The sequence below is a fragment of the Coloeus monedula genome (genome assembly GCF_965178545.1).
Source record: "Coloeus monedula genome assembly, chromosome: 24".
Classification (NCBI taxonomy): domain Eukaryota; kingdom Metazoa; phylum Chordata; class Aves; order Passeriformes; family Corvidae; genus Coloeus; species Coloeus monedula.
The window spans coordinates 3,124,314-3,262,248 of record NC_138804.1 but is presented as its reverse complement, the minus strand read 5'-3'; the positions used below and the strand labels follow the sequence as shown (position 1 = coordinate 3,262,248).

At 51.8% G+C, this 137,935-nt stretch overlaps 7 protein-coding genes across 10 annotated transcripts in view; 2 read left to right on the top strand and 5 right to left on the bottom strand.

Moving 5' to 3' along the window:
* The window catches only part of TRAPPC3 (trafficking protein particle complex subunit 3), a 5,558-nt gene extending 3,025 nt beyond the window's left edge, over positions 1-2,533 (top strand). For both annotated transcript variants that reach the window (XM_082296428.1, XM_082296427.1), the window contains 3 exons: positions 1-25; positions 282-464; positions 931-2,533. The exon at positions 1-25 is cut by the window's left edge and continues 75 nt beyond it. In XM_082296428.1, coding sequence (XP_082152554.1) covers positions 1-25; positions 282-464; positions 931-1,050 — 328 coding nt within the window. In that variant the 3' untranslated portion in view covers positions 1,051-2,533. The remainder of the gene's footprint in view (positions 26-281; positions 465-930) is intronic.
* Positions 2,534-42,701: 40,168 nt separating this feature from the next.
* On the top strand, positions 42,702-45,269 carry COL8A2 (collagen type VIII alpha 2 chain). The gene has a single exon (XM_082296760.1). The coding sequence runs from the start codon at positions 42,713-42,715 to the stop codon at positions 44,630-44,632; it is 1,920 nt and encodes a 639-aa protein (XP_082152886.1). The 5' UTR covers positions 42,702-42,712; the 3' UTR covers positions 44,633-45,269.
* A 2,078-nt stretch (positions 45,270-47,347) lies between these two features.
* On the bottom strand, positions 47,348-54,169 carry ADPRS (ADP-ribosylserine hydrolase; the record flags this gene model as incomplete). The annotated part of the gene is made up of 6 exons (XM_082296761.1): positions 47,348-50,334; positions 50,835-50,935; positions 51,027-51,211; positions 51,301-51,508; positions 52,262-52,358; positions 53,941-54,169. 6 exons carry the CDS (start codon positions 54,167-54,169, stop codon positions 50,042-50,044), a joined length of 1,113 nt encoding a protein of 370 aa, XP_082152887.1. The 3' UTR covers positions 47,348-50,041.
* A 355-nt stretch (positions 54,170-54,524) lies between these two features.
* Positions 54,525-59,370, bottom strand: TEKT2 (tektin 2; the record flags this gene model as incomplete). Its single annotated transcript, XM_082296742.1, has 9 exons — positions 59,199-59,370; positions 58,691-58,816; positions 57,848-58,053; positions 57,223-57,366; positions 56,646-56,760; positions 56,212-56,319; positions 55,690-55,833; positions 55,406-55,485; positions 54,525-54,726 (listed from the first exon to the last, which is right to left on the bottom strand). Exons 1-9 carry the CDS (start codon positions 59,352-59,354, stop codon positions 54,525-54,527), a joined length of 1,281 nt encoding a protein of 426 aa, XP_082152868.1. The 5' UTR covers positions 59,355-59,370.
* Positions 59,371-70,048: 10,678 nt separating this feature from the next.
* Positions 70,049-94,835, bottom strand: LOC309581801 (protein argonaute-3). 2 transcript variants are annotated; one of them, XR_014227061.1, is made up of 20 exons: positions 94,560-94,835; positions 87,844-88,015; positions 86,643-86,763; positions 85,902-86,110; positions 84,567-84,703; positions 82,358-82,492; positions 80,129-80,216; positions 79,851-79,998; positions 79,452-79,571; positions 78,853-78,975; positions 78,548-78,681; positions 77,938-78,122; positions 77,501-77,660; positions 76,763-76,853; positions 75,764-75,958; positions 75,293-75,427; positions 74,624-74,725; positions 73,371-73,570; positions 72,181-72,348; positions 70,049-71,582 (listed from the first exon to the last, which is right to left on the bottom strand). XR_014227061.1 is itself a non-coding variant. In XM_082296604.1 (19 exons), the coding sequence occupies exons 1-19, from the start codon at positions 94,576-94,578 to the stop codon at positions 72,240-72,242; spliced, it is 2,583 nt and encodes an 860-aa protein (XP_082152730.1). In that variant the 5' UTR covers positions 94,579-94,835; the 3' UTR covers positions 70,049-72,239. The 2 variants fall into 2 exon arrangements, 1 of the variants encoding a protein (XP_082152730.1); XM_082296604.1 differs by having other exon boundaries at positions 70,049-72,348.
* A 2,542-nt stretch (positions 94,836-97,377) lies between these two features.
* LOC309581802 (protein argonaute-1) lies at positions 97,378-120,992 on the bottom strand. 2 transcript variants are annotated; one of them, XR_014227062.1, is made up of 20 exons: positions 120,876-120,992; positions 113,700-113,883; positions 112,857-112,977; positions 112,545-112,726; positions 112,157-112,293; positions 111,922-112,056; positions 111,567-111,654; positions 109,834-109,981; positions 109,614-109,733; positions 108,691-108,813; positions 108,142-108,275; positions 106,751-106,935; positions 106,441-106,600; positions 106,078-106,168; positions 104,189-104,383; positions 103,928-104,062; positions 102,950-103,051; positions 101,956-102,155; positions 101,028-101,526; positions 97,378-99,794 (listed from the first exon to the last, which is right to left on the bottom strand). XR_014227062.1 is itself a non-coding variant. In XM_082296605.1 (19 exons), exons 1-19 carry the CDS (start codon positions 120,898-120,900, stop codon positions 101,418-101,420), a joined length of 2,574 nt encoding a protein of 857 aa, XP_082152731.1. In that variant the 5' UTR covers positions 120,901-120,992; the 3' UTR covers positions 97,378-101,417. The 2 variants fall into 2 exon arrangements, 1 of the variants encoding a protein (XP_082152731.1); XM_082296605.1 differs by having other exon boundaries at positions 97,378-101,526.
* A 1,369-nt stretch (positions 120,993-122,361) lies between these two features.
* On the bottom strand, positions 122,362-137,575 carry LOC309581793 (protein argonaute-4). Its single transcript, XM_082296590.1, has 18 exons — positions 137,195-137,575; positions 134,497-134,662; positions 133,698-133,818; positions 132,559-132,740; positions 132,026-132,162; positions 131,812-131,946; positions 131,559-131,646; positions 130,981-131,128; positions 130,785-130,904; positions 130,438-130,566; positions 130,154-130,287; positions 129,498-129,682; positions 129,090-129,249; positions 127,770-128,085; positions 127,364-127,498; positions 126,499-126,600; positions 126,090-126,289; positions 122,362-125,997 (listed from the first exon to the last, which is right to left on the bottom strand). The coding sequence occupies exons 1-18, from the start codon at positions 137,211-137,213 to the stop codon at positions 125,889-125,891; spliced, it is 2,586 nt and encodes an 861-aa protein (XP_082152716.1). The 5' UTR covers positions 137,214-137,575; the 3' UTR covers positions 122,362-125,888.
* Positions 137,576-137,935: the final 360 nt, after the last annotated feature.

Here is a 137,935-nt window from a genome sequence, read left to right as displayed (position 1 = left end):
TGAAACTGCGGATGTTATTGCAAAGGTAAGTGTCCAAGCACAGCTTTGTCAGGTTTTTTCGGGGTTTTGCATGTGAGGATGGAATATTTGCTATTCACAGGACTGTTCTGAGAGTCTGATGGAGATTTTGGGGAGTTAAAAAAAAGCTTTAGCCGAAGTACTGCTTGCTGGTGGGAACTGGAAGAAAGGAGAGGTGTTTGCAAACTCCTTGAGTAATTTTACAAAGACCAAAGATGTGCTGCTGCCTCACCTGTTCTTGTTCTTCCTGTTTGACACAACAGATTGCATTTAAGATGTACCTGGGCATCACTCCGAGCATCACCAACTGGAGCCCTGGGGGCGACGAGTTCTCCCTGATTTTGGAAAACAACCCCTTGGTGGACTTTGTGGAGCTCCCTGACAACCACTCAACCCTCATCTACTCCAACCTGCTCTGTGGGGTGCTGCGAGGTGCCCTGGAAATGGTGAGCCACCTCTCTCTTCCCTTGGGATGGGTGTATGGATAGCCAGGTGTCAGCAGATACTTCAGTTCTGGTCCATGTTCGTGACTTCTGGGTTTGCTTTGGACTTGAGATGCATTCCCAGGAGAAGGGCAGGGCTGCAGGAGCACTTGGCTGCAGTCATGTGTGGCAGCTGAGGCCCAGAGGTGATGCCTGAACCTCTTCAGTTCATGACCCAAGTTCAAGCACTTGTATCTCCCTGAGTTTGTATGAAGCTCCAAAATCCTCACTCTGCAGCTGCTGTGAGCCCAAGCTGGGAATTGGCCAGGACAAGAGAACAGCTGTGTCTCAAATTTAGGACTATGTAGAATCCTGTATGTCATATCATGCCCTCAGAGCCCTTAAGCTGGTGCTCCAGGATCGTCCAGTCCCTGGAGAAGCTGCTGTGAGGAGGGAGTTAGCAGCTCCTCTCTCCTCTTCCCTCACTTAGGTGCAGATGGCTGTCGACGTGAAGTTTGTCCAGGATACCCTGAAGGGCGACAGCGTCACAGAAATACGGATGAAGTTCATCAGGAGGATTGAAGACAACCTTCCAGCTGGGGAGGAGTGAACCACGGCCCCATCTCCCTGGGGACTGGAGGGACCAGCTGGGTTTGGCCATTAGTTTCCCTCACAGATCCATAGGGATCTCCTGCCCCTGCACACTCAGACTGACTCACTGACTGTTTCAGGTGTTATTTTCTTCTACTCTCACTTCCATCCTCTGTAGAAGACGATTGTCTGGTTGGTGTTTATTTCCCAGGTTCATTCTGAAGCTTTTTCATCAGGTGATGTCTTTTACTTTTCCTCCGGGGGCTTCCTACGCTCAGTTTCCAATTGTGACCTGAGTTGTGTGAGAACAGCTGCTCAGACTCCAGGAGAGCTCCAGTCTCTTCACATCTGGATCGGTGTCGGATGGCCAGAATTGGAGACCAAGCTACAAGAGCCCACTAATTCCCTGCTAAACCCTGTCCTTCCTTAAATGAGGTGTTTAAAATCTGTTTGGAGATAAGTGTGTAGTGTTTCTGTAGAGCAAACTGGCTTCCTGCACTTGATTCTGAAGTCATTGGCAAATGCAGGCTTGATCCAAAGGGGTGACTGGGGAGAGCTGTTGGAGTGCTGGCACCAGGGTGGGGGCTGCTCTGCTCAGGGGGCCATGGCACCACAGAAATCTGAGAGTCCCATGCCTTTCCAGTGTCCCTCCCCCAGAAGCCTCACCACTCCCCTCTTGGGAGTCACACTCCAGTGGAGCAGTAGGAACTATTTTACGTGGAGAAAGAGTGGCTAGAATGGCATCAGTGCTCCACAGTGGGCACTGCCCAGGGCTGCATGGGGAGTCACGGGAGTGAGAACCAAACTCAGGCTGAGGCCTGGGAAGTGTTAAAGGCATTCCAGGCACTGTTCTGCTGTTGGGGGGTGTAAAGGCTGCGTGGTGCGACCAGTGCGGTGCCGGGGTTCATTCTCACTGGTGTTCAGCTGCAGCAGAATTTCCTAGTTACTTCACCTGTGGCACTTGCTGCTCTGAAAAATAAATACATAAGCAATAGATAACAAAAAGCAAGAGATTGGAACATCAGCTTCCTCTGCCACCCAGAGCCAGAGAACACAGTCAGGCATCGGGTTCCCAAATCACTTTACATAGCATGAAGGCACGGCCCCATGAGGTCTTTGGGAGCTCCACAATCTGTGTCGGTTGATGCCCGAGTGTGAGGTGAGAGGGAGCAACCCGCTACTTGTGCTGCTCTTTTTTGGCTTTTTTGGAGGCAGGTTGGGTCATTTGGCACTGGATGGTTCACGCTGTCCCTTTATTGGCCCCAGAGAGTCCCTTTGGATGCCCTGTGTGACATGTGCCCTGTGAAGGGACAGTGGGTGGCTGCAAGAGCAGTCGGAGGCCTGGCGGTGGCCCGGCAGTGGCAGTGGGTGTTGAGGGCAGAGGTGCCACATGGTCACGTTGCAGAGCTCAAAACCATCCCTTATTTCTCATTGTTGACCATTCCAAGTCACTTTAAAGCTGCATTTTAGAAGCAATTGCATTAAAAGAGTCGCGGTGTCAATTCTTTGGTCTCCTCGTGCCTGTGTTCTGTTGGCAGGTGCTTCTGGGGAGCAGCAGCAGGGGCTCACCCACTGCCTGAGGCTGGCAAGGTGATAGTCGTGACAGGGTGCCCAGGGCTGGCAGGGTGACGGCAGCACTGCACCAAGAATTCCTGGCTGCCAGCACGCCTGGAAGCTGCTGCCTGGACAAACCTGCCCAGTATTCCACACACGGAGGGACTGCGGTGGCACTGGGGGCAGACACTCAGTGTGGGTGGTTTGGGGTCTGTGAATGCTGCTGTGTACCCAGTGTCTGGGACTTGTTGCCACCAGCCAAAGTAGCTGCTGCAGAGGGAGGACTCCGTGGGCATTTACAGTGGCAAAAAATCACCTGGAGGGCCATCTGTGCCTCCTCTCTCTGCCAGCTCGGTGCTGCTCCATGGCTGGTATCAGCTATGTAGTGCTGCTGCCAGGGGTGTGGAGACAAGGAACAGCTGCTCTCCAGGAGCAGGGGTTCCTGCTTCCCTTTCTTGTGTAAGTGCTCCCCAGGAGCCCTGCTCTGGTGGGATCTCTGCTCCATGCTCGTGGGCATTCCCTGCTCCAGGGGTCACCCTGTGGTCATGCGCCATCCTGGGCATTGAGCACCCGGGGCTTTGCCCTGACCTCTGCCAGCCCTGAGGACGGGGAAGTGGCAGCTTTTGCAATAAAGTGGCTTTTTTTGTCTGGCCAGGAGCAGGAGCCAGGCCTTACCAGCCAGGGCAGCCCCAAACAGCCCCAACACGCACCCAGCTCCTGAGGCTGTGTCCCAGAGGATGTGGGGGGAGTGAGATCCCGTGACCTCACCCCTGCAGAGAGTGGATCCCAGACTCCTGTTCCCTTGGGAATTACAGTAATTTGCTGGGGCGACAGGGTCAAAACCAGCCCAGACCTTCTGGAAGAACAAAAAGCAGAAATTGCATTAAGTAAATTAAAACTGTCTACTACTGAGCAGCTCGCTGCAGACAAGGGAGAATATGCAAAAAGCTCTGTTTGAAACCTACTAAATATTACCATGTGCTGTTTATAGGAAACAAATGGGGAAAGGCATCTGCATCAATAAACCCCAACGTGGCTGGGCTTGGACTGAAGCCTTTCCACGGCTCTCGGTTATTGAATACCCGTTGCTTTCATGTGGTGCCAGCCCTGACCCCTGACACATACCGCGGAGGGGAAAGTTGACTTGTGGGAATAATAGACATTCCTAGTGAGCGATTTAACCTGGCAGGAAAAGAGGCGACTTCCAGCCTCTCACATCCCTGTGTGATATTGGAGATGACAATAGCAACAGGTCAAGGGGGCGACGCAGAACATGGGGCGGGAGCGGTGCCGGAGAGTGATGCTGTGGGACCCCGGTGCCTGGGGCCAGCCCCTCATCCAGCCCCGTGTGCCCTGTGATGGCATCGGCCACAGCACCGTGTCCCAACCACATCCTAGGCTCCCGCAGCAACAGGATGCAGGAGCTTTGGTTGCGGCAGTGCCTGCAGAGGTGGAAGGAGCTTTCCAGCCCTTGTTCTCCTCCAGCATGGTTCCCTCCTGCAGGAAAGTGGGACATTGGCTGGTGTCCTGATGGAGCACACTGGCAGGAGTTGTAGTTCTGTGCGGGACTCACAGGGTCTAGGGTGAGGGTTTAAACCAGTTCATGTCCCCAGCATGGGGACAGCCTGGCCAGTGTTGGAAAACCTGGACAACCTGGCTGCCGCTCTTGGCTGTGGCAAGCCCCAGCCACACTCCCCACTCTTCCACTTGCCCAGAGCCAGGTGGTCCCTCCTCTACTCTCCCACAGGAAGCAGAGCTCCCATCCCTGCTCCTGTCACCCAAACCGGGGTGGGTGACAGCCCTGGGCACTGTCCAGGCCTCATAGTCCAGCACTTGCTGAAGGGGCAGAGAGATAGTGCCGGGATCCTGGATGGGACAAGAGAATCTCTCTGGGAAAGAAGCGTTTCCGGGCTGGTGTCCTCATTGCTGGGGTAGCTCCCACAGCTTTCAGCCAGATGTGCTTGGCTAGGGTGCCAGGCACTCCCTGGGGCCATGCAAAAGATGTTTCACCCGTGAGGGCTCGTGCACTGGGGACAGGGCTTGTTGGCAGGGCTGGCACGGTGCTGGTTGCCCCAAGCAGCCAAAGTGCAGGTGGTGCCAGCTGGGGCGGGTGGATACCAGCCCCTCGGGGGGCTCTGGCCCCGTGTCCCTAAGCACCCACCACATGCAGGTACGGGATACTCAGGGTGTGGGTACCACTCAGGTGCGGATCCAACTTGCCCCAGATGCCCATCTGTGGCCAACCTGGCTGAGCATCTCCCCATGCTTGGCACCACACAGGCACCAAATCCATGAGAATGTGTTCTCTGCCTGATAATGATCTGGGAAGTTTGGGTGTCTGGATGTTTTTATAATCCTTCCTGGGCCCCTGGGCCGGCTGCAACACGTGTTTGGCTATCCCGGAAGCCCAGGCAGCTGACAAAATCCTCTCCCCAGGCACCGCCACGCTGCACCCCCCCTGCCCTGGCCCAAACGCAGTTTCCAGAGCTGGGAATGCCTCTGGCAGCAGCGCCGGGTCAGGGCAGCCCTTTGGCGATGCTCCTTGGCACACGCCCTCCCGCAGCATCCCTTGCCAGGGCGAGGAAGAGGAGGAGGTGTCTGCAGTTCCTCCCTCGGGTCAGGGGACACAGGAGCAGCCCCGGCGGCGCTGCTCGGAGCTGAGCCACATTCTGGTGGCGTTTGGTATTGGGGGTGATGGGAAGGAAGCTCCATTGTTCCTCTTTTATTGTTTTGTGTTTCCTAAGCGGGATCGGCACCCTCCTCCCACGCTCTGCCCGGCTGCGGAGCGGATCCAGCCCTGTGAAAGCCAATGCTGCGCCGGAGGTGGCTGCTGAGCGCTAGGCAAAGGGAAATGCAGGGAGAATCGTCCCTGCTTCCAGCGCAGACAGGCCACCAGAAGCACGTGTAGAGCTGACGAGTGGCTGCAGCAGGGACACGACTCATCTCAGTGTTCCCCTGTCCCTGGTCAGGCCAGTGCTCCCGGGTCTCCGTGGTGCTTTGTTCTTCTATGCGGCCATTCAGGCAGCGGCAGCTCGTGCCAGCTGCAATGGGAACAGATGATCCAGTCGCAGGGAAGGAGGGTGACATGGGCCATGCCACCATTCCCAACCCCATGGCGTCACCCAGTGAGGACGGCGGTGGGACAGTTCAGTCCCCCATATCTCATTCTACCCCACCCACCCAAACCCCAGCAATTCAAACCACAGCACCGCTGTCCCACCAGCAGCACCTCCATTCCCCTCTGGAAGCTGCCCTCAGCTGCTGCTGGTGCAGGATGTGGCACAGGGACACAGCGTCCTGTGGAGCCGGGATCCACCCAAAACTGTGCTGGAGTGCCCGTGGGATGGGTACAGCTCAGGCCTCAGCTTTGCACCATAAACACCGAATCCATGAGCTCACTGGACCCCAGGAAGCCCAGGGCAGCAGGGCAGTGCCACTCCAGCCTTCCCGAATTTCCACAGGAAAATTCCATTTTCCCAGCTGCAGCCAGGACTCCGAGAGCCCAGCATGGTGGGTTTGCCCAGAGGCAGCTTGGGAAGCTGCTGGTGCTCAGCAGCCTTGGCCCACAATGGGAGCCAGAAACAGGCAGGAATTCTGATGAGAAATGTTTGTTTTCTTTTAAAATAATTTTAATTGTGGCTTCTGAGTAAGGAGCCTCTGGAGTGGTTGCTGTATCCCTGAGCCTGTCGTGAATGAGAGGTTTGGGCATGAATCGCTGGCAAAAGCAGGTTTGCTATAATTTTGTCACTCTATTTCTTATGATGTAGATAAATCACACCAAGGAAAATTGGATTAAAAACAATCTCCAGTGATTTAGGTGGAAATGGCGACAGAAAAAGGAAGGGAGGAAGAAGTCAGGTATGCAAGGAGGTAAGGGACACTCCCCAAGCTGAGTCACCAGGTGCAGAGAGGATCCCCTAACTAAATTCAGCCTCAGACTGGATCAGTGGATTAAGTCGAAAGGATTTACCAACACTTAATCATAACAATACCTCATTAACACAGCAATAGCAGCACTTGATCAACTGAATAATTTAATTCACACAAAATTATTCAAATGGGATTTTCTATAACCATAATTCTAAGTGAATTGTACATCTAAAGTAGCAACATCCATAATGTGCACAAGCACGGACATAAAGAGCCTGCACAAAGAAATAGACCTGTGAGAAATTCTCTTTGAGTCCAGCAAAATACTCACATTGATGCATCTTCTCAACGGTGAAGGGTTGAACCCCACAGGGTGGGGGGTATCAGCCCAGGCTCCATCATCATCGTTGGTCCTCTGGGTATCACAAACAGGATGAGCTCCAAGAGGAATTCTGCTCTGAGGGAGATCCTGGCGCAGCCGCTGCAGCCCAGGAGAGCTCAAAGGGTGTCACTCAGGACCACTGGTTACAGGGTTGTGAGATGATTGACTTCAGTCATCAGTGAATTCCCATTTTAGCCACAATCCCAGTTGGTAGCTATGGGAATTTTCCTCGAAGTGCTCAGTAACTAAAATATGATTCCACTCAGGATGTTTTTCAGGCAGAAAAATAAAGCCTTGAGGCTGTTTGTAAGAGGAAACAGAAGCTCCTGAGAGACTAGGAATTCTGGGAGCAGAGTGGATTTCTGATAAGCTCAAGGGGAGCCACCTGCCCAGAAAACATTACTTAAAGTGGAGACCTAATGAGCCAGGATGTCCCTGATCCCATCCTGTCCCCCAACCCCAATCCCATCCCTGCCATGGCGAGTGGCTCACCACAAGCAGGACTGAACCAGACGCCTGGATGACCAGGGACAGCTGCAGTCAAGACTTCCGAACAGTTCAGTTAATAGAGAGACAAGAAAACAATTTGAAAATTTAAAACCAATCCCCTCCCTGAATGAAGTGAAGCCCCAGACGTTCCTTGCAAGCCCCAGGATCCCGTTGGCTTCTCCCTGCCTGTCACACAGACACAGGAGCTGACTCGGGGAAAGTGCTCGCCAGAACAATGTCTCTTTTTACAGCAAAAAAATACTGATTTTATTTTAATTAGTGCTAGTGCTGACATCCAAGAGCTCAGGGAGAAGTTGCCAGGCACTGGGCTGGCTCTGCCCTGGGCTGTGGCTCCTTGTCCCTGTCCCATGGCAGGCACAGAGCCCCCCACAGCTGCCCGCGTGCCCCGGCTGGAGCCAGCGACTGCCCGGGGCTGGGACCAGCATTGTGGCCTCTTGCCCAAGCTCTTGGCCAGGGCTGTCACTGCTCCCCAGGCCCCTCAGCACCGAGCCATTGCTGGGAAGGCGCTTGAGCAAGATGCCACAGAGGAGCTGGAGGGTGTTCCCTGCCAAGGGGAGAAATCCAGCGGCTTCCTCGAGCATGGAACACTGAAACGACCCAGTGGGACCTCTGCTTGCCTAGCGCTGAGGAGCCTGGAGGGAACAGAGAGGCAATGGGGCTGTCCTGGGCTCCTGCATCACCCCAGCCTCTCCCACTCCCACATCCCCTGAGCTCCCGCATCCCGCTACCCCAGGGTTCAGCGTCCCTGTCCCACACTCCTGCAGCCCCCAGGCTCCCGCATCCCGGCCGGGCAGGGCACGGAGCACCATGCCGAGGGTGCTGGCTGGCCGGGAGCTGGACAGCGGAGCGTTAACCGGGACAGCCAGGCCGGGGAGCGGAGCCCGAGGAATGAGGAAGCCGGAGCGGGTACCGTAGTGGAAAGGGCTTGGCACAGGCTATGGAAAATGGAGGCCTAGAGAAATGTGACAGCAGGCTGGCCTGGCCGGCAGTACCACACAGGCGTAGTTAAGCCTTCAAGCCTGCCATTGTTCTCCCCTAATTATTCCCACTCCCTGAGTATTACACCCCATAATTCAGGAAAGCTGAGTAATGGAAGAAACAACAGCAATTTTAATCTCTCAGTACCGGTGGTCTCCACCAAAAAAACGCTTTCAAGAGCTCTGCGGTTGCGACTTCCTCGGTCTGGTGGGCAGTGGAGGGGAGGGGGAGCACGGCCACCGGCCCGCGGGTGCTCAGCCGAGACTGGGGGCAAAGAGGCCAGCGGGGACGGGACCAGAACCTTGCTCCAGGTGATGGGAGGTGATGGGAGGGGAGCGTGCAGGATGCTGGGAGCATCCCCACCAGGTACCACATGAGCCCCACGCTGGCAGCCCCTTGTCCCCTGCACGGGGGGACCTGGTGTCCTCGGTGGGGAGGACCAGAGCTGGGCAAGGCACTCTCACTGCTGACACTGTATCCTCTGTTCTCAGCTAAACCACACAGACCTGGGCATCAGTTTTTGGTGAAAAAGTGTTTTCCTTCCTGGGAACTGGCTCTTAGGAAAGGAAATTCTGAACTCCCTAGAAATGCTCTTGCTTTTTGACAAAAGCCACCACGGGTTTGTTCTCTAAGGAGCAAGCTCTGGGTAAACACATTCCCACTCCTGCAAGGAGAGAGACCAGGAGTCAGCACTGGAAGCACCAGGGTGCTCTGGAGGACCTCACATGGGCAGGAGAGACTCCCAACGCTGCCTGTGCCCCTCTGCCCACTCCAGCACCCCTGACCAAACACCTGCATTGGCTCACCAACCCAGTTCCCACTCTGGCTCTGAGCATGAGTAACGTGACTGGTGGGTCAAAATGAGCCTTTGGCTGATTTAGCATCATCTGCTCATCAGATCTTGGGGAGCAGGAAGAGGAGGATGGGCAGCAGTGCCCTCAATGGGGCCAGAAGTGATGCACTGAGCTGGGACTGGGCATCTCTTGGGAACAACACGAGGCCAGGGCATCTGCCAGCCTTCATCCATCCTTCCATCCTTCCATCCCTCCATCCCTTCCTCCTCAGCTCTGAGATGCAGTAAAAGCACAAAAATAAGCGCAGGTCTGCCCTGCCCCAGCTTCCTGCAGGCACAACACTCACCTGTTACAAACTACCACAACCATCTTCTCTCAGAAGTTTTGGCAGTAGTAATGCTCACTGAAATAGATCGTGAAGTCACAGAGTCAGGCAGGGACCTCACATACTGAGGAGCCCATCAGGGCTGTGCAGGGATCGCACCAGAGCCAAGGGGAAAAGGCCAGTGGTTTTGAGACACAGTTCAGCATCACTTCTCAGCAGCTGCTCTGAAGTTTGGCTGCAGGGTGCTCAGATCTCTGTTGCATTTAGCAAAACAATTGGAGGTCACACCCCTCACCCCAGGTACAAACTGGGGCGATGGCCCTGCCATCCTGGGAGCCACGTGACAAGCCACCAGCCCTTGGGGACAGATCACTCCACTGCCACCCCTTAGGGCCGACCCTAATGACACACAGCTCAACCTGAGCGAGCGCTGCCCCTTGGCACATCCCACCAGCACCCGAGGTGACTCAGCAGGGCAGGCGAGCTGGGATGGGGTGGCCCAAAGGTGACGGTAGCGGTGGGCACTGCGTCTGTGTGGTCTGAGCCATCTGGATGCACTTACAGCAATACTGCAGCAATTGCGGAAAGATCAAAACTCTTCAGGCCAACCTTGATTCCCAGTGCATTTTTTGCATTTTTGAGGACTCGAGTCTATAACCTGACAGTGGGAGGGGTGTTGCCTGCACAGCCCTGGAGCCCTCGGCACTGTGCTGCCAGATTCTGGAAGTGACGCCTGGGCTGCCCTGGCACTGCCACAAGATCCCCGGGATCCTGGGAATTACCCTGATGAAATGGTGCTGGGTCCTTTGTCTGCACCCAGCACTCGGAGTGGGCACTGCTTCTGCTGGGGGGTCAAATCCCTGAGCAGGGCCCTGCTGAGACCCTGCTGCACCCTGAGGCTCCTGCTTACAGTGACTGGAGGGGGCAATCCACGTGTCCCCATCGCTGGGGCCAGGGGAGATGCCAAGAAGTAACTGCCACCCACACCTGCCCCAGGAAATGACACGGTCCCATCCATCCCCACCTTCCTCCTGCGATTTCCCATCCTCTTTGAAACTCAGATGGGGAAACTTGTCCCAGCACCCAACATGGGGCATAAAGGGTTTGAGACTGTGACAGGTTTGGTTGGCTTATGCTGTGCTGCTGTCACCTCACTGCTGTGCCTGGGAACGTCCTGGTAACAGCCATGGCTGGGGAATGGCTGGGGCACTGGTGCTGTACTGGGCACACTGGAGCTCCACTGTCACCTTTGAAACAGAGGACCTCCTGCAGCCCATGATGAAGACCATGGTGAAGCAGGCTGTGTCCCTGCAGCCCGTGGCACTGCAGCACTGTGGCAGTGTGGCCTTGAACAACAGCTCCTCTGAGAGGTGGCAGCCCCCATAATTAATCATTAGTTCAGCCCTTGTGGCAGGGCAATGGAGAGGGCACAGGGGTGGGGGGGGGCACAGGGGTAATGGAAGGGGCAAGGGGTGGTGGAGGGGGCACAGGGGTGTTGGAGAGGGCACAGGGAAGGAAGAGAGGGCACAGGGGTAGTGGAGGGGGCACAAGGATGTTGGAGGAGGCACAGTGGAGGCGGCTCCTGCTCCCATGCCAGTCCTGCCCGTGCTGACTGACTGGTTCAGTCATTAGCAGGAGTGGGGCCGTTTGGCTTTTCCCTTCTCCGCCTGGAAAGGGGCCACTTACTGTTTTACAACTAAAATAACAAATTATTTCATAGAGGCTGGAGCTGCTGGGAACTCTTGGGCCATGGTGCTGCGCTGGGGCAGGCACAGACCCCCAGGCCCCCTCCCCAGTGCTGGCACAAGCAATGACCCAGGATCCCCAAAATGGGCCCGCCCATGTGGAGCACGCAGCTCCCACCAGCACGGGCAAAGGGGGCAGGAGGGATGGAGAAGGAGAAAAGGGAACAGCAGGGCAGTGGCTGGCATGTCCCCATGATTGTCTGTCCCTGTTGATGGTCATCCCACCATGGGGACACCATCCCTGGTGGTGCCCAGGGACCCTCAGCACTGCATTCAGCACTCCAGGGTAAGCAGGCTCCGTGCAGTGCTGGGCCTGCAGCAGCCCCAGCCCCCCAGGATGGCATCTGCATCCTGTGGCAATGCCACATCCCGAGCACTCGGCTTCCTCTGGGAAAGGGATGCTGACCTGTGCCCCGCTTCCTCTCCCGGGGAAGGCGATGGGAACCAGCCCTGTTGCCCGGTCCCTGCCCTCCCCTCTGCAGCTGCTCACGCAATGTCTGGCCGTGCAGATGGATCTCAGGGTGCCGCAGGATGCAGCACCCACCAAACAGGGCCCCCCACGCCCCCTCCCCAAGGCGACTTGCTGACAGCCCCAACAATAGGGCAGCTGATAAAACCCTACAGCCACGTGTGCCCTTCCCTGTTCATGTCCGCTATGGCCCCCGTGCCAGCCTCGTGCTGGGGGATGGATGGGGGCTAGAGGAGCTGAGCTGGGGGTGCCAGGAGCCTGGAGCCTGCCAAGACCTGGGCCAATGTCTCTGCTCTGCCAGCCTGACCTCCTCAGAGAATGACCCCCATAAAACGAAGCAGCAGCTGTTTGGTGGATAATAAAATGTTTTGGGGTTTTTTTCTGTTTTACAACTAGTTTACTGCCTAAATGTTTCAGCAGCTCAGCAGAGCACCAGGGCAGCAAACTTCCTCCGTGTGCTCCAGGCAGCTCCCAGACAGGCTGCAGGACCCTGCCCTCATCCCATGGGATGGGTCCCCAGTACTCGTGGGAGCACCCACCCCAGTCACCAGTGCAGGAATGGCACAGGGAGGAAGGATCAAAGTGGGGGGGTGACAGCAGCTGGGCGAGCCTGCTCCTGACAGCCCCTTTCTGTCTCCCTTCAGAGACAGTTGGGTGCTGCGGGGTCACCCTGGCTCCAGATTGGAGCAGCCCCCAGGACCCAGGGACTCCATTCATCCACCAGCTCTGGAGGCAGATTTACTAGCTCATAGCCAGGGGTGTTTATGGTGGGCTGGAATGTGCGTCCCCAGCACGTGATGAATTTACAACGTGCCAACGAGTGGATTTATTCCAACCCCACTGTCAGTGAATTAATCACAGCAGCCACGGGAAGGCTGGAGGTGCAGGTGGGGAGAGGTGCCCAGAGAGGGCGGTGGTGGGGGCACATTGGGGCATCACAGGGACGGTCCTGCCTCTGGTTGTGTTGAGCCGTGATGAGCTCCGGGGCTGCCGCATCCCCTCCAGCGCTCCTGGGAAGGGCCAGCAGCCTCCAGGGCTGCCCTGGGAAGAGATTTAAAGTTCAGCTTCCAATTCCACGTGCCGTTTCCAAACAGAGGTCCGGGAGCCGCCAGCTACCACCTGGGCTGGTGCTCTGCAGACAAGGGAGCTCTGGAAACCGTAGGTGAGTGCAGTTTTTCCATGCATATGTATATAGGAGCAGAGTCAGCTGCCAAAATAAATACAACCCTTCCCTTTCCAAAAATGTCCTCCAGGAATTGTAAAGGATCCTGGAGCAAGAATTCTGTCTCAGATCCTCTTTGCTTTCTATTGGGGGAAGTGTATAAACTCGCTCCGATTCAGCCGGAGCAGAGGCAACGTGAGAGTGTTTTTTTATGACATGCACCAAAGGTACTGGGAGCCGGAGCCACCATGTGTACCCCGGGCAGGGCTCACGCAGGAAAACAATCCCAGTAAAGAGCTTTACAGCCACCGAGGAATGTGGAACCTCCACCAGCCCTGCCGAGCCTTGCAAAGCTAATTGCTTTGGGATTTGCTCTTTGGGGGGGTCGAGTCTCCATGGTTGCTGCCTCAAAGGGTCCCAGCTGCCCTTGCGGTTCATTAGGATGCTGAGCGGGGAACTGGAGATGCTTTTAGGAGGCTGCAGCGGTTGTGGGGTAAGGGAAGGAGCCCTGCGGTTCGCAGCTGCAGCCCTGCCTTCTCCCGTTACAGCCGGGGACCCTTCCTGCCCCGGCGGGGTCCTCGATCGGAGCTGGCAGTGGCAGTGGTGGCCCCGTAGCTGCTGAGCCAGGCGCTGTCCCTGACCCCAGCAGGACCATTCCATTCAATCTGACCCACGGACCCATCCCGGGCTGATTCCCCAGGAAGAAACCCAGGGATGTTTTTTGAGGCCAATGCATCCTCATGCCTCCCTGGGCAAGGGCTGCAGCGGCTGATCGTGACGTGGTGCTGCACCCGCGGCCACCGCAGCCCGTCCCCCCAGGCCCCGGCTGCTCGCGTGTTTTCTTAACTGAACTTTTTCTGCTCATTTAAGTGACTTTGGAAAATGGGATTTTGGCTCTTAAATCGTTCAGGGGCTTTTGAAAATTTGACTCTAAATACTTTCCGAAGTGCATTTGTATGAAGTAATTCTCTCCAACCTCCCACAGTGGTAGTCAGATTGCATTTAATCCATCACTGAATGTTCCCGAAGGCTGGGATCTGGCACCATGCTCCACACGGAGCCGTGGCTCGCCCCGCACTGTGCCGACTCCCTGCCCAGCGTCCTCCTGCCTGGGCCACCTCTCACCTGTATGTCACTGTTGGCACAGCCGGGGAGGTGCCCCCAGACCCTTGTCTGCCCTTGTCACCCCATGCTGGTACCCTGAGCAGGCACAGCAGCACACCCCACCTCTGCTTGGTGCTGCCAGCCCAGCCCCTGGCCCCCTCCCACCCCCACGGCACATTTTCCTGCTGAGCACCAAGGGCTGGTTTTCCTAGCACAATTATCTGTCTTTGTGGAAACATGGAAATGATATTCCAATGCACGGGGCTGATTTGATTATGTCCGTGACCCACCGAAATTAAGTTAAGGCATTTTTCAGCCCTAGATTGAATTATGTCTCCTCCCACTCTCTTGTTCCTCCTGTGCAGAGCAGCGGGATGGCTGGGATGGGGATTTTAGGAGGCAGTAAGCCTGGGACCCTAAGGTGCAGCAGTGCCAGGGGCTGCTGTGGCACCGATGCTCTCGCTGGTTCACGTGCAGCCCTGGCAGGGCCAGTGCAACGCTGGGACACCGTGGAGCCCTGGCACAGCAGTGGGTGCAGAGCTGCCAGGAGATACAGGCAGCGGAGCCTCTAAATCCCACTCTAAGCCCGGCTTCCCTCTCCTACCGGGAAGGAGAGCCATCAGCATTGGCTCAGCACAGTGCTGAGAGGTATCAGTTGTTTAGCTCAAATAAATAAATTTTAAGTAGGATGAGTTACTCAGAGTTATGGCACTGGGTGAGTTGGGATGTTGCTCGCTTTCCTTGCTCAGTACAAGGAGCTGGGATTGCTGTGGCCTCGGGCTGCAAGCTGTGAGCTCTCGCCTGGATACATTTTGGGCTGGAATAGAGTTAATCTCATGGTAATTTTCCCAACAGCTGGTACAGAGCTGGGTTTTGCCTTTAGTGTAAGATAACACACTGATGCGTTGGGTGTTGCTTGGTAATGTTTATTCAAGTCCTACATATTTTTCAGTTCCCTGTTCTTTGCCAGTGAGCAGGTGCACCAGCACCCAAACCAGAGGATCAGGGGGCTGCAGTCAGCAGCAGCTGTAACTCCACAAGGTGAAAAAGAAAAGAAAGAACCCAGTGAGGGTTTAGAAGACCCCAGAGCAAAAATGACCCTTGCTGGGCAGCAGGAAGAAGCCTGTGCATGGCCAGGAGCAGCCAGAGTGGCACAGCACAGCCAAGGTGCCATGACTGCACCCCAGGCTCCACCCTGGTGAAGGGACAGGCCTGCGGAGGAACGAGCCAGCACAGGAGCGATGACAGGCAGCAGAGGCCAGGACGGAGCGAGGCTGCAGCCGATGGTTTGCTCTGTGGGACAGAGGAATGTCTGTGCTGGCAAACAAGTCTCTGAGCAGAGGAAATGCTTTGCCAGTGAGAGCTCTGGTTAAACAAGGCTGGTTCACTTCTGCGGGAGCTGCTGTGCCAGTGGAGGCCCCTCCATGCTCTGCCCTGTGCCCGGGTGCTGCAGGTGGGACAAGGGCGGGGGCAGGAGAGCTGATACTGCCGGGACACTGTGGCCGCGGTGCCAAGGTGGTGGCAGAGCAGTTGCTGCCAGCAGCCATCCTGCTGGGGCCGCGCTCCCCGAGCAGCAGGTCACCATGTGCCGTGGCTCGGCCGGGCTCAGCCCTGTCCTGGAGCAGCCTTGGGGCTGCTCTAAGCTGCTCACCGTGGCCTTCGGTGGGGACTGTGGTAAGGCACCAGCTGCGGGTGGACCCCCAGCCCTGCCTGCTCAGGGCACGGAGGGGACCCCAGCCCCGTCCGCCCTCGCAGGGCACAGCACATCAGCATTCCTGGGAGCAGGGTCCGGCCCCACGGCGGCTGCTCGCCGGGGGAAGGCATTGAGGGGGGATTAGCCGTCTGATGCCCCCCTTGCTCAGGCGCTTAATACAGAAAACAAACACCCTTGTGCACCCAGCGGCCTCCATCCCGACGGGTTTTCTCCGTGCCCGTTGCCTGAGCAACCCTAATCTGCCTCCCGGGGCACACCGGGGCCCTGCACCCCCGGGCCCGTGCACCCCGGCAGCCGCGGCAGTGCCGGCGGTGTCCCGGCTGTGCCTGGCACGCGGCTGCCAGCGGGACGCCGCGGCTCCTCCGCCTTGGGAATGGGCAGCACACCGTGCTGGGAAAGGCGGGAGGTGGGGCCTGCGGGCACCCCGCTCCCCTGGGATTGGGGCACCTCTGTCCTGGTGTGTGATTTAAAACTGTGCCAAGACACGAGGCAGCAGGGCCCGGCTGCACTGGCACCACATTTCCAAACTGTTCTGCCCAGGCAACAGGATTTTCAGGGTGGCAAAGTTCCCCCACCACAGAAGTGGGGAGCATCTCCCACTGTGGCCCTATGTCCGCAAAGGAAATGGGCGATGGTTTGGGGGGAGCATGGGGGCAACGCTGCTCCAGCCCTGGGCCGCTATACTGGCAAGAAGGTTGGGCCCCATTGTGCCCCATCCCCGGGGCAGGCAGCAGCCAGTCCTGGGGGCTCTGCAGATGGAGGGGGCTCTTTTCCCACCCTGTGGCTGGTGTTGCTGGGATCAGCATCCCCGGGGCACAGGGCATCCCTGCTCTGGGAAAAGGCAGGCGGGTCCTGGGGGGGCCGTGTCCACGGGCCCCCTGTCCCGCGTGGGGTGGCGAGGAGGGGCCGAGGGGGCGGGGGCAGGGGCCGCGCTCTCGGGGGGGTGCGGTGCGCGCAGTCTCCCTCCTGCGCCGGAGGAACGAGCAGCGCGGCCGGGCTGGGACCGCGGGGGGAGAGAGGAAAAAAGAGGGAAAAGAGAAAAATCGCAGCAGCCGCCCTGGCGCGGCCCCGCTCCGCACTCCCCGCACCTCTGGTCCCGCTCTGCATCCCCTGCACCCCTGATCCCGCTCCGCATCCCTCTCTCCGCATCTCCCCATCCCGCTTCGAATCCCCCCGCACCCCCGGCCCCGCTCCGCATCCCCCGCACGTCCCGCACCCCCGGGCCCGCTCCGCCCTCCCGCCCGCCCCGCTCCGCCCCGCGGGGTGCCCGGCCCGGCCCGGCCCGGCCCGCCGCTCCCGCCAGCGGCCGCCCGTGCCCGCCGCTCCGCTCCGCTCCGCCGTGCCGAGGGGAGGTGAGGTAAGGTCCGCGCTGCTCCGCCGGGATGGGGTCAGGGCTCCGCCGCTCCCGGTCCCGCTCCTGGCCCCGCTCGCCGGCGCATCCCGTGGGTTGCGCCGGGCTCAGGCGGGAGTTGATCCCGTGGATTTCCCAGTCACGAGTCCCGCTGTTCTGGTGCCTTTTCCCCGACGAACGCCGCAGAACACTCCAGCCATCCCTCGTCGGGCAGGTCCGATTTCCTCTACTTTTCCTTTTCTCATATCTTCTCCCTCCTCTGACCTACCTCGGTCACGTTCCTTTCCCGGGGAATCCTCCCCAGAGCCTCGGCCGTCTCCCAGTGCCCAGCCCTTTCTTTCTGCTGTTAGGAAATGCGTTTGTGAGAACAAAACTGTTTGGGGGAAAGTGCCGTGACCTTTGGGACAGCCACTGCTGGCACTCACCACTCCAGCCCTGCCTGGAGTCATGTCCCCTCCCGCAGCTCCCAACATCTGCACCCAGGTACCGGCACCATTCCCAGGTCCTGGCACTGTGGCGCCTTCCACAAAAACCTTGGGAAACACAAGGTGCTTATTTTTTTAAGAGTGTTGCTGTTAATTGGCTCCCGAGCTACCAGGTTCTCCAGCTTTGAATATTCCCAGTAAGTCAGGAAAGATCCCCCCTGTACGGTAGCCCCAGGCCAGGCAATAACCTACCGGAGATATTTCTCATCCATGGGCAGCTTTGCTATAAGGAACATGTTTAATAAATCATAAGGCCGGTGAATTCCTGGGATTTTTATTGCTTCTGTAAAAATGCAGTTTTGATCCGTCTGCGAGGGATACTGGGAAACAAAGCGGCTCCTTTCAGAGCCGGATCCTACGAATTTAGGACACAGAGCTGGCAGCAGAGCTGGTGGCTGCAAGCCCCCTGGGCAGGGGCAGTGCCATGGTGGGGCACAGGGCCTGTCTCATCCCTGCTCTTTTAGGGACCAATGTAACCCAGGTGCCTGAAAGCCCCATCTTGGCTTCTCTCACTCCGCTGGGGCTGTGGACACAACCGCGTGCATGGAGCTGAGGCAGCGATGCCAGGGGAAACATCACAGCTGGAAACGCAGCGGGGCTGCACCAGGCTTCCAGTTACATTTTTCCTCCTTGCCCTGTTGTCCAAGGGGAAAAGAAGCAGCAAAATCCAAACTGCTAAAAAATGGGAGAGGTTCTTGCAGGAAGACTCGCCTGGTTTCCGTCAGCCCCGCTGACCCGATCCCGCAGCAGTGGATTGTCCCGGGTGGATTGTTCCAGAGCCCAGATTGGGCAGAGGAATGGCAATAAAACAATTTTCTTTGCCTGTTCCAATCTGAAAACTGGGGTTTAGAGTCAGGAGCAGAGCCGAAACACAAACAGCACACGGATATGTGAACCCAGCAGCTGTCAGGGGCTCATTGGGATTTCAGAAACCACGAGTGCTGTGGCCGGGGCAATTGGTTGTGGGTTGAAGTAGGTGGTGGAGGCTCTGCCCCACTGCACTGGGCCAAACTGAGAGGCCAGGCTGCCCTTGCCCAAGGAGGCAGCAGTTTGGTGATCGGGATTTGTCCCGTCTCCTGCCATGCCTTTGTTTTAGGCTGTGCGGAGCCCGGCCGCAGAGGCAGGGAGGGAGCGTTTCTTTGTACAGGGAAGCATTTAAATTCTTTGCAGTGATTCATATATTCCATTCATATGAAACACAGCCCTGCCGAGTGTGAATGGGGACTGCGGGGGGATTTTTTTAAGGCAATAAGCCCTAGAAGTGTCAAAAGTTATTCACACCTTGGTGAAATCAAGGATATTTCTGTCCGTGGCTCTTGGCAGGGGCTCAGCACAGCTCGCCTTGCGTTGGGTTTTCGGTTTCCCACTTGGATATGGAGCGGGGGGAGCATAGGGGCAGCACTCCCGCTCCCCCTGCCCGGTTCTGGAACATTTCCTGGTGCCAGAGGGGCCCGGCATGGGCTGTGCCCGGGGGTCATGGCTCAGACCCCAGGGGCCACATGCCCTGAAAGCCCCAGGGCTGGTGAGCAGCCACGTCTTAGTGAGCCCATGGCTGGGTGAGGTGCTGTCCCTCGTGTGATGGTCACCAAGGCTGTGACCAAAGCTACTGACCAGCTGTCCCCATTGGGGCAGAGCATGCCGTGTTTGCCCTCAGCACAGGGCACAGGAACAGCCCAGAGAGGGGCCTTTTTGGGGATGCTGGGACCTTGGCAAGGGGCTCGAGGGGTCAGGTCCCAGAGATGTTTATTGTCAGGCATGACCCTGGGGTCACTGACCTGCTCCTGTTGAGGAGCGTTTTTGTTTGGGGGGAATAAAGCGGAGTGGCTGGGGGCCGAGATGTGGGGGTCATCACCCCAATGCCACGAGGTGCCCCAGGTGTGGGGCCAGCACCCGCGGGGAGCTATTGCCTCTGCTGGCTGCTCCGGGATGCTTTGAACCACTGTAAATCCTCTCCAAAGGAACTGAGAAGACAGTTTTATGGCTGTTGGGGAGGCAGATTAGCAGGGTGTTGTTTTCAGCGCTGATCCATCACGGGACGCCGGCGCTGCGTGGTGCATCCAAGCGCTCGGCTGCTGGCGGGCGGTGCAGCCTGTCCTGGGAAGGTGGAGATGAAACTGCCTGGTTTTAATGTTTTGTCTGCTCTCTGGATCTGTGATGTCAGGGGCAAAAACGCCTCCACGGGCCCTGGACTCCACGGCCAGCAGTAGCCAGGCTCCTCACACTCTGCGACAACAGCGGATCAAGGGGATTTGGGCAGTGGCACCTGCAAAAGACATTAACCCGGTGGGGAGGGCATGGGGCCGGTCCTGTCTGTCCCCACACACCCCTCTGTCATTCTCTCCTATTTCAGCTTGTCCACAGCCCAGGAAGGAACAGAGTTTCCATTCCTCTGCACTAAAGAAAATATCTGTTACAATAAAATCTCATAGTTCAGAAGGGGGAGGGATAAAATGGCACCAAATTGCATTTGTCTTCCCTCAGTTTCTCACTCCCACCTTTTTCCCTCTGGGAGAGGGTGCAGGCCATCGACTCTGCTGGGCACAAGCTAGGCTCTGAGCATCGCCAGTCCCCCATGCACCCTGTCACAGCTAATTAGAGAGGGTAATTAACTGCCTTAATAAAGGGAGGGGGGACACTGACACATGCCCACTCCCTCCTTTGCAGTCAGGGTTCCCTGTTCTGAACATTTGGGAAGCAGGGGAGGGTGCTGCTGGAACCTGGCTGTGTCTTGCAGTAATCCAGTGGGATTGAGACCCTCACGGTGGCTGGTGAGGCAGGGGGGATACCCCACAACACCGGCCCCCCAGCTCTCCCCTCCTGCTCAGGGCTCAGCTGCACATTGCTTCCCTGCGTTGGCGACTTGGACGCCGGCACAGACATAATAAACCGCTTTTCCTTTTCCCCCTGTCACCGGAGCCGTTCCTGAGTCACATCCCTGGCCGCCTGGCTCTTCCCCAGGGCTGTCTGCTCTGGCTGCGTAACCCTGCGCATCGGCTGCAGACTTCAAAGCAATGGGATCCATCCCGGCTGGGAAGGGCTGGAGGGATGGCAGCGCTTCGGGAAACATCTGCGCGGGGCCGGGGGGGTGCAGGGGCTGGCGCGGCTGGTGGGATGTGATGCTCTGCTCCCCAAAAGCCTGGCTCACCCCTGGGCATTGCTTGGCTGCCCCAAAGAGCTGCAGGAGCTGGATCCTTCACCAAAGCCACCTCTTGCCCTGTTCTCCCATGTCCTCACAGGAGCATCCCACCAGGGACCCCACGGCTCCTGATGGCTGCTGCCTCCCTGTAGCACTCCTGAGCTTGGCCGGGGGCTGCAGGTGGGAGATGGGTCCTACCAAAAATGGGATGAAATTCAAAAGGAGCCAAAGGTGGCAGTGTGAGGGTGTCTGCTGTCCCCTCAGCCCGGTGGCTGCAGAGTGCTCCCATGGCCTCTGGCCCCAGTGTCAGCTGAGTTCACAGAGCGAAGCTCCAGATCACAGGCAGCAACTGCAGCCAAAATCTGCAGAGCAGCCAGGTCTGGTCTCTGCAAACTTCCTTGGGGCTGAGCCCATCCCACTGGCCCATCTGGAGATGTTTGTCCTCAGAGGCTCTTCCAGGCACCTCCATCCAGGACAGGGCTTGGCAGGGAGCAGTCAGGAAGGAGGACAATGACATCAATGTCCACCTGCTGTGGATGCAGTGGCCGATGTAATGCCTGGCCCAGCTTGGCTGTTTTGCACCAAAAACCCGAGTCCTTATTTCTTGCAGCACTCCCAGCCCAAGTTCTGCCTTCCCCAGGCAGGACGTGGCCCCAGGAATTGCCCCAAACCAGCAGATTTCTGCAAACCTGCTGCACACCGGAGCAGCCTGGCAATGCTGGACCCCTGGGACCTCGCAGCGCTCCTGTGCCTGCCCTGCAGAGCTCTGGCTGTCGCTGAGAGCCTCTTTATTGTTCTGGCGGAGGGTTTTGTTTCACTGCTGCCTTCCAAGTTCCCAGGGATCTAAATTCTAAAGCAGGGTCTTGTAAAGAGCCCTGTCCAGATGGGCGAGATGATATTGCCGTATCAGATGAGAACTATCCCTGTCTTTATCCGCAGACAATGCAGCAGTGGGAGCAAACAAGGATAGAGCCTTTCTTTGGAGGCACATTAGCCAAATAGAGCCTTCACTTTGTTTTGTGCCGAAACCTAAGGCCTTGAGGCCAGACCACCTCAGGGAACTCCCCCTGTCCCTGCAGCCTCATGATTATTTACCCCTTTCCCTGATGCCCATTTTCCTGGCAGGGCAGGGCAGCAGGGTCCTGCCCATCTCATTGCTGGGTGTTCCCTGTCCTGTCCCCATTGTCGGAGTGGTGTCCATGCCCCCAGAGCTGGGAAAGTCTCAGCAGTGCTGCAGGGACTGGGCAGCACTCAGGCCTCTTCTGTCCTCGGACACCGAAAGAAGGTGGAAGATGCTTTGGTTGTGCCTCATCATTGTGGGATAGTTGAACCCACTCAGACACGAGTCAGGGCTGTCTAGAGCAGCCGAGGCTGCTCCGTGCACTCACTTGTGGTGATGCGCAAACCCTGCGGCCAATTCACCTGCTTTCAGATTTCATTACAAGACCCAGAATTCAGCCCAGGTTTGTTTTAAGAAGTTACCGGAGGCTGAGAGAGCCTGGGACTGATTTATGGCTTCCCTTCAAAATCATGTGGTTTCACCACGAAACTTGGAAGCTCTGGCTGCATTTTTCCTTTGGAGATTTTGGCTTCGCTCCAGGGGCGAGAGTGTGAATCCAGGGCGTGCATCAGGGCTGGAGTGTTCAGCTTCTGTGACTGAAATGGAGGAGATATGGATCACCACAAGGAGAATATTTAATGTCAGGACAACACAGCCATCGTTTTCAGGGAAGCACCGATAAGGCGGCAGGAGGCTTGGCACGGCACGGAGCTGTGGCAGGTCCTTTGCTCTCGCTGTAGCTTTCATTTCAACACTCAACGCTTATCGCCCTCACATCCTGCTCTGTGTCAGCGGCTGGAGCAGCATCTCCTGAGCTGCTGTTCCCAGGCAGGCTGGGAAGTTCCACTGCCATCCCCAAAGCCTTGCTCTGGACTCACAGGGTGAGCTGCTGGTGCCCACCAGGGTTAAATATGTGGACTTTTGCCAGAGAAGCATATTTCCAGCCTCAAACATGCATTGTCAACGACTGCAGAAAGGTATTTCTCACCGCTCCGTGTGCTGTGAGCCAGCGGACGAGAACAAGACGACTTTTATTGCTATTTCTTCATATTTCCTGATATTGCCAGTCTGGCACTCACAACCCACAGGCAGATCCTGACCTGGGCCTGGGTTTGGATTACAGAGGCGATACCTTTGTCTTTGCTTGGCCTTTAATTTCAGATGCTTTGGGCCCCGCAGGGCTGAGCTGATAACCCAGGAGGGCAGAGCCCACAGCCCCAGGGTGGGTAGCCCGGGTCAAGGGCAGACCCCAAACCAGGCCCGTGCCCAGGCACTGCAGGCACACATTAAGGTTGGAAAAGCCCTTCAAGATCATCAAGTCCCACCTTCAGCTAAATACCCCATTCTCACTAAACCATACTGTGAAGTGCCACATCTATTTTTTGAAAGCTTCCAGGGATTCTGACTCCATCACATCCCTGGGGAGCCTGTTCCACAGTTGCAGCCAGGCCAGCCCCCTGCCCCTCCCAGCGGCTCAAGGATCCCAAAGCCCAGTGACTGCCATGGGCCCTCAGACCCCTGAGGGTCACATTGTGGGGGTCCCAGCATCTGGCTCGTGGCAGTGCATGAACAGAGGACAAGAACTTTATGTTACATAAATAACAAGGTCAGGGCCCTGCGAGCTGCTCCTGCGAGCGCTGTGTCCTGCCGAGCATCCCCTGGCGCGGGGGCCGGCGGGACAGCAGAGTCGCTTCAGGGCTTGGGTGCCTTTGTGGTTTTAATTTAGTGGCTTTTTAAAGTCAAGATGAAAGGGAGAGCCGGGCAGGGCCACAGCAGTTCCCCTGTCTGCATCCAAAGGAAGCTGGTGCGGCCGTGCCGAGCACCAGTGGCTCCATGCCCGCTTCCCGAACCTCCACTTGCTCCTTCCCTCTGCCGGCACAGACACGTCTGCACCACGAACGGACCTTGTCCGTGCCAACACTGCGCCGTGCTAGGAAGTGCCAGCTCATGTGACAGTGTGAGATGACCCCTCAGGGCCTGGTGTGGGACGCTCAGGTGTCCAGCACTGCTCTGACAGCCTGGCACGGTTGGTGCTGATGCTCTTTTCCATTACAGCTCCCGTAGCCATTCATTAAAGACCATGTGTGGTGTCATTGCCAACCGTCAGCTACAGGCCAGGACAAGACCCCAGCGCTCCTTGAGCAGCCATAAATTGAGCTGTACAAGGAGTCTGTAATTATTTTATGCCAAGCCTGGTATTTTCCTCCCCTCAGGGAGGCACTAGAGCGAACAAGAGCAGGCCTGTGCCAAACCGTGCCCAGGCAGTGCTTTTATGAAATCTTGGGTTCGTCAGAATTAATTTCATTTAAAACATTCTTCTCATTTTTCATAAAGCACAGCAAATCCACGGTACTTAGGGCAGGAATGCAGCCAGAGTGCTGCTGGGCAGGCGGTGAATTACCCGCGGCAGATGGGCCGTGACGGTGGGGTCGCCCACGGTCCGAAGCTGCGCTTGCCTCGGCTTCCTGGGGGCATCCGGCTGGGAAGAGATGCTGTTGGAGTGCAGCATGGATGCAGGCATGGGGCTCTGGCAGTCCCATCCCGTCCGATGCTCCCAGGGGATGTGGGAGTCCAGGTGTGTTTGTCCCCAAAGCTCTGTGAAGGCTGTGGCTGTGACCATTCCTATCCCAGTGCCCAGTGCTGTCCCTGCATGTGTGGGATGGAGCATCACAGATTGTCTGCTTGAGTCCCCTGGCTGGTGGCAGCGGTTCCAGGGGTGGAACCTGGTCCAAAACCTGAGCAGAACTGCTCAGGTTGCCAATAATTCAAGTGATCTTTGGGGCTGGGCATACCTGACTGGGGCTGGGGGCTGAAGCAGTGTGGGGACAAGGGTTGGGAGCTGGTGCTCCTGCCCTGCATGAGAAGGCGTGAAGACCAGAGCCATGGGAGAAGCAAACTTCTGTCCACTACTGCTGGGGCATGGCAGGGGCACCTTCCCAAAGGCAGGACCTCTGCAGGGCTGCTGCTGGAGGGCTCTTGGCATGGGATAGAGCTTAGTCCCTGGGGTCCAATCCCAACTGGAGAAATAGCTCAAAAACCCCATAATTCTGGACCCCCAACTCACTGGGAAGGGACATAACTCCCCTCCCTTCAGCCTTCCCTCTCTTGCAGCCTCTCAGGACATGACCCAGGTGAGCATCTCAGCCAATGTGTCCTCTTAGGAAGCAAACAGGAGCTCGTGACCTTGGGTGACCCTGGGGCAATGAGAGCAGGCAGGGGACATCCCTGTGGGACTTAGAAACCAGAGGGAGCCAATGGATCAGTCCAGCTGGTCCCACTGCAGGCTGGGATCATCCCTGCCATGCTGGGAAACTTGTTTGCCCCAAACTTCCACCTCCCACCGGGTCAGTGGGCTCCACCCTGCCAGGGAGCTGGCAGGGATGAGTAGGGGGATTAGAGAGTTCAGGAGGTGTCGACCCTCATCTTTCATCCTGCTGCAGGGAAATCCACGGCTTGCTCTTCCCTGTTCCTGCACAAGTCTTGCCCTTTCCCTCCATGTGTTTGCTGCTAACTGGGATGGAGTGGGAGACAGAGTTTGGAACAGCACTGGGGTCTGCACCCAGTGCAGAGCCCTCCAAGCACCAGCCCCAGCTCAGTTTTGGCTGGATGGAACTCCAGAGGAGTGGTCAGCAGTTCCAGCACTGTGTGGCATAGCCAGGTGCCCGGCTCATGGCCTTTGCCCACTGCAGGGTTGGGCTGACCCACGTTGCTCCACAGTTTGCCATGGAGCGTGAGAGCACAGGGCTGGGCGTGCTGTTTATTTTGGTTAAATTGAGTTTTCTCTGGGAGATTGGGGGGCGCAGGGGGCCTCCAGACAAGGGGCTTTTGTGAGCCGAGCTGCAAGCCGATCCCCTTTTGTGGTTTTGCTTTTCTGGATGATACAATTTGCTATTCCAAGAACTACCCAGCAAATGGACCCCATTAGCTGAGTCCCCAGAGCAGCTGGAGCTGGAGCTGGCGCTTGCAGTGCCTTTGTCTGCGTCCACCTTTGGCCCACTGGGAGCGCTGGGGCCATGGCACTGCTCTGCCCCTGGATGGTGCCTGGGGTAGATGGGGGGGCCAGGAGCTGCTGTCCGTCCTTGCTGGCTGTGCTGACGGGGCATCTTATGGGATTAGTCTGGGCTGGGACCAGCAAAAAGTGCTGGGTTTGTTGAATTCCCCATCACACTCGTGTCCCTGGCATATGCTGACAATAACCCAGTTGTTGCCACGCTGCTGGGGGCTGGAGCCAGTGCTGGGGCAGTCCAGCCAGGGGCAGCCCTTTTGGCCCCTCGGACAGGGCTGGACCTCACCCTCATGCTTGACAGGAGCTGTGGGAATTCACATCCCTCTCTGCCTTTGGGCACAAGCAGCGTCCCCTGCACTGGGGGCAGCATTCGGGATCCCACTGGCATCCCCCCCACCTGCTCCTAAGTGCCCCTGCACAGCCGGCACACGAAGGGCAGCTGCGTGAATGCCATGGCAGCCTGTGCTGTTGGAGCCGGGCCCTGGGGCCGTGATGCCAGGGCACGGCCATCTCTGGCCACCAGGGCCGGGCAGTCCAGCCGGAGCATCCTTGGCCCGCTCGGTGCTGCCTCCCGCTGTGCAGGGATGCTGATGGCTCTGTTTGTCTTGGCTCCGATGGGCTTTTTCCTGCATGTGAGAGGCTGGAGCTGGGCAGGAGCCAGTGGGTTTATAAATAAAAGCGTCGGACACCTCTCTGGGTGGTGCTGAAAGCTCCTGAATTAGCCTCACCGCCCTGACACAGGGCATGCGGCCACTGTGCTCAGAAGACACCTGGGGGCTCTCCCCGCTCCCTGACCCCATCCCGGCCGCTCTTGCACAGCAGCCTCTGTGTCCCCCTCCCCTGCCCCACTTGCAGCCACCACTCCTGAAGTGCTGCGACACACTGCCCTGGCCAGACGGGATTTACCCCTGCTCCCACCAACCTCCCAACGGGACGTTTCCCAGACCTGGCTGCCCCACAGTGAGTAGCGATGTCCAGAAGTGGGCAGCAGACACCAGCCGTGCCCGGGGATGAGTTTGCCACAGGAGCTGGGTGCGGGAGCATCCCTAGGGCACGGTGTGTGCTGGCACCGCACAGAGGAGACATTCGATACCGCCAAGTGGCCCCTTGGCCATCTCTGGTTGCTGAAGAACCGGGAGGAGAGTGCTGGCCTTACCACTTCGCCTCCCGCACTGCCCGGCCGCACACCGTGTTGGTGCCGTGGCGCTGACCCGGTGCGGGCAGGAGTGGCCGGAGGCCGTGGGACACTGGCCTTGCACGGCATTTGCTTTCCATTGGCTCATCAGGGCCATGGTCCGGCCCTGGCAGAGCCCAGCGGGGGCCGTGGGAAGGAGCAGCCGTAACTTCGCAACAAAAGGAGCCCGGCAGTGGGCAGGAGACAGTGCCGGGAGCCAAGAGCAGGGGCAGGACCCCGTCCAGGGCTCCTCGAACCGGCCGCCTCCGCCCGCAGTGTGCCGGGGGATGCAGGCGGCCGCAGCCCCCGGTGCCTCCCTTGGGGGCAAGGGCCAGCACAGACGGGGGGTTCCTGGCGCCCAGCCGCGACCAGAGCCCTCCTCCCACCGCGCCCCCGCCACATTCCACCCAGGGCCTGACATTTCAACGTGCCGAGCCTTCGGAAAGCAGCATTTTAATGCTCTCGCTGTAAAAGCAGTGGAAAATGTCCGTGGGCTTGTGCAGGAAGGCTCCCGGGAGCCGGCCACGCCGTGGGTGTGCCGGGCGCTGACTGAGCCCTGCCAGGGCAGCTGGGATGGGGTGGGATCCTATGGAGCCCCACGTCTCCCGAGACACCCCTGCAGCCGCAGCCAGCTCTGCTTATCCCGGTTATTTCTGTAGCAGTGGTGAGAGTGGTGCTGCCCAGGTGGCCTCTGCAGACACTCAGGGCACAGGGCTGTCACCTCACCCTCCCTGGGCACTGCCTCCTGCCAGCCCTGCCTCCAGAGCTTTTCCCTACCCTCTTCCCACACCAACTCCAGACTGAAGGCTGATGAGTTCCTTAGGCTTCTTTTTTCTTCTGTTTTTTGGGGTTTTTTTTATAATTGTCCTCTAGAAAAATGGGCTGAGTAGGTCGATTTAATTTTCTCCCTATGTTTCATTGCTCAGAAATGTCAGGCCAGTGTGGCAGTGTGGCACCTGCAGCAGATGCCCAGTGCCTGCTCAAACTGTGGCTGCCACACGCCCGCTACTTCCTAGAAGGCAACAACGTGCCCCAGGTTGGGTCTGCTCCCCAGGTTTGCATCTATTCCCAGGCCTGGGTCTGCTCCCAGGATCTGGGTCTGCTACTAACATGGGGAAGTGATTGGCATAACAGTTGGGGTCCCTTGGGTACAGTAACCATGCCAGCCCCCTCCTGAGCACCCTAGCAGCCTCTGGAACCTGTGCCCAAACAAGGGAGTGCCCCCTTGCCAAAGCAGGGGGTCCTGGCTGGGCTCAGCACCGTGCCACTGGCAGGAGGAGACCCTCTGGGCAGTGGGTCCCGAGTGGAGACCGAGGGAGGTTCCCACATGACACAGCCTGGAGGAGAACTTGGAGTGAGCTGAGTGTTTTTCCAGCTTGAAGCCTAAACAAAAGGTTTTGTAATAAGCATCTCCCTGTCCCTGGGTTCAGTGTCCAGTTTTGCACCCCAGTGCTTCCCCAGGAGCATTTGAATATAGCAGATGGGAGCACAGGGGTGCAAAAGCAGGGACTGACCCTGAGGGACCGGACTCCATCCTGTTCTCAGTCCTCTGGAACACTGCAGGGACACGGCTGCGTGTCCATCCAGGGCCAGTGTCTCTAACAGAAACAAACGAGTCCTACTAAGAAAATATTCCATATATTCTGCACTGCTTTCCACTGGCGCTGGAGCTCCAAGTCCCCAGTTTTGCTTGGCAAAGGGTCAATGGTAACAGTGACGCCCAAGGCAGATGCTCTGGAGCCGTGAAGGTCACTGGCTCCTCTGGGCCTTTCTTAGCCAGTTCCCGGCACCGTCCCAGCTGCTTCTTTCTCCAGCCTGGGTCCAGAAGTGGTTTTTCCTCTGGGATGATCTGGGACACATGAAATCCATACCATTTCCCTCTGGGCTACCCATTCTGGGTCTGGTTGCTTTGCAGGTGCTGTGTGCCCTGGGCAGGGTGGATCTGCCCGATGGTGTCATGTTGGGAGGAGAAGAGCAGTGGAAGATGAACACATCTGTGGGTGCAGGAGTCCAGGCAAGGGGGGTGGTCTGGAATCCTTTGAAGCAAATTCAATGGGATGCTCAATTGCACTGGAAATTTGGAGCCTGGAAATGAGAGTGTGGCTGTGGGTCATGGCATGTTGGCATTAAGTGAAGCTGAAAGATGGTTAACAGCAGAGAGTGCACCTGGGGACACTGAGTGGCACCTCGTGTTCCCCAGGACACGGCACCCAGCTGGCCGGGAGTGGAGCTGTCTTGTGGGACTCTGCTGCCTCTGCATGGGGTCCTGGGGCACGGGGCTTTGGCATAATCCCCAGGAAAGCGGGGCTGCTGGAGTTCCCTGTGAGGCTGTCGGCTCCAAGACAAAGGAAATGTGGAAACTAAAAAAAAAAACTAAAAAAAAAAAAAACTAAAAAAAAAAAAATTCAAATTGAAAAATCAAAGCAGCTGATTCAGCGATGGTGAAACATCTTGTGACAGCATCAGGCAAATTTTTTCCAAACAAAATTCTGGGAAAAAAAGCAGCTTGATTTTGCACAACCCGCAAGTGTCCCAATGGAAAGGCACGTGGGGGTTGTCCATTGGGATGAGGGCATGGAGCCCCACGGTGCTGTGGGGCTCCAGGAGTACAGCCTGGCAGAGAGGATGCCCCCCAAAATGGGCATTACAGGGCACAAGGGAAACCTGAAATCCAGCCAGGAGCATGAGGCTGTGCTGGACGGGAGTGTGGGATATGGGAGTGTCTTGTCAGAGTTTCCACTGAACACCTCGGGCTGGCTGGGGTCTCACATCATCTCACAGAAATTAAATTAAATTAAATAACATAAATACTGCCTGAAACGTGCGCTCCATCCCCTTCCCTGGGTGTGGAAATGGGGAAGCAGCTCTGCACGGCTGCCGTGCCAGGAGTGCTCCTTTATGGTGCATGGCCCTGGGGGCAGCAGGGGATGGGGATGGGGATGGGGATGGGGATGGGGATGGGAAAGGCATGGGGATAGGGGTGAGGATGATGAGGGAATGGGGAAGGCGATGCTGGCGCGCGGCCGCGGGTCACCGAGGCGAGGGCAGGACCGAGGCACCGCCCCGGCAGGTAACCCCATCCCCCCAGCGCCGCCCGACAGGGAGGGACACAGCCGAAGCTCCCGCTCCTGAAATTTATTTAATGTAAACCTAGCTGTAAGGCAGCTTTTTCTCATTTTTAAACTATTTCATATCAATCCTTGGCCTGACATTTGTTTTCTTTGAGTGCGGTGGGGAGCGCGGTCGGCATTGCTGAGGATATCTCCTCTGGAATCTTGGCAGAGGCGGCTCCCTATCTTTGAAGAAACGGCAAATGCAAAACAGAAGGCCGATATTGGAGAAGCATAAACAGTATTTTCTCCCCGTTAACCCCAGGAGCGGCGCAGGGGCCGGCGGGCTCGGCGACACGGCGGCAGGGGACGCTGACCCCCCCGGGCACACGGCACCTGCCCAGGCTGGCCCCCAGGCAGGGGCACCCCAGCACCGCTCCTGGCAGCTCCCGTCACCTGCGGCCACGGCGTTGTGCCCGTGGCCAGCGCGGTCCCTAAGGGCTGTGACCGACCCGGCGGGACAGGGCGCTGCGGCAGCCGGCGAGTGGCCACGCCGGGAGGGTCTGCAGTGGTTGGGGGGGAGCGGGAGGTGTAGTTGGGGGTGTCCCAACCACGGTCTTGCCCTGTTGGGGGTCAAGAGCCGAGCTCTGGAGTCTCCCCCAAGGAGATGCAGCTCCGAGGGTGAAGCAGGTCTCACCGGCTGTTCTGCCAGGTGGGTTTTGTGGATGATGGACACGGGGAGGATGTGCCGGAGCGAGGGCTGCCTGAGCGGGCAGGCAGAGGCAGCACTGCTGGCACCAGCCAGGCTCACCTGGGGGGTTGCTAAAAAGCTGGAAGAGGAAAGGAAATGGAGATCAAAGGACCCAACAAAACCAATGAGACAGGATTTCAAACTCTGATGTTAAAATAAAATTACTGTTAGGATAAACACTGCAAGGCAGGTTCCCGTCCGGGCAGCTGGGGCAGAGATGGGGAATGTTCCTGGTGTTTCACACAGGAGGGGATGTTCTCACAGCAATTCACACATTTGCTGTCGTACCTGGGCAGGTGCTGAGGGAGGAGCAGAGAGCTCAGCTGGGAAAACCATAATGTGGGGGACACGGTGGGGTTGCTGTGCCAGGGACTGAGCTGCTGACCAGTAGCACCAGCTGTCCTGGGACACTGGGAGCCAGCTCGGAGAATGCTGGCTCCACGTTGTCCCACTGCTCTGGAGCTTGTATTTGCCATGGTGTGAGGCCAGCAGGTCGTTCCCTTGGGAGAACAGATGCTGCTGTTGAGGCTCCTTGTTGCACCCGGAGCCACCGTGGGCTCCCCAAGTGCAGTTATGGGCTCCCACTGCATCCCCCTGAGCCGGGGTCCCCTTCCCGTGGGCTGGGTGGGCAGGGCTGGAACAGCCACAATCTTGCTGCCCCACATGTCCCAGCCCCACAAAGGGAGCTGCCCTGAGCACCCTGCCCCAGAAGGCTCATTATAATGAAGCCGGTGACCCCAGCACGAGGCTGGAAGTTTAAATGTCTGCGGTTGATGGCCACTTGCCTGCAAATTCCCTGAGACGGGAATCGCTCTCCGTGGGTCCCTCCAGGCTTAGCAGATTTCTTTGCAAAACACCCGTAACCTTAGAAAACGTTACTGCTGCACAGGAGCTGCGAGAGCAAAGTGGGTCTGACCAGCACACCTCGGGGAAACTCCGGCTGCTTCCCACTGCTCCACCAGGATTTATGTGTCCCTGCAGCAGGGCTGGCCCAGCCACCACAGGGCCCCTGGAGAGCGATGCCCAATGCTCCAGCAGCTCACTGGGGCTTGCAGCACCTGTCCCTCCCTGTGGTGTCTGGGCAAATGCTCCATGTCCTACACCAGGATGTGGGCACAAGTGCTTGTGCTGGGTCATGGCATGAGCGTGGATTCACTCAGCAGTTTGGACCCTGCACAGCCCCTGTGCAGTCCCCTGAGAAGGGGCTCCAGATGAGGGAATGCGACCCTCCAGTACCTTCATCCCTCTACTGCAGCCCAGCTCTGGCACTGGGCTCCATCCAGCTCTCAGGGACAGCATCATAGCTGCCCCCTGGGCAGGCCACCATCCCACTGGGAAGAGGAGGAGGAGGAGGAGGAGGAGAGGGGAAGAAGAAGGGAAGAAAAAAATGAATCCCCACAAAAATGTCTTCATAACAGGAAACGTCTCATAAAATACCTGTGGTTTGGCATGTGTGATTCGACTGGTCAAACTATGCACCTGGCAGGGAACCCTGCTATTAATGCTGCAGCTCTGTTATTTCGGTGGAGTGGAGGCCGGCGGGGGGGGGGGGGGGGGGGGACCGGCGATTTGGGGTGCAGAAACCCTCCGCTGGGGCCAGGGCAAGGGGGGACATATCCCCTGAGTCTCACTCACCTCCACGACTTCCCAGCTGTGTTTCGGTGAGGGAACTGCAGCACACCGGGGATGCCATGAGCCAGGCTGAGCCTTGCCCCCAGGCTGGAGCTTGGTGTTCCTGCAGCTCCGAGCCAGGGTTTTCCACCCAGCCCCGAGCCCCAGCCACTACTGTCCCGGGGGTCTCCGTCTGGGTCTCGCAGTGCAGCGGTGCCCACCCTTCCGCAGGGATGGCCTCAGCCCCGCGCACACCCTCGGCAGCGACCGCCGGGCTCTGCCGCGCTGCCGAGTTTTGACAGCTGGAGGTGAGGGATTAAGCCCTGAGCCGTGACCTGCGGCTGCGCTCCCGGCACACACGCCCGGGCTCCCTAATCCGCCTGAGCTGAGCCCTGACCCGGCGGCCGCGGGATCAAGCGGTGGCACCGCCCCTGGTGCTGGCACCGCTGCCGGACCCCTGGATCGCCAGCTCCAGGCGGCGTGAGCCACGGGGCAGCTTGCACCACCGGCATGCCGTGCCATGCCATTCTCTGCCATGCCATGCCATGCCGTGCTGTGCCGTGCCGTGCCATTCTGTGCCATGCCATGCCGTGCCATTCTGTGCCGTGCCATGCCATGCCATGCCATGCCATGCCATGCCATGCCATGCCATTCTGTGCCATGCCATGCCGTGCCATGCTATGCCATGCCGTGCCATGCCGTGCCATTCTGTGCCGTGCTGTGCCATGCCATGCCATGCCGTGCCGTGCCATGCCATTCTGTGCCATGCCATGCCGTGCCATTCTGTGCCATGCCGTGCCATTCTGTGCCGTGCCATGCCATGCCATGCCATGCCATGCCATGCCATGCCATGCCATTCTGTGCCATGCCATGCCGTGCCATGCTATGCCATGCCGTGCCATGCCATGCCATGCCATTCTGTGCCATGCTGTGCCGTGCCATGCCATGCTGTGCTGTGCCATGCCATGCCGTGCCATGCCATGCCATTCTGTGCCATGCCATGCCACACCTTGCCATGCCATACTGTGCCGTGCTGTGCCGTGCCGTGCCATCCTGTGCCGTGCCATGCTATGCCATGCCATGCCATGCCATGCCATTCTGTACCATGCCATACCGTGCCGTGCTGTGCCATGCCATGCCATGCCATGCCATGCCATGCCATGCCATGCCATGCCATGCCATGCCATTCTGTGCCATGCCGTGCCATTCTGTGCCATGCCGTGCCATGCCGTGCCGTGCCGTGCTGTGCCATGCTGTGCCATGCCTATCCCGTTCCGTTCAGGGCCAGGCGCGGGCGCTGTGCGGGGGCAGCAGGTCCCTGCAGATGGGGCGGGGTGTTTTTTCTTCGTTAAGGAAAATGTTTTCTTGTTCCCTGGGCTGCTGGCGGGCGAGGCTCCGGCTCCAGCTCCGGCTCCGGCTCCGTACAGCAGCCTTGGATCAGATCGGGTGTCCTGCAGTTAAGGACAGGCCGGTGCCAAGTCTCCCCCGCTCTCCGGCGCTGCTCAGCCGAGCTTCTCCCCGATGCCTTTGGCTTTCGCAGCCCGGCCTACGGAAACAACGTGCTGCTCTGCCTCTTCATAGCTCACTTTTCGGTTTTGACTCGGTTTATTATTATTTTTAAAGCATGTGTAGCGCAAAGCAAATCATCGACCTCCCGCTGGACCCGGGCCAGCCCCGTGTTGGGCTTGGAAATCCTCCCTGCTTTATTTTTTATTGTAAATGACCGGAGGATGGAGCGGCTCGATGGGACACGGCGGCGGCCAAGCCCGCCTGCTCCAGCCCACCCACACGCGCCGGCTGCTCCCGGTGCTTCCCCTTCGCTGCGTCCCCCGCCCCGGGCGAGTGCGAGCTGCTGCCCACTGCTCCCCCCGGCCCGGGGCCAGCTTCTGCCACGGCTTCCAGAGGTGGTGGCTGGGCCTTGCGATCCCAGAGCACAGAATGGGGACTGGGATGGGTACAGGCATGGGCATGGGGAAGGGAATGGGGACAACAATGGGCATGGGGACAGCGACCAGGATGGGATGAGGCCTCGTGAGCCTGGGCATGCAGGTGAAGTGCATCAAGCTTCCCATCCTGCCCCATACCTGAGCCCTTCCATGAGGCTTGGCATGGACCTAGGATGGAGCTGGGGTGAGGGCCAGGAGGCACATGCTGTGCCCCAAACTGACCACGCTTTGACCGCCGGGTTTAAACAAGTTCCCCGTTGTGCCGACCTTCAGTCACAATGGCAGATCCCCCGTGGATCACATATATTGACTTTAAAAATAATTAGCCTTGAAGGGAGCAGGCACGGGGCTGGCCAGGCCCTTCATTAATATTTAAGTAACAGGGGCCATAAATCAGTTGCAGCTCAGCCAACAGCCCTGGCTGTGTCCATGGGGAAGTGGGGCCATGGTGTTCACAGGAACGTTGCCCAGTCCACAGGCACGGGAGTGCTGACATGGGCTCTGTGGGGAGAGTGGGACAGTGCGGGGGGCAGCAGCCCTCTTCCACTGGGAATGACCAGGAGCATGCCAAGAACACGCTAGGAGCTCACCAGGCTGCCCAGTACAAGCCACAGGCAGTTCTGGAGCGACGGACGCAGCACGGGCTGGTTGTTTTCCTGCGAGAACAAGGTGACATTTCTTGTCTCCTTTCTCATGCTCTAAGTGTGAGATTTTTTCCCTGTTCCCAGTGCTTTCATGGCGTGCCAGGGGTTTTTAACACGTCTGCTCACCGCCTGCCAGGGGAGCCGACACTCGCACTGTCAGCGTGGCGGCGGCAGCTCTGAAGCTGTGCCAGGGGTCTCGGTGCTGAGTCGGGGCCCTGCTCCCTCCAGAGCCAAGCAGTGCAGTGCTGCTGGGCCCATCCTGCTCCAGCATCCCCAGCGAACAGCATGGACCCCTCAAGCGCTGCCCCTGTATGAACCCTCCTGGCTCAGCAGCTCCTGCTGCGCTTGGCTTTGCAGCAAGGGATGGTTTTGGTCATACTGGAGTGTGCTGGGGGGGCTGGAGCTGCCTCTGAAGGACAGCAGCCTGGCTGGACAGTGCCCAGCCTGGTGGCTGCAGTGCCCAGGCAGAACAGGGTGAGCCAGGAGGGGCTGCAATCAGGACTCCTAAAGCATCTCCCCTGCTCCAGGTGGGAAAAAAATGACTCTTGTGGGATTTCTGTTGGCCGTACCAGAGTGGGTTCTTGACCCCAGACCCCAGGAACACCAGCAGGTAACCCCCAGGAGGATGAGCAGCTGACCCCCAGCTGTCTGTAGCTACCCCACACACATGATGGACTGGCCACTCTTCGCGACCTGCCAGGCGAGATGGGAGCGTAGTGTGGCTGCTCCGTGTGATTAATTATCGGTTCATAACACAGGAGATTTCAAGCATGAAAGAGCCTCTCCACAAGCACGTTGTGCACACTTTATCCATCATATGAGACTCCAGATGTTTCCATTTTATTGTTATTAAATCACTGCCTGGAGAGCACGGGTAGCGGGAGGCCTCCTGCCCCATGCCGGGCACTGCTGGGGGGGACACACAGCATCAGGGACTCGCTTTGTTGAGGGACATGTAGCTGGGGGGCTCAGGCCAGGCTCCCCCCATCGCTCTGCAGAGAGTGGGGCAGCTGGAATGACCCAGCTGGATCAAGGGGGAGTGTGCAGGAATTAAGCCTGTGGCTGGAGCCTCTGGGTGACAGAGGACACAGAGCAGGGAACTCAGTTTCACATCCAACACACAACAAAACCTTGGTCAGATTCCCCTGTCCTCCCTCTCCCTTCCCTCTGGCTCTGTTTTCCCTGCATCTCACACCTCTCCAAGGACTGAGGTGTCACAGAAGGACAGGGGGATGCAGCACTCAGCAGCAAGGGGCTGAACCACCCCAGGGTGCTGCTCCTATGGCAGCATCCCGAGAAAAAAGCCCAGTGGATGGGAGGAGCAGGGGAGAATCCAGCCCAGGTGGGAGAGGAGAGAGCTAGGAAGGGAGGGAGGTAGAGATGGAGGCACAGGGGTCATACCAGGTAAGGAAAACAAGTAAATAGCTGATTCAGGGGTTTGTTCTCCTCTTTTATTTAACAGAAACTGTATTTTTACAGCTGCAATCCCTTAAAATGGGATTCTTTTCCCCTTAAACAAATCCTTCTAAAATAATGCTTCATAAAAAGAAGCGTTCCTCTCCTCGACCCTGAAGACAGAAAAACAATAATGCCGGCGAGGCCCTGGCCATGCTGCCAAGGAGGCCGGGGGTGGCTGTCACCCGTGTCCCGGGCAGTGCCACCCGACCCACAGCCACAGCTCTGGGGGTCTCAGTGGGAATGGCACTGCTCCGGGCCCGTGGCTCTGGTGGGATGGGCAGAGCAGAGCTGCCCTTCCAGCATCTGCCACAGTCACCTGCATCCTCACAGGCATCGTGCTGCTAATGGCAGGGCCATCCCTGTCCCCTCCAGCCCTCAGCTGACTCCAAGACCATTTTCCAGGCACGAGAGCAGCTGTCAAGGCTGCCTCATCCCTGGAGACTCCAAAAACCTGCCAAGCCCTTGTGGCATCAGGAACAATCCCATGCCAGGGCTCCCTGCTCCCTTGACTTAATTTGCTTTAATTTTGTTTTAATTTGGGTTGTTTTTTCTCTAGGCAGGAGCTTTTTTTTTCACTGCTGCTTCAGCAAAAGCGATTCAGGAAATTCCGATGAAATCCCGGCACGCAGCAGCCCTGCCCCTGCTTGCCGGCAGGACAGGCCAGGAGCTTAATTCTCATTAATAACCACCATGGGTCAATTATTGTGAGAAGGAGGAAAAGCAGCAAAAAGCTCTTTGGCATCACGTGTTGTTTAAGCTTCCAAAAAGAAATGTTCTTTGCAAATCAATCTGTTTGCAGCTCCACACGTGGAGTCGACAGGGAGAGTTGCTGGAGGAAGAGAGTGTTTATAAAGGGGGTTTATTTTAAATAAACAGGCACTTAAGGCTGAGGCTGCTGCTCCCATGTCCCATCCCTCGTCCTCTGCGTGAGCTCCCGGCATTGCCCGCGAAGCGCCGCAGTTGAGCCACAAACGCGGTGAGTCTCTGGCTCCCACATCGTGGGTTTGGCTCAGCACCCACTTGGGAGGCTCAGCACCCACTTGGGAGACCCAGCACCCACCAGCTGCCCCCAAGGAAGGCAGGGCTTGGTGGTGGCAGCCTGAGCCTCCCACAGGAGCCATGGCCACAGGAGCCACGGCTCTTGTGAGAGGATCCCCTGCTCACTTGAGGGACATGACAGCAATGCTGGGCTCGGTGGGCTGCACATCTCATCTGCCTTTTTTCCCCCTCTTATGTTTGTTAAAAATATATAAGGGATGTGAGAGTTACCACAGACACTCAGGGCAGCTTCTGTAAGACTCCACTGGGTACCCCTCTGGTTGGTTACAGTGCAAGATGAGGGAAGAGCCTCAAGCTGTGCCAGGGGAGGTTCAGGTTGGGCATCAGGAAGAATTTCTCTGTGGAAAGGGCTGTCAGGCATTGGAAGGGGCTGCCCAGGGAAGTGGTGGAGTCCCAGCCCAGTGGTGTCCAAGGAACAACTGGATGTGGTACTCAGTGCCCTGCACTGGTTGACAAGGTGGGGATCAGTCACAGGTTGGTCTCAATGCTCTTGGAGGTCTTTTCCAACCTCAGAGATTCTGTGATTCTCTTCTATAAAGTGTGTATTTACCATGCATCTCCCAGCTGTGGTGCGTTGGGAAGGGCGACATGTTCGGGATATCTCTGATCCACACAAAGACAAATTCGAGGGAGTCCCGCTCCCACAGGGATCATTCTCAGGCTCCCAGCTGGTCCTTGTGAGGTGGGGGGTGTGTACCCAGTCTCACTGTTGCTTTGCCTGCAGGAGCCGTGGGAGCAGGATGCTACCGGACGTCGTGGCGCTGCTGATGGTGACGACGGTGATGGTGATCGGCCCTCGCTCAGCCACGGGAGGCGGCGTGGGGGGCTACGCTCAAGTCAAGTACATGCAGCCCATGGTGAAGGGACCCCTGGGACCCCCGTTCCGTGAAGGCAAAGGGCAGTACCTGGGTAAGGGATGCACTCTGCGGGGCTGTGGGATGACACGGGTCATTGGGAAGGGGACATGGCACTTCACAGCCATTGGGCACTTGTCACCCTCTATCCTGAGGGTCAGAGCTCCCAGGAGCTGCCTGGCACAGCTGAGGGTGCTGCTGTCCAAAACACTTTGGCCAAGCATGGAGGGACCATTTGGGTCTCTAACCCAGTGCAAAAGGACAGGATGGACACTGGTAGAGGCTCAGCAGAGAAGTGAAGCCCTTTGCTGGGGCTGGGAGGGCACTGCCGGGCCCCTTGGTCTGGGAGCCAGGGGACACAGGGGACCCTCCAGCCTCTGGCTCCCACCCTCCCGCCCAACCCCAGCAGCTGTGAGGCACAGAAACCCCAGCACTCACCATCTCTGCCTCTCCCTGCTGTTAAACCTGAGCTGTCCTGGCAAGGCTTTTTCCACTCCTCCACCTATTCCGTTTCCCTGTCTGCATTTTGCACCAGCTGGGAATAGAAGGAGTGCCAAGGCTGGAGCTGAGACACAGCCTGGCAAGGGAAGAGCAGGAGAGAGACATTTCCTCCTTCAAAGAGCAGCAACCAGAAACTTCACACGTTAAATTGCTCGCCACTGAGTGACGTGCACCTGGAGGGGCCAAGGCACCAGGGTCACTGCTCCTCACAGCCAGGGCTCACACCTCCAGCCTTCTGTAACCACCTGCCCCCAGCTCGCCTGCCTGCACCCACCCCAGTGCTGCCACCACCACGGGATGGGGCACTGCTGGGCTCAAGTATCCAGACCTGCCAGGTTGGTGCTTGGCCCTTGGGAAGAGCCACTGGAGCCTCCCTGTGGGTTGTCATGGACCCGGACCCTCCCAGGAGCTGAAGAATTGGCTCTGGGAGAAGAAACTGGAGAAGGCTGGGCCACCTGGCTGATTTACTGGAGGGCTGAATGGCTTATCAGGAGTTCAGCACATGTGTCAGAAAACACACAGCAAAACCTAGAGCCGAAGTGTGCTATGAGCCCCCCCTCCCTGCCCCTTCCCAGCTGTTGTAAAGCTGCTCCCTGAATCCCAGCCAGAGCCAAAACCTTCCAGCGTAGCACAGGAACACTTCAGCTGCTGGTGGGACTGGATTCAAATCTCTCTCTGCTGTTTTCCCTTATTTTTTTCCCTTCTTCCTATGCATGGGAGCAGCTTGCATTGCCTCTGAGCAACGCTGCCTATGGTGGGGAGAGCAATGAGTATGCCAGGCTGGGGCAAGGAGGGGCTAGACCAGGCACAGAGGGGACACTGAGGCAGGGCAGAGCATGGAAGTCCCCTAGACATTACTCCTCTAAAACCCTTGGGAAAGAGAAGACAGGTGGGGAACAGGAGAGGGGGACACAGGGACAGCTGCAGCCCGACCCACCGGCTGTGGGGCCGCACGGAGGCAGCTGGGGAAGCCGGTGCCTCCTGGATCCCACCGAGCTCCCATCTCTGCTTAACCTCTAATTTGGCAAGGAAAATCCCTGCTGGCCTTCTGCCCTGCTCGGGGAGCTCAGCTGACTCGCCGCGACGGCGCAGGGCTGTGCCGTGCCCCTGCGGGTTACCCCGACCCGGCGGGAGCTGTGCGGGGCCCCCGGACTGGCTGGGGGGCTGGGACCCCCGGCTGGGGGGCGAGGGGTTCCCTCCTGCCTCCAGGTGCCAACTGGTTATCGACAGGTTTCCTCAGGGTGCCAGACACCTTTTCTGGTGCCAGACACCTTTTCTGACCCAAAAATGAGTGCCCCAGAGCACAGAGGGAGCTCAGGGAAGGAGATACTGCTAAACGCTGAAATGCTCAGAATATTGAAGCAGACATTTGCACATTGGGGTTTATTTTGGCTTAATTTAAACCATGTCCATGGCCCTGCAGCCAGGTAAACCCATGAGCGAGTGCTGTGCTGGGGCACCCACTGCTGGGGGAGACGGTATGAGAGGTGCTAAAACACTGATCCCACGCAACATCCCTGTGAGCCTGCGAAACTCTCTCACGAGACAGGGCTTGGCAGCAACTCTGGAACAAGCTCGGCCGGGGTCCGCCACAGAGCAGCCAACCTCTCCTTCCTGCAGTGTCATCTGGCCGCGCTGGCCAGACCCGCTGCTGGCTGCTCCTGGCTGGGAACCACTTCCCATCCTGCTGGATTATTCCTCTGCTGGCCGGTCTGCGCTGCTGGGTCTCTCCTTCAGGCAGGACGGGTCCTTACTGGGATGAACACAGCTCCAGAGGGGCTGCAGCACCCACCTGGCCATGTCCATGCTCCTCAGGAGGTGGAGCGCTCCGTGGTGCCCAGGGGGGAGCTCCCAAGGGTGGTTCCTGTCCTGTCCCCTTCCCGCTGCCCCAGCTGGCTCCGCGTTAACATTCACGGCAGCTCTGTTCATGCTTCGAGGGGAACACAGAACCCCACGCTGGTGCTGCGAAACGCAGAGTTCCGAGACGTGTCTGTGGTAAGACATGGGCTTTTGAAATCGGACACCAGTGGGGCTGCAGTGTTCCAGTTTCTCTCCGCTGACGGCCCCGGTTTGGTTTTCCCGTCTGCTTTTTTGGCCGCCTGCAAGCTGGCAGCTCCCGCCTGGTGTTTCTCTCCACTGCCTTGTGTGAGGAGTGTGTGTGTGCTTTTTCCTTCCTTCGTGGGCTCAGCTGTAGATCCTTGTTCTGATTCCATGCAAAATGACCTAGAAAACTAATTCTTTTCAAACTATTGCAAGAAAAAAAAAAAAAAAGTAGGGGGAGAAAACACATTGAAACAATTTTCTGGAGAAATTTTTTTCCAGAATCCAAACCCCAGAAATAGTGCAGCACTGCACAGCTCCCTTGCCCTCTTTCCCACACCATTTTCCGGGGTGAGGAGCAGGAGTTTGCAGAAATCCAGTGGCAGTGTCATGACAGACAAGTATTTCCTTCATCAGGAGAGCCAAGTGACCGCAGCTACAGCTGAGGACGTGGGCCAGGCTTTGATTTATAGATAAGCTCTAAAAATGCTTCCATTACCCAAAGGAAAACACAGCAGCACCAGGCTGGGAAGGGCCAGAGCTAATTGCTGTGTTTAGGGCAGGCAAAGCCACCTCCGATGCTCCGGGAGCTGTGCCTGCTGCTGCCACAGTTATTCTTTTCACGTGTCTCAAATCTCCCATAAGCTTTTCCCGTTGACTGAGGAAATCTCCATGCTGGCGGATCCCAGCACCACGGGTGTCCATGCTCCCAAAGCCCAGTTTGGCTCACTGAGGGGGCCAGACTGGCAGACCCTGGGGACTGTGGCATGCAGCCTTGTATCCTGCTCTCACCCCAGGCAGGATCCATCCCCATCCCAGGAACTTGCTCATATAGATCTCTTCCCAACTGGAATGATCTACCCTGGGCAGATTTGATTTAAATTCACCCAAGATGTCACAGCCTTTTCCTCTGCCTTTTGCACTTCTCATCATCGTCCCGTGTACGTGTGACTGTTGAGTATTTCCTTCATTTCAAACTGCCCAGAAAAGAGTTTGTCAGATTTATTCTTTCTCATCCTTTCCCGGTGTCACGTGGGAGGTGACACCCTGCCTGGGTCAGCCTTGAGGAGTTATTTATGCTCACGTCTGTGCTTTCCATGCTGAGCTGTGGTGGGCATGTCATCTGCCTCTCCTCGCCTTTGGAGTCTCTCAGCCCATTAGTTTCTTTCTTATATCCGTTTGCAAAAGACCTCAATAAATTCTTGAAATGTCAAGTGGTTGCGGCCTATTCCCAGCTGGGCTGACTCATTTGGATGGAGCTGAGGCTGCATTTCCCTCCCAGCTCTTGGCTTCTCCTCCATCCCCAGAGCTTTTTTCCTTTTTGGTTTTTCTCTGCCTTGCTGGACATGGGAGCTGAGCCAGCAAGCACTGTGGGCATGGCCTAACCCATACACCCATCGCCTCCTCAGGCTCTCGAGTACATGTCCAAGAGTTTTCTTTTTAATCCAAAAGGATTAAAGGTCTCCCAGGGCCCTGGACTCGCAGGACGGGGTGAGGGATTATCCTCAGTCTTGGCTTGTTCTGTCACCATCCTCTCAGCTGAGCCCAGGCAGGAGCGACTGAATCCCACGGTGCTTTCAGGGCTGCTGGGAAGTGAGGCAGCAGGAGGTTTGAATCCAGCTCCAAAAACATCCTGCAGTAACTCATCACAAAACAGCTCTGCCTGAGCTGACAGCAAGCGCTGGCACCTTCCATGGTGTCACCTGACATCATGGAGGGATGTGAGGCTGGAATGAGAACCCTGGGCTTTAGCCTTGCCTCAGGACAGCCCTGCTGATGTGGGGACCCAGGAAGCTGCTGTGGCTATGTTTAATTGGAAGGGTCCCCCTTGAAGCCCTGCCCAGGCCATGCAGAGACCCCGGCTCCAACATCCCAAGGACATCCTGCACCTGCACACTCCTTGCTGACCGCCAGCTCTAGTGACACTGTGTCTCCTCTTTCCACAGACATGCCGCCGCTGCTGCCCATGGACCTCAAAGGGGAGCCAGGACCACCAGGGAAGCCTGGCCCACGTGGACCCCCCGGGCCCCCCGGCTACCCAGGAAAACCGGGCACGGGGAAGCCAGGAATGCATGGCCAGCCTGGGCCCGCTGGGCCCCCTGGCTTCTCGGGCATTGGGAAACCCGGCATCCCAGGACTCCCCGGAAAGGCGGGTATGAAAGGGATGCCCGGAGCCAAGGGCGAACCTGGCATGCGAGGGGAGCAAGGGCCGCGGGGACTTCCCGGCCCGCCGGGCCTGCCCGGGCCAGCCGGCCTCTCTGTAAATGGGAAGCCGGGTCCCCAGGGCGGCCCCGGCCTGCCCGGGTTTCGGGGCGAGCCTGGCCCGAAAGGAGAGCCGGGTCCCCGCGGAGAACGAGGGATGAAGGGTGAAAACGGCGTGGGGAAGCCAGGGTTACCGGGGCCCCGGGGGAACGGGGGCCCTCCCGGCCCCGCGGGGCCCCCAGGGCCCGCCGGTGTTGGGAAGCCCGGCCTCGCTGGGCTGCCGGGCGCGCCGGGGGACAAGGGCGACATGGGCCCCCCGGGCGGGCCGGGTGTCACTGGGGAGCCCGGCCCTGTGGGGCCGCGGGGACCCCCGGGGATCGATGGGATCGGTGTCCCGGGCGTCGCGGGGGTGCCGGGGATACAGGGCCCCATGGGACCGAAGGGAGAGCCCGGGATCCGCGGCCTCCCTGGCCTGCCAGGCCCCACGGGCTATGGGAAACCGGGCTTGCCAGGCCTGAAAGGAGACCGCGGGCAGCCCGGGGCGCAGGGAGCCATCGGCGATAAGGGGGAGCCCGGCGTTGATGGGGAGCCGGGCGAGCCGGGCCCTGCCGGCATCATCGGCCCGCCGGGCCCACCGGGGTCCATGGGGCTGCCGGGCAAGCACGGGCTGCCCGGCTCCAAGGGGGATGTGGGGCCGAGCGGGCCCCCGGGAATGCCGGGGATGCGCGGCGACCAGGGCCCGAACGGCTTCGCGGGGAAGCCGGGGGTGCCGGGGGAAAGGGGCTTGCCCGGGTCACTGGGACCTCCCGGCCCAACGGGCCCCAAAGGTGAACCAGGGTTCATCGGCCTTCCGGGGGTGCCTGGATTAACGGGGGGCCCCGGGCCCAAAGGGGACGGTGGGATCCCGGGGCAGCCGGGGCTGCGGGGCCCCTCCGGCATCCCGGGATTGCAAGGACCTGCTGGTCCCATGGGGCCTCAGGGGTTACCAGGCTTGAAAGGGGAGCCCGGGCTCCCTGGCATTCCTGGCGAGGGGAAGACCGGTGAGCCTGGCATGGCCGGACCCATCGGCCCACCTGGAATGCCAGGAACACCAGGGCTGAACGGACCACCAGGCCCACCAGGGCCACCCGGGCCACCAGGAGCGCCAGGAGTGCTGGACGAGACGGGCATCGCAGGGCTGCACCTGCCGGACGGTGGCGTGGAGGGGGCTGTGCTGGGCAACGGGAAGCCGGGCAAGCCACAGTATGGCCGAGGAGAGCTCGCTGCCCGCATTGCGCCGGCTTTCACTGCCATCCTCACCTCCCCCTTCCCTGCATCTGGCATGCCTGTTAAGTTTGACCGGACCTTGTATAACGGGCACAATGGCTACAACCCGGTCACCGGGATCTTCACCTGCCCCGTATCCGGAATCTACTACTTTGCCTACCACGTGCACGTCAAAGGGACCAACGTTTGGGTGGCCCTGTATAAGAACAACGTGCCAGCCACCTACACCTACGATGAGTACAAAAAGGGGTACCTGGACCAGGCCTCGGGCAGTGCCGTGCTTGAACTCAAGGAGAATGACCAGGTCTGGGTACAAATGCCCTCGGACCAGGCCAACGGGCTGTACTCCACGGAATACATCCACTCCTCTTTCTCCGGGTTCCTGCTCTGCCCCACATAACGGCTGTTGGGCACTTTTCCTTTACACCCACTTTAGCCATAAACTTTTTTTTTTTTTTTTTTGATAAAAAAGTGTTTTAAAATTAATACAAAAAAGAAAAATCACTGGGAAGAATGCGCAAGACATTGTCGTGGGACCTTGCTTCATGCTGTTTGATCCATGAGTCAAGAGGGTAATTGGGAAGGAGACATCTATCCATCTATCTTTCTCTTTTTGGGGGAGGGAGAAGGGAGGGAGGGGAGCGACTTCCTCAGCAAAGCATATTTGGAATAAGTTTTACCCCAGTGACTGGACATCAAACACAGGAACGTGCTTGGGATGGCAAGGATCTGGCTCTGTGATCCAGAGAGGGTCAGCTGGAAGACCAGACCCCCCCCCAGCCTGTATCAAGTGCCCTCGTTTCCCATTTGGAATGCTAGATAAATAAATCCAGCTGTGTCATGGCTGGCATGTTTGGTAACCAACACAGGGTCCCAGGCACTTACACAAACCCATAGAGCAGCAGGGATCCACGCTGGATTGAGAAATTTCCTTCCAAACCACCAGATGCCCAAGTTCCAGGCTCACTGACGCCTGTTTTTCCAGACTGTGCTTTGGGGCAGTCTCTCCGATTCACTCTGGATTCAGTGTGGTTGGATTTATAATCCTAAAAAGTGGAACACTTTGCATAAGCACCTTCTTCTAAGAAGTAAATATTATTTTTAACCCTTCCCCCCCAGCACCTTTAGGAATAAAACCATCCAGGCACTGGTACCTGGGACCAGTTCCAAAGGCAGTGAGGGAAGCTGGGACCCCCATGATGAACAACGATCCACTCTCTCCATTCACCTGCTGGGAAATCCAAGGGCTGGTCCTGTCCCGTCTGTCTCTGCAGCCCAAAGACTTGCTTGGCCTCAGGAGCATCTCTGCCCACACAAGGATGGCAGTGCGAGCCTAGCTCACGGTGCTGCCAGCTGGTGTGACATAAGGAAGTGCCACTGATGGACAACTTGCTTTTCCTGTCTATTTCAGGATGTGTGAACTCTTGCATTGGTGTCCCCCCTTTCTCTGGGGATCTTGGAATTAAGAAAAAATAGTGCTGGTTCTAACTTTCCACGCAGTGATTTCACCACGGTGCTATGACCCATTTAACAACATGACTTACAAGTGTAGTGCAATATGTACCTGTGACAGGGCACCAGCCCCAGGGCCACCCTGTGACTTAGGTTAAAGAAATCAACATTTGCCTGTTGTTACCACTTTGTCTCTCTAATGCTTGGAGCATTACTGACCCGAGCATGAGCTGCAGGGCTCTGGGCCAGGTGTGACAGCACTGCCCACACAGATCCTGTGGCTCTGCAGGTTTTCTCACAGTAGAACAGTCACTGCCACTTCCAGGACAGGGATGCTGCTCATCCCAGGGCAGGAGCATGCTGCTGAAGTCAATCCATGTGCATATCCCACTGCATGTCCCTCTGCAAAGGCACATCCCTGAGAAACAGCAACAATTTGGTCACCAGCTCTGATCTTTGCATTTTCCTAAAGCCTGTTTGATGGCCAAAGAAATGTAGTGAGACTGGGACTGGGCTTGTTTTCCAGATGGACTCTACGAGATATTTAAACAACTTTTCTTTTCCTATTTCTGTTTTGTTTGTTTGTTTTCTCCTCAAGTCTGTCCTGTGTTTCTGCCTCTTGCCATTCAGGCCTTCCTCTTAAAAACTCACCTATCCCTGAAATTAAGAGTTTGCTGTTGAAAGGTCAGTGCTCCGGGCACTGCCTGTTGGGGCTGTGTCCCCTCCCTGGGATCTTCTCCCTGGAAATTTCTCTTCTTAGGCAGAGATGAAACTCCTCAAGCTGAAAGGTGTCTGATCCCACTGGATGTTTTTAACTCCTGAGGGCGGGGTCAGGACTATTTGGGTTGTGATTCTCACAGGTTATTTCCCAGCAGGAACAGTCCCTAAAATTAAAAGTGGAAGCTCAGATGATGTTTCCAAGCCCAGGTTTGGTAGGGGAGGGTGCTGGGAGGGGACCTGTCTCCTTTCCTGTGGAGAACAGAGGGATTTGAGCTGGTCCAGCCCCACCACGCGCATGACCCGCACAGGGCCAGGAGCTGCCACGCCTGGTGGGAGCTTCATCCCGCTCCTCAAAGTGACTTATTTATACTGTGCCTAATCTACAGCCCATCTCCTGTTCTGTTTCACTCCAAACTTCTTGTTCGAGCTGGCAAAAAGCAACGACCAAACTCCTCACTGTAACCACCCCCAGATTAAGTTCGTGCTGTAGATACTGTTTTGCAATTCCACTTTCCCTTCACGTGCAGAGCGAACCCATAATCACCCCTCGCAGCTATTTAACCTCTTACATTTACACACTAATGGAAAGCAAAGATATTACACGCACATAGTTAGGCTAAAAAAACGATGCACAGGATGAGGGAGGCTGTTCACTCTCCAGAAGGATTTTTTTCTGGAATACTGAGTACATATTAGCCAGCAGAAAGGATTATTTTCTGTCGTGTGTGTGAGCGCGTGGGATTTTGGTTTCAATCACAAGAATAAAAAAGGTTGGGTTGGATGAGGTATGTCTATTTTTAATGCTGAAAACTGCATTACAATGTGCATTTTTATATACAAATTCTTACTATTTTTTTTAAATTTGCCTCTAGTATCTTCATTTCTAACCTAGTATATAGAGGTTTTTAGTTTTGTAAATACTTATTACATGCACTGTCCTAGTAAAAGTTGGTTTAAAATGCACTCTTTGTGACCCAAAACTGACCTGCTCTTCACAACTAAAACTGCAGTACTTGATTGTATTGACAAACATCAATAAAACTTATTGTATAGAGGTGGGCTCAGCTGTGCTTTGTCCTGGGACTTGCTCTCATGCAGTTCTCTTACCCTTTATGCTCACCTCAAATCTCCTCACTCCCAGCAGATTCCCTCACTAAATAATATCCTTATGCAAAAAGTTATTGCATGTTTCTTATGATTAAGGAAAAGACTCCTGTCGCTAGAAATTCTGTTTTAGAAAAGGTTGAAACCCAGATCCTTCCAGCCTGGTGATTATTAATTTGAAGAACTCAAGCTGAAGTCTTAGGGATTCCCTTTCCCTTCTGTGTGGTTTTTTTCCATTTTTTTATCCTATATCATACACCTTGTGCACAGCCAACCTCCATCCTGAGCTAGTCAGGAACACTCAGGACTGGTGAATCACCTGCAAAGCACCTTCACAGGCTCACAGTCCAAAGAAAAGAAAATGTATTTTCCCACCTGATCTCACCCAGCAGAGGCAAAACATTTCCTGGGACGCCTAGCTGACACACGGGCACCTTCAAAAGCTCATTCCAAGGAACAAGCTATCCTCCTGCTGCCATCCATGGGGCTCCCAGCAAATTCCCTGGTCTCTGCACCATCATCACACGCTGGATTCCAGCACCTGAACTCCTTCCACAGGCTGAGAAGGAAAAGGGGCCTTTCCAAAGGCTCTCCCTGCAATACCCAGTGTCAACTCACCCTTGTACCAAGAACCACTCCTGGTCCTCTTGGCACTGAGGATGCACAACCTCCTGACTTGAGTGAAAACACAGGAGCAGTGGCTACTTAACAAAGATAACTTTCCAAGGAAACTGAAAGGTTTAGCACACATCTAAATTTTGGCCCAAAGAGCTCTAGTCTTTAAACAGGAACTCTTTGCTTGTCAGGAGTTCCAAACATTTAAAATTATAAAGCTGCTTTAAAAGAAAAATATCTTCTTTTAAATAATTCCATGAATCTGGTTGCCCCTCTGGCAGAATAATGTGGAAAACCTGATATTTCACAGCTCAGATCTGCAGCACAATACAAAAATATACAACAGACCAAAATTCCACATGTTCCCAGGACAAGAATCCATTTATACAAGGAAAACCCATTAAAGCATCACACAAAAGACTGGCACTTGAAGGAAGCAGACTACAGGGAAAACTGGAAGGACCCGTGGCAGCCAGACTCCCACATGTGCATGCAACCTGACACAGCCACCACGTGCCGACACCACCGGGGAGCACAACGGCCACTTCCCGGTGTCACAAGACATAGTGGAGAAATAACAAGAGTTACACTGTCACATTCAAGTTTATAAACATTTCCATATGATGACATTTTGTTTTCAATTATTAAAAAACTTCCAACCCTTTCTAGATGTGCCATTCCCAAGCTGTTTCTCCCTTTTTGATCAGCTCCACTAAGAAAAGGTTTTAAATGTAAAATTCTGGAATACAGCTGTGCTAGAATGTTCTTGGCCACCAGCACCAGCTTCTTTTAAACACTGATGCCCCCAATTAACCCACCTTTCCCTTTAATTTTGGGGCAATTCTTACCAAGTACAAAGGCTTAGACTGTGGTAAGTTAACTCCTGCATCCTGCTCAAGTCACTTTTGTGACTGACTGCAGCAGAACCAGGAATTCTATCCCTGTACTACCTCCACTCCCAGATTGGCACTCTACAGGAGCTGGACTCCGATGATGCTTGGCGGTCCCTTTCAACTCGGGGTATTCTGTGATTTAAACAGGAATCTCACTTGGTGCTCTGGGCATACACAGGACTTCAAAAATACAGGATGCATGGGTTAGGAACACAGGAGCAGCCAGAGTGGCTGCAGCAGTGTGAGAGCAGCTGTGCAAGGGGGCACAAAGTACAGCAGGTGCCTGTAGGATCACAGGGCCAAGGACACAGGAGGAGCAGCAATTAGTGACACCCTCTCCCAGCAGGGACAACAAGCCAGCTGGGATTGTCTGCAGGCATCAAAGGTCTCTCACAGAGCCATCAGCAATGCAAAGAAATCCCTTCTCCCTTCTCTGGCACTTCTCATTCTGCCTTTAGGGCAACACACCTCCCAGGGAAGTCTGCGCTCCATGATCCTAAGTCAGCACAGGTGACAACGTGGGCCACCAGGTCTCTCTGGTGACTCCTGTGACATCTCTTATCCGGCCAGCTGAGAGTGACCTGCTGCTGTACGAGGGGTGTGGAGACTCCCAAAACCACTGGACAAGCCACTGACCACCAAAACACAGCCCATGGACACAGGAGCAGAGGAAAACAGGGAGAAAGTCCACGGATTCAGACACCCGCCAGTAACTGCAATGACAAATGGCACAACAGTGGACAAAGCAGATATCCTATGGAAAATGAGACACTCCTGTACACTCAGGGGAGCTGCACCAACTGTCCAAGTGCAGCCACTTCCCAGATGATCCGTGACTGAAGGGGATGTCCCCTCTTTTCCAAGCTGGCTCATGCTCCCAGCTCCCAGCTGACAGCAGCAGGCACCCTTCCCAGGTGAGGCTCGCTGGCGTTGGCCGATGGTGCGGATCCACCACTGGGTCTGACCAGAGAAGCAGAGCTGACCATCCCTTCGCCTTCAGAAAAGCCCTGGAGCTGCCCCGGAGCTCAGAGCCGCTGGCAGTAGAGTTCATGGAGGCTCTTGGCCATCCTCTGGGTCTCCTGGAAAGCCTCACAGCTCTGCTCCCAGCTCGGGGGCACCTGCTCCTCCCCGTAATAGGCGCCGGCAATGGCCCCCGCCATGGTGGCGATGGTGTCCGTGTCCCCCCCCAGGGAGATGCAGTAGATGATGGTTCTCTGCAGGGCATTGTAGTGGTCAGGAATGTCGGGATCAGCGTCCATGCAGCGCAGGAAGGAGTAAATGGCAGTGGGGACGGAGCGCAGAGCAGCGATGCCATTGCCTGGAACACACCCTGTCATCACCCTCTGGCTTCCTTCCTTTTCCCTTCCTACTGTAACTTCCTGTTGCCAGTGACTTTCCATAAAGATATCATGGATTTTACCAGGAAAAGGTGCAAGTTGGTGCCTCAGAAACCCCCCAGTTCCCCAGTACCACTCACATCCTGCAGAACAATTCCCAGTTACCCCAATATAGTCTGGCATACCCATATACCCATCCCCATCCAACATGACAACCCAAGAGCACTTAAGAGATCTTGGAATATTAAGAAACATTATGAAGATAACATTTCCTTAATAAGACCTTTTTTTCCTGTCAATACAGCGAGGGAATCACTGAGCTGAGACTCAGAATTCCTGTCAGGTGAGCACAGGCAGCTTTTCCAGCACATTCTGTGCCTGACAGGCTGAAGAGGAATCTGAGGGAAGACACATCTACCAGGCTTGCTGAGTTAGTCCTGCTTCCAGCTTTCCTAATGCTTGTACTAAGAAAGGTACTCACCCAACTCAAACAATACATCTGCTTTGGGAATGCTGCTGAGCTCCAAAAATTCCTTGATTTTCTTTAGACGCCTGGAAAATGGTAAATCCTCAAATCCCAGCCTGCAAACAGAGAGTGCAGTGAAGAGGAGAGAATGTGAAGAGCCAGAACAAACCACCACAGCAGGGTTGGGGCTTCCCCCCAGCTACTCACGCTCGGGCATCACTGAGAGACTTGTCATCCGCCTCCACATGCTCCATGTGGCTGATGAGCTGCTCCAGGAAGGCTTCCCTGCTGAGCCCTTCCTGCAGTGCCAGGTGCACGGCCAGGGCCTGCAGGATGGCCCCGTTGTAGCCCAGGGAGTTGGAGTGGGTCAGCTCTGCGCTCAGCTTCGCAAACTGCCGAAGAAACCCCAATGTCAGCAAAGCCTCCTGGGACACTCCCCTGGCAGCAGGGACATCCAGAGGAGCCCAGAATGTTCTGTTACCTTCTTAACATCCTGGACATCGGAGTAGACGAGGGAGATGCCGGCCACCCTCATGGCCCCACCGTTCCCATAGGAGCCCTTCCCATTGAACTGGGCTCTCGCAGGCTCAAACACATCATTGCACTTGGGGCTCAGGAGCTTCTTGAAGACGTTGACCACAGCCATCCCATAACCCCTGTTGGGCTCCTTCTTGAACTCCTCCGCAAACCTGGTGTGGGCAGGGGGGAAAACACCCGGAGGGTTTGGTCTGTTACTGAGGTGTGTGATTGGATGAAGCCTCTTGCTACAGTGAATTAGTAACACACACGTAAATCTGTGACAGTCAGGGTTCAGTGATTCAGTTCGGCAGAGAAACAATTCCCAAAGAACAGTGTGAAAGCAGGATGTATAAACATCACCTTCCATAACCCACTTGTTTCCCTCTCAACTCTGCCTCAAAATAGAACCAAACTAGAAACATTTCCGTGGGTCACAACCACAAGGAAAGTCTTTTGTTCAAGTTCAATTGAAGAGTTTTCTAAACAAAGAAATGCTTTCCCTTAAGTGGAACCAAATGCTCCCAGGGCTGGGGATTCAACAAGGAAACAGATCATAAACAGAGTCAAGCTGAGCTCACTCCTATTCCCTCACTAAATCAAGGGCAGTACAAACATAAATAGCTACAAATAAACATGAAACGAAATGTTTCTGGAATCTCCAAGCATTCTCCTCCCCAAAGGTGAACACACACAGGGCTGACATACAGCAGCGCTGTCCTGTCAAGGCAGCTTCAGACTCCACACTGAAGCCGACGCTGGTGCACAGTCCAAGGCAACGGCAAAGCAACAACAAACTAAAGGATTAACCACCTTTTTCCTAATTTTTCCCCCTCCACAAATTAGTAATGACTCTGCCTCAGCCCCCATCCCCTCCCACAGTCAGTCACAGTGATGGTTTCACCCTCAGGAAGCCTCATCCTCACCTCTTGGCCATGTCGACCTCGTCGAACTCCCGCTTGGCCAGCAGTGACTGCACCACTGACCTGCTCATGGCCGTGTCGTCCGTGTACGGCAGCGACTCTGCAATGGGAGGGCAGAGAGTGACACCTCCAGCCAGGAACAAACTGTGCCTGCCCTTTGCCAGCACCACCCTCATCTCCAAGGCCTGACTGTCACAAGTTGCCTGGAACAGCTGTGGCTGCCCCATCCCTGGCAGTGCCCAAGGCCAGGTTGGACGAGACTTGGAGCAACCTGGGACAGCGGAAGGTGTCCCTGCCCATGGCAGGGGTGGAACTGGATGGGATTTAAGGTCCCTTCCAACCCAAACCTGTCTGGAATTTAAGTTCCCCGGCACTCTGAGCTCAACACTGCCATGGTTGTCAGAGTAAGGAGACACAGCCAGGGAGCTGCATCCACAGCTATAATGACACAGAATGTACTTCAAGATTAGTAAGTCAGGAGAAAATGTCTGACATCCAGAGGCATATATGGACAAGAGAGTCAGGCCAACACAGAATCACAGATTTCCAGGATGGTTTGGGTTGGAAGAGACCTTAAAGACCACAATGTTCCACCCCCTGACATGGGCAGGGACACCTTCCACTATCCCAGGTTGCTCCAAGCCCTGGCCAAGCTGGCCTGGAATACTTCAAGGGATTGGGCAGTCACAGCTTCTCTGAGCAACCTGTGCCAGGGCCTCACCACCCTCACAGGGAAGAATTTCTTGCCAGTATCCCATCTAACCCTGCTCTCTGGCAGTGGGAAGCCATTCCCCCTTGTCCTGTCACTCCAGGCCCTTGTCAATAACCTCCATCTTTCCTGCAGACTTCCCTCAGGCACTGGAAGGCTGCAATCGCTTCCTAACAGTTAAATAACAACTCTGTGCTTCTCTCACTCTTCTCCTCCTCAAATTTTGGTACCTCTGCTCCCTGCTGACACCCGTTCCAAGCACACTCCACCTCAGCTTCCCTGGAGTAGGAGCAGCACGGGGCAAGCACAGCAAACCACGGGTCCCTTTGCATCAGCGGTGTCCCTAAGGAATCCCCAGGGGATCAGGAATGGCCAGGGGTGTTGAACCCCTACAGCACAGGGCACAGGACAGAGCAGGGCAGGGGACAACCAGGGCAGTCAGAGCGGAGATGCCCCACAACCAGGGGAGGAGTAAGGACTGGGGGCACCCATGTTTCGGGGGGGGGGGGGCGGGCAGTGAGGTTGGGGATTCTGCAGATTGGGCACACCCCAAAACCCAGCCCTGGAGGTGCTGAGGAGGGAGGGACACACACAAACCCCAAAGCCCAGCCCTGGAGGTGCTGAGGAGGGAGGGACACACACAAACCCCAAAGCCCAGTCCTGGAGGTGCTGAGGAGGGAGGGACACACACAAACCCCAAAGCCCAGCCCTGGAGGTGCTGAGGAGGGAGGGACACACACAAACCCCAAAGCCCAGTCCTGGAGGTGCTGAGGAGGGAGGGACACACACAAACCCCAAAGCCCAGTCCTGGAGGTGCTGAGGGAGGAGGGGACACACGCACCCCAAAGGTCAGCCCTGGGGATGCTGGGGTCTAACCGGAATCTCTGGGGTGCCGAGTGCCGTGCACAGCGGGGTGTGTGAAGGGGGAACCGGGGGATGTCCCCCGCCCCCCTCCCCGCTCTCCCTCACGCACCTCCACGTGCGCTCCCCGCCGCCTCCCCTCCCTCCTCAGGCGGCGCAGGTTCCAGCCCTTTGAGGAAACTCAGCAGCTCCGGCAGCTTCACGACGCTCCTGCCTTCGAAAACAGCTCCCAGACAATCCCCCAACAACGCCCCGGCCAAGCAGCCCCGGAACCGAGTGAGGCCGGGCCGGGGACGAGCCGGCACCCGCCCGGAGCCTGAGGCCGGACCCGCCGCCGCCATCTTGCCGCGCGCGGCGCCTTCTTCCTCCGGGCCGCCAGGGGGCTGCCGCGCACACTGCCCCCTGGCGGCCCGGAGGGCCGAGGTGCCTACAGCACACTCGCCTGTTCCCTTAATCCCTCCTGGAATCCAGATGGATTTAATCACCGCGGATGACAACTGGGGACAGGCCCTTTATTGTTTATAAATCTCCTCGGAGCGCGGGAGGCTATAAACATCATCCAAGGGCCAGACAGTTATAAAACAAACTAGGAGGAGGATTCCATTCTCCCCAAACACGACGCAGATGTCGCTTTTCCTCGCTACAGAACTGAATCACCGGGAGTTTTCCCCCCACGCTTGCACAATTCCCGGCGCGCTAAGCCAGCTCCAGCTGACTGTTCCTCGGCAGGTTCCTGGTGCGGTTGACAGCGTCAACTTCTGGCTCAAACTTCTCCACAGGGATCACGAGTTTTCTCCGGGTGTCCATGCACTTGTTGTCCAGCTGCAGAGAATTGGTTTTGTAGCCAATATCGGTCTGAATGCGGTGAAGTTGTCGGTAAAGAGCGTCCAAGGCATCCCTGGGAATGAGCAGAAGGGACAGGAGTTGGGATCAAATGCTGCATTGCTTCCCAGGAACAGGCTCCCCAGGGAGCGGTTGCAGCCCTAACCCTGCCAGAGCTCAAGGAACATTTGGAAACCGCTCTCAAGCACAGGGTGGGATTGTTGGGGTGTCCTGTGCAGGGCCAAGAGTTGGTCTCAGTGATTCTTGTGTGTCTCTCCCAACTCAAGATATTCCATGATTCTAAACTGGACAGGAAACACCCAGCTTCCCACTTTCTGGCAGCATTTGGCCCTGTACAAAGAGCAAACTCATCAGATACTCATTGTTTGGGGCAGTGAATAGCAAGCCCACACACTGCTCTGGGAGGGCAGCAGAGATGTGCACCCGGGGAGCTGCCAGGCCACAGCAGCATTTCTGTTCCTTCCTTGTCACTCTCCTTTTTGTCCCTTTTGGAACAGTCAGAGCCTGGACAAGGTCAGAGTTAAGCAGGGGCCGTGGGAGTCCCATTCCCCTCTCAGCACAGACCCCTTGTGCCTGCACCCCACACCCACCAAGCCCAAACAGTGCTGCCCCTTGTGAGCCCAAGAACCACAAGCACCAAAAGGCAGGTGCTGGAGGTGTGCCCAGAGCACCCAGAGCCACATCCCCTCAGGGCAGCGCTGGGCACTGCTGTTCCTGGAGGGCAGGACACTCACTGCGACTCTGTCCGCTTCTGCTGGAGCGCACGGATTGTCCCCTCCAGCTGCTGGACCTCGTCTGTCAGTCCGTACTGAGCCTGCAGGGAGGAGGGGACAGCACTTGACAGGGCTTTGACAAAGGCCACAGTTCCATCGTTTCCCTCTCCCCCAGCTGTGACATTATTTCCTTGCTTTGATATGTCACTGTAGGATCCATTGCTCAGCTGCTCCAAAACTCATCCATGTTTTTCAGAGCCCCCTTCCCGGTCAGTTCCCTGCAGGGACCATGCCAGGTGAGGTACCTGATCCCGGCAGAGCTCAACGTGGGGCCGGTACGTGCGGGTCTCCAGGCGGGTGTGAGCCACTTTCAGATCCAGCGTTCTCTTCCGGAGATCTTCCTCCAACTGTCGGATCTCCTCCTCCATTTCAGCAATTTCTTCCAAGGTCTAAGGACAGACATGTGTCATAAGCAACAGCCAGGGACGCCGACTGGGAAACAGCCCCCATGTGTCCGGGAATTTTGCTGTGCTGGGGATAGATTTTACTCTCAAGGGCTTCTGAAGACTGAATCCTCTGCTTCCACAAGGACGAGGATGGTGCTGCTGAGACAAGGGGTGAAATAAAAAGGCCCAAACCTGGCAGTGCTGCCAAGCAGCACCAGAGAAACACTTGTGAGAGGTGGGATGCTGTTGGGATCACGTGAGCCACTGAACAGCAAACGTGGAAACTTTGCTCAGGCTGAGTTGCTTTCCATGTAACCAACAGCCTTTGGGATTCCATTCCCAACCAAGGTTGTAGTCGATGACCAAAGAAACAACACTTACGTTCTGCTCCTGCCATCTCAGCTCACTAAGGGCCCCTTCCATGTCTCTAATCCTCTTCCTCAGCGCAAACTCTGTAGCTATACGCTGAGCATCCAGCTCATTGTTTGTCTGAGGAAAGAACAGCTCCAGTCACACATGGCTACAAGGTGTCTGTGTCCTGGAAGGTGGGGACAAGCCCAGGAGCAAAACCAGCCAGGTTTGGCTGCTGCCACATGTGTGCAGGTCACACTCTCCCTGTAGCCAAAAGGCAGGGATCGATGGACAGGGACATGTCCTCCAGCCTGCTGAGACTGCTGCAAGCTCTGCAGCATAACCAAGCTCCTGGTTAAACCAGGAGGGCAGCTGCCCCCAGACAGACCCAGAGACGTGCCTGCCACACTCCCACACCAGATCCAGAATGACACCACAGATTCCCGGCCAAGGGAGCAGTTTACCTGGGCAATGCTAAGTGTGATTGCTCCTCGGAGATCAACTGAGGCTCTCATTTCTGCCTCAGCACGGTCCTTGTTGCACTGGCTGTTCAGTTCCCACTCACGAAGTGCAGTTGTTCTGTGAACAAATCAGTTATGAAAATAAATTGAGTGTTTGCAAGATGGCAGCACAAAATGATTCTGGAAAGCTGGAGGTCACATCTTGCCTGATCTCCTCAGAGACTGAACCCCACTGGGCCCAACACCTGCTCTACCCAGGGACACATCCAAACCATGGAAGGGAGTGCCAGGCAAGTGAAAATGTGCAGCAGGTCCCCCTGAGCTGTGCCAGAGGTGACACCACACTGCTGAGTGTCACCTACAGCCAGGTGAGAGGGAGGCAGGGCACCTGGACCCCGCTGGGTTTGGGGTGACAATTTAGCTATCTCCCAAAAGTCTGTGGCTTCCCCATGCCACAGCCAGCTTCTGTTCTGAGCTCTCTCCAAAACCATACCCATCAAGCCTGGACAGAGCATAGAAGGAAAAAGCATCCCAGGGCTCGGCGCAGTTTTGGCCACACAGGGACAGATTGTTTCCTTACCCGTCTGGGATCCGTGTTGGCTTGACCTTGAAGGAGATGTTGCCAGAGGTGACGTTGAAGGACATGCACTGCCGATCAAGTTCCAATGTTTCCACCTTGTGCCGGTGGTCACAGTTCAGCTGCTGACGAGCTTCCTTTAAGAGGCTGTGGAGAGCCAGGCTGGAGTCAGTAGGGAGCAGGCCCAGGGCAGGGGCAGCTCCCAATTCCCAAAGCCTTCATCGCCATGTCAGTCATCTTTGTGAAATGAATGATGAGCTCCCACCCTCCCTGGGAACTGGGCCCGACCTGCCCAGCACTGCCTGCCTGGCTGGTGTCACCCTGGAGAACGGAGCTGCGACAGATTCCCACAGAGTATCAGGGCCTGGGAGCTTTAGCACCTCGTGGCCACTGATTCCTAAACCAAGGCAGGTGGCACAAGAGATCTGGGACAAAATTTCCAAAGGGCGCTTGTGAAGTCTCCCTTGACACACCCTCCTCTGCAAAACCCCAGACCATGAAGATCATCCAAGGTTCCTGTGTGGTTCCCTGCCTGCCTGCCCATCTCAGCATGGCATTAGAAGCACATTAAGTATCTGGGGCCAAGCAAGGAGAGCAGAGTCACTGGCCAAAAGCTGTCACTCCTCACCAGAGCTGTTTGAAGGCTTCGTCCACTCGCTGCTGCAGCTCTTTCTTGGTTTTCTCAATCACCTTCACCTCTCTGAGTAGCTCCTCTTCCACAGGATCCCTCACCACGTCGATGTTACGACGGCTCTCACGGAACGTCAGGCACTCAATGGCAACATCCAAACACAAGTTCTTTGCCTGGAGGGCATTTTCTGCTGCCTCCTTCACCTGGAAGAAGCAGTCAACCAGTGTGGAGGGGATCTTTTAGGGATGGGAGAGAGAAAGGAAGGGGAACCCCCCCATACCATCATTAAGAGGGACTCACACTGTCTTTGCAGTTCTGAAACATTTTATTAAGTCTGGAATAAAAATTGCCAGAGCCAAACACCTTAGTCCTCTACACCTGCCATTTGCATTGGGAATCACACCTTGCTGGCCATTAACAACTCCAGGAGCAGCAGCAGCCTCTGGGTTTAGAACTCACAGTATCAGAGATCTCCTACTGCTACTCTGTATTTAAACCCAAACATTTTTGAAGGATGGTGTTAACATATTTATTATCCTTCAGAGCTTTATAAAAAGTCCAAACAACAAAATCCACCCAGAAATCCAAACAGGAGCATGCAATACACAGCTGCATGACATAGCTTGGCTCAGCTAACAAAGTGGTTTGTTTTCCAGAAGTCATTCCACCAAGTATGGATCTCAGTATAAAATATACATATAATATATAAAAATATATCTAGTGAGAAGCCCCCCTTGAACTCCAGATGGGCTTGCCCATTGCACAAGACAAGCCTCAATTATTTCACATCCCATGTTGAGAGTGCAAGTTCATTTCCGGCCATCTGCCTTCCCAACATACTTTGGTTAAGGCATCAATTTCCAAATCTGTGTCTGTGAGGCATCTGGCCAGGGCCTCTCTCCATCTGTCCACGCTGGTGATACGATCATTGAGGCAGGTTCGGGTGTTGTGCTCATCCCATCTTGCCTGGAATTAGAAAGAAATGCCATTACTCTTTTTAAAATTGTAGTTGTGAATCTTGCTGAAGCCTTTCCCTGTTTTCAGGACTGACTGAGCCTCTCACAGGAATACATGTTGCCATTTGGTCTCACAGTCATTTACACAAATGCAGAGCACAGAGAACAACACGAGTGGCAATGAATGTGAGAAACACACAGGGGGATTTCGTGACAGTACAGATACATCATTGCAAGTGGTTTTACAGGGAGTAAATGTCCATATTTAGCATGTTCTGTACAGGTAAAGCCCTTTATTCCCTCATCCATACACCCAAATCTAGACACTCTCCCCAGCCCCTCAGCCCAATATCCTGACAAACCGGCAGCAGCCCCCCTGCCAGAGGGCCCACCTGGTTGCCAGTTTCGTTGCGGAGAGCTCGTCCTTCCTGCCGGATATGATGGGAATTATAACGCTGCTGTTCAGCGTCGGCCGAGATGAGGAGGGAGTTGTTCTGCCAGTCCGGCATGGTGAAGCGCTGGCCCGGCTTTACACTCAGCGAGGCCATCTTGCCAAACAGGTGACTTAAAGGGAGCGGAAGATTTATGTGTTTATTCATGGAAATACACCCCGAATGGAGCTGCAGCCAAAAACTACTGAGCTCTTCAGGAGAAAAAAAGCACCAAGCTGCAACTCGGCACCTGGCCTAATGCAGACACGTCTTTAAAATGAGGAAGCACAAGGGCAGGTGATGGGAGTCATCCTCTGCCCTGGGCCAGGGGAAAACCCTGTCCACCTGTCCCTCCCTAGGAATGGAGCTGTTTGCAGGGACAAGGAGCTGCTCACAGCACCAGCTCCCATATGGTATTTACTGAGCTTGGACAAAACGGCTGAGGACGTGACTGATTCTGTTGTGCTACCGCTGAAGGCTCAGCCCAGGGCTGTGATCCCAGGAGACTCCAAGGCTTTGCAGGAACAGCAGTTTTTAGGCTTCTTTTTTACCCAGCACATCCCACACAACGCGCAGAAACTGCAGACCCCACTCCAGAAGGTCCGAGGAGCTCCCGAGGGGGCTGCAGCTTCCCAAACCCACGGTCAGGGGCAGTCCTGGGACGGACCCCCTTGGCAGTGGGATATGCCATGGCTGCCCCAGCTCCCGCGGGCACAGGGCACTGAGCCGGGGCTCCTCGAGCACAGCCACCGACACCAAGGGCTGACGGCATGTGCAGCCCAGGAATTCCTGAAGGAAAGGAAACCCGGAGGGAGGGCACAAAGGGCCGCGGGGCACAGGGGCCCGACCACAGGTGGAGGGGAAAGAGGGAAAGGGGAGAAAGAGGGAAAGGGCTCAGCCGCTAGCTCGGAAGGGACCTCACCCCGGGTGGTGTGAGGGCACTCAGCTCCTCCGGGCCGACCGTGCTCCCGTCCCGCCTCAGGGCCGGGCCAGGCCGGGGCCGCTCTCTCCCCTCACCGTTACCAGCAGATTTCCCCCCCCTCTCCCCTCACCGTTCCCAGCCGACCTCCGCTCTCCCCTCACCTTTTCCTGTCGATTCCTCCGCCCCCCCTCCCCTTCCCCTCACCGTTCCCGGCCGACCTCGGCTCTCCCTTCACCATTCAGAGCTGATCCCCGCTCTCTCTCCCCTCAGCGTTCCCGGCCAGTTTCCTCCCTCTCCCCTCACCGTTCCCGGCCAATTTCCCCCTCTCCCCTCACCGTTCCCGGCCGGTCCTCGCTGTCCCCTCACCGTTCCCGGCCGGTTCCCCCCTCTCCCCTCACCGTTCCCCGCTCTCGCGCGGGGCCGTTGCCGGGCGGTCCCGGCGGGTGCGGCGGCGGCTCTTGGGCGGGTAGCGGTGACAGGGACACCGCAAACAGCAGCAAAGCAGCGCCCAAATCAGGGACAAATAATATTGTTTAAAAAAATCCCACAAAATGACCCAGAAAGCAGGAGGGAGCCGGGGGTGTCCACTTCCAGAGCCCTTTCCCATTTCCACAGCAGCCATCCTGCCCCAGGACGGCTGTGGGCACTGCAGCAAGCTCTTGCCTTTTTTTTTTTAATTATTTAAATGGCATTAAAATAAAATTTTTGAAAAGACCGAAAGTAAATGGTTTTCGCTCCTTGGATGTGCCTGGTGCCTCCCTTCGCATCCCAGGACCCAGACCAACACCTCCATCTGCTCCTTGCTTTGGGAATAAATCAAAATGATGCAAGTACAAATAAAGTATCACACATGTGCATTTCAAAAAAAATTTATTTTTCAAATGAATACAGTTCGTTTACAATACACTCAAGTTGATGGTATCTATAGCCAGCAGAGATCGATGACTGCTGTGTCCTATACACAGTCGTACAGAGGTTACAGATGCCTACGAGAGGGAAGGAACAGTGAAAGAAGTCGACATTTTACTGTGCTGGAAGGAAAGCAACTCTTGCAACAGGTAGAAAATTTTGGCAAGAACAATTTGTCCGGAAAGGGAGAAGGGGCAGAGGACACGGCTTCTGCTTAGCAAGTACATCTCAAACACCGACACGTTCCCTCCCACCCCGCACGGCTGCAGCCCACGGTACAAAGAGGCACACATGGTCAAGATGGTTAAGTAAAAATAAAGGCTTTTACCAGTTTGTTTGCCATCCAACTACAATCTATTTGTGCAACGTCTCAAGTCACAGCTCTACTTTATTCTTGAAACATTTCCCTTTTGCTTCGAAAGCCCCCAGGACCTTCATGGTGGGAACACATTCACGCTCCTGCCGAAGCAATGGGAGACCAAAACAGGGGAGCAGTTGCCAGCATATGAGAAAGAGCAGACACATGGGAGGGGATCAATCCACTGGACTGGTTTATAAGAATTTTATTCAGAAAACAAATCCCAAACAGCTTTTTTTTTTTTTTTAAACAACTTAAATACGCAAAATTTCTCTGCGTGACATTGCTTGCAGCAGTCTCCAAAATTAACACAGCTCACTGGCCAGTGATGTTTATGGCACACACAATGCCACCTGAGCCACCTTCTTCCAAAAATCCTTTAATATTGGCTCATTACCAAACACTACCAATTAATGTGAAAGCTCTGAAGTAACACCTGCTGACAGACAATGTCCTCATCCACGATCACACACCTCCAGCCAGGTGAACAGCTGTTTTTCCCTACACCAAGTGCCATTTATCCACCATGAGGCTACCTGGAGAGCTGAACTGCTTATACCAAGGGAGGAGACAAGAACAACAGGCAGGAGGGTCTGTACCCTATGAGCCCAAAGTGTCATAACTCCCCTGGAACCCTGATCTGTACACCAGTGTCTGTAAAAACAACATTTCCAACCCAAAACTTGCTCTGCCAGCCCCACTGCTGTGCTGCAGCTTGATTTTCACACCTGCCTGCAAACAGACACCAAACACAACGAGCTAGAAGCAGGTTTTTCTACAGGAAAACAACATGTAGTTGTCTCAAGGTGAGATTCAACACTGAAAACTGCAAAAATGAGAAGATTTCACTGAAAAACAGAAATCAAGTTAAAAAAAAAAGTAAGTACTACAGCCACAGGAGAGAAGTGATGCACAAAAGTGAGTACCCAGAAGAAGCCATTCTGCACTGCAAAGTTGCCAGAAGCCAAACTCCATCTCTGGCATTCTTCCTCTCACCAAGTTTTGTTGGTGTTCAATTATCCTCACTACTTCAGGAGCAATACTCAAGTTTTCACTCTGCTGGCACACCATCAGGATCCAAAACATCCAAAAATTCTTTAAGTTCAGCATTGCTCCAGGGGGCATCACTTCGCTACTACATCTGAGTGGACACTACCTACCAAGACATGTATTTTCTATCAAAGAAACTGGTTTTGAAGATATTTAAGAGATTTGCAAGTGTAAGCAAAATGAAAGTTTACTAGTAACTATTTTAAAAGCTAACTTTTGCACACCTGTACTGAAATAGGTTGTGGATCTATGATTTATGGGCAAGCATGGCCCTAAAGTCAACATACAGCCATATTTTTGTGTTGCTAGATAGTGTTACAGCATTAATTTCCCAACTGCCAAATGTGTTTGAAAGACCTGTGTAATTCTCAGCAATGAAAAAAACCCCTTTCATTTAAATAAACTTGCCCTCTGAGCGTCTGTTTTACAACAAATGGATTAGTTTAAAGAAAGCAAGATGGCAAACGTGGGACTGACCCCAAGGGCTGCAATGGGATGGGAGGGAAGAGCTCCAGCTCCCAGCAGGGATGGGCTCCAAACAACTGGATTCACTGAAGATGCAAACGTGCAAATTGCACGGGTTTGTATCACGAGGCTACCACTGTCACAACATGGTTCACCCTCAGATCACCCAGTAACTCACTCTCGTAAAGTAATCTGAATCCTCACAAACATCTTCTAGATGAAAAATGAGGCAGAATCGTTTCCCCCAGGTCAGAAAGGGAACCTGCTTCAGAGCCAGCTGGTTCCAGAGCTCCTGGCTGGACAACTCACCAGTATCTCAAAACAGCTTCAAATAGAACCTGTTGGAAAAGCTCTTCAATTTTGGTCTGAAAATCCACTTTTTTTAGCAGCTTAAAGCCCAAACTGGCATCTAAGCACACAGGTGCCTACTTCTGCACAGTGCAGTGTCTACAACAGGGACCTGGTGTCAGAGGATGGGGGATTGTTCCTCTTTCCACACCCAAGTGACCACACGATTCTGTTCTCAGACATCGCCACCCCTTGCTGCTGGCAAACTGCTTTTTGAACTTATCTGTGACATTTAATCCTCACCTCCACGTTCCCACTGAGCCAGAGCTTTGCGCTGCTCCCTGACATTCACTGGGCAACATTCCCCATGTCCCTGCAACCTCCAAATGGGTGGAGAGGGGAGAGGCAATGGAGTGTATGGAAAGCTGCGGGAGCACAGTAAAGAGAGAGGACATCACTGGACAGGCAACATTCAAATAAAGGCAGAATTAATGATTCTCATTAGATAAACATATCAAGGTTAAATTTTATTTTAAAAAATTGCAAGTCTACCAGAAAGTAGGTTTATTTGATGACATTACTCTCCAGAAACCACTTATTTTAAAAGCTTCTCCTCTCTGGGTAGTTCTAATTCACAAATAATTCAGGGCTCACTTTGATGAAGTAATTCAACACAAAACCAACTCTATTCTGAACAAGGACTTCGAGCTTTAAAAACAGTACAAGAAAAATACTAACCATCCTACCAATGCAAATACAGGTTTTTCCAGCTCTGTTCCTGGTCAGAAAAAGGCACATACTTGCTCTCAGTGAGTTCAAGTCCAACACAAACAGTTCAGGACACCCAAGCTCATGTCTGATGTCCCCATCAATGTCCCTGAAAGGCTTGAGCTGATCACAGCTCATCTGACACCCACCCACCTCCTACCCAGTCCTTTGTTTCTACAGGCTTTTGTCACCATTCCCACCCCCACCCTCACATCCAGATCTGATCTGTGCTCCACACAGCCACAGCATCCTCAACATGGCTAATTCCATGCAGGCAGTGGAGGGAGAGAAACCCTGGTCAGGGAATGGGGAGGTAGGTAAGAGCTGAGTAAGAGCAGAGCAACTGCAGTGTTACAGCAAAATGACCTCTACACCTGCCTGCTTCTGTTCCTGGGAGCCAGGCACACCTCAGGACAACCAGGAATCTCTCAGGGCTTCTGTGTTGTACAGAAGGATCACATATTGCTCACAAAACTGCTTGGGTCGGTGCTATCTGAACCAGCGGATCCACTGGAAGCTGCATCTGTTTGACCCAAGTAAGGGATTCCAAGGTTTGGATAAAGCCAGTTTGATTTCAGGGGGCAGCTGTCACAGGCACTGCCACCTGCTCACAGCACAGTCCTGGAGAAGGAGAACAGGCACCGCTAAAAATATACAGGAACATGCTTTTTCCCCTCATGTGTTAGTTTTTGAATTAGCAATCACAGGATGACAGAACCTCTGGGAAGGAACCTCTTAAAGCTCATCCAGTCCAACTCCACTGCCATGACCTGGGACCTCTAGACCAGGTTGCTCCAAGCCCCGCCCAACCTGACACCTTGGATGTTTCCAGGGATGGGGCAGTGAGAGCTTCTGTGGGCAACCTGTGCCAGTGTTTCATCACACACATTGTTAAAAACTTCTTAAATCTAATTTAAACCGACCTCCCTCAGTTTAAAACCATCACCCCTCATCCTGTGGCAACAGGCCCTCCTAGAAGTTCACCCCCATCATTCTTACAGGCCTCTTCAAGTACTGAAAGGTACTGAAGAAAAACACCAGCTGTCAAGTTTTGCTTTTTTATTTGCTACAGGAGGCAAAGGAGGCTCTGCTGCTTCTTCATTAGCTTCAATATTCTGTTTTGATTTTCCCACCTGCTAATTTTTAAAGGAGTTTGAATAACTCCTACTGGGCTCTGTTACTTTGAGTCTGCCCTTGCTGCTTCTTCCCACACCTTTATTCTTTCCCTTGCAGAGCTGCTCCAAAAGCCACAGAATCTTGATGTCCCACAAGTTCTCCATCTCCTTGAGGAGGTCCTCCCTGTCCACCTGCAGCTGCTCCTTGAGGTGTTTTAGTTTGCTGGGTTTTTTTCCAATTTAAAGTATTTTAATAATGTCTATTTTTAATGGTTTGTTAGCTCTTATTTAATTTGGATACCTTAAACCATCGTGCACCCTCCAATGACTGCAACAGAAACATTTCTACGGGAATTAAACCTCACATGTGGCAGCTCATGGACAGCAAGGCAAGAGATTTGTGTCCAACAGAAAACTGCTTCATCAGGTGCAAGTTCATTCCCTTTGATAGAAAGAAGAGGCAGCAACTTCCTTCTAAATCTCAACAGGTTCAGTATGAACTAAATGTGGAGAGAGACAAAGCAGGTGGTTGACAGTCAAGGGAGGAGATAGAGAGTATTGCTGCAAGCAAGCTGATGGTGCAAGATTTTTGGCCCTTTTTAGTCTAAAAGATAGAAACAGCTACTACTAAAAGGGTCAGGAGACACAGTTTTGGCTCAGAATTCAGACTGAAAAATGCTTTCTAAACCCCAGCCTAGTAACACTGAGAAAATGGAAATATAAAATAATTGAACATCATGGCAAGCTTAAATACCAACACAGTGGCATTGGGCACTGTAATAAAACCAGAAAGTTGGTACAAGCTACAAGAGACATTGAATCATGTCTTGAACTTGAATCAGAAGAAATTATACAGCAAAGAGAGTCAACTCGTGCCTGAGGGAGCTGCAGCATCCCCTCAACAACGAGGTGTGGGCAACTCAGCAAGGGCACTGCCCAGTGGTGGGACTCTGAACCCCACATATTTCATTGACGATGTCCAGAAGCTCTGCTTACTACTAGAAAAAGTCTGGACGTGAACATATTCCTGCAAAGAGACCACTTGGAGTTATTCAGTGAGTTCTGTGGTTAAGCTCCTGATATTCAAAAATATCCTGACATCAAGTTATTTCACATCTTAAATGCCCAACACTATAAACAGTAATAAAATGCACAAAATCATTTTAGTTGTAGAGAAACAAGGTACCAATGAAGCACTTGCCTATGGCGAGCGGGTTAATTGTCTCCTCTCAAACACGACTGGTTAAGCCAACTTTCTTTGGAGAAGAAAACCAAAACATTCAGAAACTTCTCCTGCCTAAAAATAAGTGTTAAAAGCAACACACAGAGCAGACACACAGACTTATGAGCTGCACACAGACCACCAATAAATATACAGAAACACCACAACAAAGGACAAGGCTCATCATAAAAGAAAAGTCCCATAACTGCTACTCAGACCGATACCAAAGGAAAGGGAAGTGTTTTTTGCAGGCATGTGCAAGCACATTACAGTGTCATCAAAGCAAAACTTTGCTATTATTATTACTTTATGCAGCATTACAAGGTTACTGAGGTGCAGTGTTTAATAGTCTAGTCTACAGCTTTTCCTGACTGCAGGAACGCTCACCAAATTCACCATGGATCCACCCCCTCCGTGGCATCGCCTACCCACCGAGCTGCTCCCATCCAGGGCATCCAGCTCCCAGCTGGGAATCAGAAGACCCACTGATCCATACTGAACACACACAAGCCATGTGAGGACCAACCATCTCCCAGGCCATCCTTAAGACACCCTCCTAAGACACCTTTCAGTTTGTCTCCATCTCTGGGAATGTGCTTCCCCTAAAAGAAGACATCCTTCGGTAGCTACGGATTCCTTTTGGCACCAATCGTGTCCCCATGGCTTCTCCCACACCCCAAACCCCCAGCCCCCTCAATATGAAGAGGTAAATCACATTAACCAAACCCAACCCCAGCCTACCAGCTGAATTTGGTGATCGCTCCTCAATGCCTCTCCCTCCAAAGGAAAACACCTTCCTGGTTATTCTTGGTCCTGACTCAGAGAAGCTGATGCTTGAAAGTACCTAAAAGATACCATCAAACACTTGGCATTTTCAATAATTTATCTTAAATTTGCAGCCACGTACAACTGGAAAATAAAAATCTACAGCACCATCTTCTAAAAAGGCACTTTCTGAGGACTGTCTTGCTTAAAAAAAAAATAAAAGTCACTCCAAGTTTTAAACAGTGGAACTGCTTTGTTTGAAAAGGACCCTACGGTAACAACCCATGTCAGGTGAGGGGGTACCTCAGACAGGACGTGAAAGGCCAGGGCACATAGGATGGAAAGTGGATGGAGTCTCCCCAACACCCTCATTCCTGCCAAACCAATGCTTTGATATTTTCCCTCGCACGCCTCTCCCTTACAATTCCTTCCCCTCCATATGCACCTTTGCCTACTCAAGGGACAACAATTCAGGTTTTAGTGTCACAGAGATCAGGATTTTTAAGATTCTGCTTGGGAGGTAAAATGTAGGATCCTGTATCCATCTTGCTCATACCTCAACTACAGAAAGTACAAAATCTTCTACCAGCAGAAAGCATCAACGAGCTCAAGCTCTAACCACAATACTTTACAAAAACAAGGAGTGAATTGGCTACGTTAAGTCTGATTTCAACATGTGTCAAACCAAAAATGATATTCTGAACATGCAGCATCAACCTAAAGTACCATCTTTGGGTAGAAAAGACTGACAGAAATCTTTCCCTTTGACACCCCTACGGAATTTTTCACTAGATCCAATCAACCTGCCAGTAGCAGTCACGAAACTCCACAGCACTGAAAGGGACAGAGCATCTGCCCAGCCTGACTAGAGACCATGATGGCCACTTAGAAACAACCACCTTTGAAAACTGAATTTACAGGTCCAACATACATAATCTGAGCTTTTGATTCCTTGGTTATAAAAGTGCTTTGAGTAAGGTTCTAAACCCTCAGTTCACGAAACAGGGAAAATATCAAAAGTGGACAAGATATGAAGAAAGTGTAAGAAAAGGAAAAAAAAAAAAAAGCCTCAAGCTTGAGCTTGGAATTTCACCAGAGTGAACTTTAAGACTAGTAGAAAACCAGTATTTGTAGCTGGAATTTTTACAGCAGACTATATGGTATCTCATGTTGAGCATTTTATAGGACAAGTATTTGTACATGAAGAAGTGAAAATCATTTAGGACCAAGAGCATCTTGAAATAATTTGACTGACAACTTCCAGAAACCCATTTTACTCCTGAAAAACATTTCTGTGGCCAAACTTCCAAAAGAATACCAGAATGAATCCTATAAAAATAACTTTTGGACACGTGTAACCAGATGACACATTGACCAGATGACACATTGAACAGTGACACAGCGATCCTGAGTCAAATGGCCACGGCTCAAGTCCCTAGAAAGGGAAAAAGGCGACTTACAGTGGAGTCACTCCTCCTGTTGGCAAATGTCGCGAGTTTAACGCCTCAACCACAAACATTCTACGATTCTCTCCAGCTCTGGATCTAGCAGTGGCCAGGTGGGAGGTTTGGGCAGGGCTGGCTGGGTGAGAAGGGGCTCGGCGGGCAGCCCTGGGGTCTGTCCCCACAGCCAGAGATACCCTGGGGCTGCTCCTGGCCCTGCGCCCACCACGGGAGCACTTAGTGGCACTTGTTCAGTACAAGTGAGGTCTCGGTGCAGTGTCTGAGGAGACAGGAACTGCTTTTCTCCACAGGCAGAAACCCGAGGCCAGTGTCTGCAAAGCAAGGAGAGCCATCAGCCTGTGCCCACATCCCTCTTTGGACTATCCACAGCCAGCTCCCAGCCAGAGAGGGGGATCTGCTGTGCCACCCAAGATTTCCTCAAACAGCACATAAAATTTGAGATTTTTTTTTTCTTTTTCAAGGAGAGCAGGTACAAAAATAAAAGAAATCCATATACTCTGAAAATATACTGGAAACTGCCACCACAGATGAGGTACCATTTAACCCGACCCCCCACCCCCAAACTGCAAACATCAAAATATATATGTTTTTAAACAAAAGAAGAATATCTGGCTATTTAATCTCAGTTAAAATGACAGCACCCTTTGTTACACTTGATATTTCACACCATTAATTCTCTTTTGAAAAAAACCCAAGATATCTAACTAACCTTGATTCCTTGCTTTTCTCCTCATTCCTTAGTGCAGTAATTGTCCATCTCCATTTAAATAAATATAGCAGCTACAGCATCATAAATGTGTGGCCCTCACAACGTCAGTAACTTGATATCGTAATACAAAGAAGTATCGGCACTTGACGTAGATATTTGCAAAACCAAGAAGAGAGATTAAAACTTCCAAATACTCTTCACATGAAAACCAGGTACAATGTTACCTTGACAACTGAAGTCACTTTGCCAATGAAGTTTCTTTAGTTTTTGGTGAAAGTAGCGAGCAAAAAAGCTTCTCAAATCCGAGTCACTGAGCGTGGGCAGGATGAGAAACGGCTTTGAAAGGAGAGTTAGAAGGCTTTGTAAAAAGGAATTTTCAGCTAAATGCCAGAAGTCCACAAGAACTCTTTGTAAAATAGTTATTTTTTAAAAAAAAGTTCTCTGTTTCAAAAGAAATTTCTGTATAAAGCTTAAGCTGAACATTTTACAAACGGCACTGCTACTGAGAGAGCTTTAGGAGAAAAGTGTCAGGTCACAGACTGGGAAAAACATCTGAGAGACTCACTGAGAAACCACCTCGCTCAAAGGACTCGGTTGCACCCCTCTCCCTGCACCAGGTGTGTCCAAAGGCACTCACAGGAACAGAGCACTCCGAGTTGGGACCGCCTGGCTCTGGGGGTCCCCAACGCCTCGGGGACTGCTGAGCCCCCCAGCCACCCCCACACCCCCTCCGAGCATCCCCAGCCATGCCCATCCCCACCACTGTTTCCAGTGCAATTTTAGCTTTGCCAAGTTAGTCTCTTTACATTATTGTCCTTGATTTTGAGAGATAAGATAGGTATCTACACCAGCTGTTAGTAAAGCTCTTGCAGACAGTGTTGCCAACAGCACTAAGGACATTTCCATACAATATACAAACGCACAAAATACAGTACTTGGTTTCCTGGCAGAAAAAAAAGGGTTCATGCCTGGTGAAGCAAAATGGGCTCAGATTTTAGGCTCAAAATACAGTATATTGGCAAACAGCGGATTTGGTGAGAACGAGGAGAGAAGCTACTTAGACCAACCAGGTTTTCATGTGAGAGCAGGTGGAGGTCGGGAGGGCTGGGATCACAGCAATGCCCATACAAACAGCTGCAGTAAATATACTATGAACCAGTGCAAATAAAAACAGTCAAAAATGCAGTTCACGAGTTTACAAAGTGCAAAACTCCCCAGTCCCCTTGTTGAATAAACGCTCGTCTCTGACATCTTAAACATTGGTTTTAAGTGGAATGAAAGAGTCCCATTGGTTTGTTTCACATTTCAGTGATTTAACATGTTAGAACTATCCCAGCCCTCTTTATTTGCAAAGTGAAATGAAGTTACCAATAACTTAATTTTAAAAGGAAAGTCACTATCAAAGAGGAAAAAAGCCTAAAAACTTTTATTAATTCCAGACATTTTACTGATGTCAAATAGGTTTAACTAAGCATGTAAAAACTGAGATCTTAATACAAAACCCTTTCCATTTAATTCAAATATGCTCCACATTTCAAAGCCAAAAATAAGGCCAATTCCTTTGTTAAATCAAAAGACTGCAGTGACAAGTAAAGCTTGCAGAAGTCTAGAAGCATTTTTGTATATTTTTTTTTTTTGATTTAAAAAAGGAAAAGTCAAGATTCCTTCTGACTATAAAACTTTCCTTTCAAAATTAAGGCTTTTACTTTGTCCTTTTAAAATCCTGGAGGTGTCCATTCTCCCACGGTCCGTGGTACAGACACTGCTTCAGTACAGCTCAATGGACACAGTTTTTCTTTAGAATGCTTATTGCACTAAAAGATAGCAAAACAAGTTGTCAGTTTTTTTAAAAAATAAACATGATTACATTTCTAAAAAATAAAAGTTGATGTTGACCATATGTTCTGTAATAATTAAATTAAAGCATTATTATTACTCTAATAAATACAAAAGAAACAAAAGGAAGCTAAACTTCAAACACACATACATATGAATCACATTAAGGTGTGAGAGGCAGCAAGTAAAGTAGCAGGTTTCTTTTTTTTCCAAAAAGACCTTAGCTCTAAAGTTTCAGTTCTGGTGGTTACTGTATGTCATCCCAGAAAACCTGGGACATCGGATCTCACGTGAAGCTTCAACAGATTTGACATGCCAGATAGGAAAAAATTGAAACTTTTGGACTAGGTAAAACAGCAGCTTTAGTAAATTCCCCCAGGGAGCAAGAAGAGTTGGGTCACTACTGCCTGCACATGAACCACGAGCTTCTTGGATTGCTTTTGAAAGGGAACTCTTGGAGCTGAGAACTCCAAAGCTGTGAGAAAAGACACAAAGGCAGCCGTTGGCTAAATTAGGTTCAAATTATTGGATTAGTGTGCAAAACATCTTCCCCCCCTCACTGTTTCCTAGCTAGTGCTGTACATTCCAATGCACTTGGATATGTTCACATTCGAATGCTCGATGGCAATACTGAGAGAAAGATTCCTCAATGCACGGGGGTTAAAAACTTAATTATTTTCTTTTTTGCACACTTCCCTCCTCCAAACAATCACTGTGATTGTTCCTAAAAGGTGGTTTGTTTTTTGTTTTAAATTACACAATAGATTTTAGTTTATTATTACTATTTTTTTTTTTGCAACAATAGTTGTGCTGCCGAGCAACTTGAGGTAAAGGCAGAAGAGGGTTAAACTACGAGAAATAATAATTAAAAAAAAATGATGGCGGTGCTTCCCACGGGAGCCCGCCCCAAAAAAGCAGTTGGCTGGTTTCATATTGCATAATAGTGCTGTGTTCCTGGATGAAGTAAACAATCTTCCTCGTGTCAATTTAAGGGTGAGCCTCTCGCCCCTGCACAGCGTCAGCTCCAGCACGATGGGAGGCACAGCCCCTAAACCAACCCCCTGGAAACATACATTGTATGTGGCTTAAGTTCTCAGTTCTCCTCTCCGTGAGTGTCTCCCGGGTCATTGACTTAAGCGAAGTACATCGTGCGTAAGGTGTCTTGGTGAATCTGTACAGCCTTCGCCAGGGCCTGCGGGTCTCGCCCGTTGCTCTGTCCTGACACGTGGCTCCCTTCAGCACTGCAGGGAACGAGGGAGAGACAGGCAGGGCTGTAAATTGTATTAATTCGGATCAAAAAGCTGCTTCCGCATCTCTTCGACAGAATCACAGAATCACTGAGGTTGGAAATGACCTCTAAGATTGAGTCCAACCTGTGACTGATCCCAACCTCATCTCCCAGCCCAGAGCACTGAGTGCCATGTCCAGTTATTCCTTGAACACCTGCAAGTATGGGGACTCCACCACCTCCCTGGGCAGCCCCTTCCAAGGCTTGACCACCCTTTCCATGGAGAAATTCCTCCTGATGTCCAACCTGACCCTCCCCCGGCACAGCTTGAGGCCGTTCCCCCTTAACCTGTCCCTTGTTCCCTGGAAGCAGAGCCCAACCTCCCCTGGCTGCCCCCTCCTGTCAGGGAGTTGTAGAGACTGAGAAGGTTAAGGTTCCACCTGAGTCTCCTTTTCTCCAGTCTGAGCCCCCTCAGCTGCTAGCCACAGGACTGACTTTCAAGACCTTTTACCAACACAGCACCAGTGACAGAACTGGACACTGAGTAATATCAACTCTTGTATTCACCCAGCAACCTTGAAGCTTTTGACAAATCTCTTCTATGGCTGCTCAGCTTGCTCATCTAAAAATAAGCCTGTTATAAATACATTGATGGCTTGAAGGTTATAAAATATTTCTGACATACAGAGTTAGATAAGTGGAAGCACTTAACATTTGGTTCATTCATGACTACTCTGATCCTAAAGCAAAAAAATTAAATCCGTGGCTTGATTCCTTCAGACCATGTCAAAGTTGTAACAAAATACTTCAGTAAACTGAATTCTTTTAATCTGAGTGTTATTCAGTAGAATCCACCAACCCACTCTGGTCTGATGTAGAGCAGCAGCTGCCAGGAGTGATGATCTTAACATCAGTCCTAGAGGTAACAAAAACTAAGTGCAAGACTGGCAGGAATCACCTGTAGTCAGACGGCTTTAGGCCTGACAGTGAAGGAGAGCAGTGGAGACTAAACCCTGAGCACACCCTGTGATTTACCTGTCGTGTTCCTTGTCCACGAGGTGGTAGCGTGCTCTGAATGCCACCAGGTGAGCGTAGTAGGCGGGCGCGGGGATGGAGACGGAGCGGGTGCAGCGCACGTACGTGTGGCACAGCTGGTACGTCAGCAGCTGCAGCTCGTCTGCTGTGAAGCAGTTGTCATCCCACAGGACGTGGTAGTGGGAGGGACGGCTGGTTCCCTGCAGAAATGGGCATGGAGGGTCAATTCTCTGGGTTTCCATCAACAAGTCAGGTTTTGACGTTCAGAAAGGGCCAGGCTATCTAGTGTGAACTTCTATGTAACAGCAGCCAAATGAGTTCAGTTTTATGTCAGGCCTAAATGTATTTTAAGATGAGTAAGTCTAATAGATACATGATTATATTGCTCTAAATATTCTTGCTAGGAACAAAACCACTTCTACATAACCCTCAGTGATCAACATCTGCTCCCAACATGACTAAACCATGATTACAGCACCTTTTACCCTTCAAATAAACTCAGAGACACATTTCCCAGAGAAATAACTGGTGCTTTTACATCCCTCCAGTTCCTGAGCACCCTAACTGCAAGTATGAACACTAGAAACTCAAGTTAAATCTTACAGTGCATCTGAATTGGGTAAACAGTTGTGCTTTAGCCAAGCTACAAGTCTCTCTTTTTAAAACAAATACATCTGAAGAATTCGTTTAGTTGAGGTTCTTTATGCTTTGTTATATTAAACACAATGAGCTGCAGCTACACCCAGCATTTCTGCTTCAACTTCAATACAATTTTTTTTCCAAGGGGCCAAAACCCAGCTTGCTCAGATACAGTGTAAAGGTTGACAAAAAACCCATTGAAATGATTCAAAACTGGACAAGTCATGCCCAGCCAACCTAAACAAAACTGATGACAATGTGGTCAGACTCACATGATAAAAATTTGAAGAGCAAATTTTTTCTTTACATTTTAAGCAATAGCCTGACACAAGTAGAAAGATTTTTTTTTTCAGAAATAACGATGTTACAAAATAAAGTGAATTCTTCAATATAAACTTTAAAAAGCATCACTTACCATCAGTGCAAGTTCAAAGGTGCAGCAGAGACCACCTCTTAAGCAAATCATACTCTAGGTCCCACAATAATGTTTTATCTCAGATAAAACTGAGCTAAAAGAACATTTCCTGCCTAAATAACTATTTGTAAACTGGTGTCACAAAAAGGAGAAAAAACCATGTTCTAAATTCACATTTACTTACACAAAGTAACCGTACCTGTATTCCAGCATGGCTACAGAGGTAAAAATCAAACTCGTAGGGGTGTGTAATGTCAGTATCTACAGTTGTCCCAGCTGGAATATTGCCACTTCGTCCAACCTAGAGAAGAGGTTTGTTAAGTGTGGCCTCAGCTGTTTATACAGCTCAACTGTAATGAAAAATACAAGTTTCTATTCACCACTGGCAAGGTTTCGGCACATGAAGTGCCACAGGACTGTTTGGAATGTGCCACTACATCAGCCTTGGAGGTTTGACAAGGACACTGGAAGGCTCTCCAGCACCTTACACAACACTGCACCTCCAGCACATCAGAACTTTCCAGCTCAGACTGAAGAGCTGCACAGACATTTGTATTTAGAACTGCCAGCTCCCGTTTGGTTTGGACTCAGAAAAAAGGTTCCACCATTTTGTACTTTCTTCTATTACAACTGCTGGAGATTGGTCCTGAGCAGTCACATGGACTTCAGCTCCAATGTGATGTTGTCAGGGTTTTTAACATACTTAAGGCCAATGATTTTTCAATTTGGGGCACCATTTTATCAAATCAACACTTCCCTGCATGCACAGACAACCAGATGGACAGAAGCCCACGCTAATATTTTCTCCAGCAGCCTAAAAGATCGACATGAAGCTTTCCCAAAAGGCTCCTCAGAGGGCAGTGATTACCCTTTCTGTTCTGTCAGCACAGAACAGCCGCGTATGATGTCGTTTCTGCACCACAATGTAGGTTATTCCAGGCTGGTAATCCTTCTCCAAACTGATGCAGGCTTCTCTAATGGCCAGCAGCTCATAATACAAAACCTACAAGCACAAGAACAGAGGAGTTTAGGTTTTCCTTCCATTGTGTTCTACACACAAGACCTACTAACTTGGTGTAGTTAACAGTAGGCACAACTTTGGCATGCAACTCTTAATCTTAGAAAGTACTTAAGAGATACGTGGTTTCCCAAATTTGAAGACTTCTCCTTCCCAGACAGGAAAGCAGCTGCAACTCTTGTTACCCAACAAGATTAAGAAATTCTCTCCTCAAAAGTCTCAATTATTTTGTGTAAATGTAAGCAATTCAAACAGTACTAAACAAGACCTGGGCTATTACGGAGTAACAGAATCTTTTAAGAAACTCACAACCGAACCAACCTGTCGGAACTGTCCCTCAGAGACCCCGTCCCTGTAGAAGATGATACGAGTGGGCTTGAACCGTGTTGATTTGTAGAACTGGATGAGCAGCTCCCTGACCATGGAGGCCAGGTCCTGGATGATCTCCTGCCGGGGCCGCTGGACCCTCACCGTGGCACAGTACCGGCTGGGATGAGCATCCATGCTGCCTACAACCTGGGGGGAGAGTGCAGCAGGGAAGGCTTCAAGCTCAAATCTATACCAAAACAATTAAAAGCAAAAAAGCCAAGAGTGGCAAGTACAAGATGCTTGTGCTAAACAACAACCAGAGTAACACTTTCAACAGGAACTCGTACTTGGTACAGGTTTAACACCTTTTGCCCCCTGAAAAGCATCCTGAAATGCACCTGCAGAATTTGGCTTCTCACTAAGGCACAGTTTAATAACCCAGACAGACATTTTTCTGTGATGTTTTCTCACCTTTTACACAGACAAAATCTCAGCTTCCCTTAGTTATTTTAAACACAGATGCAGTTTCCATAACTGCAATCAATGATCAACTAAAATACCAAGGGGAAGAAGTAGGAGAGGACTGACCAAGCCTCCAACGACCACCTTGCGTTCCTGGACTGTACCAACACAAATGGTAGGAAATATCAAAAACATTTCTGCCAAACCAGGCCTTTAATTACACTTTTCTCCTTTAAAAAGACAAAAAAGTGTTATTGGCTAACATCACCAAGCTGTGTTATTTCCTGGAGAATATTTCTGCAGAAATATATTATTTAACAATGCCATTTTACCTTCATTTAAAAATTAAAGAGCTAAGAAACCAGTCTGAAGTACCAAGCAGATTTTTTCTTTTAAATACGTGATTTTTAATATCATTTGGAACGTGTACAAAGAACGGGCATAAGCCCTAAAAGATACTTGATACAGACATAGTCCATGAGTTGCATTTACTATTCTAACATTTACCCAAGATGAAAAAAAACCCCATGTAAATTTAATAAAACTTACAGCAGCAATGGAAGGCTTCTTTCCATCTCCAGCTGGAGGGTGAGTGACATCAGCTCCCAAAAAGATCACTGGCTGCTGGAACACAGAAGGTCTTCAAAAAGAAAAAAGTGCTAAGTCACACTCATAGCTGAAGAGCTGCCACAAGGTCATCGCTCACCGTGGGGGTTGTTTCTGTCTCAGCCTGATCAGGTACCCGGGCCAAGGCTCAACAATGGGATCTTTGTGAGCAAGAGGTGAACTTGGAACCCTGCCCAGCAGAGTCCAAAACATGCTGCAAACACACTGCCAGAAGCGGGGCATGATTCTGGTGGGGAGCAGCCCCGGGGCTCCAGTGGAATGGCACAGCTGGGGGCTTCGGAGCCCCGATGTGAGCCTGGGGATCCCCCAAGCACCACTGAACTACAGCACCAGCATACACATTATACTGCTCTCCAGGACTTAAGCAGCAGGATGGTCTTACACTGCCTTTAAAATATTCTTCCCCACACCACTGTCCCATATTTCAACTTTGATACTGATCAAACATTTGACAAGAATCTTGGCTGAAGATCTAATGCACAGTCCAACCACCACTCTGAGCCTGTGCTGGAAGGAACTTAATGCTACCTCAAACATCCTGTACTAGTATCAGAAGAATATTTTAACTTAAAACTTGGCCGCGTTTAAATTTTGGGTGCTAAGTAGCAAACGTAACCACACCTGTTAAAAGAAAACCCAATGCAGTCTCCAGAGTCTTACCGTTGATGAGGTACAAGGATGTTGTTGATTCCTCCTAGTTTAACATTAATCTTCAGGCACAGATTTGAGAGGGTCTGTGGAGATGTTTTAATGACGTTCTTGACCTGAACACACTGTGTGGCCATTCCTAACAGTGTATCTCCCACACGCTTCACCTCCGCTGGGAAGCAAAGGAGACAACAAGGAGAGAACTTGAGTCCATTTGCAGTTACTGCTGCATTTTGACCTTGGATAAGTCACAGTATTTCAGTGTACATACTCTGCAGTAACTTCTAACTTATCTGCATACTCGGACCTGCTTCCAAGTTATCTTCAGACACAAACAGCAGTTTCTAATGCCTAAAGGATGGTTCTGAGTAATTTTTAACATATGCCAGGCAACAGATTTCTCTAAATGATACCTGACCGAGCAGGTAAAGACAGAGGTGTGCCCTTACCATACACAGGTGTCTTCCCTGGCAGGATGACAATGATGAGCTGAAGCCCTGAATAGGTGTTCTTGAGGTGTCGGAACATGGGCTCCACGCTGTCTGCACCCTGGGCGTACTTGCAGAAGCAGGGCTGGCCCTGGATCGGCATCCCGGCATCCTTGGAGATCTTGCGTAGCTGGTCTGTGAAACCCCTGAAGATGAGGAAATTTTATGATTTTTGCAGTAGCAACAGTACACAATAACCAAAGCACAAAGGGACAGGACCATCAAAGGAGAATGATTCTAAATAGCTTCTAAAGCAGCATTTAAAAAACTTTTATTATGTGCAGGCTGTAAAGCTGTGAAACACCACATGGGCTAAAAAATAGTCTAGACACCTTTAATACTTTGTTCAAAATGCCAGAAGGGACTATATACAGTGATGTCACAGGACAAACACCCCACAGTGTACCCAGTACAGTGTTTTGACTGTAGCTTCCAGCACAGAAGCAAACCAGCCTGGATTTTCTTCCTAACATCTCACATTAAACTCAGGTAAAATGCTCATTGTAATCCTAAATTCATGTTTTGCTCCATTAAGAGAACAGTCCAAAGCCTGAACCACGACATGCCTTACTTCAGAATTTCTTCTCTGCACTGTCTCTGTGTTGCAAAGCAAGCTATGGCCCACATCTTGATCTCCACCCCAGTGTGGAACTGCTTCCCTCGCATGTCCCACACACCGTGACTTGGTGTTGCCACTGTTCGATTCTGGGGAAACAAAAGCAACAGACACTCAAGTGACTGAAAAAGAAGCAGCTAGTGCTATTTGCAGTTTCAGGATAACAAGAGTTTATTATTCAAAGTCTGATCCCTGAAGAGTCAAGGTGTACATGAAATCTCTCCTCAAAATGGAAACCAGAGGAAAAGCCAAAGCCTCACCCGTCCTCCGTACTGCAGCATCGGGGCTGGGAGCACGCGCCCCGTCACATGGGCCATCTCATCCCTCACTTTGAACTGGAACTCTTGGACAAATGGATCTGCATCATAATTTGCGCTTCTCACCTAGGAGAGATTTTTCCATGTTACAGAACTATCTGATTATAACCCATATAACAAACAACAGGCTAACAGGAACATTGCAGAAGTGTTCTTACAGCAATTTCATTGAAAAAGGCTCAGATTTAATTGCTCAATACTATCAACCCATCCCCAGTGAAAACAATTACTGCCATGAGATATATTGGATGAGATGGTTTCTGCTCCCTTCATTACCCAAGTGCTCATTTTCAGTTTGTTCATTCAAAACCATTTTGTTTCCTCACAGTAAATTAAGCGTAGAGATGAGAATGCAAGAGCCTGTACTAGACTCAAGCTATCGTTGCAGGCCATTTTAAATAAATCCTATTAAAAAAAGTAGTTAAAATCTGTTAAGTTAAAGGACGAGGAGGAATGAAAAGACTAGGAAGTTTTACATGGATGTAATCCAGCCCACTGTCACACTGAGCAGTGTCCCACTGAGCTGGGAGTGGGACACTCACCAGTCTGCTGATCTCCTCCTGCCTGTCTGGGGCAGACCTAGCTGTTGCTTTTATCATGGTCGATGTCTGATTGTCTGTCAGCTTCTTGATGCACCTCTGGCCAGCCACGATGTTACACACCTGCAGGGGAAACCAGAAGCATTAACTCACACCAGAAGCACTCAGATTGCACCACACTGTACACACACAATACTATGCTGTCACTATAAACCACAACCCCAGCATGTTTAAGCAACTGCCTGTTCTTTCTCATAGTTCTAAACTTTAAAGCCCTTTGGGTTGCAGACAGTCTTTAGGAAAATTCAAGAGTGATGAACATGTAAACCTGTAAACACACTTGTATTGCAAACTGATAGAACCCACCCAAACCCAGCTGATCTATTAGAGTAAGGCTCTTACTTCTAAAGGCAGGTAGGTGTGTTTTTGTTCCTGTCCTACTTGCAGACAAGGAAGGTGAGGGTATTTCAGCTGGAGGTTGTATTTCTCTCTGAAATACTGTGCTACTGTCCTCTCCACAGTCTGGCCATTTTCTAGTTGTAAAGGAAAGCTGAAAAGACAGACATTTTAGTAAAATATTAGTTGTCAAATACCATCATCCCAAAATTAATGAAATATCAGGTCCTGTTACTCAGTGTGAAACTATCACACATTTCATGCTCTGACAAAAAGCCTCTTACGTTTGATGACTTGCAGGCCGTCTCGTTACGTTACAGACACGGTACTTCCTTCTCATTGTCCCACAGTGAGTCACTTCTACCTTTAGACCTGCATAAAAGCATCAAAAAAACTGATGCCATTACTACACAAAAATGTACACAGGAGACACAAGGTTTCAAATGAGCATAACAGCTTTGGGCTCAGCATCAAATAGCACAAACATAAGAAATTATTACTCTTTATACATTTTTACTTTCATGATAATTTGAGTTCTGACTAATCCTGATTACTATCCTCAGAAAGAAATATTTAGAATATTTTAGAATATTTAGAATATTCAGTGTCTTCTGAATTTTCTGTAGCAGTTTCATTTAAAAAGCACTGACTGAACTCAGAGAGCTGTTTTCACCATATCCTCTTGTTCTCATCCTTAATCTTGTACATCTCTCCAAACTATCAGTTCCAATGTAACTGAAATTAAAAAGACAAAAACAGGTTTCTACTTTATCGTCTTTCCCCCCAGCTTTGTGTCCACATTCAGCCTGTAATTTTCTTTAATTTCACTGACCAAGTTTAACTTTGCATTTTGAGCATCTCGTCTCAAAGCACACAGCCTACACACCAGAGCCTCTCCAGACTTATCTCTACCCACGATAATCATGACAGTGGCAGCTCCAAGAGGCTCTGGGGGCTGTTGCTGTGACTGTGCACACACTGTGCTGTTCACACAGAGCAGCCTCAACATCTGCTGGGAGCACTGAGCTTATCACACGAGGGCTGCACAGCATTCACACACTGCTGTCTTTCCCCAGCCCCACGGGACAGAATATAGCTAAAAACAGAGCCTGGGTACTCAAAGGATTCACCTACAGTAGTAAAGTCTAGTATTAGTGAAGTCTAGAAGTAAAGGCCTTTGAGAGACCAACTGGATGGCTCATCTTGTTGAGGCTCATGTGGATTGGGGACCACTGACTGAACACCCACCCAAAATCAGGTCCCCAGGTACCAGACACCAGACTGTGTTTAGTTTACTGCGGACACAGGCACCACAAAGAAGCACTGACTGTACCTCCTTGCTCCCTGACAACACTAATTGCATGAAGAACTCAGAGGATGGCACAGTCAAAAATAAACCACCACTGCCCTGACACGGCATTAAGAGAAAATAGAGAAGAGAAACTATGGGGCACTGTGACCACAGACAAGGGCTGATGAACACAGATATCTGGAACTCATTCCCTGCTCTGTCATTACTCTGCTGTGACACTACCAAGGCAGTGCCCTCCCCCAGTGCTGCTCGCACACAGCCAGCTCTAATGCAGGGCTTGTTTTGCTGTACGGGGTCACATCCTGGCTGGAGTTCCCACACCCTACAGCAGCAAAGGGGTAACTTTCAGTATTTTCTGACTATGGTAACAGAGCCTCTGAGGCACCTGAGATCAAGCAGAGGCAGTTTCTCAGTCTCCAGTTACCTGCCCTACAGAATGATGATAGACAGGCAGATGTAAAAGGGGGCATGCTAGAACTAGCACAAAATAATTCCTGTAAGTCTTTTTTCAGTCATGACTGTTCTGTGAGCATATCCCTTTATGACTATAGTTAAAATTTACTTTTTAGCTGCCCAGTATTTCAGTAGTGTCTAATCTTGCATCGAGTGTTTAAGAGCTGAGCTCCTTCAAGGCTTTTCTCTCTGCAAATTACACAGGAATGGAGGATATGGGAAAATACAAACCCAAGTAGCATATATGGAGTGAAACCACTCAAACCAGCAGCTTATGCAATTCCTTTGGAATGGAATTTGGCCTTCAGCTGCAAGTGGTACTTGTTTTTCCACAAGGCAATCAGTTATTAGAATTCACTGTAACAACACTCTTCCAAAGAATCAATGATAGCCTTGAAATCAGTGTTCACTTTGCCACAGCATTTAAACAGCAGGAGCCCACACACAGTGCCAGGTGGCCTCAGGGACCCTGGGCCAGGAGAGGTTGGCACCAGCCACTTACCTCTGCCCAGGCAATGAACAACGTGCTCCCTCTTTCCCTCTAAGCCACTGGGAATGTTTTTCAGCTCCCATTTCCGCAGAGCCGCATTGTTTCTCTCAGGATTAGAGCTACACACATGGATACTAAAATTCTCTTGGCAATTCCAGGCCCTTCTGATGCATGTTAACCAGGCTTCCAGTTAAAACAATTCCCTTAGAATTAACTTATTTGAGTAACCTGGGACAAAACAGACCCATTTCTACTCACCCTTTATCTCTTTGGTGAATTTTACCCGATGAGAATCAGTCAGAGGTCTTGGTTGTTCATCAATATTATGAATGTCAAGGACTTCACACATGAACTGAATTACAGGTTGTGCTTTGTAGAAGGCAGTGGCAGAAACTACAAAGAGCAAATTATTAAGTGTAAAAAACCCCAGTCAAGGTGTTGTGAAGCACTGTGAGCTCACATCATTGTTTCTTAGGATTCCACGTAAACCTCAAGCACATTTAGAAATAGAACAGCAAGCTCTGCAAGAGCAAAATACCAAAAAGCCAGCAGAAGGTCCACAGTGACACATCTGTCTCCAATACAGTCATCCTGCTACCACTTGGAATTTCAGGGGTTTGAAGAGGTTTTTCCCCAGAGAACATTTATTTCTAGAGAGCTGCAATTCTCTTTCACCTTTGTATGGAGCTGCAGACACAGGATTAATACCTCTCTACTGCAGACTTTTGAATATTAAAAGCTAACATTATTCAACATGCAATATAATTTTTTCAATTACACAATCTGCTCAATTATTGAAACAATATCTGGTGTAGACATGAGCAGTATTTTGACTACGCACAAATTGTGTTGGTGTAGTGGGGAGTGCAACCTTTGATCTATTCAAATCTCCTACCCTCCCCACATGCTAACGACACAATCACTTTAAGTGACAATATACTGGTTTTAAACAGGCCAGCTGATTTATTCCATGGAAGGAAGGTCATAAATCATCTTCTTGACAAAATTATAAGCAAATGAAACAACACCTTTGGCAGGAAAGGTGAGGTGGGACTAGACAGAGCTCAGACATGAACTGTCCTATGTTTAAAACTTTGAATGGCAACAACAGAAAAGAAATACTCAACAAGCATTTATCAGTTTTCCACATCTCACGTACCAAACCTGCCACACACCTGTGCTCATACAGCCCAACATTCTTCAGACATGTGTCACTTGAGCAGCCCACAACCTCACATGATGCATCAGCCAACACCTCCGGATGCCTGACATGGCTCCGGCTTTCTGAGTGACCCCAAATCCTCACACTCCCCACCCTGGCAGCATGTGGGCTGCCTCCCACAGCAACACTTTCAAGGAGAATCTCACCCAACTAAACAACTGAAAAACCTCCAGTGATGGGATCTGGAGGCAATTTCACAGCCTCCAATCAGGAAACAGAGCAACAACTCCGTGAACCACCACTTACAAAGGGCTTAAAATTTCTCATTCATAGGAAGGACTGAAAAATTTCTACTCCAAGAGTTACTACTACACTTGCTAATGCTGGTAAGAAAAATTTGCCTCACGAAGTAACAGCACAGTACATCATCAATTGGTGTAAATTCATCCTCTTCTCCTACCTGAACTGCAGCTCTCTCAGTACCTTGCATATAGATACCAGCACTGGTTCTTTCTGGGACAGGTTAAGATGTTAACGCTCGTTTTTCAAACCACAGCTGCTGTTTTACAAGAATAAAGCGTGTGACTTCAGTCACACGAGAATCACCCACAGTTTACGTAAACCAGAACACGTGGACTTGCAAATTTTCAGCAAGACAGCTCAACATCCGCAATATTTTATTATGCTCCAAGACAGATGCTAAGCACAACCTGACTTGGAGTGCTCAGTGTAGAGCAAGACAATTTACCTTGGGTTTGTAAAGCATTTCAAAGACAGTGAGAACTGAATGTAAATTAGAGAAAACCTCCGGCAGCACCTGCACCTCCACCACTGACACTTTTCAATGAGCGTTCAGTAACTAAGTAGTCGAGTGCTCACAGGACGCGGGAGTCTGACACAGGCACCAGTTGATCTCAGATCTATTCATCTGCGACAATACAGTGCTGCAGAGCTCATGCTTTTGCATAAGAAAGCCCATCCCAATCAGCCCTATTCAGAGAAGTGTTTGGGGTATGTTTTGCAGAGTTTTCTTGGAAGTACTGAGCACCACTCACTGTGTACAGCTGCACAGAGACACAGCATAGGCAACCTGCCTCTGTCACTGGGGATGTACCAACACTGAAGTTTAGGAAAACAAGCCCTGTGCAATTCCTTCTTATGCAGGGATATTGGCTTTTATATGGTAGCTCAATATCTGCTCAAATATTGACATGATGACAAATGCAAAGAAAAAGGACTAGAATTTCTGGGTAGCCTTTGTCATACACGTCTGGGTGTGAATCTCAGCCCCGAATCTCCACTTACCATCGATGTTGAGCATCATTTTCCACATGGCAGGACGGACCGACTGATGGAACCCAAACCAGACCTCCCTGCCCCCTCCCAGGGGGTGGTCATAGCCTTCTGGAGCTGAGAAGAAGGAGCGGCCCACAGGGGTGTACCTGGTAAAAACAGGTGGCCACATATTTATGTTCTTGCTTTCCAAACATAAAATTCAAGTAACAAAGATGATGAATGTCATGGTTTAGCATGGTTTGATAACCACTACAATAACACAAAGTATTATTTTTTTTTAATTTTGTGCTCCAGCAATCTGTGCCAAGAAGCAAGTTTAAACAAAATACTCTGAATGCTTCTGTTCCTATTGCAGTGCTTTTAAATTTAGACAAAACATTTACTATTTTTAGCAATGCAAACCACTTTCAGTTTTTACAACAAATCAAGAGCTAAGTTAACTTATTCTTCCTGATCTTCTGCTTCAAGAAAGTGGAATCTCCATCAGAGAAGAGTCTGTACAACTGCCTTGTCTATACTGGCCTGACCCTCAAATACCATTTTTCCTATTTCATAGGGAACTTTTGAATACAAGATACATTGAGAGAAGCAAAAACTATGGGGGAAACAAAGAACTAGAGGAAATAATGTTTCTCTCACAGGTAGAAAACAGCTGCTCCTGAGCCTCCACACCTCCTGTCTTGTAATGCACAGGCATTAGTACAGAGGTTAACATCTTCAGATCCAGGGAAGCTGAGGAACACTGGCTTCCACAAAACCACAGGCCACTTTTTTTAGGAGTAAGTTACACCCAGTGAAACCCATCAGAGCAAAGCCATCCTGCTGCATAAAGCCAGCAAACTTCAAAAGTAACTTTCATTAACCAAATCAAGTGAAATTGGCCTCCTCTAAATTTCAGGGTTCTGAGACAAAATAATAAATATGAGACTTTGTTAGGACAGGTGTCTGGTCCCAGCCATGTATTTGAGACATGAGAAGCATGCACTGGTGACAGTGTATCGATGGATTAAAGAGACTCGTGCTTTTCACAGGCACTGCCATCACTTGGCTCAAGCTGAGCAGAACCAGGACAGCAGTGCTACAGCCCACTGGAACCTCTCAGCATTTCAATTAAGGCTATTATAAATGTCTGCTGTTTCTTGATCTTTTCCAACACACACATCACCTGCTCTGCCTACAGAAACACTTGTACAAGACTGGCTACAAGCTCCCCATTCAGCTCACCAGCTGAGCTGCAGAGGGGAATGAGCAGTTTCTCTTTTCACCTGTGAAAAAATGGGGATGAAGGTCTCCCAGTGGGGATACTTCAGGTAAAGACAGACTGCAGGAAGACAGTGAACCTACTTCATGGAGGGGAGGTGTCGTAGCACCACATCGACAGCATGAACAGGGTTAGTGCTGATAGGTTTGTCTAGTTCCAGAGGCTCAGGCAAGGTTCTTCCTGTCAAAACTTCATGCAGCAAGTGCCAGCTCACCCGAGAAACAAACTTTATTGACACTTTGAAGGGACGATCTTTTCCACCTTCTCCGGGTAGTGTCACATCCAAATCCACCTGGGCAGAGGAGAAAAGAGAGAAATGAAAAGCAGCTGTTTAACCTGGAGTCTGGTAGCCTTGAGACTCCACTCCTTCCCGTAACTGGGTCAGAGACTCAAAAACTCTGATACTGAAGACACAGCACATTTGATGAAAGTACATTACCAAATGCACAAAATGAAGAGAACTGGGCCCTGACCAAGCAGCAGAGGATCCTATAACTTTTTATCACCTCAAATCAGAAAGCAATACATTCTAGAAAAACTTTGGTTTGTTTCTTTATTCATCATAAAACCATGTATTACAGTCTATAAAATGAAATGTTTTAATAGATTTACCTGTAGAAAGCAGCTACTAAATTCTACAGGAAGTTCTGAATGCAACTATTACATGAACATTTACATACACTGGAATTTGCAGGAAATATACCAGAAGGACTCAGTTTCAGTACAGATACTTCCAGCTTTTCTGAAATCAGCAATATTTAAAGTTGGGTTTTTTCCTCTCCTCTGAAGCTGCTACCAACATAATGTCTTCTCAGTTATCTTACCCCAGTAGTGGCCACAGGAAGTGGATTGGCTGTATAGAGGCTTCTTTTCCCATCATAAACTGGTCTACGGTCCCCAAATATTGTCACTTTAAAATGCTGCACCATAGAGTCCACCACGTCCCTGGAAAGGGGGATATTTACATTGAAGATGTTTCTGAAGAAGGATCAGACCTGAGCTGGGTCCCACTCCCCACTGTTTTGCTGAAGTAGTTGCAATAAACAATACTTGAGTCAATTATAAACACCCACTGCTATTCCTCCAAAAGGTGCTTCACATACTTCAACTAAATAAATAAACACTACAGAATAAAACCAGGATCAATGCAAACGCTCAAATACTGGGAAATATTGGTACTGAAATAATTTCATAAACTCCTAGAAATTACCAAGGCCTTTGCATTATCTTTATTATGGAAAACAAGGACACTGTTACCTTGGAAAAAACCCACAAAGTGGTATTGTGAAAAACAGCACAAACCCCCAACTGGAAGCTCTGCCAGTACTGTCTGCAGTAATGTTTATCTGCTCCATGGTTGATGAGAGTTTTGAATTCTGCCTACACTTGTTATAAACATAAAATGCCCTAACAAAAAAGACTTGGTTGTTAAGTCCTTAATAACCTGAGTTTTTACAAAATCATGTAAAAGCCTGATCCAATTTGCGCACAATTACAGATTCATCTCCCTTGCTTTATTATAAATTGATGGCAATAAAGATTAACCTGACACAAGCACTGAAATTACACTTGAAAAACCATCATGAAATTTTCAGTTTATACAAAAATGCTTCTTGATGCGAGTAGTAGTTAGAAAGAGACTTTTGGAACACCTCCAACTGTAACAGGCTGTTGGGATCTGAATTCTTTGGGCAGTCTTGGGGTTTCAGTGGCACAACTGCATCTCACCCGACACACCACAGTTCCCTTATCCTACAGAATGGAAACACTTTCCTTCAGCACGTGCAAAGCAGCCTTCCCACACAGCAGCAGCTTCCAGGCACCATGTCCTGGTCAGGCGATATTAACCCAAAGTACTTCATGAAGATGATAAATATTGACTTCCTCTTGAAGCTGAATGAGCAGCAGCACTTTCACCTCCCAGCTGGGACGTGGGGAAAAGGAAAGAAATTCTCCCTTTCACAGCTCTTGATGTTACTCAACATGCCCATCCGTACAATTTACAAGACAAATGTATCTTCTCACCTGTTCACCCTCCGAGGACACTTATCTGGTTTGATATCCACCTCATAGAGGTAGACATCAATCTTTGGGATTTCAACTTGGAAGCAGTTGGCCAGCAGTTTAATGGGTTTGCCCATGGTGCCATAGCCGGGACGTCTGGGCACCATGAGCAGGGGCTGTGCCCCCACGGGTCCTGTGAAGGAAAAATCCCACAGATTAGGAGATAAGCACCACAGACAATTCCCTGAACCAACTCTCAGGACAACCAGGCAGGCACCAGAGCCAGCACACTCGAGGAAAGGAAATCAGCTGTCTCCAACAGGATGCTGCCCATGCAATTCCAAACAAATGCTTGCCCATTTTTAATCCTTAAGCCTCCACCTACATCTAGACTGTTCTCTTACTCATGAGCTTCAGAGATCAGCATGAATAAAATCAGGAGCTTTTGTGTAGGAGATTTCCTAAAAAACCCCAACCAAAAATCCAAAACAAAAACAAAAAACCCTTAAACAAAAACCACCCCAAAAATATCGTAGAAAGTTTTACAAGTCTTTTCTGAACACCCTGGTAATAACCAAGTGGCTGCAGAGTACAAAAATACAGAAGTAGCTCTGGACTGATGAACAGGATTTGAGATAAACTCTTCATTTCAGTGCCAATATCAGCTTAGTCTTGGAAGACAGATTATTCTTGAACTTTGCTGGCTGAAAATGGATGAAGAGTAAGACCATTACCTCCCATCTAACTGCCCCCATAAAGCCAATTTGCCAGAAGAGTAAAGACTCAGATTAAGACACAGGATTGTAAAACTCCTGATTACTTGTGGGCTAGAGAAGAATACCCAGAACTGCTCAGAGAAACATCAAAATCTGCACTGAGATGGGTATTTTGAAAAGCAGCTAAAATACCTTCCCAGATTTGGTCCATTCTCATCTATTTCATTTGCTTTGCATTACTTAGGTGAGAACCCTCCACTCAAGATTTGCATTACTCATGCCTTACAAACAAACACAGTAGTAAACATAGCCCATTTCCCAGAATTTCTACTGGTATTTCCACTTAAAAATACCTCTTTCCAGTTAAGAAACAACAACAAACCCAAAATGCTTGGTAGCCTGAGTTTTAAGAACTTACTCGTGGTACAAATGTCCTGATTTACAGAGCATTTGAACGAGGCAGTGCAAAGTTCTCCCCTCTCCTCCTACTCGGTGACGCAGGCAGCGATTCCAGCCCACTCATTTTCATAGCAGAGTTAAAATGTCAAGTGCTGGGAAAAATGGTTTTTATATGTCTTTTGATTAATCTCCATAATTTCTGTAAAAAACCCTGTATTATCTTGAAGGAAATCATGTCCTGAGAACAGGTGAACATCAAAGCCAAGGTCCTCTGTAACATTTGTCTGGCTCTACCCAGAAAACTACTGAAAAATTCTGAGTGGGGCTGGCTTGGAGCCACAAGATAAAACAAAACAGAAACCAAGAAGCATCATTTAAAACCCGCTCACAGACTCTGCTTATGCAAAACTTGTTCCAAGCATCTGCTCTCTTCAACTTTTCCTTCATTTTAATACTCTCACATGAGTAAAAGCAGCTCTACAATTTACTCCAGCTATATTTGCAGAATATAAGCATAAGCAAAAAGAAGTTACTACCAAACATTTGAGTGGCATAAACAAGTCAACAGCTCATTTTAATATTCTGAAGACATATACACCATAGTTTATATTTAGTTCCTATCCGTAGGAAAGACTAACAAAACTGCTGAAATAAAGATAACATTAAAAAGGTTCTTTGGTCAGCCTTGTGTCCCGCTTACCCAGCTCACCCTGGAAGACGTTAGAACGCAGATTTTGGCAAACAGGAATTAAGTGACCAATAAACAAATCAGAAGTGCAGGTCTACACACTGTTCAGGTATAACTTTTAAAAATTCAGCTATTTTGCTATTATTGTGTGAATCATCTGCTCCCTTGGACAAATGAACTTAAAAACATGAGTATGCCATTAGTGCCCAAATACATGAGCACCCACTCAGAAGACCCTGCTTTCAAGAGACACTGACTTGCCAGATTCTGTTATGGAAGTCTTGTGTCAGTGGCTTCAAAGCTGTGACTCAAACACCAATAAAACACAAATAACCAGCGACACTCTGGGGATGGCTCCACTGCTGATCTATCAGTGACTCACCCAATCTCATGCCTAAGTCCTGTGTCAAGCCCATGGAAATAAACACACAAACCAAAAATATTCGAAGTACTATTATTCTACAGAGTACAGGATGCCCGAGTGGCAGATCCTTTCCTTCAAGTCCTTTAACCGTTGCAAAAACAAAGTGGGTCAAGGCTCAAAAACCTTTCTCAAAGCAGCAGCACCGTGAGGCCTCCTCCGCAGGGGATGGAGCAGCCCCTCGGTGCTTCCAGGGAGCTCTGCACTGCTCAGCTGCCCACAAGCTTTAGAGGAGAAACTTCTCTGTGTTAAAGAAACCATTATATTCTGCCATTACAGCACCAGGTATGTACATACCATAGAATCATGGAATGGTTTGGGTTGGAAGGCACCTTAAAGATCATCTCATTCCACCCCCTGCCATGGGCAGGGACACCTTCCACTATCCCAGACTCCTCCAAGCTCTGTCCAAGCTGGCCTTGGACACTTCCAGGGATCCAGGGGCAGCCACAGCTTCTCTGGGCAACCTGTGCCAGGGCCTCCCCACCCTCAGAGGGAAGATTTTTTTTCCCAATATACCATCTAATCCTGCCCTCTGGGGCAGTGGGAAGCCATTCCCTGTGTCCTGTCACTCCAGGCCTTGTAAATAGTTCCTCTCAATCTTTCTTGTAGGCTCCCTTCAGATATATGCCTAGGATGTTCCTAAAAATGAAAGGAAAACCCCCAAACCAAGTCTGTTCAGTGTGCTGGAGCAGAGCTCAATTCATAAAACCAGCTCGGTGAAGTCCCCAGCACTAAAACTCAATGCATTTATAACAGAAAACAATGAACACACAAACAGGAACTAAAACTGGTGCCTCAGACAGATTCTTGGAAGGTCTTTGTGCAGCTAGGGAGCACGTTTCAAGATCATGGAATGATTTGACTTGGGAGTGACTTTAAAGCTCCCCCAGTTCCACTGTGGAAATCCCTCTAATGGTTTCAACGAGCTCTAAATGAGGATCTTTTCTTCCATGGAAGTATCGATGTTCCAATCAACCTTAAACAGCCGAAAGGGACGGCGATTCCTCGGCAGCCCAGCCAGCACACGGACACGTCTGGCCTGCATCCAAATGCTGGCTGCACCTACCTAGCAACCAGAGAAGCCCTGTCGGAATAAAGCCTGAACACAGCGAGCAGGAGCTCAGAAACCTGCAAATGCTTCCAACACACCATTGTACGAAAAACTGCAGCTTCTGGCACACACGACGTTTTTACAGAATGAAGCAAAATCGTGATCTCCAGCAGGATGCTAATAGGAAATGCAGATTTCCTTACAGAAAGGGCCATCCCCACCAAGCTTTCAGAAAAATTATCTTCTTTCCCATTGTGGCTTCAGCATTATAAAGCCAAACTCTATTAACAGAGATAATTTAGTAGTTTTATTTTTGTTTATACAACAGTTCTAAATCCAACTGGATGGGTGCTGAACAGCCCAAAACACACCATCAAGGCCTGAGCAGGTAAATACAACTTACTCTGGCTCAGGAAGATGAGGCAGATTTGTGGAACAGGTCTTGGCCTCCGGCTGGAGCTGCACCGGGAAGAGCTCCCCATGAAGGGGAAAACTAAAAGATTCCCTTTCACAGGGCCTCTGGCCTCTACTCAGAGGCTCAGCCTGTGGAGCTCTAAGAAAATCTCATCACTAGCAAAAAATAGCTGAATTCTGGATTAAAAAAATACATAGGGAAGATTTGATTCAAATGCCAGCTTCAATGATCGAGCTCCTTCTGCCAGAAATCATGAATTGCCTCATTTCTGTCACTTGGCCTCACTGGGTGGCATTACATTATTTATGAGTAATGCAATCCATGTTTTCTAAACATTCCTCCTTTCAATTTAGGGTTTGTTTTTTTCAAAGTTTCAGATGCTAAGTTGTATTCAAACACATCAAAAGCCAACATTTTGATGCCGTGCTCAGTAACTGCCAACTGCACAAGCAAATACCGGTGTGGTAACTCATTCTGGCCTAATGGACTTACAGAAACACAGTGAAGTGTTTAGGGAGAATTTAGAAGACAATCAATGCTTCTGAACCTTTAAAAAAAATCTAAATACAAAAAGCTTTAAGCCCAAAAAAAGCAGCTTATATGCACATAGTGAAGTTAATACCCAATTGCTCTGGGAGAAGAAAATGTGCCAGCCCACACAAACCCTGCAAGACTTTTCCCTGGAAGGTATATCCACAGACCAAACTCAGGAAGGTAAAAATTAGCTCAAGAAATACTCTTTGATACCTTCACCTCTGAGGATGAAACAATTTGTAAAGTTCATACTCTGAGTCAAACAACTCCCACAGCAACTCCAGTGGAAATCTGCCCCTGTATCTCACAGCAGAATAACTTTTGAAGGCAAGTATGAATCACCCCCCTTCCCTGCTCTACCACACCCACAAAAACAGGACTTTTAATGGACCTCCCAAATCACTACTCTGAACTCAGAGAGAAAAAAGCCACTTCTGGGGATTTTCTCTGCCCAAAGTTTGTATGGAAAATAAACAGAACGTTAAGGATGCCTGCACTGCTTCATTAAAAATTGAAATTAAAAAGAAAACAGTCCAACACAATTTAGCACTTTTAACACAAAAAGCTGTGAGTTTTGAAAGAACAATGTAGGACATGGAAATGAAGACAATCAGCACTGATCCAACTTGGTTACACCACAGAACATCCCCTGTTGGTTGGTTGAACCTCCCTGCCTTTTGGAAGTTTACTGAACACTCTCCTGGTGGAAGTACAATGCCTGACACTGGATTTGATCTGTGCTGAGGGCAGCTTTTCCTTCACTTCACTTTCCCAACTGAACATTTTACTGCTGTTCTGCAGTTTGGTTTTACCACAACCCATGCCCCAAGCAGCCACCTTCACATCCTGCTCCCACTTCCAGTGATGTTTAAATTCCATGGACCAGGAGAGCCATACTTCCCAGGTTCCTTAGCCTAAGCCTCTCACACAAACTGGACATCACCTACAGCACTGCTTCACCCAAGATGTCCTGGCACATGCTTCCACTTTACTCCAGGGATACTCACGCACCAATCTTTTTTCCCCACTCTACTTATTCTATCCCATGTTTTCCCTTCATGCACAGAAAACAAAGCACATCTCAGTGTCCTTCTTCCTTTCATGACGGAGCTTTAATCCTCATTTGTTCCACCAAGGATGGTTTGTGTCCTCCTGTTCCAACACCCCAACGCTTGGAACATGAACACTGCACTTCCCTCATCACAGAGCAGACATGGGAAGAACACTGCAGCAGCTTTGCTAAAACCCAACATATTGCAGCCTAACAACAGGTAAATTCACTTCAAAGGAAAATTTAACCATTTATGGGTTCCTCTTGCATATCTGTTTATCAGGAGACAACTACAATTGCACCAGGTTATAATTAGAGTTTATTTAACACCGTTTAAGAGAGCATCATATGGATTCCACCAGATTGCTAAAAATCCTGCATCTTCAAAAATTTTCAACCATCACAACCTCAAGCCAGGCAATAGCTGAGGTAAGGAGTTTTTCCAGCCAAATCCATTATTGTCCTTAAATCTCCAAGTACGTTAGAAAAGGATCTCTATATGGAGATGAGAAGGCACTTTTTGTGTTGACACCTTCCATCTCAGTCTTGTATTTTCACCACCTGTGGTACCTATTCAAGTGGCAGACATGGAACTGCAGGTGACTTTGGACATTCCTTTTGCCATCGAGGTACAGCCAGAGAACTGCTGATTAAACACTGCCCAACCCTCAACCCTCCTCTGCTGTTCTGCCAGACTTGGAATAAATTATCTTGAAAAACTTCATCAGAACTTCCTTCTCCAACCCTCAAAATCCATTTAAAACACAAAGTTGATAAATATTGAGCACATGCTTTCCCAGCAAAAGGATGAAACGGCCAAAATGAGAGGATTTTCATAGAACCACAGAACGATTTGGGTTGGAAAAGACCTTAAAGGCCATCCAGTGCCACCCCCTGCCATGGGCAGGGACACCTTCCACTGTCCCAGGTTGCTCCAAGCCCCGTCCAACCCGGCCTTAGGCACTTCAAGGCATCCAGGGGCAGCCACAGCCTCTCTGGGCAATAACCACCTCGGAATGATTATTATGAAGCAGCACACCCAAAGGCACCGGAATTAGCCCTAAAACTCAGCGTGAAGACACACAGGGGCCAAATACCCGGTGTGTGCCCGGCAGGAGCTGCTCGAAGGAGCGCTGCCCGGTCCCGCCGGGCTCTGCGGGTCCGTCCCTCGGGCACCGGCACGGCGCGGGTTACGCAAGCCGGGCACACCGGTTATGAAATACCGACAATTCCTCCTCCACCTCCGGCACGGGAAGCCGGACACGGAGAGGCTCGGCCTCGGCTCTGCCCGGTACCGGGGCCCTGCCCGCGGGGCTCAGCTCCTCCCGCCCGATCCCCCACGGGGTGGGCTCGGCCCGGCCGCTGCCCCGCGGCACCGGGGCGGGCACCGGGAGTTGGCGGGGGTGGGGCGGGGGGCCCGTTTCCCGACCCCGCCAGGCCCCGCCGGGCCCGCGCTCACCTGCGCTGCCGATTTCCATTCATGGAGCTGGGGCGCAGCCGCTCGGGGCTGCGGCGGCCGGCGCGGGGCTGCGCTGGGCGGCGGTTCCTCCGCCGCGCTCCCGGCTCGGCCGCTCCCGGCGCTGCTCCCGGTGCCGCTCCCGGAACCCCCGGTGCTCCCGGTGCCGCTCCCAGCGGTCCCGGCCCCTCACGCGGCGGCGGAGGCGGAAGTGGCGTGGCCGCCCCGCAGCCCCGGCTCGCGCGGCCGCTCCCGCCCCGCCGCGCGCGCGCGCCCCGCACACCGGAAATCCCGCCCGCGCTTCCCCTTCCCCCGCGCGCCCCTTCCTTTCCGGGGGAAGGGGAAGCGCGGCCGGAAGCGGGCGGGGCGCGAGCCGGCGCGGTTGCTGCGGCAACAGTGAGGGGGAGGCGGGAAGGGCGGCGGGAGCCGGCGGGGCCCTCAGGGCTTGGGGAGCGCGGGGGGGGAGCCCCGCAGGCACCGGCGGCTGCCCCGGAGCGAGAAGGACGGGGCTGGGACACCGGGAAAGCAGAGCATGAGTCCATCGGGAGTCAGAGCGGAAGCACCGGGGGATTATTCCCGACCCCGCAGTGTTGTGGTGCTTCAGTACTACGCATTATGTCTGCGGCGTTCTCTCCCTGCCGCAGCAGCTGCCGTGTGCGGCGGCTTCGAGGGCTTCCAGCTCGGTCCCCGGTGAATTCAGCTGACGTTTTCTTAATCCTCACTAAACCCGCCAGGAGAAGCCCCGCGCCCCGGCCCCGGTGACGCCCAGGTGTTCCCATGCGCAGGCCATGGACTCGCTGGATGGGAGCGCCCGGAGCCCCCCGCACGTCCCGCACGCTGGCCCCGCTCTGCGCTGCGGGACCTGGAACATGCGGAACGTGTCCGGCTGCGACAGCGCTGCGGGACACACAGGGTGCTCGGGCCCTGAACAGGCTCCCCGGGGAATGGTCACGGGCCCGACCCTGCCAGAACTCAGGGAGTGTTTTGACAACACTCTCAGGGATGCACAGGATGGGATTGTTGGGGTGTCCTGTGCAGGGCCAGGCAATGGACTCGATGATCCTTGTGGATCCCTTCCAACTTAAGGATATTCCATGATTCATGATTCGATGATTCACTATATCAGCATAAATTCAGAGCTTATGCCTGCCCCGTTCTAATTTTTTGAGACTTTTTAGCAATGTTCAGTACCACTTTGTTAGAGATTTGTTACACAAACTGGCACCAAACAAGCAGACAGAGAGAAGGGGCAATCGGCATGTAGGGAAGAGATTGAAATGCAACAGACGTAACAGGCTCAGTGCTGGGTCAGGCAGTGACACCTTTATCTCTATTTCTCCTGCCCTCAAAAGATCATTTTTTGGTAAGAGCAGTATTATTGGGACTTGTCCAAGTAGGTTTGAACCTGCTACTCATTGTGAAGAAACAACATCACTTTTTCTGGTAGTGAGAGGGGCCCTTCCCCTGGGAAACAACTGGGAAGGTACTGAAGAACTGGAATTTTGGGCCAACAGAAGTTAAAGATCCATAATCCAAATTTCAGGATAATTATTAAGAATTACCACCCTGAAGACTCCTATCTGAATTAGTCTTTAAAAGCAAAAATTTCGTTATCAGGTGAGTGACACAGTAAGGATTTTAAACCCATGCAAATTAAAGGTAAACTACTAGAATATTTCCTTAACTGAAATTGGGAGTGGGAAATGTGATCGCCAGGATGAAGCAGATACATGGGAGAGAGGCATCTCTGCAAACACACATCCCCGAGGGGCAGCACATCTGGTCCCACAGCTCGGGCACTGTAATCAGCACCAGGGCTGGGCTCAAATGCCAATCTAACACTTGAAACCAGTTTTCTGACCTGTTTTCCAGGACTCCAGAAGCAACTGCACAAGGCACGATTTGCTGTTGCACCTCTCACAGAAAAAGCCCCTTTAAAACTGCAAAAGATTCTGTTGTGTAGTAGGAATCACTTAAAATAGGTGATACAACCCACAAAGCAGCCAGATGTGTGCAGGACCTGTACAGGTGCCCAGCTTGGGACAGAACGTTCTGGTAAATTAACTAACGAGTACCTGCATGCCATTAGTAAGCACTTCCTTAAAATTCCTTGGCATTATTCAAAAACCCAGTCACAGCTCAACTGCTAAATCATTCATTGGCTTAAGGGTCTGTTCCTGCACCTTTGTAAGGTAAAACAAAGAACTCCTACAAAAAATTCAGAGGATGGCAAACAACCTCCTGTTCTGGACCCTAAAACTCAACCATAAGCTGCTGGCATTGGAGAAGACTCCGATGTTTGCAAGAATTACAAAGCTGGGAAATGCAAAACATGATGGGAAATGCAAAACATGAGGCAGCGCAGAAACCCCGAGGATCAAGTTTAACCTCAATCCAAAAGGAGACTGAAATCCATTCTCAAAGCGCCTCAGAGCCAAGAGCCCCTGAAGCACTCGGTGAGGCTGCAGGAACAGCAGATTTTGATGTACATTTCTGTTATCTAATGACCCAGGAACCCAAATTCAGTCAGTTTTCAGGTGACATTTTAATAAAAAGTGGAATTGTACTGTATTCCCAGAAGTTTTAAGCACATATTTGTTTGCTTAAGTGTTTCTCTCATTAAACTGAGATCTGGACAGTGAGGGGTGTTGGATCCTCTGCAGTGTCTGATGCAATTCAGCTCCAGTCAGCGTTTCCCTGTTTGTCCCCCAGCCTTTCCTGAGGGAATGACTGGGATGCGCATGTCCCTTCCCCACGAGATGTGACTCAGGAGTGTCACCCCGACATATTCACATTGCTTTTATTTAGGTCTTCTGCCAACAGTTACAGGGTAACAGACACTTGGGACTGCAAAGTCGACGTTGCAAGCAAAAATCAGGACCAAGGAAAAAAAAAATCCACAAAGGCAATTAAATCAAATCCAATATAAATACAATGTTCTGGAGCTCTTTAATCATACTGCTTTCTTTAATAAAGAGGTGGTTAGGATCTTACAGTATTTTCTTTTGGCCTAATCCAAGGATTTTGTTACTCTTCACCAGTCTTAATTCCACGCATAGAAAAAAAAATTGATATTCAACCTTTAAAATATAAGCCATATTTTCTTAATAAAATAAGTTTTATGCTGCTGCTTGTTTAGTAAGTACTGTACATCAACTGTTCACGGCTATTTAACAAATGGACCATACAGAGTTCAAGCTAGAGCAAAAAAAACCCACAAGAAAAATAACAACCCAAACGGAGCGTCCTGTAAATACCCTATGTACAGTCCCACACTTGCTTGTAGAAAGGAGGTACGAAAGGGGCTGGAAATCGAACACAAAAGCACTGGAGTCCTGGAAATTTTCTTTCACAACTATTGAAGTGCAAATCACTCAGGCAAGATATGAATTTCACTTGTTTATTGCTCTCTTGCTGTCTGGCTTCCCTTCCTGAAACAATCACATTCTTTTATTTCACACTGATTTTCCAAGAAGAAAACCTTCCCGAGGCAACGCTGGATGCTTGGGCTGTTTGACACTGAGACATCGGGTCGTACGTGTGCGATCCCAGAACACCCCAACTGCCCTGGAAGCTGCGGGGAAAGGGCAGAGCAGCCCTCCCGCCCCGTTCTGTTCAGATATGAGATAAGGGAAACAACAGCATTCAACAGGTAAATGAAAGCTACTCCTCTTCCCACAGAACTGCATGCACTCGGCGACTTCCAGTCGCAGATGGAACTCGTGCGCATGGAGAAGGCAGAGACTCGGAGCTGACTGGGATGCCCGTGGGGGGTTTGTGGCTAACTACGGATCCTGATATGTACCTGGGGTAACACCTATCCGCTACAGGCAGCAAAACGCACCTCAACATGCAGCTACTCGTTTGCATCTCGGACAAGAGAAGGGGAGAAATGCCGATGCCGGAGTGCGGAGAGGGTACAGTGCATAGTCCGGTATAGAAAACATGCGGGTCACTCCAACCTCTCTAAACTTCTTCGAAGTGGAAACAGGGTTTAAAAGGGCACAGCAGCTACTGAGTTTGGCTTTTTTGTTTATCCAAAACCATGAAAACCCAATGCAGAGGGTGAAATAAGGGCAGAACACGATCTGCAAGTCAACAGCTGAGAGTTTCAGAAGCTGTGAAGCTTTTGTGTAGTTAAAATTGCTGTTAAAAGTAGGTGCTACATCAGCAAGTCTTCATTCATAGTTTTCTATGAACAGCCACCTTACAAATGAGTGCAAATCTTAAAGGTCCGTTTTACATTTCAAGTCTCAAGGTTAAAAAAAATTGTTACAGAGCAACAAGCTGTTTCTGTAAATGCCCACACTATCTCTTTTCAAATGGTTAAAAATGGCATGTGCTATGCCACAGCTACTAAAAGACATTTCAGAATTCTAGACCCAACTAAAACACTAAAATAAAAACGAGGAACCAAAATACCTTTGCCCCTCGCTGCAGAGCAGCAGCCAGGCGCATTCCGGTGTAATGCTGGTGAACAAACTGATTTGCAGAGAGAACCTTGACCTTGACCCCGATTTTATTCTTAATGAGGAGCTTTCTAACACCAGGTGAGCGGGAACAGCCCCTCTGAGATCGTTTTGCTTTCAATGAACACAAGCCAGAGTTCGGAGGATGAGATGGAGGTGCTGATTGGTGTCACTATGCAGGCACTTGTGTAGAGGAATGTAGGCTTCTCATGTTGACACTTAGTGTTGATGTGTTCCCTACGCTCTAAAAGCCTTCCTAAGAGTTCCCTACCTACTGACCACAGATAGCTCCTGGTCTCCTCCCCACCTTGAGGATATACAGCAGTAGAGGTTGACACAAGGTGCAAAGGAGGATAAGAACCAAACACTGTGGTCTTGAGGAAAAACAGGACTGTGCTAAACGTAGGATCTTCACCAAATGTGACATCAGTGGGCTCAGCACTTAGTTTGCATAGCATAGTGATGTCTTCACTGTTCACAAACACGTTGCCCCAAAAGAAAATGGGAAGAGTGAATTCCCGGGATTAGGACAGCTCAATGCGCCAACATGACCGGTGTCGTTTTCATGAAGGCAAGGCAAGTTTCAACGTCAGAAAGTACAAACCAAAGAGGTGTAGATGTGCTTCTGTCCGCGCGCGGGCCAGGGGCAGCGCTCGCGTGGGGCCGCCTGGGAAACGCGTTCGGCAGGAAAATGATACCAGAGCTCTTCCCCTCAGAGCGTGGCAGGAGCGTGCGCCTCGTTTGTCTCTTGAAGGAAGCGCTGTGAACACTTTCATAGAAAAAACCCCAGATAATGTGCCTGGATGATATTGGTACTGAGCTGCCACCACAGCCCTGCCACCGTGCGTACGGTCACTGTGCAGCAAAACGGGTCTGAAAAGCAGTGACCAGGTTCCTGTGGGGAAAAAGGCTGTTTTCCTGGTACAAGCACAAATCAGGGGTTTCTCCCATGACAACAACAAAGATTTCATCGTTCTAAGGAACAAGCTGGTGTGCTTTCAGAATAAAAACCCTGGGCATGAGAGCGGTGATACCATGACACAAAGAGCAGCAAAACCTAGCAGCAGAGAGGGTGAGAGCCTGGAGGTGCTGGAGGAGGGGATGTGGTAGGTGGGAAAGCAGCCGGCCCGGGCAGACACGTGCCAAATGCACACGGGCAACGGGTGCTGTAGAGCACCTGGCACAGCACAGGCTGCAGTCGGCAGCACTCATCAGACAGAAACGTTGGAGAGCTGCGGCGTGAACACACACAGCTTCAGGAAGTGCAGGGATGTAAACTCTGAGAATGTTAATGACTTGTGGATTTTGGCAACAGACTCAATATAGTATAAAAATAATGTTTAGTAAAAAAATCCCGGTGTCCATCATAAAAATTCAGGGGGGAAAAAAAGAAAGAAAAAAATGGATAGCGCTTTCTGTCCTCATGGGATGGAGATGCCCCCATTTGTCAGAAACAGTTTTAAATAACAAGTAGTACATTGGAAACAACAATGGGTCAGCAGCCATTAAACGTGTCCTGTATGAAAGTGCACATCTTTCAATGGGTTTAACCACCGTGAGGTCGTGATCTGACACAAACTGCAACTGAGGACCATAGAAATTAACTCCTTCTGATGGAAATATGGACCACCATCAAGACAAGATTACTAGTTTCCTTACAAGATTAAAAACATTGAAATTTTGCAGCATCATAGTAAGGCACTCACCCATGGAAAAGTCTGTGACTGTTGCTTCGAGCGGCAGCAGCTGACTAGCTTGTAACACGAGGAAGACAGTTTTCAGTTCTGAGCTAAGTGCTAGGGTGCCTTACATTATCCGGGGGGAATTACTTGGGGGTGGGGAACTGTTAGTGTTACAATTCTCCTATAAACTAGTTGGTTTTTTTTTTTTCCCTCAACCCATTAAAGCATCTCATAATCTAAAATATTAGTTTTATAAATCTAGTCTTCTGTTTTAAGGCTCTAAAAATCCCCTCCCCCCAACCCCCACAAAAAATACCTACCAGCGCCTGGTGGGCAACGGAGGACCAAAGCCGCCAGTTCACAGTCAGAAGTCTCTAGTATTGCATCTTAAAAATGAAAACCTGCTTCCGCCTCCCGGGAGTTTTATCCCTTCCCTTGAATGCCTTCATGTGTTTGGTCAGGTCAAAATTTTGCAAAGCCAGAAAAAATTAAAAAAATAATCATCATCATCATCATCAGTCTCTTCCAATCCTACAAAGGTGTTGGATCGTTCTGTCCCATGGTGCTGGTCTCCTGCCTCGAGTTGACGCTGCCTGCCCTGCAGTGATTTCTCATTGGAAAAAAAAAACAAGGTGTCCCAATGCTTCCTTTTTTGTATGGCTCCTACAAATCTGAAAGCTTTCTTGAGTGAGGTAACAAAAGTTAGGCTTTCAAGCAAAGTACATGGTACGTAAAGTGTCCTGATGAACCTGCACAGCCTTCGCCAAGGCCTGGGGGTCTCTGCCGTTGCTCTGTCCAGATATATGGCTGCCCTCGCCACTGAAAATCAAGGAAATCACTGCATAATTATTTCATATTTTTCCCCCAGGAACGCTGAGAAACTCCCCTGGAGATGAGGATCAGCTGAGTGCTGGCAGCACAGGAAGTGACCTCACTGCAATGCACAGGGATGCTGTGCACGCTGGTGACCACACCTGGACTGCAGAGATTCCAGCACCTTGAGGCAGCTGGAAATACTCAGACACCCGAGAGATGCTCCCACAAGCCCGGGATGAGCTCAGGATAGGATTTAACCCTCCATTATCCCCGTTCCCACTGTGCTGGGCCTTACGAGGCTGCAGCTACCTGCAGGTCTTCCCCTGGAAAGGCTCTGCTGCAGCACTCTCGGACACAGGCACTTTGAAACATCAAGGTCCCCTGCCCACCGCCTGGCTCTGCCCTCCCAGGGCCACAGGCTGTGCCCCTCACCTGTCGTGCTCCTTGTCCACGAGATGGTATCGCGCCCGGAACGCCACCAGCCGGGCATAATAGGCTGGGGCTGGGATGGAGACAGAGCGGGTGCAGCGCACGTAGGTATGGCACAGCTGGTACGTGAGGATCTGCAGCTCGTCCGCCGTGAACCGGTTGTCATCCCAGAGCACGTAGTAGTGGGACGGCCGGCTCGTGCCCTGAGGAGGGGGCCAGTGTGAGAGGTGCTGCCTGCACCTGGATGCAGCTGCCTCTCATCCCCATCATCCCCTCCCTGATCCAAATGATCTGTCAGCCAGCCGGGGCAGGAGGGATGCCTGTGCTTCCCTGCTGTGAGAACCCTACACAGCATGGCAGGAAAGCCCTTGGCACCAAGGTGCAAAGCAGTACTAATGCTGCTGCCTGTCCCCTCTGTGCCACACAGCTCACTGCATCCCCCACTGCATCCCCACCGAGCCAGGCCAGCTCCCGCTGTCTGTGCAGGGGAGGGGAAGCCGAGCAGCCTCCCTTCTGAAAGCAGCTGCAGATTACACAAGTGCAGTTTTCCCAGTCTGGTTTCTGACTAATCTTGGCTGCCTGCAGCCAGGCAGCTGCAGAGCAGGCAGGGATGGCTGGCCTGGCTCTCCCGCCCAAGGCCAGACAGCAGGTCCCTGCTGACGACGAGGTGCCCCGGCAAGGCCGGCATGCTCAGACACCAGCCTAAAAGCTGCTGACTTGGCCACTCTGAAGGAGCAAAACCTCTTAGGGGAGACCCTTGGCTCCAGGAGAGTAACCGAGTACGTGCCACACAGTGCAGCAGCAGCACAGACCTGGCACGTGCTTGCCAAGCCACCGCAGCGGCAGCTTAGATCCAACTATCCTCAAATCCAACTGCCCACGTCTCCATGCTAGAGGGAGGCTGTGACAGGGCCAGGACAAATGCACGAGAGCACAATCTGCAACAGCAGCCAAAAAACCCAGCAGCATCCCAAGAGCCAGCACTGCAGCGTGGTACCTGAATGCCTGCATGACTGCACAGGTAGAAGTCAAACTCAAAGGGGTGGGTGATGTTGGTATCCACTGTGGTTCCTGCTGGGATGTTCCCACTCTTTCCAATCTGCAGGGAATAGAAAGAGATCCAAGCACTGCAGAGTTTGGTTATTTCCAGTTGCCAAGAGCACCGTCATTAACACAGCTGCCCTGCCCCAGGGCCATGGTGGAGGGTCCCCATCTCAGTTTGAGATGCAGAGACAGTCTCCATGCCCATTCAGGGGGAACAGAAGCAGTTCATCCTACTCTGCTCTCTGCCCAAACAGGCCTGCTTGCATTTTTTTCAGGCATTAACACCAGGCATGACATGGAGACATAGCCAACAGCATGGAAAAGAGAGCAGCAGGGTGAGGGCTGGGCAGGGGCCCATCCTACTACAGAGATGAGGATTAAGTGAGCAAAACTCCAGGGATCCCTGCAGAGCACGTGCTGGAGCCTGTGCCACAAGATACTGGGGCTTTTACATCCTGATCAAAAACTGCCCTTAGTTCCAAAGATTAAATCTTTCTGCTCATGTGGAGTAGCCTGGTTAGACTCAATCTAACCATTAAATTCAGATGAAATCTAGGAATAGTGACAGCAATCAATGTTACTACAGAGTACACATGAACAAGCTGTGAGCAAGCAACGGGTTATTCAGCCTGTCACGTCAGCAACTCCAGCTATCACCAAAACAACAGATGTTTTCAAGCTGACAGAGGCTATTTCAAGAGTCACCAGGATCATCAGCACTCAGTAACTCATAATAACAGCAAACAGCTGGCTGGGGTTCTAGAAGCAGACTAATCCATGTGGCTGCAGGAGTCCACTGAGCAGCACGTTTCATTCAGAACGAGCTCTTCCTGGCAGTGGTGAGATTTCCCCTTGGCAAAGCCAGGGCTGGCTCTTTCATCAGACAGGGATGAATCAGCCGCCTCCAGCCCTGGCACACTGCAGCACTCACCCTCTCATTCTTGTCTGCACAGAAGAGACGGGTGTGATGCCTCTTCTGGACGACAATGTAGGTGATGCCAGGCTGGTAATCCTTTTCCAGTTTGATGCAGGCATCTCGGATCGCCAGGAGCTCATAGTGTAGGATCTGGAGAGACAAGGGCACACAGAATGAGGGGACACACTGGCACCCAGCTGTCCCTGGGCACCCTTAAGGAACCTCAGAGGAGCCGATGCAGTTCCACTGGCCAACAGGGATCTGAGGGTTCCTCACCTGTGGGAGCTGCCCCTCAGGAACACCATCGCGGTAGAAGATGATCCTGGTGGGTTTGAAGCGTGTGGATTTGTAGAACTGGATGAGGAGCTCCCTCACCATGTAGGACAAGTCCTCGATGATCTCTTGGCGAGGACGCTGCACGCGCACCGTGGCACAGTACCGGCTTGGGTGGGCGTCCATGCTGCCCACAACCTGCAGCGACAGACAGGCCAAGCCCATGTCTTACACCAGGAAGGACAGAGGGGATGCGGGACATTCCCAGCCTCCACCTGCTTCCTCCATGCACAGCTGGCCATGGGCAGAGCACCTGAACTCACAGATCAGATGGGACAGCAAATACTGTACAGGCAATCAGTGCCCAAAAGGGACACCCCTGGTCATGGCCACATCTGATGTCACACTCTGCCATGTCCTTTGCAACATTTATGGGAATTTCCAGTGAGACAACTTTGGTTGGTGCCACTGAGTGCCGTGGCTGTGGGGACTGCTGCTGCTCTGCCCTTGTTTCACTTCTCCTGCCTGGCAGCGAGAGGGAGTGGGGCTGCCCCAGACAGCCATGGGCTGCCCCAGATGGCCAAGGGCTGCCCCAGATGGCCACGGGCTGCCCAAGGACGTGGTGGGTCGAGTCACTGCATGGCAGCCATTGAGCAGAGAGTTCCCACTGCAGCACAGAGCAAACCTCAGACACATCAGAGCAAGAGGTCAGGGGCAGCCAGGCTTGACTGTGACACAGGGCTAGTGGCACAGCATGAATCAGGTGCTGGCCCAGCTGCCTCACTCCCCACGCTCAGCAGCAATTGTGCCGTGTGCCCCATGTCCCTCGAGCAGAGAGGAAGCACCACAGACCCCACATCCTCAGCAGTGTGAATCTGTTGCCCCTGCCCTCCCCAACACTTTCACTTTTGCTTTGCAAACAGAGCTCTGGGGTTGGGGCTCCTCGACCGGAGCCAATGTGTACAATAGAAACTGTGCCTTTAGTTTCAGCCACAGACCCACTTCTATTGTCCAATCAACAACACACCAAGGACAAGGTCAAGTTGCTCCAAAGACTCTACCCTTTTCCTCCCATGCAGCTTCAAAAAAGCTTTCACAAAAAATTAAGAAGAAAGCCCTAGTGGTCCTGCACAAACCACAAAAGATGTTTTCAGAGGTGAAGCTCTGCCGCCAGGAAACAGACTGTTCTGTCCCACCCACACCTACAGCAAACAGCCCAAAGCCTTTCCCAACTCCTTCTAATTAAGAAAAAAACATTCCTCCAAAGATGCTTTTTCATGCCAAGGAAAACCTGAGCTGTGAGTCCTGGAAATTTAAGAACTTAATAGGAAAATGCTGACGTGCTTATCCTGCATGGCAATGAGCACAGGGCAGTGTCTCTCAGCCCAGTGGAGGGCACAAGCTGTCCCTGCCTCCACTGGCACCGAGCAGCACTTCGCTCCATGGATGCTCATTATTCACTTGAGGAGAAGGCAAATCCTCCTGCACAAAGGGCTCAGAAGCCTGGTCACCCCAGCTTCCCCATGTCCCAAACCCCAGCTCTCCATCAGGGGAAAGGTCCCTGAAGAGCTGCAGCTGGATAGGGATGCCCAGGATGACACCATGCAGCACCAAGCTCCCGGCACACTTGGGGCTGTGCTTGGGGCCGGCACATCACGAGCCCCATCTGGTGGCAGCTGCCAGTTTCCCCGCGGCTCCTAAAAACTGCAGCTTCCCTGCGGAGAGGCAGGAAGGGATCGGGACGCAAATCCCAAGGACTGGGATAAACGTCTGACAGGGCACAGGCCCACCCTGAGAAGTGTCATCATGGGGACAGCAGCAACACATGGACCTGAGTCCCATTCCAGCTCCTGCATTCTGCAGGGTTTTTGGGCACCAAACTGTGAACTTACAGCCGTTATCGAAGGTTTCTTCCCATCTCCTGCTGGAGGGTGAGTGACATCAGCCCCGAGGAAGATCACCGGCTGCTGAAAGACAGCAGAGCTGATGGGAGAGAAGAAAAAACAAGCAGTCAGCCTTTGGGGCCATCTCAGGGTGATGTACAACCCAATGGAGATGAGCAGATGACATCAAGGACATCTCCTGACTTCCAACTCTGGCCTGGACACATCAACAAAGAGAAACAAGTTACAAACCCCCATTTCAAAGAGCTACTTTATGCAGGCCCCATCTTCTCCATGTAAAGCCAGGCAGGCAGCACCACCAGGGACTTGGGATACAACCCCAAAACTATGAGAGGCAGGGGCCGTACGAACCGCTGGTGAGGCACAAGGATGTTGTTGATCCCGCCAAGCTTGACGTTGATCTTGAGGCAGAGGTTGGAAAGGGTCTGTGGGGAAGTTTTCACCACATTCTTGACCTGGACGCACTGTGTGGCCATTCCCAGGAGAGTGTCCCCAACACGCTTCACCTCGGCTGTGGGCAGAGGAAGCAGGTGAGCACACAGGCAATCAGCACCGCACCACTTCCAGCAGCACCCTTGGGAATAGGGAGAGAGAGCCCTGCAGGAGCCAGCCCTGCTGAGGCAGAGCAAAGCCCTTCTCTCTGTGCTTGCCCCAGACGCACCGTACACCGGTGTCTTCCCTGGCAGGATGACAATGATGAGCTGAAGCCCTGAATAGGTGTTCTTGAGGTGTCGGAACATGGGCTCCACGCTGTCTGCACCCTGGGCGTACTTGCAGAAGCAGGGCTGGCCCTGGATCGGCATCCCGGCATCCTTGGAGATCTTGCGTAGCTGGTCTGTGAAGTTCCTGTGCCAGGAGGAGAAGCCCTGAGCCCCGAGGCCTCGTGCACAGCAGCTGTGCCACCAAGCATGGAGCCCCACAGCCGAGTGCTGCAGCACAGGACAGAGACAGGGCCATCACATCACCTCTTGGTGGCTCTATGGCACCCAGCACATGCATGGCACAGGAAACACAAGACCAGGCTGAACTGTCCCCTCTCGGTGCCCTCTTGCCCATGTACTGACTCTTTCTAATGCAATGGAGCTGAGCCCTTCTCCCTTAGGAAGCTGGAGCAGCAGGGAACAAACCTGCTGCCTGCAACAGCTGATTTCCAGGTGACTGCAAAGCTGATGCCAGCCTGCACTTACCACAATTCAGCCACGCTCTGGATTTCTGGAATGCCAAGGATTGATTTGATGCAGCGAGAGCCAGAGGGAATACAGGGCTCACAGCTCTGCTGCAAAGGGATCACGAGAGGAGTGCGGTGTCACTCCCATCTGCGCCCACGTACTGCAGACATGGACACTGAGCTCTTCCAAACCCCAGACACTGACCATGCCAAACACCCAGAAGAGACACACAAAGCACTCACCTTAATGCATCCACTCTCAGTCAGGAGAAACCTGAGGCCCCAGCAGAATCCAAAACCAAAGTGACCATTTCCCTAAATTAAATAAACTGTTCCCGCTGTGTCACTTTGCTACAGAAACATATTCTCTAAGCTACCAAAGCTTTTCAGAAAGCCCAAAACTTCTCTGTAATAACCCATAGGAAATTAGGATGCTTCCTATATTAATTACATAATTTCAGATTATTGAGGAAACTTTTAATCCTCAGAACCCCCTCTCTCTGGGGAGATTCAGTCTTAGAAGAGTTCAATACAGGTTTAGAGCTGGGAGTTTCAGCTCCCAATACTGCAGCTCCCCAATGCAAGGAGTAGATCGAGGAGAGCCTGACTGACAGCTCACAGGTATTCACTCCAACCTGGCAGCTTTGTGATGGCTTAGGGACCATTGGCAGCTGGGACAAACAGTTAGGCTCTCTGGATAAACCAAAAGCAACAGGAACTGGACACCCCACATCAGATTGGTACCACAAGCAGTGGAGCGCCCTGCAGCTCCAGCACTAGCAATACCGGACATGCAGCCCCTGGCTGTGAGCAGCAGTGTGGCTGTCCCTGGAGCCACGGCCCCTCTGGCTTCCCCCACCCGCATGGGCTGCCCCTTTCCTTACTTCAGCACCTCCTCTCGACACTGCTTCTGCGGGGCAAAGCAGGCAATGGCCCAGACTTTGATCTCAATGCCGTTGTAGAACTGCTTCCCTCGCATGTCCCACACGCCCTGGTTGGGAGTTGCAATGGCCCGGTTCTGCAAGGCAAACAGACGGTCAGAGCGCGGCCGCAGCCTGCCCGGCCCCGCAGCCCCAGAGCCCCCACATGGGCTGGGGCTGTGCTCCCTGTCCCAGTGCTGGAGCTGGAGCTGACTCCCTGGTGATGGGCAATCCACAGCCTCAGCTCCTCAGCAGTGACAGAAAATTCACCCGAACTGCCCTACCCTGAGCACGCCTCTCCTCTTCATCTCATCACCAATGACTCTTGGCTATAACTTTCAGACCAGTTATATTGAAAAAAACCCAAAAAACACAAACCCAAGGCACTTTGATAAAACATTCCAGCTCTTAACAGGAAGGTAACACAACTTTTGCTCAGAAACAGTGTTTCTAGGTGTGACAGCATCTCCCTGCACAGTGCAGCTCAGCCCAGGCAAGAGCAGCCCCACTTACCCGGCCTCCATACTGCAGGATGGGAGCCGGCAGGACCCGCCCTGTCACCTCCGTCATATCATCCTTCACCTTGATCCCAAACTCCTGAATGTATGGATCCAGGTTGTAGCTGGCATTCTTCATCTGCAGAGGGAAGGAAGGGCCATGAGAGGGAGTGAGACCAACTGCTGCATGCCAGGCAGCTGCAGCTGGCCAGGAAATGTGGGCACCTGAAGCCCTGTTCTCCATAGAGCTGCAGGTGGAGCAGCTCTGTCAGGGGAGGACGAGCAGATCACCATTGCGGCCCAAACCCTCTCCTGCAAACTGACCCACGGGGACCTGATTTTGAAACACACTAACCAATGCAACTAACAGCACAGCCTGCTCCTGGGATTTAAGATTTCAACATGAAGGTTCAGACTGGCAAGAAACTTATCAAGAGTCCTAGAAGGAATACCAAATGCCCCTGGCTTCAAAAGCCCAGACACATGTGTTTGGGGAACAACAGCGCCGTTAACCAGCGGCCAGGCACAGACAGAGTCCCTGCACTGCAGCCCCACCACACACAGCCCCACGTACACCTACAGCCAGGGGCGTGACTTTAGTTTGCTTCCCATTTTTAGTTCCAGCTTCCTTTGGGTCAGGTTCCATCAGTGCGAGGGCCTGAATTTTCTGCACATGCATTTCCATGGTCACTTTGAGCTGGGCTCCCCTGTGCCAGTGTCCATGATGTACACACAGGCACTGCTGCCCAGGGATTCAGTGGGAAGAGGGGGATAAAACCCTGCCGTTAACCTCACCAACATCTCAGCAGGTCACAGCTCTCCAGTGCAGAGCAGCTGAGGAGCAGGACCACAGCAAGGTCCATCACAGACATGATGCCATAACCTGCCATCAGTGCCACAGCCCCAACCTCGTCCTCGCCAGGGACTTGTGTCACGTACCAGGCGACTGATTTCCTCCTGCCTGTCTGGGGCAGACCTGGCTGTTGCTTTTATCATGGTTGACGTTTGATTGTCCGTGAGCTTCTTGATACACCGCTGACCTGCCACAATGTTACACACCTGCATGGGAGGGGACAGACAGCAGCCACGTGTTGGGGACAGGTAAGACTCGGGGGACCACAGCTGAGCACAGCCCCAAACCACAGGTGCCACCACTCACCTCCAAGGGAAGGTACGTGTGTTTCTGTTCCTGGCCAACCTGGAGACAGGGCAGGTGAGGGTATTTCAGCTGCAGGTTGTATTTCTGCTTGAAGTACTGAGCCACTGTGCACTCCACTGTCTGACCACTCTCCAGCTGCAGTGGGAACCTGGCAGAGGCAGGACACGAGGGATGCACCTACTCAGAACAGACACTTCCAGACCTCAGGCACTATGTACTGTGGCTGGGAAGAGGGAGCTGCCAGGTTCCCACCCTGAGCTGCCATACAACAAAATAAAAAGCACAACAGTGGTATTTTCAGAAATGGAGTCAGGAATACTCTTATCCCAGTGTGGGACTGAGGTCCCTAAATAAAGCTCTCCCTCACTAATCCAGCTAATCAGAGCAAATGTTTACTGCAGGACGTGCCACACATGCCATGGTAGGGCACAAAAATACAGCACACTGGCACTCAGGAGAGCTTCTGTGCCTGGTGTCCTCCCTGGTGATGCCATGAAGATTTTTGCCTTTTCTTTTATACCCGTGTTATACCTTTCTACAACTTCTGTATTCCCAGTGCTTTTGCCTACATTCTTGGACTTGTTTGTTCAGCCAGGAGTCTCAACATCTTAGAAGCTTCGTAGCCAGGGATCAGTGTGTCCCAGAGCCCAAGGTCCTCTCCAGAACACATTCTGTAAACTCAGATAGAGCCATCCAGGGGAAGGTTTCTTGGGGAGGGGGGGCTCACTTGAGCCTCTCATTGGGGAATCTTTGACAGATCTGCTAATTAGTAACACCTATAATGTTCTACCCAATGTTGGGGGGGGGAGACACAGAGACACAGAGATAGACTCGGTGGGGTACATCTCGATGCATATGACCTGGACGTGTGCACCTAAGGATCCTTAAAATAAATACCAAGGTAAAATCCCTTTTCCCTTTCTAACCGTGTTTGACTCTTGATTTTAAGACGAGGAAAAGGCATCACTGGGAGCTGAACGGAGCTCCAGGAAAAGGCTAAATGGCCTCTCCAGGTACAGGACAGCAGTTGCAGGGTGGGCAGAAAGAAGCAGGAGGGAAACATTTCCCTTCAAAAACAGAGGGGAAAAAAAAAAATCAAACTTCCTGGCTCCAGGGCTAAGAGGTGCCAACACACCCGCAGCTGGAGAGCAATACCCATCCTCAGCCAGCACCAGCTGCTCCCAGCTCCATAAAGAGCTCCATGAAAATGCAGAATTAACCTGATATTCTTTATAGAACCAAAATTATAGGACAGCCAGGTTGACTACATCAGCGAGGTGCCACATTCCTCCTGCGCTCACCAATCCCAGGGCTATGACCCAAGGATGCTGGTGCACAGGAGACACTGAGGGGTGCTCAGGCCCAGCCTGCTACCAAGCACACACAAAAAATTCCAAGGCAGACACTCGTGTTAGCCCCTGACAAAGTCTCTGCTTTGGTAGTGACTATTTTAAGAATGAAGAAAACCAAACCCGGAGGTAAAAACTAGGACAATTCCTGGCATGTCAGCTCCCGCCCGCCGCCGCGCTCTGCCTGCCAGACACAGCATCCTCTGTGCTCCCATCTCCCTGCATCCCACTCCACACATGGCACAGGGCTGCAGAGCTCCAGACACCTCTCTTTTTGCCATCAAAGACTGCAGCTTCCCATCCAGCTCTCACTAATGACACCAGCAGCTGTTAACAAGGAGAACAGCGCGGATTTTTCCAAGGGCATCTGCCCACCCGCCTTACGTCTGGTGGCTGGCTGGCCGTCGGGTAACGTTACACACACGGTATTTCCTCTTCATCTGCCCACAGTGGGTCACTTCCACCTTCAGACCTGATGTTAGACAGGGAGACATGGCACAGTCATGGTGAAGGTAGGAGCAATTCCCCTCTGCCCAACTTCCCTGGGACACTGCCAACAGCTTCCTTAACTAATTCCCTGCTTGCAGACACCCCAACAATGGCATGAGGGAGGGAATGGTGCCTCAGAAGACATTGAAAATGTGCAACCCCTGTAACCCCACCTTGCTCAGGGACTGGGTGGGACACAAGCCACAGCCAGCATCAGGGGACAGGTCCCAGTGCTCCCCAGGGGCTCTACCTTTGATCTCCTTGGTGAAACGCACTCTCTGCGAGTCCGTCAGGGGCTTGGGCTGCTCGTCAATGTTCCGGATGTCCAGCACCTCACACATGAACTCGATGACAGGCTGGGCTTTGTAGAAGGCAGTGGCCGACACTGTGGGACAGACACCACGATGTGTCTCTGCTCTCAACCAGCCTTCCCAAACACACCCAGCCCCGCCACAGCAGCTCCCCAGCGTGAGAAATAACGTCACCATCGATGTTGAGCATCATCTTCCACATGGCAGGCCGGACTGACTGGTGGAAACCGAACCAGACCTCCCTGCCCCCTCCCAGGGGGTGGTAGTAGCCTTCAGGGGGGGAGAAGAAGGACCGGCCGACTGGAGTGTACCTGTGAACCAGGGCAAACCATGTCAATGGCACACACTGGGCCCACAGCAGCACTCCCAGACCCCCGAGCTGGCACTCATCCTGCCAGCTGCATCACCTCCTCTGTTTCTTTTGCAGCAGCACCCAAGGACATGGCTGGCACAGCCGCCTCCTCCAATGACTGTCAAGGCCAGTCCCAGCCACAACAGCCTGCCAAGGGCAGCAGTCCCCTCCCCTCCCTGGCACAGCCCCATTGTCCCTCAGCGCAGGTACCTCATGGAAGCCAGGTGCCTCATGGCAACATCCAGCGCCTGGACGGACTCCAGTGGGACGGGGATCTGCCCGCTGACCAGGGCCTCGTGCAGCATGCGCCAGCTCACAATGGCCATCCATTTGATAGAGACCTTAAATATCCTGTCCTTGCCTTCCCCTGGGATTGTCACCTCAAAGTCAACCTGGGTGCAGGAGGGAAGGGACAGTGACCATGGCATCCCCACAGGGATGAGGCAGGGTCATTTATTGCTGGTCTTTCCCAGGCAGGAGGGAGGTCACAGTGCCCACGTGGGGCTCACTGCCCCCTCTTACCCGCTCGTTCCCAATGGGTAAGGCTGTGACAGTGTAAATGTTCTTCTTCCCATCATAGACTGGTTTTCGGTCACCAAAGATCTGGGGTTTGAAGTGCTGCACCATGTACTCCACGACTTCCCTATGCAGGCAAGGTAGAGGGGCAGGAGGAGAGAAGAGAGAGGTTTGTTTTGTCACTTTCTTTACAGCCTGATACCTTCTGCAACCTGTCCAGTCCACCCCAGCCTCCCTTCCTGGGGCAACTGAGAACAGAGCTAAGACCCCTGGGGCAGGAAAGCCCTGCAGAAGCAGTCACGTGCCTTGTCCCACAGCTCAGTACGTTGGCTTTGGCCGGAGTGTACATGGCACAGGGGAACGCAGAGCGGCTGGAGCTGCCGGAGTGTGACTTGATGCTGAAAGCACATGCAGCATCTGCTCGCTGGCCCTCGGGGCACAGAGCTCCCCGGGCTGCGAGGGGAGGAGGGGACAGGCAGCGAAGAGCACATCAAAAAGAAAAACAAAGAAAAGAAAAGTACATGATGGCCTGAGGTCTGGGCTCACTATTTTTGAATCAGGGATTGTTGCCAAAATAGCACAGCTGCTTCAGAGGAGCAGGGACTGTGCTGAGGCTCCAGACCCCTGACGCTCCCAGGCCAGGAATGAGCACTGCTGCACAAACACGGCTGGGGGGTCCAGCCACCTGTGGACATCATGCCGTGCCATGACCCCTGCCACTGCTGTGACCCCTGCCATAATGGTCACCCTAATGGCTTCTACTGGAAAAAGAGAGACAGGCACTTATGGAGCCTCCACAAGGAAACTGGAAGCAGGAAACAAGTGCCAAACCTCTAATACTTGCCTTACCTGTTGACTCTGCGTGGACATTTATCGGGTTTGATATCCACTTCATAATGATACACATCGATCTTGGGAATGTCCACTTCAAAGTAGTTGGCCAAGAGCTTGATGGGCTTCCCGACAGTTCCTATCCCGGGCCGACGCGGTGCTTGAAACACCTGCTGCAAGGGGGGCAGGTATGCGCCTGCAGCTGTGGGAGAGAGCATGGGTCAGGAGGGCTGGGAGGGACCCCATGCCCAGACAGACAGACAGACAGACATCTCACAGAGTCACAGTGCTCTCCATCACCACATCCTGAACTGGAAGGTCTCCCACTACTCCTCCTCCTGGCAGGAGGTGGCAGTGGCAGAATTCAGAGCAGCACACCAGGGAACAGCTTCCCCAGGCACCATCCGGGAAGCACTGGTGCCAGCCGAGTTGTTGAAGGGCAGTGCCAGGCCACAGCAGCCACACCAACTCCCTCGGCACAGGCTCCAGCACTGTCACCTCTGATGGGAGAGCAGCACCAGCTTCACTGTCATGGAGCTGCAGGTCTGCCCCTTTCCAAGGGGATGCAATTCCCTGGATACTCTGTCAGCACAGACATACAGACACATGCATTTCCCCTCCATTCCCCGGCAAATTCCGACTCACTGCTGGAGGGAGGATGCCACAAGAAACAGGAAACACATTATTCCATCTGCACTACACAGTTTTCGAACTGCTGGGTTTTGAAAAAAAAACCCAAAACAAACCCAAACCAATCCCAAATCCCCACTTGAAGCAGTGTGGGGACCTGTAAAGAGGGAAATATTAGTTTTTCCACAATTCCCATTACACAGACTCACTTATGAAGCTCTGGAGATGCAGGATGGTACCCGCACATGGCTACAGGACTGAGCTGCATTTCTAAATCAACAGCACCCTTGGACTCAAACGTATCTTAAAATATTGCCAAGGAATTATTCCACCCTGCTGCTCTCTGAGGTGAGCTCTGCCTTCCCTGCCCCATCCCCACTTTGCCCATCTCTACCCCTCCCAGTTTGCAGCTCCTATTTGTTCCTCAAACCCCACGAGGTCTGAGCCAGCTGGGCCAGCGCAGGGAGCGAGCGTGGGGGTATTCGGAGCGCTCCATCTGCGCGGCCAACTGTCCACATCGGCCCACAGACAGCAACCCAGCTCCAATTCAAGCTCCTGAACACATGGTACTTTTAGCACCCCTTTCTCCCATCCACTTTCTTTTTAAATCCATATTTCCATTCCAGGCTAAAAATATCAGAAGCAGAAAAACAGAAGAGCAGCAAACTAAGCTTCAAATTTGCCTTTTACTTTTGCACCCAAACTCCGTAAGACTTTTCCTGCTGATGGAAGGCCACCAGTGCTGCAGGACACTGAGGGGATGGGAAAACTCTTGTGAGTGTCCAGGGGATGAACTCCAGAAGTTAATGCTCCAACATCTGCTCCTGCTTCTGCCCTGAGACAGGAGCTCAAGGGATCCAAAACCCACTGGGAGCCCCAAGCCTGGGCTAACCTGGCCCCAGAAGCTCCTTGGACATGGCAGCACAGGACTTGGAGCAAGGTGGGGATCCCTGAGTCCACTGCAGGGCTCAGACCTTGCAGGCACCTGCAGCTGCCCCAAGACAGGGTGACCGACTGCCAGCCACCCCTGAAAAGCATCTGCACTGCGTTTCGGGAGCAGCTTGTTTGAAGGAATTGATTTTCAGATGAGCTGCTCCCGGTGTAAGTCATGTCTCCACATGATCAACATTTCTTGGCAGTGGCCAGCTCCCTGGCTGTGAGCTGATGCATTCTTAAATCATGGCTCACAAGCAAAGAGGTATTTGCCAGTGCTGCTGGAGCCTCCAGCCCCTGAGCTTGAGTGAGGAACCATGCCGCCCACCTGCAAGATCTGTCGGGGGACAGCAGCTCTCCGCTGCCTTTCCTGCAGCCACATCAAGGCCAGCACATGAAAATTCGCCTCCTCTGGATCATCTCACTCCCCAGACAATCCTGGCAGCCATGTGTGAGCAGGACTGCAACTCCATGTACCCATGGTAACCCTGCAGATGCAGGGAACACAAGGCAGTGGCCACAGCTTGACAGCTGCTCAGTGGCACTTGGGTGCCCAAGAGGAGCTGAAGCCAGTTTGGGGCTGGCAGGAATTGCAGAGGTGTGACCAATTCATCCCACACCAATCCCACACTGGGCACTGCTTTGGTCACTCCAAAATGAGAGGCTTTGCCATGCAAACCCTCTTGCCAGAGAATCCCCAAATGCTTCATGAACATAACACCCCACAATTAGGCTCATGAATCACAGGTGAAGGAAGGAACCAGCCTCCAGCAACACAAAAGTTGGCTCAGAATTTTGATGGGACACAGAAGATACAACAAACGCAGGGTAAGATAAATGGGCAGTGTGGCCAGAGGGAGCAGCACCTAACGGCACAGGAGATACTCTGCAAAGACCAGGGAAGGACCATGAACAGCATCAAGGATGGGCAAGTTCACCCCTGGGCTGACTCAGAGGGTTTTATTTTGGTGACCACAACACACAGCCCCTGAATGTGACAAGCCAAAGCAGCTGCCTAGGCAGCACCTCCAGCATGTGAGCTGGGCTCTCACCTGGCCTTGGCTGCTTCAGACCAGGTGGGAGAGACCCCAAAACTCTTTGGGAATAGGAAGGCTTGGTTCATCCTTACACATGCCACATTCCTGCCCCGGGACACTCAGGGTCCCTCCATGATTTTGCCTCAGTGAAAGCCACCCTCCTCTTGGCTCAGAGGATGCTGCCAGGGAATCCCGGGTAGCTCGACTGTCATCCCCAGGCACCTCATGCCTGAAGCCGGCTCAGGGCAGCAGAAAAGGAGCCAGCAAGAAGAAGCCTCGTTAAAAAGCTACCCAAAGTGCATGGAAACAGGGGGCTCCTGCATAGGGGAGTTTGGCTCCTGCATACCTCGACTCTCCATGGCAAAGCTGCACAGGCTCCCACTTTGTCATGTAAATGCGGGCGCCGGGGCCGGGGGCTGCAGGGCGAGTGTTGTTCCTGCAGCACAATGCGGCCAGTGAGCAGGATGAAATCCGCTGCCATTAGAAATTCCGCGGCCTGGGAGGAATCACAGACTTTCGAACACAAAGCCATGCCCTGGGGACGCGCCGGCGGCGGGAGCATCGCCGCCCTTGCGCCGGGTACCGCGGGCAGAGACGGCGGCGAGGGCAGTGCCACCGAGGTGAAAGCAAGTTTGGTAATTAGCGCTGGAATAAGCTTTGTTTCTGTTATTTATTGTAACAGCTGGGGAACAGGACCCGCTGCTCAACAGCTGCCTTCGCCGGGCGAAGCCGCCGGTGGGACGGCATGAAATTACCATGTCATTGAAATCCTCTCCAGCGCCGCATTCAGCCGAGGGGCCGCGGGAACGGGGCCCAGACAAAAGGGAGTTTTATTGCGGCGGCGGCGGGTCCGCGCCGGCCCCCTCTCCGCACACCCACCCGCCAAAATACAGCCGGGAATCGGAGAGGTGCAGACGGGTCCGCAGCACAACAAATGCCACCGGACACGCAGCGTGGTCCATCCTCACCCTGAGACATCTCCCATCCTGAACTACCCCAGAAGTTCCCTGAGAAGTGAAATCCCTGTCGGGGAGCAAAGCAAGGGGCAGCACCAGTGGGAAAGGCAGCTGCTGGCGGGGGGTGAGCAATTGGCATTCCCAATCTCCAGGCTCGACACCTCTAAAACCACTGGCTCTAAGCAGTGACCAACGCCATCCCACGCAGCCAAGACTTCAAAAAGCCCCATCTCAGCTCCGCCAACCCAGACATCGCCGCCTGTTCCTTCCCGAGTGTACTGAGTACTACCAGGGCCACGCAACTGCGGGTGCTTTTTGGTTTGACACCAGACTGAGTTTCAGCAGGTGATGCACACACGGGACAGAGGCTCCGACTGCAGCCATCAGAGCTCAGCACTCAATCTGTCTGTGCACCAGAGCCTGGCTGCAGAGGGCAAGGCTGAGCTGTCCAAGCTCTGCTTCTACTCCACACTGGGGTGGCTGCATGCAAAAGATGAGCCAAAACGGGCTCTAAACTGTTTTACTACAGTACTGACACCTGAAAGCAGCCGAGTTCTTTGTATCCCCACACTAAACATTGCAAAGGACACTGCTGTGCTTCCCACCTGGAAATCACAGGTGACACCCTACAGTGCAAGCTATAAACCTGCCTGGCCAAGAGGGGTGTCCCTGCACCCTGGGACATGCAGTCCCGCAGGCTGAGCTGGGCAAGAGTGTGAAGCTGTGGGTGCTGCAACAGAGCACAAGGAACAGCAGCAAGAGCAGCACCAGCTCCATCACACCCGCATGCAGGGGCTGTACTCCAGCTGCTCTGCCTCGAGAGAGCAGTGTGGTGATGCCAGTGGTGTGCTGATGCCAGCGGTGCAGACACGGCTCAATCATGAGCTGACCCGTGAGGGTGCTGCCAAGCTGGCCTCAGCTGTCCAGCAGCTCTGTTTTCCATCCCCCTGATGGGGTTTGAGAAGCACCAGCACAGCAAGTGCCAGCACCCCTTCTGAGCACACCAAGTGGCACATCCAGGCTGCGTGACACGGCACGGTGACCCTGGGGTCCCCGCTAAAGGCGCCTGGGCTGGGCAGAGGCTGACACCCCCTGCCAGCCGTGCGGGGTCTCCCGCTGCTCCTGCACTGCCCAGGCAGCAGCCAGGGACATACAGAGCCGGGAGTCGCAGACAAAGGCGGCCCCCAGTGCCGGAGGGACAGGACAAAGGCAACGCTGGCTCCTCTCCATGTCCCACCGCGGCCCCGCAGAGCCACCGGCTCCCGGAGAGAAGGCTGAACCCGCCCGTGGCTCCATGCGGATCACCCTCCCCAAGGAGCAGCTTCTCTGCCTGATTTGGCTTCCTTCTTGCGTCTGCCATCTTAATAACTTGTCTGTGTTTTGCTCTTCCCAGGGTTTAGGGAGAGGCTGCAGAGAGTGTTTAGAGATAAACCATCCGTGCTGTGTCTCCAGGCAAGGTGCTTCTCCTGGCTTTGTTTCTCGGTCTAATCCCATCCCAGAAGCAGGCGTACGCAATTTCGTGTTTCCTGAAGATAAAGGAGCCCCAACAGCCGGAGCAGCTTTGGGGTTTTTGCAAGGTTCAGCACAGGAAGACAACGGTTGAGATTAACAGCCTTTAGGAAGTTTGCAAGGGATAAAGAAAACTATAAATTGGAGGAAAATAAGCTTAGTTTTTAAAACCACTGCATGTGTGTGCCTTCCTGAGTGCTGCCTGTGGGTCAGATGTCCTGGGTTTTCCCGCTGCCTTTCAAGGCATCTCCATGTTGGGCACATCCAGGCACATGCCAGTTTCTGCTTTATTGCCCTGAGAAGCCACAGCATCATCAGAGCTCACACGCAAGGCTCACCCCATACCCAGGGTCTGGCACAAGCAGAGGGGTGCCAAAGCAGGGCAGGATTCACAGCAGCTCTGATGACATGGGGTTCATGTGTCCCCTGCCCACAGGGCAAACGGGGTGGGAGGAGATATTCCCCAGCCAAATTTGGGGACAGAAGAGGAAACTCCCAAGGGTGCAGCATCAGAGCCCTGCTCCCAGTGCAGCCCCCACAGGCCCAGGGACTGAAACCCAAACCTGTCCACCGAGTGCATCCCCATCCCAACACAAGAGATTCTTTTAAAGCACCTTAAGAGCATCAGTTCAGGCTGGGGTAGGAGGGTGTCCAGCAGCGTTATCTGTGTGGCCCTGAAGCAGCAGTGCTGCTATCGCGCCAGGGCGCCGGCAAAGTCTGTGGTGCCGCCAAATCACAGCTTCCAGAGGCCATAAATCAGCCCAAACACAAAGCGCCAGCAGCCAGAAGGTAAAGCAGACACAGGGAGATTTCTGTGCCACACTTAAAGTAAATATCGTAAGAAAGAACTGAAGTTTGCAAACACTCAGAAGGTTTATGTCAAAATCTCACCAGGCTGATGTGTTACAGTGGGTGACAAACGCACCAGCACAAGAGAGGTGGCAGGGCAGCGACTGCCGATCCCATTGCCCTGCCCCTTCGGAAGGGCAGCAGCTCCCCATCCCCATCGGCCCGTGCCTCAGCAGGGCAGTGACCCACGTCTCCATCACCCCATCCCTCCTTCTGCCTCATTTTAGGCACCAAAATCCTTCTGCGACTCAGCAGCGCAAGTTGGCGATGCTCAGGCCAGACATAGGAGCGAGAGGCTGCCGATGCGACGGCCTAGCGAATGGCTCTCCAAACCCCCGCGGAGCAGCCCGGCACGAAGAGCACTGCCAGCTGCTCCCGTCCCCAGCCCGGCGTGCGGAGGTTGGGGCAGGGGACACGGGGGGACAGCGCGGCTCTGGAGCTCGGCCCCGCGGGGCCATGCTCAGCCCCGGCTCCGCGCATGCCCTGGCACGGGGAGAGCAGACGCTTCGTGCTGTCACGGCACACGGCGTCGCCGGCCTCGCGCCAGCTCCAGCCTGAGCCCCGCTCCCTGAACTCGGGGAACGGGGAGCTGGGGGATGGATGGGGAGCGGGGAGATGAAACGGGAGCTGGGGGAGATAAAATGGCAGCTGGGGCGGTGGAATGGCAGGGAGGGGAGTAGAATGGCACCGGGGAGCTGGGGGGATGGATGCGGTGGGAGGTCGGGGGGATGGAGTGGCACCTGGAGGAAAGGATGGGGAGCCGGGGGGATGCTGCTGCTGCTTTGTGCACAACAGGCCCCTTGTGCAGGGCTCGCTCCGCGCTGTGGGGACCTGCGGCTGGACGTGACCCCGGCCCTGTGCCCCCTCCTGCGGGATTTCTGCGGGTCCCTCCATCGCCCCCTCCCCTGCGTCCGCACCGCTGCTGCTCTCGGGACACCCGGGGGACGCGCCTGCCCGGCGGACCCGCAGTTCCCCCCCGCACCCCCGCTGCTCAGACCCCCCCGCGCCTCCGACATCCCCCGATCCTCGGCATCGCCCCCGCACATCCCGCGCCGCCGCCACATCCATCGCCACCCGCCGCGGTCCCCTCCGCACATCCCTCCAGGGCGGTCCCCCCGCCCTCCCCCCCACTATCCCCACACGGTACAGCTCCCCCGGCCCCCGCCGCACTCCCGCCCCCCGTTCCACCGGCCTCATCCCTTTCGCCCCCCGCCGCCCTCTCGGCGCTCCCCGGCGCGCAGCGCTCCGACCCCCCTCCCCCCCATCCCCGCCGGCGGTACCTGCTCCCGAGGGTCCCGCTTCCATCCCATCCACGCGGGCGCCGCTCCGAGCCGGGGGCCGGGGCAGGGCCGTGCCGGGGGCCGAGGCCGGGCAGGGCCGGGGCCGGTGCCGCAGCCGCCTCACGCCCCTCACGCCGCGCGCACGCGCCGCCGCCGCCCGGCCCCGCGCGCAACAAAGGCGGCGCCCGCCGGCCCCGCCGCCATCTTGGGGCCCGCGGGGAGCGGGAGGAGCCGAGGGGCCGGGGCTCCGCTCGGGACAGCGGGGGGTGCCCAGCCGGGGCCTCCCGCAGCCGGGGAGCGGCGGAGCGCTGCCCGCCCGCCCGCGCCTCCCGCTGCGCCGTTGCCACAAATATTTATGTCGTGGTTTTTCCCTTTTTTTTTTTTTTTTTGACTCATTTTGTGCGGCCGGGTCGAAGAGGAAGCGCTGTGAACCAGTTCTTGTAGGGGCCGCTGTACGGTCAGCTCCTGAGGTGCCCTGAGCGTCGCCAGGCAGGAGCAAGGCAGGAATTCCCCGTGGGCCCTGCTCCATCTAAATCCATAGAACCGGGCAGAGCATCCCTTTCCCATCCCGTGTCCCACCACCTCCCAGACCCGTCCTTCCCAGGAAGTGCAAATCCCGACCCTGTGCCTCGACTTGTCTGTAACATCATAAACCCCAGGAGCATCATTCCCACAACGAGCCCAGTTGTGCGATCCTGGCTGGGCCATTGCAGGAATCGGTGGAAAAGCCACCGGAATTTAGGCTGTCAAAGCGTTCCCACCTCGTGCTGTTCTCTCAAAGCATGAGAAGCAGCTCCTGCTGTCCCGAGGGAGTGGCTGGAGCAGGACCCAGCCGGGATTTTGGAGTCGGAGCTGCACGGACAGCAAGGCTGTGGCACAGAATCCCGTGCATCACTCAGCCCTGGGTTTCTGAGGTTTGATCCAAGAGGTCTTTGCATCAAGTTTGGAAGACACCAGGATAAAGAAACATTGGGGTTTCAGCTCCTCAGGTTTCCATGAGGCTGAGCAACCTCAGTGCCAAAGTCCCAGGATCTGCCCCGCAAACGGAGCTAACACCTGATGCAGGGCTGCAGAAGGTGCCGGGGATTTCAGACAATCCTGTCCCGGTTTCAGTCACAGCTCCCACGCTCTGGCCTCCTCCAAAAGCTTTTCCTGTCCTTTCTGCAGTATTTATAGTGCAGCGCAGCTGTCTGAGGAGACAAACCCTCACCTCACATAGAGAAGATAAAGCAGCCAACCGCTCTTGTACTCATTGCATCTCTCTGATACAGAAATCCCCTCTCCAGGCAGGTACAGTCCATTAACACCAAATTTTCTCTGTAATTTCCCAAACATTAAAAAAATAGGCCCATTCTGAACCCCGCCCCTGGGTTTGCAATTTCAGCTTCCTTTAGGATCCCTGGAGATGTCACCCATACATATTTCTGTAACTTGCTAACTCTTAATGCATCAGAAATAGATATATTGTGGTAATGAGTTCCACAGGTGACACATTGTGTACAAGTTTTAATTAAAAGTTAAATAAGACATTTGTTTACAGGCAACAGTATTGGTTGCTCACTCTGTACATTGCATTTATTGGACAGCAATAAGAAAAAACAGAACATTTGGCACGAGAATGCCAATTTTTTATTATTATTATTATTATTATTTTTGGACACATGAACACAAAATATCCCTGCAGGCTAAAAAAAAAAAAAATACATTGCAATTGTACACAACCAGCATCTTATCTCGACACAGGGCTGTGAGCCCCAGGACAGTTTAGAAAGTACCTCGTATTGCTAGAGACATACATCCAGCCCAAAGTTAATAAAATACCATTTGAAACATTACAAGTCTAACAATATAGAAACCAAAAAATTACATCAGAAGTCAAACTGAACAAATGCAAACATTTTACATTGAAGTTGCAGCCTCTAGACATAGAAATATGAAAATGTCAATAGCAAGGTCTAAGAAAATCTGTAAGTGATATTTAGTGCAAGATCTTTCCTCCAGTGCACAGGGAAAGAGCCTCGCAGTGGATCCAATGCCCTCCGGCCCTGCCTTCTGAAAATGAAAGCAGTCACTCCCTCGCTATTGAGCAAGAAAACTCCTACAGCACATCCACAAAGGGGTTGGGGGTCAGGGCTGTCAGACACCGGCTCTGAACGAGGGCTCGTCCCCATCCGAAGGGCCGAGCAAGGGTGGACACGGGACATCCCGTCCACCGACCTCTGCGCCCTTTGGATGTAGCTCCGGGCACGACCCTGGGTAACTCACAGGAATACAAGAGCCAGACTGGTGGAGAGAGGCTAACTAGGGATTGCCAGAGCTTGTTCGGAACTCAGCAGGGACAAAGCAAGCAGAACCGGGTGGAAAACAGGATTTCTGCCCCCTCCCCCCCCTTTTTAAATATATATATTTTTTTTATATATATCAACCACCCCCTTCCCCAACTCTTTGAACTTTGCTACATTTAAAATCTTTCACACCACAGAGCTAAACAGTGGCCAACAGGCTTTATTTATAAAAAAACCCCAAAAAACAAAAATCAAAACACCCTAAAACTACAGCTACAGAATGCACATCTTCCCATTGATTGACACATGCAGAACGAGTCACTCAGGCCCACAGGGCTCACCAGGTCCTCAAGTCCTCCAGACTTGGGCTCAGACCTGCCTAGGGCAGCACTGCTGCAACTTGGATCCTGAACTTCAGTGCTTTCCCCTCAAAACTCCAGCCCTGTGCCCAGGGTGGGCTCACACCAGCCCTGCACAGGTGCCGGCCCAGGGCTCGCCAGGGGCTGATGCTCCACCTGGTCTGAGGTCAAATATCCAGTCACAGGCAAACCAAGGAGAGGCTCTCCCTTCCCTCAGTCTCAACCAGGAGTGCTTGGCACTGGACAACTAATTGGTGATAAAGTTCATTTTTTATGCACCCTTGTTAAACCAGCCCCATTCCTAGTGCACAAACTCAAATCAGGGATCTTGGATCCTACCACCTCCAACAGGTGCTCAGGTGCTTTTCAAGGTGCCAAAGTTCTCTGTGTGTGTTGGGTCAGTCAGAGTTCACTCTAAAAAGGGTTTTTGTGTCTTCTCCCTGAACGAGTACTGAGAAAAGCAGCGGTCAGTCTCCCACCCACATGTCCTGATTTTATTACACAAGTGAGGTATTCTTTAAAAAAAAAGTTAAAAAACTAAAAAGAATCTTTTTGTTTTTTCAATCAAAACCTGTCCTGGCACATGCAGGGGCAGGGTTCACTTCAGTCCCATTTTCAAAAGAAATGAAAAGAGGTTAAACTTAATTTATGAGACGAACTACTGGCAAGGAGGTTATAAAACTGTTTGAAGATGTTCAGTGTACTCTGGTACAACTGAAAACAACAGCATTTAGAAATGTAAACTTTCATTTATTTACAAGCTTAAAGACTGAAGGAAACAGCATTTCCTATTGCTGAAATTTGGAGGGGGCTGGTTCCTAAGCTTTGGGACAGCAGACAACTTAGCAGCAAACCCCACACAAGTATCAGAGACCACAGTGCAATCCTTGGGCTTCTCAAACTCCTCCTCATTTAGGAATAAGATTTAATCTGCACTAACTCAGGTGTACAATAAGGAATCTAGTCTTAAATTACTACGTTCATGGATTACAGGAATACCAGGGAAACCAGGTCCCTGTTCTGGATTGCAGGTTGCAGCTGAAAAAAGCCAAGCAGATTAAAAACCCTAGTTTCTAGGCTGGGATAGAATCAGCATTTGAGACTCACACGGGTTCAACATGCTGTAAATGCAGTTGTGTGGGCAACCCAGATTCCCAGGAAAAAAAACAGTTCAAAATGCTGGTACAAGTCCTCAGGTTGCCTGTCACACAATACATTTTGACTGTACACATTGGCCTTTCCTACACGGAACACCCAGTTTCCAAGCTTATAAAAAATGTTGTAGACAGGACACCAACAGTGAATATAAAACAGTTAAAAATAATTCTTAAAAAAAGCATGGAAATGCGTCTTTTCTAATTTGTTTCAGAAACTGCCAAATTGTGTGTTCAGAAAACGACACGAGAATGTTGGTTAAACTCATGCACGATCCTCAGCTAGAAAATTACACTGTTGGGGGGGCTTAAAAAACAAAGATTTATTGCCAAAGTTAAACCTTCTATGAGAAAAAAGTTTTAAAATCACTTAGATTTATCAAACCACACAGCAGCATAAAGTGGGCACTTTTGTAAAAGTTTGCAAAATACCTAAAAGCTAAATTTTTTTTTTGTTTTATCATTTTTAGAGGGGGGAAATGATGGTTCAGTACTTGTTACGATACCATGGCAGTATTATTTATAACCATTATCATTAAAATCTACTGACAGGCATCACTATTAGTTATATTACACATTCACAGAACAAGAACCACCTATTAACTCGCAGTATAGTGCAATTGCTTTGCAGCCCAAGACTGCAGAGATTAAAAAGATAATTAGTAAAACTGACAAAAAACTGCAATACCTGTGAAAGTTATGTTTGTTAAAAGGCATTTTACAGTAGTGAAGTCTAAAATCTCCATTAAAAAATCTATGGCCCCACACGACAGAAGGATTACAGAGAGCTGGATAAAACATTTTGCCATCACGTCATACTCACGAAGCAGGGCACGGAGACAGGGCAGCAGTCACTGTCAGCTCATGGGATGAGGAGAACTGAAAAACCACAGCTAGCAAAAGATTTGATAGAAACCTTTCGTGCCAAGTCCTTGAAAAATTTCAGGATGATCGGCCTTTGCGCTTTGAGGTAAAAATTCGGTCCAATGCATCAGAAAAGACAAGTCTATGGATTTCTAGTACAGAAAACAATGAAACAAATGGCTCAATTGTGTTGGTGCATCAGACGTTGCAGTGAAGAACAGATTCAGTGCGACTGTCCGGAGCTGCTGGTAGTGGGCAGTCCGAAATCCCCCGGCCCTGGACAGAGCAGGAGGCTTCCAAACACTTCAGGACTGCATGGGTTGTTGTTTTGCCTCATCTTCCCAGGTGCTCTCAAGCGAAATACATGGTGTGCTGGGTGTCGTGGTGGATCTGCACGGCCTTGGCCAGCGCCTGCGGATCACGGCCGTTGCTCTGCCCCGACACGTGGCTGCCCTCAGCGCTGTGAGCAGACACACACCCGTGAACAACTGGGACAAGCGGCACAGCTCAGCTTCACTACCTGCCTACCAGGAGGACAAGGCCATTCCTTACCTGTCATGATCCTTGTCCACAAGATGGTACCTGGCCCGAAAGGCCACCAGCCTGGCGTAGTAGGCGGGCGCAGGGATGGAGACGGAGCGGGTGCAGCGCACGTACGTGTGGCACAGCTGGTACGTCAGCAGCTGCAGCTCGTCTGCTGTGAAGCAGTTGTCATCCCACAACACCTGGTAGTGGGAGGGCCGGCTGGTTCCCTGCAGAGAACAGGTGAGCAGTCAGCTGGAGAGCAGCAACAAGCACAGAGGTGGTACCTGCAGGCTGCACCTTCCAGCAGGCACCCAGGAGTCAGTGCCAAGCAGGCACCGACACGCTCTGAGTCTGCCAAGCGACAAACAGAAGTGACAATTCCCAACAACTACAAGGATTTAGTCCCACAGCTTGAGGGCAACAGAGCTGGCATTACCTGAATTCCTGCATGGCTACAGAGGTAAAAGTCAAATTCAGAGGGATGTGTGATGGTGCTGTCCACAGTAGTGCCTGCTGGTACGTTGCCACTTTTACCCACCTAGTGAGAAAAGTTTATTATTAGTCCATGGGCTTTTTTGGAAGTGACCCAAAAATGCCTTCAGAGGTAGGCCCTATTGAAAGCTGCTGGAAAATTTACTGCTCAAAAAGGTGAAAAAACATTAAGGTCGTTTACATAGCAGGAATGAAAATGTTCTCTGTGAATTCATTTTTAGAAACTTCACCAAATCCAGCTGGTGTGTCATCAGAGGAAAATAAAACCCTTGCCAGCACCATTAAAACTGCAGAGTGGGATAAAGCCTACACAAGTAATTCAGGATCTGAAAATGCAGATTCCTGAGATAAATTTATTTCGTACCCTTGTTTGCCCTCACACCCCAGAGATCTGGGTTTTTAAGCAAACCTCAGATCAAGCGCTTCCCTAAAGAAGGTTCCTCAGCTGGCCTGTGGATTTGTGGCACAGGCACATCTTAGATGCACCTGGAAACAGAACAGGGAACAGAGTGAACAGCCAGGTCAGCTCATCATCAGGAATCCTGGACTATAAAAACCTAGGATACAGTTCCAGGTACACAAATACTGCATACTGAGCACACCTATTCCAAAAGGGGGAACAAGCTGTTCCATCTGATGTAGAGCAATAAAAAAGGGAGGAACTGGTTATTTTGCTAGAGAAAGCCTGTTACCACCCAGTACTGCTGCTGCTTGTACAGCTTTAGTGGGCAAGACAGATCCCACTCCAATGAATAAAACAATCCCACTTTCCTGTGCCATCACCTCCCCCTCATGGAATCAATACTTGCCCTTTCAGTTTTGTCGGCACAGAACAGCCTGGTGTGATGCCTTTTCTGCACAACAATGTAGGTTATTCCTGGCCTATAATCTTCTTCCAAACTAATGCAGGCCTTCCGGATGGCAATCAGCTCTGGCCAAGCTACCTACAAGCAGAAGATTTAACTATTATGTGATGAATTCAGTAGGTATTTGATTGCTTTTTTCCCTGTGTAGAAATGCCACATCGTAAGGAACATGATCAGACGGGTAAGTGTACATTGTGCTTGCCCAGGACAATTCAAGGAAACTTAATTTTTCCAATAACAAATATAATCTACATAAATAAATATCTTTTTTCAAGGGCCAATCCCTTATAATCCACGTAACTATGTATCAATCCCTTTTCACAAGCAGCAAAAAATTATCAGACAATACCTGTTTCATCTGTCCTTCCGACACTCCCCCTCTGTAGTAAATGATCCTCGTGGGCTTGAAACGAGTGGATTTATAGAACTGGATCAACAGCTCCCGCACCATGTTGGTCAGGTCCTGGATCACCTCCTGGCTGTAGAGCAGCTCCTGGGAGGTCTCCTGGCGCGAGGTCTGCACGCGCACCGTGGCGCAGTAGCGGCTGGGGTGCCCGTCCATGCTGCCCACCACAGCTGCGATGGATGGCTTCTTCCCATCCCCGGCGGGAGGGTGAGTGACATCTGCTCCCAAAAAGATCACTGGCTGCTGGAACACCGAGGGCCTGTTTGATAAGATTAAGGTTTTTTAGTTAGAATCACAGAATCCCAGAAGGGTTTGGGTTGGAAGGGGCCTTAAAGCCCATCCAGTTCCACCCCCTGCCCTGGGCAAGGACATCTGCCACTATCCCAGGTTGCTCCAAGCCCTGGCCAACCTGGCCTTGGACACTTCCAGGGATGGGGCAGCCACAGCCTCTCTGGGCAACCTGTGCCAGGGCCTCGCCACCCTCACAGGGAAGAATTTCTTCCTAATCTCTAACGTAGACCTACTCTCTTTTAGTGTGAATCCATTACTACAGTCCCTCTTCAGCTTCCTTGTCAGCCCCTTCAGATACCGGAAGGTGCTGTGAGGTTTTCACACAACCTTCTCTTCTCCAGGCTGAACAACCTCAACTTTCTCACCCTGACTTGAGAGGACAGGTGCTTTAGGCCTCTTATCAACTCATAATAATAAATAAGAAGAGCAAAGGAAGGAGGGCTACAAACAACAACAAAAAAAAATTACAGCTGAGGAAGGTGCATCCAAAGCACAGAACAGAACTAAAACCTGTCAGAATCTTTAAGGATAAAGTTCGCTGCCTCAAGCACTTACAGTCCAGAAAGAACAGAAAGTGACAAGGACAGAGTCAAAGGCAGACCAAGTTACAAGCATTGATTCCAAGTCACTCCTCCTCACTCCTTCTCTTTCAATTTGGAAGCAAACACAGGATGCTTTAGGAGGTGGCAAGAGGAAAAGGTAGACTGAGTGAATCCAAAGGCAGGAAAGAGACAGGAAAAAAAACCTTGGTGAGCTTGGTGGCTCTGACTGCTGGATGGTTCTGACTCCCCTTGGCTCAGGGCTTACTGGGAACACTCCAAATGCAGACATATCCTCCACTGTCCACTCCAGACTGTGGGAATTTCTAAAGCGTGTTTTATTTTGAAAAGTATCATTTTAGCAAACACAACAAAACAACACCATTTTCCTTGACAATGCAGACATTATGAAGAGCTTTTGATTGACTCTTACCTTTGATGAGGTACCAGCACATTGTTGATTCCCCCGAGCTTGGCATTGATCTTCAGACACAGGTTAGACAGCGTTTGTGGTGAGGTTTTGACCACGTTCTTTACCTGAACACACTGTGTGGCCATGCCTAGAAGAGTATCTCCAACCCGCTTGACTTCAGCTGTGACAGAAAATAAGGCAGTGGTTCCTGCTTGCTCTTATTTTTTTTCAAATGTTACTGTAACTCAGATCCTTGAAACTTCACTGATAAAGGTTCAGTTTGCTCTTTGGTAATACAAGTTCTCCAATCAGGCCTGACAAACCAGCTCCAAAACACCCTTTTAAAGAGAACCCATTACCTCCTCTGCCTCCTTCCTGCCACCCACTTGCAGTACAACTCCTGATCACTTTACAGCCCCTTCTCCATACCATACACAGGTGTCTTCCCAGGCAGAATCACCACGATGAGCTGCAGGCCAACATAAGTCAGCTTTAAGTGTTTGAACATGGGCTCCACGCTGTCTGCACCCTGGGCGTACTTGCAGAAGCAGGGCTGCCCCTGGATCGGCATCCCGGCATCCTTGGAGATCTTGCGCAGCTGGTCTGTGAAACTCCTGAAATAGAAGTGGATTTGTCCTGGCCTTTTCACTATGGTTCACTCATCAGTTTTATCAACCAGATCTAAGCTATTTCTGCTATTTCACAGCACTACAGCAATTATTTTTTAGCAATTCTATCCCCATCAGGAACTCGTTAACATGACTCTAATTCTCTCTGAGGAAGGTCATCAGCTTCTGTAATTTTACAAGCCTTACAGAAAGAGACATCTGAGATGAACATCCTGAGGCAGATTTCCAAACTAATACTGATGCTCTGGTAAATTTTTACTTATCCACCTAATTTATCTGAGCATTATTGCAACCATGATTTTTACCAATCAGTGGTTCACACAACCTCTTTCTTTAGGATTCTGTAGGGTAATTTGAAGGGCAGGGGAAAATCAACTTATACCACAAATCACTTTTCAGAAACATGAGAAAAACACACCTTGCAATAGAATCCTGAATAAATAGGAAAATACTTACTTCAGCAAGTCTTCTCTGCATTGTTTTTGAGGAGCAAAACAGGCAACAGCCCAAACTTTAATCTCAATGCCAGCATAGAACTGTTTCCCTCTCATGTCCCACACACCTTGGTTTGGTGTGGCCACAGTCTTGTTCTAGGTAAAAACCAAAGGCAAACTAGAAATAAAGTACTGCTCTGTTTTGACTGTAGCCCACCAGAAGAAGCCTCATGAGAAGATACACAAAACATCTCATGAATTTCAATCACCTCAGGATAAGGAGTTTTACAAAACGTGGAAACTCACCCTGCCTCCATACTGCAGCATTGGGGCTGGCAGAACCCTGCCTGTCAGCTCTGTCATTTCGTTATGGACAACAATTCCAAACTCCTTCAGATATGGATCAGGCCCACCAACCATACTGTTACTCTTCACCTGGGGACAAGACAAGTATTGATGTCACTACACTAAAGCTTCAGGTGACTCTGCCCTCTTTGCCATCAACAGCCTTTCTGTTTAGGTGGGATTTGTTTTAACCAAGACAGATTTTTTAAATTCTCTCTTGGTCATGCTGCTCATCATCACCTGCTCCAATGCTCTGGAAATGTCATGAAAAGTGACAATACAGACTGTGCAGCTGGAAAAATACTCACCAGTCTGCTGATCTCCTCCTGCCTGTCTGGGGCAGACCTGGCTGTTGCTTTTATCATGGTCGATGTCTGATTGTCTGTCAGCTTCTTGATGCACCTCTGGCCAGCCACGATGTTACACACCTGCACAGGAGCAGGGAGAGGTGCTGTGACACCATTTAACAGAGGACACACCACAGTGCAGGGCTCGGATCCTTACCTCCAGCGGCAGGTACGTGTGTTTCTGTTCCTGTCCCACTTGGAGACAGGGCAAGTGAGGGTATTTCAGCTGCAGACTGTACTTCTGCTTAAAATACTGAGCTACTGTGCACTCCATGGCCTGCCCATTCTCCAGCTGCAGAGGGAACCTAGAAATTATGTTTGCTCTGGTTAGACTTTGTCAGATTTTTTTAAAGGAAGAAATGGTATAAAAAACCTATTCCAGACTATCTTTAGCAAATCTTTATTTTCCTTAGCTACTGGATCTCTTCTTTATGAAAAGATTTTAGTCTATATACTGAATTTCTCATATTTTAGCTATTTTAAAAATGGGAGCTTTTGACAACTGTATTTAAAAGCCAGGATATAGCTCAATTTTCCTGGGTTGAAGGAAATAAAGCAGTGGTCAAAACCCACATTATTCCTCTACTCCACTAATACTAAACATGCCTGTAAAGCCACACAGCTGCTTCACCTCCAGAATCAACTATTTCTGCATAAACAATATACCAAATATATTCCAGGTATATTTACGAGGTTGAAGATTTTAAGAACTGTCAGGCAGTGCTTGATACGTACGTCTGGTGACTGGCTGGTCGCCGGGTAACGTTGCAAACTCGGTATTTTCTCTTCATCTGGCCACAGTGGGTAACCTCTACTTTTAGACCTGAAAACCCAACAGAAAATAAATTCAGGGACAGGAATCACCTTTGAGGAGGATGAAGGCAAAAAGGAACGGCCCAGTTCCTCATGTGCCTTGCAAATTTTCAATGCGACACAGTATGAGCAGGTTTCAGTATTTTCTTGCAGCAGCTTCAGGACAAGCTTTTACCTCTGATTTCTTTGGTAAACTTGACACGCTGGGAGTCTGTCAGAGGCTTGCTTTGTTCACTGATGTTCTGGATGTCCAAGACCTCGCACATGAACTCAATGATAGGCTGGGCACGATAGAAAGCAGTCGCTGACACTAAGATAAAAAGATAGGACAATTAACTGAGAAGCACAAAGAACTCTGTTACATGAGTGAGACAGAATCTCCTACACACCATCGATGTTGAGCATCATGTTCCACATGGCAGGCCGGACCGACTGGTGGAAACCGAACCAGACCTCCCTGCCCCCTCCCAGGGGGTGGTAATAACCTTCAGGAGGGGAGAAGAAGGAGCGACCCACAGGGGTGTACCTGAAAAAAATCAGAGAATTAATACTCTGATCATTTCTTTCTGATATTCTTTTTACATTCACACCTATAGTGTTTAAAACACATTTCTACAGCATGTTATAACTGTCAGAGCTCACTCATGGCAAGCACATAAACACTTTTCTGACAGTACAGCTGGAAAGGGTACTGCAAATTCCTGTTAGAAACATGACCAGCAGACACAAGGCCTTAGTTCAGATCACATTTCCCTGTTCTAGTGCAAATTTGTAAGGCAGGTGTTGAATTACATGGCTGTATCCCTCATCCCTTCTACCACAGAGGTGTAATGGGCAGCAGAGCAGCAGCAAGGAATAACTAACACAGATGTTAAGATGGATAGAAGACATACCCAGTCAGGAAGGCCCCACAGGTACCCACCTCATGGAGGGAAGGTGCCGTGTGATTACATCCAGTGCCTGTACAGAATCCTCAGGAACTTCATTCAAGTGCCCTGCCAGAGCTTCCAGCAGCATCTGAAGGCTGACGACTGACACCCACTGAATGGAAACCTTAAATGTCTGGTCCTTCCCCTCTCCTGGAAGTGTAACCTCCATATCCACCTGCCATGGGCACAAGAGAATTAAGCACAAGCTTTTGTTATGGATTGCAGACAGACACAACACTCAGCAATGGTACAGTTTTCTCCTAGGTGTCCTCTGAGTCTGTATTTTTGATGATTAGTTTGGGTAATGACCTTAAAACATTACAATTGGTTCCCTCAGGACTTTGAAAGTTTGTCATTTATTCATGTGAGAAACTGCACTGAAGTATCTTTAAATGTAAATTTTAAGGAGTAATTAGTATGGTGACATCAAAGCTCTGGAGAACGGTGAGTCATTTTTTTAAGTCAGCCAATTAATAGCAAGATGTTTTGTGAACCAAATGGGAAGGCAAGAAAACCTTTTGGTCAAGAAGGAGACTCGCTGGGAAACACAAATCTCAAGAGTTCTGGCACAGCACTTGGGATGACTCTCACACCCCACAGCCCAGGGGAAACTGTGACCTCATCCTGGGCATCCCCCATGGCGCAGCAATGACGAGATCCCTTGGGAGATCAGTAGATGGGGTGAACTTTTGTTTAGAGCTCGGGTCCACGTGCAAGGCAGGAACAGCTGATCCAGTTGTTCCCATGGAACAGGAGGACGTATCTCCACAGTGCAGCCAAACCCAACCAAAGCCATTGTCAGCTACAACGACTTTATCATTCAGCAACAGAACGAGGGTCAGAACAGAGAAAAGGGAAGTTCCCATCAGGGTGAAAGAAAAATAATCTCCTTGCAGCTTATAAGAGCACAACGTAGTTCTCACGTCTCGTGATATTCTCCAGCTGAAGAGCTGGGAATTAAAAACCCAAAGACACAAACTTCAATAAAACACCAGTGAGCTCTCAGAGACCCTAACTGGCCCTGCCAAGACTACACCAATAGGTGTGACAGTGTTTTGGGTTTATGTCAACAAAAGAACACTTTTCCAATGGCACTGTAAGTTTTTCCATAGAAACTTAAGGCAACACTTACTCTGTCCCTGCCAATGGGTAAGGGGTGTGCTGTGTACATGTTCCTCTTCCCATCGTACCCAGGCTGCCGATCCCCAAATATCTGCATCTTGAAGTGCCTCACCATCGTATCCACCACCTCCCTAGGGAGTGATTCATTGAGTTAAGTGGAAGAACAGAAAATTCAGCAATGGGCTTACACAATTCAAAAGCCTGTTTTTCACTTTTTCTTAAAGGAGCAAGATATGAAAAACAATAATGCATGAGAGCACCCCCAGGTCACACCAGGAGCTGTAAAAGTCACCTCCAGGTTAAGACACAGGTGGCACACACAGGTGTCTGTACAGGTATCTGTACTGTCAGCAGAGCTACAGCCAAAACTGGCAGAGGAATCTGGAGAGATGTTCAAACACAGGAGCAGACAAAAGCACCTGCCTTGGGGTGGGTAGGAGCACTCTGTGGATTGATCCACATGTGTGGACTCCAAAATCTACAAGCTGAAATACATCCCCTCAGCTGCTACACGTTTGTGTAACAGACTGTGGAACAATTACCAGGGACATTCACTTGTAGACTGTAAAATAAAACCAGCTGGAGGTCAATGCTCAGTACATTTCCCAGAGCCTTCCAGATTATGGGCCAATTGCGACACATCTTCATAAAAATAAGAATATTATAGTTCACTGAAAGGCAGCTGCTGACCACAGTACAAACACAAACAGGCCTTTAGCAGATGGAGAATTCCTAGGATGCACAGCTTTCTTACATTCAGGTATATACAGCTAATTTAAATCAGTAAACCTTTATCAAATAACTCCTACCTGTTGACTCTTCGGGGGCGTTTCTCTGGTTTGATATCTACATCATAGTGATAAACATCTATCTTGGGGATCTGAACCTGGAAGTGGTTGGCCAGGAGACGGATGGGTTTCCCAACAGTGCCCAGGCCTGGGCGACGCGGCGGCTGGAAAAGGCTGGTTGGGGGCCCTAGGAAAGTCAAATAAATATGTATGAGATGTGATGGCTCACTCCATGCACCTCTCAGGTGTGCTATGCGTGACTTTTTGACTGGGCAGGAAGAAATCTTAAGCTTTCCGAGGTTGCAAACAGAGGCGTTCAAAGAGGCTCAGCCTTCCAGCTGCTCAGAACTTCAAGGTAAAAAATGTGCTCCCTAAAGCATGTATAGGTAGGTGCCATAAATAATTCTTAAATTTTTAGTGGCATTTATTCATGACTGTGGTTAGGAACTTCACAGAGTCCTGACAGGGAATGCAACCATACAAATATTACGTATTTTCATGTAATGCAAAGATAAATACATCCCAACTTCCATTTCCAGAACAAACCAACAGCCACAAAAGCCACATTTTGTCATTGTTTTCACTACAGGCTTGAAGTTCAGATGTTAATGATCCAATTTAAAATTCCAACGGAAAGACAGGAGTGAGGAAAGGTTCAGGCTTTCTTCTAAATAGAAGGATAAGGGAGAAAGCATTAGACAGGTACGGACTCCTACAGACATGGAGGAGGTATTTTATTAGGACAAAAAAGAGCTTCAGGAACAACTCTAAGGAGGAAATTATTAGAGGCCTGGAAGCATTACTCACATGCAAGCTGGTCACTAGGGAAGCCTTCAGTTACCCTCCTCAAAGTCTTAAGATCTGAGATACCACGTTAACGAGATTAAACTGACTATTTTTTTAAATCGATCACAGCCTCAGCTGACACTGCATATAAAGCAAATGACATTGGTATATTTTCATGGGTTTGTCTATATCTGAGCAGGGCTCAGTGTGATCAAAGTGTCTTCCCTCTGTTGTAGAGTAGCAAAGGAGAGGGCAAGAAGTCTCACTAGAATGCAATAATAAACCTATCATAAAACTCAGGGCAAATTTAGCATCCATGTAAGACAAAGGCTCAGAGTTTGTACCAGGAGAGAGGAGAGGTAGGTGACTCCTATTTGAGTACACTTCAGGGTGCAGCAATAAACTTTAACACAACCATAAACTAAGCCCAGGACCAAATCCCAGGAGATTCCACACCAGATTTACAAGCCATCCACTGGCTACTGCATTACCAAATAAAATTACCAACCTGAGGACACCAGCCCTGGAATACTTTTAAGCAGAAGGAACACAGAGCATGTAAGCAGCTGAAGCCCACTGCCACATCAGCTCTGCAAAGCCACAGTGGCAGGGGGCTGTCGGAGACAGACACCCCATAGGACACGCTCCTGGCTCCGCACCAGCCTGACAGATCATGCTCCGTCACAGTCAGACCAGTTGTGGGGTACAGTTAGTGTTTAAAAAAACTACAACTGCCTTGACAAGCATGAATCATTAAGGGCAATCAAAGTTTGTTGTGCTTATTTGGATACGAGAGATGATCCATTAATCCCATGCTAATTAGTCTGAAGGAAGTGCAGGCACTGACCTCCTGCAAGAGATTAAATGACAACTATATTTACCCATTTTCCTGCCTTGGTATTCACAAGTTCTGTAAACACGCACAGCAACGCTGTCCTCTGTTCTGTCCAAAGGAGATAAAACTTACATCTCCTCCTTCCGAAAGTTATTTCTCAAAGGATTCCAGAGAATCAGCTAAAAACTGTTCTCCCATTTGAAGCCAGGCTGCCCTGGCATTACAGGATTTTTATCTGATCAGCCTGACTAGGGTTGTATGTGCTGTTATATTTTAATTTCTCCCATCTCACAATCATTACGTACTAAGCACCTCAACCGAGTTGCTTCAGACAGGAAGCAGTTTTCAAAACTGAAAGAGGATCTGCTTCTCCAGCTGGAACTCAGGGAGGCCACGATACATCACACACATACAGCAGGCTCTGAGTCAGCCCTCACTACCTCAAACTCTGGATTCTTCTGGAATTGCACCTTTGTGTCAATAACCGTTTTCTATCACACCAAAATTAACATCACTTCGATTATACCAATCGTTTGAATGGGAACTTGATGGGTCAGGTGTACAGGCCACCGAGGGCTAGAAATACATCCTGCAGGCATTTGGTAGAAGAATAATCATGGAATAAGACACAAGCAGGAAAACACCACATGCAAAAACCCACCAATATTTAAGCGAACTTTGTTAAAGAAATAAACAACCGTATTTTCAGACAGTATCACCTTAAACTCTCAGAAATGGCTCAATGTCAAACATAAAACTTATCATTGCACAGGTTGCAGGGCGCACATCTCTGTGATACCAGAGCCCTGCCTGTCCCCGTCCCCTCGCTGTCGCTGTCCCGCTCCTAGTCCCGTCCCGTTCACCCCGGGGACACCGAGGCGCGTCCCCCGGTAGCCCCGGCAGCAGCGGGGCCGTGAGGGCATCCGCAACCCCCGCGCAAAGTTTCGCGACCCGCTGCGGCTCCTCCGCACCAGGCAGCGCCGGCGGCTCCGAGCGGGCCCCGCTGCTGCCGGGGCGCCCCGCCGGGCCCGCGGCCTCCTTCCCCCGCTGTCACGGCCCGACAGGCCGCGGCCCCCGCGCCCCCCCCGCGGCTCTCACCGGGTCCCAGCGCCTCCATGGCGGCGGTGGCGGCCTCGCTGCTCTCGCCGCCGGCCCCGCCGCCCGCCCCGGGCCCCGCCGCCGGCCCCGCCGCCGCCGCGTAGCGCTTGATCTCGGGAATATTGGCGGCGGGGTGGGGGTCCGGCGCGGACACGGGGGCGGCGGGGCGGGAGGCGGAGGCGGCCGAGGAGGAGGATGAGGAGGAGGCAGCGGGGGCGCGGCGGGGAGCGCTCCCCGCGTTCCGCTTCCCCGAGCGGCGGCGCGAACAATCCCCGCGCTGCGCCCCCGCCGAGCCCGCGCGCGCCCCCGCCGCCGCCAGCACGCGCCCGAGCGCGCTCCCGGGACGGGGATGAGGAGGAGGAGGAGGAAGAGGAGGAAAAGGAGGAGGAGGAGAAGGGAGGGAGGAAGAGGCCGCTCCGCGCTGCCCGGCGCCGCCGGCTCGCGCACGCGCGCCGCCCCCCCCGCCCGCGGGAGCGCGCACGCCTCCCGCGCGGCCTCGCGGCCGCAACAGGTGGCAGCTCTGAATCACGGAATCCCAGAATATTTAGGGTTGGAAGGGACCTTTGCAGATCATCCAGTCCAACCCCCCTGCCAAGGCAGGGTTACCCGGAGCAGGTAACAGGAACGCGTCCAGGTGGGGTTGGAATCTCTCCTAATAGGGAGACTCCACGCCCTGCCCGGACACCTGTTCCAGTGTTCGGCCACCTGCAACATGTTCCTCCTCACGTTAAGGCGAAACGT

Coding starts and splice junctions, on each gene's coding strand:
- COL8A2 (XM_082296760.1), top strand. CDS start 42,713: ATGCCGCCGCTGCTGCCCATGGACCTCAAAGGGGAGCCAGGACCACCA.
- LOC309581801 (XM_082296604.1), bottom strand. Junction 80,217..82,357: donor ATTCACCAAAGAGATAAAGG/GTGAGTAGAAAT, acceptor GCTTTTATGCAG/GTCTAAAGGTAGAAGTGACT. Junction 76,854..77,500: donor ATCCTTGTACCTCATCAACG/GTAAGACTCTGG, acceptor TTCTTTTTGAAG/ACCTTCTGTGTTCCAGCAGC.
- LOC309581802 (XM_082296605.1), bottom strand. CDS start 120,900: ATGGAAGCGGGACCCTCGGGAGCAG. Junction 109,734..109,833: donor ACACGTACCTTCCCTTGGAG/GTGAGTGGTGGC, acceptor CCTCCCATGCAG/GTGTGTAACATTGTGGCAGG. Junction 103,052..103,927: donor GTGCAGACAAGAATGAGAGG/GTGAGTGCTGCA, acceptor TATTCCCTGCAG/ATTGGAAAGAGTGGGAACAT.
- LOC309581793 (XM_082296590.1), bottom strand. Junction 131,947..132,025: donor CATGATGCTCAACATCGATG/GTGTGTAGGAGA, acceptor TTTTTATCTTAG/TGTCAGCGACTGCTTTCTAT. Junction 130,288..130,437: donor TGCTGCAGTATGGAGGCAGG/GTGAGTTTCCAC, acceptor GTTTTTACCTAG/AACAAGACTGTGGCCACACC.